Source organism: Vanessa cardui, chromosome 6, assembly GCF_905220365.1.
Source record: "Vanessa cardui chromosome 6, ilVanCard2.1, whole genome shotgun sequence".
Classification (NCBI taxonomy): domain Eukaryota; kingdom Metazoa; phylum Arthropoda; class Insecta; order Lepidoptera; family Nymphalidae; genus Vanessa; species Vanessa cardui.
In genome coordinates, this window is record NC_061128.1 from 13964873 (window position 1) to 14109051 (window position 144179).

General features: G+C 33.0%; 4 protein-coding genes across 4 annotated transcripts; all 4 read left to right on the forward strand.

The window, feature by feature from the left end:
• Positions 1-217: 217 nt before the first annotated feature.
• On the forward strand, positions 218-7977 carry LOC124530354 (cytochrome P450 4c3-like). The gene is made up of 10 exons (XM_047104500.1): positions 218-374; positions 837-926; positions 2272-2382; positions 2500-2685; positions 4019-4215; positions 4289-4358; positions 4967-5168; positions 5659-5807; positions 7152-7337; positions 7753-7977. The coding sequence occupies exons 1-10, from the start codon at positions 218-220 to the stop codon at positions 7923-7925; spliced, it is 1521 nt and encodes a 506-aa protein (XP_046960456.1). The 3' UTR covers positions 7926-7977.
• A 4690-nt stretch (positions 7978-12667) lies between these two features.
• LOC124530510 (putative gustatory receptor 28b) lies at positions 12668-15131 on the forward strand. The gene is made up of 4 exons (XM_047104694.1): positions 12668-13708; positions 13795-13863; positions 14429-14518; positions 15063-15131. The coding sequence occupies exons 1-4, from the start codon at positions 12668-12670 to the stop codon at positions 15129-15131; spliced, it is 1269 nt and encodes a 422-aa protein (XP_046960650.1).
• A 5360-nt stretch (positions 15132-20491) lies between these two features.
• Positions 20492-35321, forward strand: LOC124530657 (cytochrome P450 4C1-like). The gene is made up of 10 exons (XM_047104907.1): positions 20492-20976; positions 22955-23044; positions 25462-25572; positions 25914-26099; positions 27641-27837; positions 27914-27983; positions 31660-31861; positions 33729-33877; positions 34406-34591; positions 34917-35321. Exons 1-10 carry the CDS (start codon positions 20820-20822, stop codon positions 35087-35089), a joined length of 1521 nt encoding a protein of 506 aa, XP_046960863.1. The 5' UTR covers positions 20492-20819; the 3' UTR covers positions 35090-35321.
• Positions 35322-40381: 5060 nt separating this feature from the next.
• On the forward strand, positions 40382-62990 carry LOC124530392 (probable tubulin polyglutamylase TTLL2). Its single transcript, XM_047104550.1, has 13 exons — positions 40382-40528; positions 40649-40743; positions 40883-41005; positions 44250-44353; positions 48950-49100; positions 56154-56316; positions 56860-56973; positions 57489-57694; positions 60221-60369; positions 60991-61150; positions 61789-61875; positions 62203-62397; positions 62760-62990. Exons 2-13 carry the CDS (start codon positions 40663-40665, stop codon positions 62952-62954), a joined length of 1728 nt encoding a protein of 575 aa, XP_046960506.1. The 5' UTR covers positions 40382-40528; positions 40649-40662; the 3' UTR covers positions 62955-62990.
• Positions 62991-144179: the final 81189 nt, after the last annotated feature.

Sequence of the window (144179 nt, forward strand, 5' to 3'; positions counted from 1 at the left end):
ATGAAATTACGTGGATTTTGTATAAAAAAATCAAAATACAGCGTATTAACTAATTATCATACAGTAGATAATAAATATACAGTGTCTGTCATTCCTTGTTCTTATATAATTGGGCGCTAATATATTTTCACAGATCCCTCACAGCTCTCTTGAAACACACTCGTCTGATATTCGTATTTAATATTCTTCATTAAATCACAAATTATCTTATGTCGAAATGATCGTGTATACTTTGCTAGTGGTAGTTGTGTTGTGGATTGTCCTGTACAGATATCGAAGAAGACGAATGTATAAGTTGGCTTCGGTGATTCCCGCGCCAAGTGGCGAGCTGCCCGTCATAGGAATAGCGAGACAGATGGCGGGTAATACAGAAGGTATTTATTTTATTTTACTTTCTTTGATAATTTACATAAATTTACAGCCTGTCATTTGGTACAATAACTAGGAATTTTACTTATAGTTAGTTATACTTGTTATTTGTTATCGTTGACATAGCAAAATGATCAAGCTGAAATTCAGTGATGCGATGAATGCAGCCGGCGCCTAAAACTTTAGACTGAACTTTTACGCAAAATTTAAATTGACATTATTTTTTATTGTGTATCAATAAAAAATGTATATTAACTACTTTAAAAACCTAAAAGTATAGTGAAGAATAAAAAAAAATACATTTAAATTTCCAAAATTGAAATATGTAAACCTTATTCCTTAACCTTACTCGATAACGATTCAAAAGGAAAATGCTTCTAGCGATCATATATAGGATCTATTTTAAATTTTGATGTATATGTGATATATGTGGCTATTTAAACTAAATAATATTTTATTTATTTCAGATATAATGTTGTCTTTACAAAGATTCAGCTACTCAGCCATGCAAAACGACGGGATAAGCAGATGCTGGTTGAATCATATACTTTACTTCGGTAAGCGTTATTTAATTAACATTTTTCTAATTTATGGAATGAAAAATTTGGTTCCCTATCGAAATGTCCACTTTATTTGTTTCGTGAAATTTATATATATTTTTTAAATCAAACTTCATTATAAAATTATTATAATAATAATAATAATAATAAGCCTTTATTTATTTCCTTGACTTAATCCTACTACATATTAAAGTAAGTATTCAAAATAATTATACAAAAAGTTGACCTATTCCTAATATAAAAAAGTTTAAAAAGTAATAGTAAAGTAATTTAATATTAAGTCATGGCCCCTCTAGGGTATAGGCCTCCTCCAACTGTTTCCAGTGTACTCTATCTCTTGCTGTATCCATCCAGTTGTCTCCTGCTACCTTTCGTAGGTCATCAGTCCAACGGTCTATAGGTCTGCCTCTAGCTCTCTTGCCTGTTGGACCTTTCCATATTGTGACGAGTTTCGTCCATCGTTCTTTCATCGTTCGTATCATGTGACCAGCCCATTTCCACTTTAACCGCAGTGCATGCGTTACCGCATTTATAACTTTGGTTTTGCGTCTTATAGCACTGCTTCTTTGTTTATCCTTGAGCTTTAGGCCTAGGATGCTTCTCTCCATTGAGCGCTGGCATGTACGTATTTTTGTTTTTGTGTATTTATTGCAGATCCAGGTCTGTGCTCCATATGTCAGGCATGGTAGTATACATGAGTCCATGATTTTCTTCTTAAGATGTAATGGAAGTTTTGATTTCAATGTTTCTTTCAGGCTCCAGAACTTTTTCCAAGACATATTAATTCTTCTGTCTAGTTCATCTTTATGCCGTGTGTTTTTAAATGAAATGAGCTTTCCTAAGTATATGTAGCTGTCGACATTTTCGATTGGTGTTTGGTTTACTATTATGGGGGTTTGTATACTGTTTGTAGCTACTTTAGTCTTAGATGTGTTGAGTTGTAGACCAATGCTATTGCTAGAGTCACTTAGATCTTTAAGCATTACTTGCAGTTGTTTTGATGACGTCGAGAAAAGGACTATATCGTCGGCAAATCTTAAGTTGCTGAGAAACTTGCCGTTTATATTTATTCCTAAAATTATTATAGTCGTAATTAATTATAAGTAATAAAATTTCAATATCATTTAAATGCAATTATTGTATATATAACGATACTATATAAGTTGTACTATATACATATGTTGTAAGAAATGTACTAGCGTCTGCTAGTACATTTCTCAGACCTGTTGTTAAACTATGTTCCATGATTTTTTTTTATTTACGTTCGTTATTTAGCCTTATTTGTCTTTGGTTTTTCACGAGGATAAGAATTACTACAAAATAGTCATTTTTTACTCTACAGTAATATGCAATCCTGTCGATTTAGAGGTGATACTGAAAACCTGCCTTGAAAAAGATGATTTACATAGATTTATGCGAAAAGTCATCGGTAATGGCGGTATTTTTGCACCAGGTAAGTTTTAAATTAATTAATAGTGTAAACTAAAAGGCAGGTAGCCTAGCCTGTTTTCATCACTGTGCACTGTGCTATGATGTCCTGAAAATCATGCAATTCATTTTTTTTTTTTAGTTCCAATGTGGAGACGGCGCAGAAAGATCATGATTCCTGCCTTCAGTCCAAAAGTAATAGAGATTTTTTTTGAAGTTTTCTCGGAACATAGCGCGAATCTGTTAGAAAAATTGGCAAAAAAAGCTGGAATAGATTCTTTTAGTATTTATCCATACTTAAGTGCTTATACTTTGGATTCGGTTTGTGGTAAGTTAGTTAGAAACGTACTACAACTTCTAGTATAAGTTTTATGTATATTCGTTGAGTATGTTACTTTAGAAGACATTCATTCAAAATCATTCATTAGTTTAGCTAAATGTAAGTTGTCAAGTGATGAATGATTTATGAATTTCCATAAAATATAATTAATAATTGAATAATTCCTAATCATACTATTATGACTATAAAAATATAGTCGTTTTTTTATGTATTGCCTTGCTTGTTCATCTGTGTTGATGGAAAATTGTGGTTTAACTTCTTTATTGTGGCGAAAATGAAAGTCCACCAGATAAGTGACTTAAAACATGAATATTTAAGTTGAGATTCATAATATGTATTCCTGTAGGTGTTTCGAATCAGTTTCGCCTTATTCTAAGGAAATAAGGGCCGTTTTAGAATATTTTTTCTTTAATTATAGATGGATTTTAACACCTATGAAGGATATTTTAGGTCGTTCCAGAAAAAAACGTATTTTCATAAACTACGCTCGTCTAGTTACACGATGATTTATCCATGTTTATCTATCATTAGACACACGCGCTAAGACAGACGATGAATGATGACATGTCTTTGCTTCGCAAAATCAATATTATTGCTATTTTGAAGAAAGTGGTACACTTTTTCACACTGAGGTTCATTTTTCGAATCGAATCGAAATCGTATCTCCGGTATAAGGGTTCATTCTGACCAATATTTTAAAGTAACGCCTGTGCTTATATTCTTAAGTAAAGGTACAACAAAAAATGTGTTAGTGTAAATATTTTTTTAGTCTAGATACATTAGTGGAGTCCTGTGTAGTAGTCTATGTTGTCCAGCCTCTTCGAGACATTTGATAAAAGTAGATTTTTTGCATATTTATGTAATTATATCAATGTATTTTTATCTCTAACTTATTAAGTTTGAGCGCCAGCAGCCTTTTATTTATATAAAAACTATGTATCAGTGATGCCGCTCAAAGGTAATTTTCATTTCGTATATACATACGTATTTGTCATCATAGCCATTAGCTTGCCTTTATCTTATTAATTTTAGCGTGTAGTGCTGACACAATTTAAAGAAAATGATTTTACATTAAGCTTAACCTCGATACAAACTTCTTGAGAATGTTTTTGAAACCCATGTAACGGTGAGCTTTTTATTAGGGGTTGGATCTTAATTTGACGTTTACATACTTGATTGATGAACGAAATTAACATAATATTAAAACTCTAATTGGCTTTAACTATACTTATTTAGTGTGATAGCATCTATTCCATCACAACACCTTAGTTTTTATATGTAAGCGTGTTTTTATTATGACAAATATATATTTTATTTTCAGAAACAGCGATGGGGGTAAAAATTAATGCTCAGAATGATTCGAATGCACCGTTTCTCACGTCACTAAATCACTTGCTGGACGTTGTATGTAAAAGGATCTTCCATTTATGGCTGCAACCTGACTGGTTGTTTAAACTATTACCGCACTATTCGAAACATGAGGCGTGTATCAAAGTCTTACACGATTTTACAGATGATGTAAGTTTATTTGAGTACGATTGAATTTGACTTTATAAAATATGTGTACATTATCGTATTATTAAATTTATAGGTAATAAAAAAGAAACGAGCCGAGTTAAAGAAAGACAACAATCTTCAGCCGAAAGCAGATGTCCATTACAGTAAGTTTGTTGATTCTAAGATAATATCAGATATTCTGATGATATGTAAAATCTTTGTTTTTAATGAGTAACAATTTTCCATGCTGTTTCATATCCTTTTTTTTGACTTACCAAAAGGCGTGATATCGTATAATCATGCCTTTGATCGTTAATTATTAATTACTTTACGTCATTTTGAAGCTAAGTTTAGTGTAGCAAAGACTGCGTGAATTTTTGTCTTAATACTCATCGTTTAAATAAATTAGATTCTGTATAATAATTTGTTATTATTTGTAGCTTGAACTTTACTTGCAGCGAATGGCCTTAAGTTTAGTGCCCTTAAGGGTTTGCACAGCGTTTCCTTGAAGCTTGCTAGCTTATGATAGTGTTTTATATTTTCATATTATGATATGCGTACTGCCTATCCGCTAAGGATTTTATTTCCTCAGATACATCACTACATTTTAAAACAAAGTCGCTTTATCTGCCCCAATGTATATGTCCGCTTAAATCTTTTAATTTGTGTGTGACTGATTCGAGAGGAAGGTTCATGCATACAGGCATATCGATGCGGCGGCAGGCTTCATTTTGTAATTAGTTGTGATTATAAAGGTTTCTATAATTTACAGATCTAGAGGATTATCGAAGGAAGAATTTACTCGATCTATTGATATCTCTCTCTGGATGTGAAAAAGGGTACACAGATGTCGAACTGCGTGAGGAAATTCTGACTCTGACTATTGCTGGCACGGATACCACCGCCATTTGTTTAGGATTCACCCTACAGTTGCTAGCTAAGTATCCAGAAATACAAGATAAGGTTTATGAAGAGTAAGTATGAATATCTCTATATAAAAAATAACATAGGTATCCTGACTGACTGATTCATCATCGCCGAGCGTAAAATCTCACTGAGGAGTTTTGTCTTTCTAACCCTAAGGGGGTGAAATAGGAGTTGAAAGTTTGTATAGAAATCCATCATTTTTTAAAGATAGAAACATGAAACTTTATATTTGGAATACAGATTTAAAAAAAGTTACGAGGTAGGAAGATACGTATTTAAGCGTTTCTGGCTATTCTGTCTGTAAGGGCGTGAAATAAGGGTTGAACATTTGTATGGAAGTCCATCACTTTTTAAATTAGAAACATGAAACGTTTATTTTTGGGATACATAGACATATTAAATTTACGTAATGTTTACATTCTTGCGGCATCAAGAACCGTTCTGTAGCGTATGAATATTGAATTATAAAATACTGATTGGTCTTTATCAATTTAAAATTAAGTACAAGACGGATAAAAGTTCGTAATTCTGTTTCAGGTTATGTGACGTTCTGGACTCAAAACGTCCAGTTGCTAGAGATGACTTACAAAAATTAAAATATTTAGAGAGAGTCGTTAAAGAATCTTTAAGGCTCTTTCCACCCGTGCCTTTTGTCATTCGGAAAGTGGAAACAGAGATTGCGTTACGTAAGTATATAATACGCTTATAACTAATATGACTGTCTCGGAACCAGCTTATGCTGGATTCAACCCTGGGTATAGGTAATAATAAAGTACTGGGTTTCGGTCAAGAATTTGTCAATCCAAGTTGACAGTGTAAGCACTCCTGTGCCTTGGAAGACACAGAATACCGTTAGGTATGTTCCTTAATTGTAGGCACGAAAACCAGATTTTCATTTGGTTATCGGTTTTCCAGGCGGATTTTTCATAATAGGAAATTTGCAATTTTATTTGCGACAAATTGTGTATCGCGCATGCCTTAGAAGATTTCTTAAATATACCAAAAAATAATCTTGATAAATCAGTTTGATCGATAATTTATGAACTTTACTGCGATAGCCGTTTTTTGCCCTAATTTTCGGTGTACTGGTAGGGTGGAAACTCGGTCTGTCAGTCTACCTCTCTCACTTTACTCGACGACCTCTGTGGTCGAGTGGTGTGGACACCGGTTTTCATGGGTACGCCACTTTGAGGTCCCGGGTTCGATTCCCGGCCGAGTCGATGTAGAAGGTTAATTAGTTTTCTATGTCGTCTTGGGTCTGGGTGTTTGTGGTACCTTCGTTACTTCTGAATTTCCATAACACAAGTGCTTTATCTACTTACATTGGGATCAGAGTAATGTATTGATGTTGTGCAATATTTATATTATTATTATTATTATACTAATAAAAGCATGACCGCTATCAAATCTCAAATATCTGTTCATAGCATACAATCGCATAGTTCCACTTATTGCATAAATCTCGTCAGTAATTTTTAGGACGTCGGGTTAAAATAAAGATTAAACTTACGTCACGATGCAAAAAAATATTTATACGTAAAAAATGATTTACGTATATACAATTAAATTTAATAATTCTACATTGATATAAATGCATGCAAGCTTCACACGTTTTTATGGCCTTCATCTTTTATTGTGTATATTTTAAATTATAATACAATATTCATTGCAATGCCTCCCAAAGCTGAAAATATTTACATGATTTTTTATTATAGAAATAAATATTTGGCCAAACGAATATTATTTTATTTGTTTATTATTATTATTACCATATTATTGTTATGATATTTTTGAACGATTTTCTTTTGTTTTTATATAGGCGTATGCTCAAATCAGCGTAACTATTTATTTCAACCAATTGCTAGAAAGCCCTTTTATGATGAACTAAAACATGAAAATATAATGTTTTTTAGAGGCTTGTTTTTTTAGGGAATTGGTTTCATTATTGATATGTTTTATAATTTACTTTAATATACTCATTAAGGAGAGTCGTTTGTATTTTAATTTAAACGTATTTTATTTTGGTCTAGCGTCTGGGCGCGTATTGCCCAGCGGTTCAGGTATAGTGGTGTCTATTTGGGGATGTCATCGCGATCCGAAGTACTGGGGTCCGGATGCCGAACACTTCGATCCAGACAGGTTCCTTCCAGAGCGTCTGAACTTGAAACATACCTGTTCTTTTATGCCGTTCAGTAGTGGACCAAGAAATTGTGTCGGTTTGTATAGTTATATATTGTAAATTATGCGTTGTAGTAATTTTTAGACAATTTTTATTGTCTATCGAATATTTTTTTTTCTTTTAAATCTATTTTTTTAATGAATTGTATCCAAGACCACCAATATTTTATCCAATAATTTTACTTCACTTGGTGGATGTTTTTGGATATAACCTATGGTTGTTATGAATGAATCCCCATATTATCAAAAGCTATATCGACGCGGTTTTTTAATCAACCCAATGTACTTGCTGTTCATACATTTATTATGTTCGCATGACTTAAGAATCACTGATGATATCGATATGTCGCAAAAAATCTCAGTTGCCTTGATTAAGACGATTATTTTTTGTGAAATTAGCAGTTTTTTATATAGCATTGTATAAAACGTAAATTATAAATTTTTCTTTTTCAGCTACCCAATACGTTTTCACGTCGATCAAGACGGTGCTATCAACACTTCTTCGTAATTACAAAGTCATCGGAGAACCAGAGAAAGGCCCGATACCTCGAATTAAAGTGAAACTGAACCTTATGATGAAGGCTGTTGACGATTACCAATTTCGTTTGGAAAAAAGAAAAAATTAAATTATCGACATACATTATGACGACCTCCATGGTCGAGTGGTGTGTACACCGGTTTTCATGGGTACGCCACTCTGAGGTCCCGGGTTTGATTCCCGGCCGAGTCGATGGAGATTACCATTAGTTTTCTATGTTGTCTTGGGTCTGGGTGTTTGTGGTACCGTCGTTACTTCTGATTTCCATAACACAAGTGCTTCCGCTACTTACATTGGGATCAGAGTAATGTATGTGATGTTGTCTCATATTTATATTTATATATTATTTTATTTAATACATATTTTTATGTTGAAGTCACTGCAATAGCGATGTGTATTTAGGAGTTTAATTATAGCCTTGGAATTGGTTATTTCGGATTATATTATATATTAACTTTAACGACATATTTGTAAGTTTCACGTGAATATTAAATAATTCGTATGAAGTTTTCCTAAGCAGCCGGCCATTGTTGAAGCGACAGTTTTGGTTTCTGTATGGAATATGCTTCATATAAATCTATATTAATATTTTAAATGTGTAATTAACTCTGTCGGTCTGTCGCTCTTTCTCGACCAAACCGCTGGACCGAATTTGATGAAATTTGGTATGAAAAAACTTGAATTTCAAGAAAGGACATGACTACTTTTTTTGCCTGACACAAGACAACCAACACTATAAAAAGCGAGCGAAGCTAAGGGCGATTACTAGTTTTATTATAACTACGTGTAAAGTAACTAAACATTAAATAAAAAAGGATGGAAAGAAACTAATATGGGTGTACGGAATGTGCAACAGCAGATTGTCTAACTGACTCTTGAGCAGCTATTAATGACAAACGTTATTCTAATTAATATAAGAAAAAAATGAAAAAAACCACTCAAAATTAGATATTTAATAAATAACAAAAAAACACACACATATGTACATAAACTGTCTCTGCTTTAATTGCCCACCATGCTCTTGCAATGCGGGTTGGTGGAATGCATGTGGCAGAATTTCGATGAAATTAGACACATGCAGGTTTCCTCACGATGTTTTCCTTCACCGCATGAGATCAATTATACACACAAATTAAGCATTATACAGTCGTGCTTGCCTGGGTTTGAACCCGCGATCATCGGTTAAGATGCAAGCGTTCTAACCACTAAGCCATCTCAGCTTTATATACATGTACATACTTGAAAATATGTCAACGACATTTGTATGAAATTAAAATATTTGTAAACATTTGAGTGAAATATAATGTCTTGGGTTGAGGAGTTTGATATTCTGAGCATTCAAATATCTAAAACAAAGCTTATGATAAGTTGTAAACATTTCTCTATTGGTTTTAAGATATTATTCACACTTATTTAAATTTTGTGTGCCTCTATGTTGTAACGGTTACTTGTTTTGGTTAGTTATTATAAGATATAAGACCTTTTAATGTATTAATATTTACTTTACGAATTTCAGGGGTAGCAAACTATGAACTTATTTTGTTAAAAATAAAATAAAAGTATGAAAGCTCGGTAATTCACCCTGTTTATTTATTTTTAAACAGCCTCTTTATGAATTAATCAATAACCAGTTACTTTTAGTCAGTACGAATTCATTTATGAAAGAAAATGCTTAACAATAAAATGTTATGTTGTTAACGAGTTTCACATATATATAATAATAATAATAATGTCTAACATAGTTATCAGGTTTACAATATAATAGTAATTGATTGTTGTTTAAAAATAAAAATAAAATACACTTTATTAAAGTAGACTATTACACTTACTTTTGAATCGTTTTATTAGTAAAGGTTATAAGCCTATCCTGCGCCTCGTATACGTATAGTACGACACAACTTAGATGTAGCATCGGCAAATTCAATAATACTATCGGTATTATACAACCAATAGAAATAGCTCCCTATCGCGCCATTCGACGCTATTCGTCGCTATAGATTCTCGTCTCAGTTCAACCCGAGAAAGCAAGCGCAATTAAATCGACGTGTTAAATTGACAAATATATTAGGTCATATGATATTACAAGTTATTACGTTTGTGTAAAGATCTTATTCACATAAGAAAAAAATATTGTTAATTAGGGAAAGCGTACTTAATTCGGATATGATCGGTTTTACGAATTTTGCCGATACTACGTCTAAATTGTGTCGTTCTATACACTACAATGATTATCATTGATTCTATAAAACTATTTTATTATTCTATGATTAGCAGTAATATGAGTGATAGATATATATTTTTCTCAAATTCGATGATGAATATTAGTGATCAGGTCAATAATAATCATTGTTACGTATTTTAAAAGATTTTAGGCATGGGATGCCCTCTTTATTAAGCCATAATGATATATCGAGTATCGACTAACGACTACAGCAATATCTCTGCTGGCAGTTCGCTTTAGCGAAGGCAGATGTCGCTTTTCCTTGCGTTTTCTTATGTTGTAAGCTTGTCGCTAGATGTCGTCATCTGTCCAGCTTTTCATAGATTTTTATGCTTTAGGTAACTATGATAGAATATTTTCGTTTTGTACAATGGATCAAAGTGTTTACTAAGAAATTTTCACAGGTTTTTTAGAAAAACCCAGCACCTTTCATGCCCTGGATGTTACTGGCGGCCTTATATATTATTATATTTATTAGCCAGACCAAAAAGGCAGTTAAACGAAGAATTACTTAATACATAAGAACATAACAAATGTAAGACATACACTATGTTATCTGGTTATTTAATGTATATTTCAAGTACTCAAAATGACTTTCCTCAAATCTCTTATCACTAATATTGATAACTCTCAAGTGGACTGCTGTTACCAACTAATTTCAATAACTGTTGATTGTAGCTTCTGAATGAATTTTTATAAGCTAGAAGGCTAAGAAAGCGTAGAAGTGGGATGCCACACGAGAATGAAAAAGAGTAACTACTCGAGTAATTGTCGAGGTTGCCATGGGGTACTTACTATCTTGACTAAAGAAATCATTAAGATTAAGTCCTTTAATATATAAAAATATAAAAATAGTTACTATGTAAATCTTGACCTCGTGGAATGGTGGCAAGTTTGCTAGCAAATAACAGCTGGTTCGTTTTAAGCCCAACAGATCGGAATTGCAATTCAACGGGGAAATCGTCATCTTCAGTGGAGGTTATAAGGCAATAAAGCTGTGCTTAACACGATACATAAAATCCTTTAAAATAATAGTAGCAATTATACCCAATTCCTATTTTTTGATGTTACTAGGCAAACGAGCAGGATGCTCACCTGGTGGAAAGTAATTGTCATCGCTCATGGACATCTGCAACAACAGGGGTTGTCAGGTACGTTGCGGGCCTTTAAGGAATGAGTATGTTCTTGAAATAAAACTAGTTACAGCGGATTTGAATCGCGCATTTTAATTATTTTTAACATCCCGACGTTTCGAACACACAAGATACCAATTGAGAAATCATTGGCGGTAGTTGTAAATAATATTTCTTTTGTATTTCAAATAGACAAATGTCACCTCAGTCTACCCGTGACCACGAACGCTGTAAAGTGCTCGAAACGTCGAGATATTAAAAATAATTAATTTACGCGATTTAAATCTATTATTTATTATTAATTTATATTTATTTCAATGTGTAATAATCGCGAAAATTTAAGACAACGAGTATGTTATTTTCTTGATGGTTCCCAAGTAAATGTTCAAAAAAACTGCCGTCGATAGCTGATTCCACAGAATGGTTGTACGAGGCAGCAAATCTCCTATAAATCAGTATGCTTTGAAAGTGTATTTATGTGTCCATTTAAGGATATATGTAGCAACCCATTCACATCAAACAAATTACGTATATTACTATATTCCAATAAAAGGAATAAAGAAACACATATTCCATGCTATTTGCTTGTAGTTGTGTTATGTCACGTACTACAAACATTTCATCATTAATATGTTTTTAATTATTATACAAAATTATGTTTCATTTAATTATACTTATGGCCTCATGAACTGCATCACATTTCATGACTCTTGTTTCTTGATAAGCATGAAAACTTTTTAGAATAAACTGAGACTGTCCGTAAGTTAAAAAAAAAATTCAAATTTCCTAACAAGTTGCTCCAATTTGTAGCATTGATGTGGGAAGGCTTGCGGAAAAAATTGAATTCTCCTATCTTATATATTAATAGGGTAAGCCGATTCTTGTCCCAGTGAATATGGAATGACAGTTGTACATCAAAAATCGGCTATGGAGCTCAAGCCGTGCAGTAAAGTCAGATGGATTCTGGAGGAGGAAGGAAATGAAAAACGTAAACAATTTTAAAGTTAATTATTATCGACAAATAATTCATATTCTAACCTGACTCATTAAAATTATACTACTTGACAGTAAAAAATTCTTTTGAATAAAGTTTTATCATTTTTGCGCCAAATGTAGATTAGTTGCTGCAGTTTACAATAAAAAGAAATCAAAACTAAACCTGTTACAGGTTTCGATTCGATTCCTAATAAATATTTTGAATAAACGCGAAGTTTCGCGGGCGACCCATTTATTTAAAAAACACTATTAGGAAAGTGGTGTCATTAGTCGGTACGAATTTCAAATAAATTGTGCCAGTTCCTTAATATCACGTTATTAATAAAAGTTATTAAATTCATACGTCTGATGTAATTTTGTAATGAAAGTAATTTTGTATTTATTTCAAATTGTGTGATTAGTTGGATTAAAATGCTTGCTTGTGATGTTGGACACAAGCTAAGTCATTCGAAGCTTAGGAACGGTCGGTAGCAGAATAAAATGTTGCTCCGTTTGCTTAAGTTCGTGAATAAAAAGCTTAGACCGAAGCATATGCGTAACATCGTTGATGCTACATACTTAATTCGATATGTAAGAAAATTCGCTGGAGCCTCCGTCCTTACCATTGAGAGTAACTCAGTCGGTATCATTACCACAACATTTTCACTTTTTGGGTGTATTTCATTCCTGTTTTGGTATTCCTTATATTTCTATTGCTTATACAAGATTCATGCAGAGGATCAGACCATACTTCGAAGTTTATACAACACAAAGTTACAGCATTATGGAGATGAAGTTGAGAGATTTACGAATAACATGTTTATTTTGTATGCTATATGGAAGGTTCCATTTGATTTGAGCGGTAGCACGATCGACATGCAAAAGATAGTGGACATCGATAGAGCCTTACAAGAATTTGGCGAAGTTGCGTATTGTTCGAGACATTGGCGCTTAGCCTCCATTGTTTGTCTTGCACAGATTTTCATCAGCGTAACTCGAATGTTCAGTGTTTGGATGTCACTTCTCACTCTAGGTTCAAAGATGCCAATCGAGAAAGTATTCCAAATGGTGTTTACCGACTCCATTGTTTTCATAATAACGACACAATACTGCTCTTACTTGTTGATTCTGAGAAGAAGATATAGGTTTGTGAATAAAATTCTCAATTCTGTAAAACGGAATAATGACACGGAGCTTTCCGTAATTGGTTTCAAGAATGCAAAATTTGCCGATAAACCATTCCTAGTAAAAGAGAAGAATGTTTCTAAAAAAGTAGCGGGTTGTGCAAAGATTTATAGCATGTTATATAAGGCTACAGAAACTGCAAATGAGAAATTCGGTTTCGTTATATTGCTGACGATGATGATGACTCTGTTACAGATAATATTATACTTGTATTACTTTATGGAAGCAACTGCGTCTGGATTATTCCATGATTTCCAAAATTATATAGATTTTTTAATTTACGTTTTCTGGCAAATCGGATATGCATTAAGTATTATATATGTGTGCATTTATTTTAGTGATGCCACTGTAAAAGAAGTGCGTGAGGAAATACCAATTCTCTGAATTACGATTTTGTATGGAATCTGTTTTGCATATGTTTTAATTTATTTTGGTTTTCACAGGCTCGAATTACACCACACGTAGTACATGAAATTATAAACAGTGATGTAGACCCCGCAGTTACATCGGAGGTAATTTAATTTTAACATCAGTCATAAGATATTATTAATTAATTTTATTCTTTATGTTGTCTTAACACGTAAATACTTAACGATTAGATTAATTTATTACATTTTAAGATTATTGAGTAACATACAATGTGCATAAACTGGTTAATCTTGAAAGGACAGTTCTATGAAATTTTGTACCAGATTTACGTATGCAACAAGAAGGGACAAGGGGGTAAAAGGACAATTAAAAGTCGTATGGAAATTCATAATTTTTTAAGACAATTTTAGTGTTTTCAGTGGGATAACACATCGGGTACACAGCTAGTTCCAAATAATTGTAATAATTTCAAAATTATTTGTAGATTTTACTACGAGAATATCTTTCCATCTGTTTGATTTGAATTTGAAGCTTCCCATGGATCAACAATCTTATAAGCTTGCCACTAAACCAACGAACCAGTTTAATTAGGTACAGGCATAAAAGGCATAAAATACTAGTATTAGTATCCATAGTTGGCAATGGTGAATGTTACTAACAGGGTCAATGACACTATTTTATAAGACTAAAAAATATAAAATGTTTTAGGCAGTTCATTTATCACTACAAATTCTACACCAAATACCAACATTTACAGCACATGGCTTATTCAAATTGGATTACATGATGATGTTGGAAGTGAGTATTTATTATTATTAAACAAGATTAATAAACAGGTCGTACATACACTTTTTTCTTACTATTTTATAGAACTATTGAAATAAATAGTAAGACAGTCTGTTGTTTTGTTTTCGAAAAGGTTTTGGAGAGTATTCATATGCATGTACATATATGTACCTATTTTGCAAGCTTTGAACCTTGATTGATTTGATCTGACAACTGTAACATGTTGGCTTGTACAGAAATTTAATTTAAATGAACATAAAAATTAACTTAGATTATCTTGATAGGGTAAACAGACATAATTGCTACTACTTGGTTTGTTTTATAAACACCTGTACGTCAAGAAGTCTTTTTTTTATATTTGTAACAGCGAAGTGGAAAATTGTAATGTGTTTTTTTATTATTGTATGTAAACTAAATTTTAATGTTATAAAATATATTTAATTAGTTGTTAGTATCAGAGTGAAGAAAGTGCTATTTACATATCCGATATAGATGTAAGGAGGAGTAAGATTAATCATACTCAATTATTTTAAAATATTCATTTGATATTTTTCAGGGTGCTCGTTCTGTGACTACTTTTCTCGTGATTCTTCTGCAGTTTGTTACGGACAAACATTCCAATTAAAACATATACATATGTTTAAAACAAAATAAATGCGTTTGAAATTAGCATAAGACTTTTACTTTACTCTTTTATATGTATAGTACTTTTTTTATTGCGTATTCATGTTTTTTCCGTCTGGGATTAAAGTAGTCCTTCACGGATGCCGCGCACATCCTGGTCATTATATTTATTGTCACTGGAGATTGCATAACTTATTTTTCTAGGAGATATTTCTTGAGGGATTTCCAAGAAAATAATTACGGTATCGTTCGTAACATGTAGAGGTGTAACTATATCTAATAATTAGTCTTAAAACAAGAAACGCATTTATCATTTAAAACACAATTCGTATTATTTATAAAAAACAGTTAAGAAGTTTATGTCACTGCAAATATCCAGCTGATTCAATATGATACTCCTATGCTGGTCGTATACCCATTGGTGGTACATCCAGCCTCCTAACAGTTCTTTTATGGATTGCAGCATACAGGATTATTAATTCTAAATCAAAATAAACTTCTTTCAAGTAGGCTTTTACAAGCACTTTTGAATCGTCATTTTACAATTAAGTAAAGCTACCACCGGTTCGGAGAGTAGATTCTACCGAGAAGAACCGGCAAGAAATTCAGTAGTTACTACTCACTACTTTCAACATTTAAAAAATACAAAGTCAATTTAATTAAATACAATTATTTAAATTAATATATCCTGCTTGGAATTCAACAGGTATTAACTCCACGCTTTTTTATCATCTATAAAATCTTGTGTCCAATAATATGCCTTTTTTACTAATGTATTTGGTTATTATTAATACAAATTATAAACATGGAAACTCATTGGTTCTTGCCCGTGTTTAAGGCCGTAAACTTCAGTTTATATGTCCTAACTACTGCTATAACAAATATTAAAAGCGACAAAATTAATTGCCTATTTTAATATGTTTAATTATTATAATTCTTTAATACAAAGCAATTATGCTTTTCTTTGCCAGTAAATGTGTTTTTTTAATTATTATTCTTCAAGAACTGACTGACTTGACTCGATCCACCTGTACAAAAGTCATCTAGTATAATAAATATGCGTATAATTTTAAATATATATAGGTTCTAAGGGAACGAAAGGAAATAAAGATTTAATTTAATTTTATATGGCTTCACTGAGTTTTTTTTTGAAAACTACATTGGCATCTTTTTTGACTTTGGTGCCGATATTATGCTCCTAGTTGAAAATTATGGGCCAATAATAATCAACCATTTCCATGATCCATTGTTGAAAATAAGGGTTACCCCTAACTTCCATATGATTTTTCTTTGAAACTATGAAATCAATGCTTACTTTTAATTTCTATGTTGAACTGCTGAAACAATTTAGTCCTTACTATTTTCTTATACAATTTTTAACAACAAAAAATATTTTTACAAAGTGTTCATGGTAACTGTATGGTATTTCTAACAGTTAATCATGCATTGCAAGTAAAATAATTAAACATTATAATTATATGCTAGAGAAGTAATTTTTATGCAGGACTAGTTTTATTGATCGCGTTGCATTTGTAAGCGAAGCACAACCTATAAATGATCTAGCATGTGTTTAAATTATCACATTTTCTGTCTGAGAATAGAAGGGTTTTGTAATTTCCTTGAATATTAATTAATATTATTATGATAGTCTTCTTTTTGTAAGCTTCATTACTGATGGTCTTGCTTGTCCTGAAATGCACCGATATCACCGATGTGCCGACTAGCTTCCTCCACACCACTCCGTTCTGGGCTGGTCTCAGGGCAGTCGGAATATTGGGTCCCGTTATATTTTGATTTTGGTCGGACCAGCGGGCGGATAATCGGCCTGGTGATCTTTTGCCTTCGATTTTCCCTACTACAATCAGCTTATCCAGACTGTCCGATTGTCTCCGGGCAATTGACCAAAATATCATATAGCATATAGTGGATAGTATGGTTAGACTATTCTGCATATTTTTATTCATTATAATTTTATGTCAAAATATTAAAAAACTGTGTGATAAATAATTTAACTGAATTTAGTTTCATTCTTCGTACAGGAGCGACGACGATGCCTCCACAGGATATTAATTAGGTTTCAAAATCAGGATTTAATATTGTATATTATATTGTTGGAATAAACAAGCAACATTTGCGTCAAGTCACACAACTTCCCTTAAATAAATAAAAATTTTAACAAAAATAAAAACCGACTTCAAACAAAACACTATTTTAAAACAAATGAATATGCACGAAAAAGTAATAAAAATAATTGCGTATTCAACATATTTTTTAGAGTCTTCCTAAGTTATATGAAATGAAAAATATTAGACTACTTAAAAGTCGATTAACGATTATATCATGTAGTTATAATTATTGTTATATTTGGAGTCGGTGTCAGCCACGGTGCCCTTGCCCCAACAATGCAAGTGCGAAGCCGGCGTGGGTTCGCACGGGTGCAATACTGTTGCTAGCTAGCTAGCTAGCTAGTTGATTATAATATTCGACTATGATAATTACATAAACATAACCACATTACGGAAGGTGACTCAAATATCCAAATAACCTATAAACAAAAGATTCGACTGAGAATCGCTAACGTGTTCCTCAGAATTGTTCCGTTCCCTTCCGTTCCGTTACTTTGTCATGGATCCTGTGCTCAGAACCTTACCAAACTTTCACCAAATTACCCTTGAAGTATATATTTTATAATAAAAAAAGAATTATCAAAATTGGTTGACGTGATTTTCAATTATTCACCTATTTGTCGCGCATATACATAATGCAAATTTAAGACTTATGTCGTTTTCATATGGATACCATCATCGGAAAAAAATAAAAAAAAAAATGGGACCCCACGGGAAGCACTACCTTTCAAACAAAAAAAAAATTATCAAAATCGGTCCACCCAGTGAAAAGTATCGAGGTAACAAACATAAAAAAAAAAAAAATACAGACGAATTGATAACCTCCTCCTTTTGGAAGTAGGTTGAAAAAGGCTGATACATTATGATTATTACTGTGTCATATTGATTATTGATGGTTATTAGTGTTGTTTACTTAATGGTTTTCTTTTGTGGTAGGTTGATTGTTATTGTAAATTAAAAATAATTGTTTTAGAGGATAGCCTACTTCTTACTTCTGGTTCTAATAATACATATTTCGCGCTACGCAGTTTTTCTGAACTTTTTTGTGTCCATATTCTTCCAACGTCGAAGCAACAGCATCGATGTCCATATTGCAAGAGCGAGGAAACCAAAATGATGTAATCGGCGTATTCGTTCTCACTATGTTAGAAATATATTCGGTTGTTTAGACAGCCTAATGCAATGGCGAAAATTCTGTTCCTTATACAATGTAAATGAAGTAGCTAAAAACTACCTTATCATAATTCTCGTCTCACGATACAAAGGCGATTTATAGAAAAAAATATTTCACCCTTTTTAAGATCTCGGTTAAGGCAAGTGGGAGTTAGAGGTCAATAATTTCAAATTCAGTTTTTCTACGTATCCAATAATCGGCCTTCTGAATTCCTATGCATTTTTTTAGATTAGACTGTTTTAATGACGGAAATAAATGCAAGGTTATGCTTATTCGTTTTTTCTTCTACTGTAACTAGTAAGTATTCTGATATGAGTTAGTCGATATGTAAATGATCTAATAATTTTATTTTAGTTTTTATTTTGTAATTTACATACTTTTTTGTACATTGAAGCGCATGGTTTTTTATTAACTCACGTTGTATTTACTGTAAAGGCTGTGGTTTCAAATCCGTGAATTGCCGTTGTTTTATGTATTACTGCTATGATTAGACCCAATAGCAAAAATAGCAAATTTAAGCAATCCTCAGGATTTCATTTTCCGTATTCCTTGTGATTTGTTAATAGCTCAATCTAATCTGGTTTATGTAATGGGCATCACATTTATCGGTTTCATACAACGTAGTTTCACTTAACTACTTATAACTTTGTCGATATTAAACATGCCGGTTTTAGATTAAGTACCAGAATATATTGGTCGTGTTTCATCTTTAATTGCTTCTGACTTGGGGTTTATAGCGATATTGAGACTTATATACTTACCTTATATGTACATGCTTTATCTGTCTCGTTGTTTATTATAATTAGTATACAAAATATAATTACTCTATAGCTCGATTGCTTTTTTGTTGATAAATTAAAACTTTTATTGTTAAAACAAAAAAACTGTTGCTTTGTATGCATTATATTGTCCAAAAAAGAAATTTGTTGATTATTTAGACATAGTATAAATTGATGTTACTATTTTTTATGATCCATTATGCGTGAGGTTAAACTGTCGGATAAAAGTTGTGAGTGAAGTGAAGTGATATTAATTTTTCGTCATTTTTTAGTAGGAAAATGTAAATTCATACGTCAAGAATTCAGTATTTTTGGAAATAGGGTTCAGGGCTCGATGAAAAAGATTTGTCTGGGACGTACGTCCATTTTTATCAGTAAGTTGACAAAGTGACTCACTAACGTAGATGTGACTCCCCAATCACGAAATATATTTTATTTATTTCTGCTTTATTACACTAAGACTTAATGCTATACAACATTATACCTAAGGTTTAACATTTAAAAAGATGCATGAATGTAATAGGAGGCGTTATCGCTAAAACAACGATTTCAACCAGGCAACCCTTGGGCAGAGGGTTGTAAAACAAATTTGAGAAGGGTACCATAATTTTGATTATCTAATAAATATATACTGCATATAAAATATAATAATACACAATTTTTGCCGCAATCAAAGAGTAATAAGTGTTGGAAATTTTAATAAAGTGACATATTCACTTGGGATGAAAATGGGAATAAGGAATAAATGGGAATTAAGTATAAATCTCATCGGGCACACGGCTGGTTATATAAGGTAAGACAATTTGTAATGGCTCTTAATAACATTAAATCGCTTTGTTAGACAATAATGCATACTTACCTGAGTGATCACGTATCAGACGTTAGCATAAATCCCCGAAGTGAAAATATCACTACGTGTTTAATTTTTAAAATAAAACGTATGTTAGAAAGGATACTTCTACTTTTGAATTTTCAAATTTGGAAGTCTTTGTGTTAGGATGAATTTTTGGGAGATTTGACCTAATTCTAAGTTTGACTCAGGATTCCTTTCGACGGTTTTCTTTCATTATTCACTCTGTTGGTATTTATATGCATTCCTTTGGTTTCGTATATATTAGAGTAATCATTACACCTTATTGGTTAGATATATGTATAAGAAAAACTAAGCATTCTATTAATCGATACCGTATCCCTTACGATAATCTGTTAAAAAAGGCTATATAAATCTGATTAACTGCTAATTATCACACAGTTGATGATACATATACAGCCTACAGTATCTGTAAGTAGACAGTTGATAGCCAACCACGCTTGTAGGCTAGCCTGCATATAGCCTGCGTCGCATTCGTAATTGTGACGACAATACGCGTTCATAAAATACATACCGCGTAAAATACACAAATGTGTTTTCCTAGATCTGAAGGTTGCACCTTATGCGCCATGAACCTGTGACCCTAAAGTAATTAAAGCAAGAGAAGTTGTGCGCATACCGACGGTCGTCTAAAGGAAAATGTCCTTATAAAATGGAGCGCTAATTTTTTTTTACATATACGCTCATTGCACTCTTAAAATATACTCGTCTGGCAGTGTCTAAATATTCCTTATTAAAAATGATCGTGTATACTTTGCTAGTGGTCGTTGTGTTGTGGATTATCCTGTACAGATATCGAAGAAGGAGAATGTATAAGTTGGCTTCGGTGATTCCCGCGCCATGTGCCGAGCTGCCCGTTATAGGAATAGCGAGCTACTTGGCGGGTAGTACAGAAGGTAGTTTATTTTACTTTACTTTTAATTCAATAGATATTTCACTGCCTGACGTTTTAGTGTGGTTGTCGCTTAACTTTTATTATCATCATAATGATATTATCAGTCATTTTTTTTATAATTACAAAGATTATGTTACTAATTATTTAATTTAAAAAAATACTATTTTTATCCGTCTATCTTGGGATAGTCAATGGACCAGATGAAAACCAGTGCAGCATTTAAATTTAGCTACACTAAGCCGGCTCCTTTAGTGTCACATTTTATAGGAAATTTAAATTACCAATATTTATCTAGTTCTGCAATGTGTGACAAAAAATATTTAGTAGTGATTATTTAAAATCAATTAATTAAATTTTAAGTTTAGTGACTTTTATGCCACATGTTTTATTTTTATTTGAAGTGTCGGTGAAATACATGGAATAAAAAGATATGACCTTAATTATGTAGATTCTTGCTAGCGCACGTGTGGTGGTTTCTCCTTCATTAAAGAGGATTGTTGTGTTTTGGGTGAATAAGTGTGATTATCAAGTTAGGTGGATTCTCTGTGACATAAGAAATGGTTAATATTTGTTCTAGTCTTCAAAGAAACCTATGATATTCACAATTTTACAGCATTTTAATTAGTTTGTAGAGTAAAAATATTAAATGGCTTTTTAATATAGAAAAAAACTCATCAAATTATAATGATCATACTGATTGACGATAAAAAATATTTTTATTTCATACAAGAACAATTGAATCGTCATCTAGGTAGAAGATCGTATTAAATGTAAGAATGTCCTGTTTTAATGTAGATTTATGTATATACTAGCGGTCGCCGACGACGACGAATCTGATGAGGTTCTTAGGGTCGGAGGCCATTATGCCCTCTAAGGACCGGAGTTAGAACATTTTATAGTTCTATCTTTTATAGTTTAGGCATCATACGCAAAAAATCAACTTTTTTGGTAGTTTTTTTCCTTTTTTGTCCGAAAAACCCAAAATATCTTACGGAACCCCATTTTTTTTCAAAATAAATTTTAGCCTATGTTATGCGGGATTAATTTAGCTTTCGAATGGTGAAAGAATTTTTAAAATCGGTCCAGTAGTTTTTGAGCCTATTCATTACAACCAAACAAAAAAAGTTTTCCTCTTTATAATATTAGTGTAGATGCATGAAGATATATTTATGTACTCCAAAAATTAAATAATATAGATGTATATATATTTTTCTTCCATCCTAAAATATCTATCAATCATTTTATTAAATATTTGAAATGAAGTTTATAAATTTCCTAATTTTATTGAGTTGAATTCGTTTCAATAATATATATCTAAATATTTATATATTTAGGTTTTTCGGAAGGACGTATTGGCTTAGAGCAGTGTAGAATATAAAATAAAATAAAATAAAATAAAATTATATAAAGTAACCATGTTAATTTATAACAATTATTATTAGTTTGATCATACCGAAATATAAGGTAGCTTACAATAGCTTTTAATATTAAAAAAATAATATTATAAGTAATAAATCGGTTAGATATTTTAAGTAATTGGTTTATATCAATAAAAAAGCCAATCAAAATTAAAATTCTATTTCTTAGTTAAAAAAGTCACAGTAGGTATATTAGATTCACAAACATTAAAATAAATAATTTAGGTTCGCCTCCTTTTTTTAAATATACAAAGTCAGCTTTACTTACAAATGTTTTTAGATGATAAGAAATGTGTTTTTTTTTATTTTTTGTATATCAAGTTAAATTACGATAATATATGGATAGAAGGAAATGATTATTAAAAACGTTAAAATGTTGTGGAAATGGATGTTTAAATGAATATTAATAATATATAATAGCATTTTTTTGCTTTCAATAAAGACTGGTTCCTTTTTTGTACGAATTACTTGCAAATGTGTCAACATTCGTGTTTATTTTGTTCATTTTGTAAAATATGTCTTGATATCAGAAAAGGATTTTTAATAAATAATTATTTTCAGATATAATGTTGACACTACAAAGATTCAGCTACGCGGCTATGGAAAACGATGGGATTATTAAGGGCTGGTTGAATCACATACTTTACTTTTGTGAGTATTCTTAATGTATATATAATCTTAAATGTTGGGTGGTATGTTCATTCACCTGACTCGGACACCCAAAAGTCCCTTTCCTTAGTTTTCTTATAATAGTAATTCGACGTATTCCCGTTAGGAGGTTGTCGCAAATAGCGTTAATTTTGACCCACTTATGCACAATGCAAAAGTGAACCATTTTTTAAATATCATGTTTTTAAGGTTTTTTCAAAATAATTGGAACTTAAAACAAGTATCAATTAAAATACATATAGTTTTTCTTCTGATTTATAAAAACTATTAAACACTGGTTATCAATATTAAATCAATAATTATTCAAATTACCAGTTACTCTGTATAAAACTATGTCTATACCTTACTTTAAAAAAAAATAGCAATTCAGAGAAAAATTCTTGTAACATTAAACTCAGTAAATTAAGATGTAGTCTATTCCAATCATAGATATATGTAATGTATAAATATCAGTCACTTTTTCATAGAACAATAAGATTTACGTGAGTCTGTGTTTAGTGTGGCGATTTTTTCTATACCGAATACATGCACGGTCGTCATTTTCAAGTGACAGCCAACTGCACCGTAGTTACTATAACACTCAAATGTCTGCTTAAACAAAATGTAGTTTTCAAGGCGTGGAACACATCTGTAATAAATAAATAATGAAAAACTTCATTATTTTTACGCACGTAGAATTTTATGTAATAGAATAGTATCGGAATTGTTCAGCATAGTCGACTAGAAGATAGATGTAAATAATAAGTAAATACAATTGATCGTACCCAAATTTTTATTTAATTTTAATTAAGTGTTTCTATATCTGCATGTAATATAAATAAAGCAATACAATATATATAATGCATGCATGCGTACATCATGCAAGCATAAATGTTTGTATTTAATAACATATTGCAATCTCAATTTAATTTTAAATTAATTGTTATTAATTTTGAATCGAATATCATGCGAGAAAATTATAAGTATATTTATATTCATACTAGTAGTCGCCCACGGGTTTGCTCGCCTTTCAGGGTGTCGGTTATCATGTGTCAGCCAAAAAAAGTATCCTATGTCCTTTCTTGCAGTACAAGTTTGCTTCATACCAAATTTCATCAAATTCGGTTAAGTGGTTTGGTCGCGAAAGAGTACCTAATGACAGACAGTTATTTTCACGTTTATAATATTAAAATATGGCTTTTACTAAGGACCAAATGACGCTTTATTATTATTATAGTCTAGAAGTTATGATGTAATATATTATATCTTGCGTTACAATACAACACCAGACTCCTAGTCATATAGCAATAACAACAATCATTCCGCTCAACAAGCGTTGATCTATGTACCTTGTGCCAACCTTCAGGCTTGCAACCACTATTAGTTTAATTTACTAAATTATTTCTGCGCTAATAACAGCGCATAGTTTAATAGTTCAAACTTAGGGTAATCATATTTAATAACTGTTATTATTATTGTTTGAAAAAAAAAAATAGTTGTGCTTGTTGTATCTAGTTCAGGAAGGTAATTGTAGTCGCGTTATGTAAATGTCGTAATGATTATTATTAATTAAAGTTTTCTATTGGCGAACTTTAAGTAGAAACGTGATTATTTTTTTTTAATAGAAATAAGTTATAACGAACCGAGATGACTCAGTGGTTAGAACGCGTGTATCTTAACCGATGATTACGGCTTCAAACCCATATGTTTATAATTCATGTGGTGCTCGGCGGCGAAGGAAAATATCGTGAGGAAACCTGCATGTGTCTAATTTCATAGAAATTCAGTCACATATTATACACGTACGTGTATTCCACCAACTTGCATTGGAACATCGTGGTGGAATATGCTCCAAACCTTCTCCTTGAAGGGAGAGGAAGCCTTAGCCCGGCAGTGGGAAATTTACAGGCAATTGTTTTTGTTTGTTGTTGTTGTAAGTTATGATGTAGTTAGTCGAAATATATAAAATATATATTTTAAACATTATAGTTTCCATGTTTATATAGAAGCGTGTTATAAATTTTAATTATTAGTAAAAGTTGAACGAGGTTGCTAGTAGTTTTAGTTAGATGAATATCTTGACCTTAATGTTGATGCCTAATTGTATTGCTATAAATGGATTGGCGCGAATAATTATCTCAGAGATATTGCGGTAACAAAAATAAGTGACATAACACAAGTGAGTTGTGCATGCACATGTTATGCACAAGTGCACTATAATATTCTGTGCAATTGGCTAGTCGTCCTTGAGGCCGAAATCAGAAGATAGGCATCGAAACTTTGGCATTTCATGACTAGAGTACGTTTTTCTAACATGGTCCAAGAAATAATTTTCCCTTACTTTCAAAAGGCTGTAACTCCTCAGGTTTTTCATATGATTATTTAAAACTTATTTATGTAGATACTATTTTTCTCAACAGTGATATGCAATCCTGTCGATTTGGAAATGATATTGAAAAATTGCCTGGAAAAGGATGATTTGCATAGATTTATGCAAAAGATCATCGGATATGGCGGTATTTTTGCACCAGGTGAGTTTTAAATTAATTAAAAGTACAAACTCAGGATTTAACCTAAAAAAAATATTAAAAATCTTAGTCTCAATATAAATTGGAACTATTAAGGTTTTGTGACGTGAAGAGACATAAAAAGCACCCTCAAATTTTGCATTTATTTCGTTTCATACATTTCCATTCTCCATTCATTCATTTCATTCGCGATGGTGGAGGAAAACTGTTTGAGCCAAACAGGTCTTGATTGAGAATCTTATCAAGCTCAGGCCCAATTGTGATATATCTATTACTTACATTTCTTATTTATCTACATTTACTAAACTTAAATACCTCAATGCGATTGTTTTATTATTTTTTAGTTTCAATATGGAGACGGCGCAGAAAGATCATGATTCCAGCATTTAGTCCAAAGATTATAGAAAACTTTTTTGAAGTATTTTCAGAACATAGCGTTAAGTTACAAGAGAAATTGGAAGACAAATCTGGCACGGGATATTTTAGTATTTACCCATATTTGACTGCTTATACATTGGATTCGGTTTGTGGTAAGTTAGTTTAAATAAGAGATTGGTTATATGGTAGTCATAAATATCACCATATAAGAAGTATACATTATACGTCAATAGTCTCTATACTTTTAAGGGGGGTGGGGTAGGGACTGAAACTCGAAACTCCTTGTAACTTTTATAGGCAAGTGGGCTTTCTAATGATAATACTCACTTGTTATTTTGTAATGTTGCAACATTATGAAAATTAAAATGGTTTACGCCGTATCTTGTTTGTTCATCAATTAACAAGATTTATTAGTCACAATCGAGAATACGAGCTCACATGATAATAATATTCAAATACTAATTAATTATGGATATAATTTATCGACGAGATATCCCAGACTATGAGGGAAGTGGATCTTAGGTCTGGATTTTATCTTAAGGAAAGAGGAAGCTTGTAGGCTAGCTCTGGGCCAATCAAAGCTATAACTAACATTTTTATACTCAACTAGCGACCCTGCCCGGCTTCGCACGGGTGGACACAATTTTTTTTTTATAATTGTACCTCTTATTTTTAATTTTTTGTTGTTTTTTCCGACATGTTTCAAAATTATCGTTCTATTTCAACTTACTTACACAAAAAACCTTAATGAATTGTATACCTAAATCTTCCTTATGGTTCCCTCTGTCCGTTCAGTAGTTTTGGTCGCGAACATAGACAATCAGAGAGAAGCGACCGAGACGTTAGTTTTATAATATGTATGTAATATATTAATGTTTGTTCAAAATACAGACGTATTCTAGCAAACGTCGCTCGTCTGGTTTCACGGTGATTTATCTACGTTTATCTATCATTAGACACACACGCGAAGTCAGACTTTGAATTATGATGTTTCTTTGTTTGACAAAAACAATATTATTTTTTACCCATTTCATACAAAGTGAACCGAGACTCATATTTTATTTAGAAAAGTTCGTTTGTTATTGTATTTTTAAAGATATTTATAATTATTTCAAGTCAAATGTTAAGTCTTTAAACAGACTGTATACATTCTAAAGTAAGAATGAAATAAAAAAATGTTTGTAATTTAATATCTAGTCTCGTCACGTTTGTGAAAACATGTGCCGTCGTATTGTATAATACGTGCGTTCTAAGTTGACCGGCTAGTGCGAGACATTCGCACATGTTAAACGGTAAAAAAATTACGATTTTCGAATGTCTGTCATTGCTTCATATTGTATTTGAATCACTTGTTTAAGTAACCTTAGCGCTCGAACTGCATTTGATTCTTAAAATTGTGGATATCAAATTAATCTGCGCATCCACAAATATGCGCTGCAATCAACTGCCTAACAAATAATTTTGCATGATCAAATGGTCCTATACAAACTTTTTTGGAAAGGATTTTGCTGGTTAGATGATTACATTAAAATTGTTTCGTAAAAATAAACAAAACGATTTTTGAACTAGAACTAGAACAGAATCTTTATTAAGGTTTAACGATACCTATTAATTCCGAAGAGGTCTTTATAATACTTTCTGAAACCACGTGGCGTGGCCTTTATATATATACTTATGAGACATTTTTTTTTAGAAACAGCCATGGGTGTCAAAGTTAATGCTCAAAATGATTCGAATTCACCATTCGTGACGTCACTAAATCAAGTTCTGGACATAATATGTAAAAGGATCTTCCATTTATGGCTGCAACCTGATTGGTTGTTTAAACTATTTCCGCAATATTCGAAACATGAGGCGTGTATCAAAATCTTACACGATTTTACAGATGATGTAAGTTTGTAGAGGTAAAATGGAATGTTACCTTGTATAAGAAGCGTTTAACTTGATCGTGTCATTAAATTTACAGGTGATACAAAAGAAACGAGCCGAGTTGAAGAAGGAACGAGATATTCAGCCAGAAGTCGATCTCCATTACAGTACGTATGCTGACATATATATAATCTATATTAATATTGTAAATGTGAAAGTTACTTCGCCTGTTTGTCTGTCGCTCTCACGACCAAACCTCTGAACCGAATTTGATGAAATTTGGTATGGAACAAACTTAAACTCCAAGAAAGGACATACTGTGTAAAGGTGACTTTTTTGCCTGACACATGACAACCAATATCCTAAAACGCGAGCGAAACCACGTGCGACTACTAGTATTAAATATTATGATAGTATGAGAGCCAGTTACATCTCAAGTATATTTTAAATCATAAAGCATCTTTGGCTTTGGTGATTTGCCAGATTTTTGTATAGCGAATTTTTGGTATTTTTTTAATATTCAGCATGTATATTTTATCTTAAACTAAAATCGCGAGGCGCTATTTTCCAAATAATCTTCTAACCTCTTTTTCCTTTTGGGTAGACATTTATGAAGTCTCTCTGAGTTCTGTTAAGTTTTGGAGTACTCTTTTTTCCGTCATCGCGATTTTGTCTCAGTCAAGAAGTATTGTTTTATACTTTTATTTATCTGTTTTGTATCGCACACTAATACTTAATATTAATATTTGGACTGACGAATGTGTAACACGCGGCTTTATCGCTAAATCAGCGATCTCTTACAGGAAAGCTTTGGGTAGAGAACTGATTATTATTAAATAAATGTAATATAGGTAATATTGAATTACTAACAAATAACACATTGCATGTATAACATAACATAATAATACACAATACACAGATAATTACAAATGCAAATATCTAAGTTCATACATAATAAGAAATTAATGTAATTCATACGTAAGTAGTATGTAATATACTTATGTTTAATTACTTCAAATTTTATATAATTCAGATTTATTTGACAAGTCGAACTCGAAAGTTAATTACTAATTCATTAGTTATATACAAGTAAATAGTTATTGTATAAATGGTAGAGTTATTGATATAACAAAACGTGTATTCGTACGTAATGTTACTTATTTATTACTTTGAAACTTTCAAAGTTGAGACAAGAATGGAAATAGAATAATATTCCACGCAAGCAAAGTTTACTGTACACAAGCATATGTGAATTTGTGTCTGCATATTAAACATTAAATGATATTATTTAATAACTAGTCGTTCGCTCCGATTTCACTAGGCTTTATTGCATATTATGTCATATGATTTTTGATTTTTGCGATACTTTAAACCGTCAAGCAGTGCCACTACCAATGCTCTCAATACGACACAATTGTCACCCGTTTTTGCAATACTTTTCAATCATTTTCTCCGTTTCTTTTGGTCGTTGCGTCATATTTTTATTTTTTACCCTATCCAATGTTAGCAAGCAAAATTTTAATATATCTTTAAATGGTATCCGTCTTGAAGTAGCTGATACTACGGTGTTTTTAGGAATAGAATTGGAATCCAGACTTCAGTGGACTTCTCATTTATCATCCCTAACAGGAAGACTCAGCTCCGCAACATACGCGGTTAGAAAAGTTAGACAACTAACTGATATTGATACCGCTCGTTTAGTTTTTTTTTGGTTATTTTCACAGTATTATTTCATATGACATATTACTTTGGGTTAACGCTGCAGATATTGAATCTGTCTTTATTTTACAAAAGAGAGCACTCCGGTTTATTTACAATCTTGGAGCTAGAGACTCTCTTCGGGATGTTTTTAACAAAGTGGGAATACTCACTGTTGCGTCGCAATATATTTACAACAATATTATGTATATTCACAGTAACATTGATCACTTTGATAAAATCTGTGTTAATCATTGTATGTGCACTAGGAGTAAGGATAAGCTTATAACGCCAAGTTTCCGACTCCGCAAAGTCAATAAATCCTTCTTGGGGCAAGGTATCCGTTTCTATAATAAAATTCAGCAGACATTTTTAACTTTGCCGTTTAGTAAATTCAAATCGTTTGAAAAAATACATTGGTAAAAAAAGCATATTATTCGATACAAGATTTTATGGATGATAAAAAAGCGTGGAGTTAATACTTGTTGACTTCCAAGCAGGATACATTAATTTAAATAATTGTATTTAATTAACATGACTTTGTATTTTTTAAATGTTAAAAAAGAGTAACTACTGAGTGTCTTGCCGGTTCTTCTCGGTAGAATCTTCTTTCCGAACCGGTGGTAGCTTCACTTAATTGTAAAATGACGATTCAAAAGTGCTTATAAAAGCCTACTATTGAATAAAGTTTATTTTGATTTTTGATTTTAATATAAAGTCTTTAGTCATTCTCAATAAGCTGACTATCTAACTCTTAAATGGTTTTTCGGCACAGCGATTTCGAAGATTAGCGCATTCAATCAAACAAACATACATTTCAACTTAATTGTATTAGTATAGAGAATAGTACAAGAGTTAGCAACGTCGGTAAAACAAATAGATAAACTGGTTTTTTGCGAGGAATAAATAAATTAATACATACTTTCCTCGAAAATGTTGCTGTTTCTCGTAATATAAACAGTAAACATTATATAATATATAAAATGTATTACATAAGTGGACGTCGTTTGAACTTGACCTATTTCTTTGCGGCCAGTGGCCTTAAGTTGTTGACTTAGAGAGAGTGTTTCCTATTATATGTTATATATTTTAATATATACGCCTCTTGGTACCTAACATTTAGTGATTGCATTATAAATATAAGGTCATGGGTTTGTCAAAGCAAGCAATTTGATTCATCTAAAATAGCGTTTAATTTCGTTAGTAACAATAAATTTTACAATTAAAAAAAAATACAATTGTAAAAGCTGACTAATACAAATCTTAAATAGCGAATTGACAATTGCAATGTTCATGCTTTATTTTTAATTTTGAAAACAGAGACTAAATGAACTCTTAATTAATAAAAAGAAATACATTTATAACTTTAACGTCTTAAATAAATATTTTAAATTAACTGACACTTCTTATGTTATTAAATAAAAATATGATACGTTTTTTATTGAGACGACCTCCTTCGACTCAACTGCTAATACAAAGCTTACATGAATATTAAATATCAATAATGTTAGTTTTAAAATATATCATAAAACGTTTATCGTAATACACATCTATACGTCTACTAGCAACCCGCCTCAGCCTCGCACGGGTACTTGAAATATGATACCAAATTCTATAATAATTATAAATTGTAGCCATTGTTATTATGTCGTATATTACTGTTAAATTTCATACAAATTCGTTCAGTAGATTTTTCGTTAAAAAGTAACAAACATACATACATCATTCTTCACAAACTATCGCATTTATATTATTAATGGGTTTAGTTTTTGCGTTAATAAATATCCAAGTGGGCACGCGTCTTTCTGACTTCTTCATTAATCATCGTCATATTTCAGCTAATATGCATATAATCATAATTAATCATACATTTAAACCTTCCTAACGATTCACTTTGTAAAAAGTAACTACTGACGTTTTTGCTGGTTCTTCTCGGTAGAATCGATCCAAACCGGTGGTAGCTTCACTTTATATTGTTTGGTAACGATTCAAAAATACTTGTGAAACTTAAATAAAGGATATTTTGATTTTCTGAACACATTATGAAAATCCATTTCGAAGGTTTTGAGATAATCACGCTACACTCGGACAGACAGATTTTACTTTATAATATGCAGTTAAAATTATGGTTTCAATAATTTACAGATCTCGAGGATTATCGAAAGAAGAATTTACTCGATCTATTGATATCTCTCTCTGGTTGTGAAAAAGGATACACAGATGTCGAACTACGCGAGGAAATTCTGACTCTGTCTATTGCTGGCACGGATACCACCGCTGTTAGTATAGGATACACTCTGCAGTTGCTGGCTAAGTATCCGGAAATACAAGATAGGGTATACGAAGAGTAAGTATGTACAATGCTTATTGTTTTAAGACAAACTATCTTTTAACCGCGTTTAATTTCGCTCGCTGGAATATGATTATATTTATATGTTATATATGTTAACTTAAAATATTACGTTGATGATTGATAACAAAGTCATACCTCTTTGTGTACCAAATTTCATTTAAATTGGCCCAGTAGTTTTGGCGTGAAAGCGAGACAGAAAGAAAGATAAAGTTATTGTCGCATTTATAATATTAGTATGAATATAAGAGTAAAAATTAAAGTCGGGAAATAAGTTATAAAAACGCTCATACATAAATTTGTTTCGTGTTTTAAAAAATTCGATCTTAAAAAATATCCTTGCCTCCGTCATTTGTTTGTTATAAATTTTCCTGTTTGTTGATTCATTTTGTATGTAGGTTATCTGTAATAGTTTAATAGCACCTGATTACTTACAACATGTTACGATACTGACGGCTCTCAGTCTAGCTATGTACAAGAGCGCTGAGGCGATGTTAGGTTTACAATTAATTAACATTCTTGCGACTTAATCGAGCAAATAGATCGCTTGATAACATCACCAGTGGTCAGCACCGACCAATGTCTCAATATAACAACAAAAGGCTGTAATTAATATTCCAAAGCTTAAGGCGCGGACAACCTTGGGCATTTATCTTAAGTCCCATATGTGCCTGTAATTACACGGGCATAATCACAGTTCAAATCGGATTATAGTTATATTATTGATTGGCGGTCGAGTATCTGGTAAGTAAGTGGTACCTGTCCAGACGGGCTGGCACAAAGCCCTAGCATAACGCACTGGTGATATCGCACGGGACTGCTCGTTACTTTATAAGCTTGATGCATTTCTGTATAGATAATTATTTAATCATTGTTAAATTATTTTCTTTATAAAACCATGTTAATTTTTTAATCTTTATTTCTAAATTAATGTTATAAAAGTAACTCTGTATGTTTGTCTCTCTTTCACGACAAAACCAAACCGCTGAACCGAATTTCATGAAATTTGGTATGAAGCAAGTATGAACTTCAAGAAAGAATATAGACTAGTTTTGATGACGATGACCACTAGCACTCTTAAACGCGAAGCCGCGGAATATTACTAGTTTATAATATTTGATTTATTAAGATATCGAAGTATCATCGATTCAAATAATTAACAATAATTACAAACATTAACTATAAAGTTATTACATTTTTTTTTTCTTTAATAAGCAACGGCATTCATGGTTTAATACGAACAATTATTTATAACGACCCAACATTCAATAGCAAAGGAAATACGCACTATGTATTATTTAAATTACTTGCATTTTGCAGTTACATTATATACCAAATAATTATATGTAGGTATGTTAATTGTTTGTGAATAATATTTAAAAAAATAAACCGATTAGTTATTGAATTAATAAATAAATCTTGTAAAAATAATATGTAATGTAAAATAAAATTTATATTACATATTATTTTTACTTAGATATATATACTTAAGCGATTTTTATGATGTATTTTGTCGTAGTATAATAATTATTACGTATCTAATCATACCGACTAAACTATAAACAGTATTATTTTTTTGCTTTAATTAGTAAAAAAGCCAGTGTAATTATAGATACGAGGGGTTTTATCTTTTGTGCGTATAATATGTTAGACGATTGAAAGAAATATTATAATTCTCTTATACATTTTTACCACCAGATACATTTGTACGATTATCTTTCTGAAAAACAGGTACAAGATAGCATTAGTTGAGAAACATAGGGTTTTCTCTTTCAGTCATCATTAAGTTGACATTAGAAAGAAAAAGATGGCAGAAGGAAGACGACTAAATAATAAAAGATATAAAATCGTAATTCTGTTTCAGGTTACGTGAAGTTCTTGACTCGAATCGTCCAATTGTCAAAGAAGATTTACTAAAATTAAAATATTTAGAGAGAGTCGTTAAAGAATCTTTAAGGCTCTTTCCACCCGTGCCTTTTATCATTCGGAAAGTGGAGACAGACGTCGAGTTACGTAAGTGTTATAATTGTAGCAAATTTAACCTCGATTATAGCGCATAAAACCGTAAAGCCCAAGGATATCTGAGATATTTAAAAGTTACCGGGTTCAAAAAAATCTTAACGGCTTAACACTGGAACTGGATTCTGGAAGTTGGCAGTGTTGATGCTCCCGTACCTCGAACAACACGTTATACAGTTGGGCCTACTGGTTAACTTTTTGGTAGTGCATTTTATTGCGATATAATATGTCTGTAAATTTATGCTAGTTTTTTTGAGAATGCATTGTGCTTGATATCGATCAGGAGGATATCATCAATATACCAAAACGTATTGTTAATAAGCCCTAATGGTTTCCACGGTGACACTTTTGTATTTATCATGATAATCATTCATAACTCAACGGTTTGGTAGACTGCGGACTGGTTTATTCAGAAATATCCCGCGTATTTATTTCTAGCAAATATGTTGAAGTAACGAGGATGCTAGTTTTACAGATTCTTTTTGGCATGTTGTTATTTAAATGTGTTTTATTTTGTTTTAGCGTCTGGCCGCTTGTTGCCGAGCGGTTCGGGTGTAGTGGTGTCTATTTGGGGATGTCACCGCGATCCGAAGTACTGGGGTCCGGATGCCGAACACTTCGATCCAGACAGGTTCCTTCCAGAGCGTCTGAATTTGAAACATGCCTGTTCTTTTATGCCGTTCAGTAACGGACCAAGAAATTGTGTCGGTTTGTGCAATTAAATATAGTTATTGCGATTTAGGATTTTTAGACATTTTTAAATATCTTTTTATTGAAAAAACATTTTTTTAAATTCTTAAACTTATTCTTCTATTTGGTGAATATTATCCTATATTATCTTGAAAAATTCTCACGTTTCCAAATCCCTAGAGTTCATTATATTTTAAAAAAAAACACGTGGATATCATCAGGGGATATCAAAAGGGATTTAATTATGCTATTACGTCGCAAATAAAATACCTGATATGTTAGCCATTTTAGGTATAAACGATGAAATATTCAAACACTTCAAAATTATATGTTTTAATTTCAGGATACCAGTACGCTCTCATGTCGATAAAGACGGCTCTATCGACGATTCTTTTAAGTTACAAAGTCACCGGAGAACCAGAGAAGGGTCCGATACCTCACATTAAAGTAAAACTGAACATTATGATGAAGGCTGTTGACGATTACCAAGTGTGTTTGGAAAAAAGAAAATCATAATCAACAAAAAATGGTTCTATGTTATCACTAGTAGCAAAATGTATATGAAGTAGTCAGAGTTTAGATATACTCCTGGGAATTGTCTTGTCTCGGATTGTGTTATATTTAATTTTAGTGCAATATTTGTTAGTTTCACATGATAATATAATTTCATGGTAATTACGTGTAGATAGTTTAATTAGTAATTAATATAATGGATATGTGTCAAAGTATTAAAAACATTTAAGCGCCATATTGTTTTAATTGTTTACAAAAAACAACAACAACGGAGGAGAAGGTTTAGAACCAGTACCAAAAAAGGCCCTCTGAGTTTCATTCACCGGTTCTTCTCAGGTCAGGGTGCTCCTTTTTCCGAACCGGTGGTAGTGTTTAATTTGACAATAAGTGTAATGCTTACTTATTGACGGTCTTATTCCTTTATTCAATCTATCTTGAATAAAGGAATTTGTGTTTGAGTTGAATTTGAGTTCCAAATCTCCTCTTCTAATATAATGTTATTGTTTTCTAAGGTTACTTTAAAACCAAAGCCTATTTTTTCGTTAATCCGTGTACATTTTAAAGAGCTATAAGAAACCTGATTGAAGGTAGGTAGAAGGTAGGTCCGGTTTCAAGGTATCGTTTTTTCTTGTGTAGGACACAGTGTAGTTCTTAAGGATGATCGGCTTTAGCCGATGGGTCCCACAATTATGGGCGGTATGGACGACATACCCGTGCTATTCTTTAGTCTAAATCATTTAATTATCAAGCTATGTCGCGGAACTTATCTTCCGTTTAAATAAGATTGGCTTACTATATTATTAATATTATGCCTAGTGGTTTAACGGTTTACAATATAATAGTAATAAATTGATGCTATTTTATTATTCTTTATGATTACGATTACGTGCTCTTTTGAATACAAGGATAAATAATTATGATATATATAAAAGTTAATAGCTGTGACCCTATGACCGGCGATTTTATAAGTATATAGATATCATATAATATTGAATATTTGCCATTATTTCAAAACTATAAAATTGGTGTTGACATATCAAAAGTGCTTGTAAAGCCTTTCCGAATAAAGTATATTTGATTGATTGAGTGATTGATTGGTTACACAGGCCGAATAAGTTAACTTACCAATATTATCAGCACTTAGTCCCTTAACATTCCGTATAGTAAGTCCTTTAAATAAATAAATAAATAAATAAATAAATATGAGACAACATCACATACATTACTCTGATCCCAATGTAAGTAGCTTAAGCACTTGTGTTATGGAAATCAGAAGTAACGACGGTACCACAAACACCCAGACCCAAGACAACATAGAAAACTAATGGTAATCTACATCGACTCGGCCGGGAATCGAACCCGGGACCTCAGAGTGGCGTACCCATGAAAACCGGTGTACACACCACTCGACCATGGAGGTCGTCAATCAAATCAAAGGTCCTTTGTTAAGAAAAATGTTTGAAGCATAATATTCTACCGCACTTTTGAATCATCAGTTAATAGAATTTCAAGCTAAACTTTTCACAATTAATAACTTGGTAGAATTTAAGGATATAAATTATAATTGAAGGACTTACGGTTGACGGTTAAAAAAACATCATCAGGAAATCCGCACTCGTCGGGTAGGATACTTATAAACGTCAATCTGTGGTTTAACGCAAGATTCGTGACATTAGTCACCTCATGTTGTCTTAGGTTTTCGCGATTATTACACATTGAAATAAAACTAGTTTTAACGGATTCAAGTCGCGTATATTAATTATTTTTTATCAACCCGACGTTTCGAGCACTTTACAGCGTTCGTGGTCACGGGTACACATTAGTCACCTCTTCGCTATATATTACAAACTAGCGGCCCATCCCGGCTTCGCACATTGGTGGTCATGAGATTTTTTTTATAATTTTACATTTTATTTTTTTATATTTTTCGTTGCCTTTTCCGACATGTTTAACAATTATCGTTGTATTTAAACTTACTTACTTAAAAACTATATACCTAAACCTTCCTTATGAATTCCTCTGTCTGTAAGTGAAAATCGCATGAAAATCCGTGCAGTAGTTTTAGAGTTTATGGCGAACATATAGAAAGAGCGGCCAGGGTTTGTTTCAAAATATGTAGTGATAGTGTTGTATTATTTAAAACGAGCCTAACCAAATGAAAGCCTTTTAAAAAAATCTAATTTAAAGTATATAATAAAATACATTGTGAAGAGGTAAGGTGAGAAGATTTGATTTTATGAATGGAAACAACTCGTGCTTTATATAAGATTAGAGTAAAACCAACGTGGAGATCCGAAATCAAAATAAAGAGAAAGACGGTAGGAACCACGTTTGGTTTGAAAATCAGCAAATTGTGAAGAGGTCAGACGGCTAGCAGCTGAATGGATACAACAATACTGTTAGGACCGGGTTAAGATATATCTCACTTTCATCATAAAATTGATTGTTCGTTTTTTCAATATTGACCTTTAAATATATATATATTTAATAGGCATATATATAATAGGTCATTATGTGGTCCTGACCCATTCAGGCAATGGCTGGAAATTAAAGGACAAAAAAAGCCTTATCTCTCTAATTCCTCATTCTTATAATCTGATAGGACAAAAAATTCATCATGACCTGATTTCTTCGCAGGACCAACAGCTGTACGTTCTGTTTTTACGCACGAAAATAGTCATATTTCCAACTGTCAGATTCTGAGAATAATTAATTACTGTCAATTTTTGGTGGAGCAAAACTAATAACTTTTCGTCGTCTCGATATCTCCACGTAGAACCAAGTACCTCGGGATCTGTGGCCGTATATCTAGCCGCTGGACCAACGAAGACAAACATATAATTTAATATAATAATATGCATAGTGCAGATAAAATATATGACATGTTAGAAATTGAACGAATTCTCCGTCGTTACTATGCAACTCCGATATTTTTTATAGAATAATACTTTTAACAAAAAATAAATAAATAACATTTGTATTTAAAATAGAACTTTTTAATGATACGACCTTTTTAAAGAGTTATTCGTTTAATGCAGCTTATATTCCAGGCCATTAAAACGAATTGTCAACATGAATTCGTTTGCTTTATGGCAATTGATTCATGATTATGGTTCGGTGATTAGTCTGGGATTACTGCTATGACATGACAATAATACGAAGACGAGTAATTTGATAAGAATTGTTATGAATAAGCAATACTATTTTTACTTTACAATCTGAAGCTTTAAAGGTAATCTACATTTTTAAACAGATTTATTTTTACATTTTCTTTTCGCTGTGGTTTTAGCATCGGTAATGTAAATTATGCTAAACTTATTTTGCATTTCCCTTTTACAGCGTTACTAGGCAATCTTACTGGTAAATAAAATAAAAATGTCTTCCATTATTCTTTTTATAGCAACTGAAATTATTTGTACGTTCATTCGCTAAATCCGTGCAATGTTGATTCGAGGTCATCGTGTACATAATTATATGGATTAATATTTCTTTATAAACTGTAACATTTACTTATTATAATGTATACTAGCTACTACTACTGCTATAAATATACTACAGAATTTTTCTTTTCTTTACTATATTGTACGTGTATTATATATGAAATACTTCCTCTCGAATCATTCTATATATTAAAAAAACCGCATCAATATCAGTTGCGTAATGTTAAAGATGTAGGCATATATAGAAACAAACAGCGGTAAGCGACTTTGTTTTATACTATGTAATGTCACCTGGTAGATTTTGTAGCTTGTCTAGGGGGTTGTTCATGGGGTAAGACGGTTCTATAAAGTTCTACTACCTTGTAAGAGTAATTGATGCGATCCTGATTTTATTCCGAATCAACATCGAGTCCTCATAAAAAAAAATACTTAAGGTTCACAACAGAGGCAATAATCCACCTATATATCTCGATTATGATACGATTTTAATTTGGTCCAAATTCTACCAAACCAAATCCTTCTCCTTCAGGAATCCTTGTGTTTGTAGAAAGGAAAACTTCCGAACGACGATCGATTGCGATGAACTGACAATTAATTAGTAGGATTGGGTCCGATAGCGAAATATAAATAGCGTGAAACTATCAGTTTATTAAAAGAAATGTGGCCCTGTTTGATTTATTATTATTTTTGTCTCCTGACTTCGTACAATTGTGGATTTTTATTTGGTAATATCTTCTGAAACGAAGATGGCGAAGGTATGCCTAAGAATATCCTTGCTAGATATACTCTACGCTCCGGCACGCTCTACAAATATTTTGGGTGTAACCTCTTTGGAGAATATTCGTTTTTTTTATTATCTGCTGACCTATGCATACTACGTCAAATCAAATTTATGTTAGCTTCTCTGATTAGTGCTTTAAAAAATTCTTATATTCGTAAAGTTTGCATGTCGATCTTTAAAGGTATTGTAATTTAAAGGTATATATGGTATGTTTTTTTGTATAAACTCATTGATAGAGATTTAAGAGATCTGGACACTTATTTATTTTAGAACATATTCATAAATACATATGTTACAAAAGAACAAAATTAAAATGTACTATTTTCAAGTAGGTGTGTACCTACTAAGTAAATAATTTCGAAGTTTATTTGTAAGATTATATTAAATATAAAGCTAGTTCACGATGAAGATTTCATATAAAACAACCAATCAGCACAGTTGATGAAATTTTCTACCCATGTAATAATACTTATTATTTATATATGTATTCTTTGGGATTCCGATATTGGTTATTAATTATGAGAATACCAGAACGTTTTCATTTCTTTTGTAAATGTCGTAATATGCCCTGCGTAATATTATCGAGTAGGGGACCAAAAGCAAGTTTCGAAGGGTGTGTTTATTGATATTGATGTATCCCTTCATCATGAGTCAGGTGGTTTCCTCACCAAAGTACAACCATGAATTATCTGACCTTTAAACAGCTTGTATAAATATTATCACATTGTTATAGTGTTAGCAGGAAAATCAGAACTTCTTTGAAGTATAATATCGTGCCTAATATGGGCCTAACAGTTCTAACATGACTAAATTTACGACTTTGTTAGTCAAACCAACAAATTAGGTTATTAATATTCATGCTCAGCGCTCTGAAGTTACTTTTGTTTTCTTACATGTTTCGTTTTAAAGGTCAATGTGACAAGTGCAATGGATAAAAAAATAGAACCGTCACGTTATTACGTTAAACGAAAGGCATTTAACTTAGTTACCGATTCGACTAAAAGCAGCGTGTCACGAATGCTCAGCTATAAATCACCGGGGTACCTTTGATACTTGCAGGAGCAGTGCCGGGTGGGCTCGCGGCCGAACAAGTCGGGGCCCTGTCACGGGATTCTGAAACCAATACGTAAACGTGAAAGTTACGTGTTATAATGTAGGATTTAAATATAAGTCTAGATGCGTTTACTGCGAGTTGCGTTCGAATTAAGATTTATAATCAAGGTGAATAATTGATTCGAGTTTTGTAAAACTTGTTTCGAATGTAATCTATTATAACTATGATTTTATATTGCAAACAAACTATTATACTTTTAGCATATTATAGGTAAATGTATGTTTTAGATAAATTAATAATAATGGCGCAAATATTTGATAATGATGAACCCTTTATTTATCGGTTAAACGATAATGGTTTTGGACCAAGTCTTCTTGTTAAGGTATGTGTAAAATACAGATTACCTACTTATTACATATATTATTACAGTCACATCAAGTGCCTATACTATATTTGAGGTATACTAATTTTATTTTTTAAATTTAAGGGTTGTTAAATGTATTTTTTTTTGTGGTATCTAGGTTTGTACTGAGCGAGGCTGGCGCTTGTACCAAGGTTACAACGGAAGTGAAGAGAAATGGAATCTCTGGTGGCGAACGAGCGCTTTCCCTGCCACTTCATACAAAACTTTGGGTGAATGGCAGGTGATACGTTTTCATTTATATTTATTTGTGGTCGTATGTAAAAAGGTTTTTCAAAAGAGTATTTACTTACTCAACTATATATAGTTTAGAATACTTATATATATAACTAGCCTGTACGAATGGGTAATATGTATATCTGTGTAAAGGAAATTCAAATACACCTGAACAGTTTTTTGGTACTTTTGGTATTAAGTGTGGTATTTTTTATTTAAGAGTTAAGTTCGCTTTGGAGATTGATTCGTTGTTAAAAAATAAGGCATAGTACTTAATAAAGGATTACATTAAAGTTAATTAAACGAGTATTCACTTGTAGATTGGTAGCTTTAAAATGGTTCAAAAATGCGTTTATGTACCTACAATCAATAAATGATACTTTTTTTTAGTTTGATTTGATGAAATTATGCCAAACTTTTGGACCACATGCCATAGTAGATGTTTTAGTAGTAACATTGTATCTAATTAAAATCGTAATATCTACTCCATTTAAAATAACATCTGTAGATTATTTAATTCTTGAATATTCTCCTTTCAAATAATTATATTTTTTATTTAAATTCTTGTTTTTTAGCTTAGCCTTGATATTTAATCTACTTTTTTGTATATCCTGTGGTCGTGTACATGCACACCGGTAATAACAGTTATTTCCTTTTTGATAATAATGATTAGGTATCTAGCTCGAGTGCCAAAGAGTCCATTATAAAAAAAATAATGCATTCAAATCTTGACTGACATGTACTGCCGTGAATGGCGATTATGATTTTATGACACATGTTTTATGTAATATCTATGTACTAATTATATATTTTTTCGTTTAATTGAATACTATATGGCTGTGTTTTTGGAAATATATATAATCTATATCTGCGACTTCTTGTGCATTTGGATCTAACAAAAAAGTTATTGCCAGTGTATACATACATATAGTACGACACAACTTAGAAGTAGCATCGGAAAAATTCTTAAAACTAATTACTACCGATTTACACAACCAATAGAAATAGCTCCCGATCGCGCCATTCGACGCTATTCGTCGCTATAGATTCCCGCGTCAGTTCAACCCGTGATATCAAATCGACGTGTCAAATTGAAGAATATATTAGGTCACATGATATTACACGTTATTACGTTTGTGTAAAGATCATATTCACATAAGAAATAAATATTGATAATTTGGTATGGGGTACCTAATTTATCAATTCGATAATCGTTTCACTAAAATTTTTAGGTTATTGGTTCACTTAGCTGTGTGTGTGCTATGTGTACTGGTCCGTGGTCTATGTTCTAGGTCCCGTCAGTTTTAATAATCATCGCTATTCTAACCTACGTGCCTAATTGAATGGCACTTCAGTTCGCTAGTACGATATCATTATCTTAATATATTTACGACAATAAAAAAATTATTATATATCATGATTTTTATTTAATTATGTATAGAATTATATTGAAGTGTAATAAGAATTTCATCACATTATATTATTATTATTTATATATATCAATATTTTCCAAATAAATAGTTTTTAGAAAGAATAGTTGTCCCAAATTAATGAAGGAATTACTAATATTCCTATTTAAACCTCCTTTTAGCTTATCACTTGTTTTAGGAGTGAATAAGACAATAACTAAAGGGACCGAAGCTGCGACTTTTTATATCGCTTACCGTCTAGAATCTAGAACCACCGATGCCCATAAAGTTATATACAGAAATCAAGATATGCTCACACTATTAGGATTAACATATCTTTTCATAGTATAAAACAAAGTCATACAGACAAGCATACATGTACTTTGATTTTTAGAATTACGCAACGGATTTTGATGCGGTTTTTTTAATAAATAGATTGACTCGAGAGAAAGATTTTTGTATATAATACATGGAAAATGTAGTAAAGATATACTTATAATTTTAGAAGTGTCTTATATTATGACATAAACAAATTCTGTAGTATGTTTAGTATCAGCATTGCACCCGTGCGTAGCCGAGGCTAGTAATAAAATAAACAACGTATAAATCATCCAAATATTACTTGCAATTCTGGTATTACGCGTTATCCTATAGTTTATATTTATAGTAAAATACTTTTATAGGTACTAGAGGACTGTGTAGGGTGCTCAAGCTGCCTATAAAATGGCTTGAACTGTAGTCGGTTATAGTTATAGGTTATATTCATTCACGTTTTCTATTGAGTTTTCTCGTGCCTACGCCTAATCCAAAGTTACGAGACTGTGACAAACGTCGATAGTTTTATGATCGATGTTGCTGTTTGACAATATTTTTATTCACGTGTACCGTTTTATTGTATACGTCACTCGTAAAGCAACTCTGTCGCAATTCCGAATGAAATGCATGAATAACGTGTGCACGTATTGCTTTACTATCGACATTTTATCATTACAAGCGAATTATTTGGAACTAGTAGTTGTTTGTGGCTTCGATCGCGTTTTTTAGTGTTGGTTGTCATGTATTAGGCAGAAAACTAACCTATGTCCTTTCTAGGAGTTTACACTTGCTTCATACCAAATTTCAGGAAAAATGAAACAGCGACAGATAGGCAGACGGACAGACAGAGATGCTTTCTCATTTATAATATTAAATAAAGATTTATAACTTACATCAATCATCAATGAAATCTATATCAATATTGCGGAATTAGTTCTGTCTGTCTGTTAGGCATTTACGCGGATAAAAACTAGTTTCTACATATAATCCGAAATTATTAACTAGTTTTTATCTAATACTATAAAACTGGACTTTATTAGAGGTCATAGGTATAAGGAGAAGGTTTAGAGCATATTCCACCGCGGTTTTTCAATGTGGATTTATATATACGTGATAGATTTTCATCCGCCTCGGGCAACTTGCACGATGTTTGCTTTCCTTACGATGTTTTCGCGTGAACACGTGGATCTTTACTGATGATTGCGGGTTTAAACCTAAGCAAGCACCACTGAATATGCATTAGTTTAATTTTTTGTCTACATCTCATTTCGCGGTCGGCGGTGAAGGAAAACATGAACGTGTTTGAACCTAAAATCATCGCGGCTAAGATTCACGACTTGTAACCAATGGGCCAACACCATAACCCCTTATATATGTATGTATATATAGTATAATAATAATTTATAACTCTTTAATCTATCAGTTAGACTTCTAATTTAGCATAGTTTAAGAAATAAATTGATAAATTTTAGTGCTAAGCCTTTTATTTAATTAAATATAAATTCATAATATTGTTTTTTTTTTCAGTTCATGAACCACATTCCTAAAGGAGGTTCGATATGTCGGAAGGATAGTCTGTCTCGTCTATTGCGATGCATGAGGAGGATTTATGGATCCATTTATGATTTCAGGTTAGCATTATATATATCCGAAATGTAAGTTCATGTTCATAATATATCTCTTTTCGATTGATGGAAATCAACTATGACAATTTCATCTATCACGTGCTACGTCATACAAGTTGCCAGGGTCTAGATAATACTTTTATTAAGAAACTAGCTAAGCCCGCAACGTCATGTGCGTCTTAAGTTATTTGGACATTGCAGCGTGCCTTTATTTATATTTTATATGTAATTCTAAAATAAAAGTAGTCTAAGTTATTCCTTATGACATCAGCTAGCTGTTTCACCTGATGATAGTCTCGTCAAAATCGGTTTAGCTGTTCTAGAGATTATCTGGAACAAATAGATGGACAAAAATTGTTACTTTATTATTATAAACAGACACTCAATTTTTTTTTATAATATAGTATAGTTTCCACCAACCCGCATTGGAAGCGTGGTGGAATATGATCCAAACCTTCTCCTCAAAGGAAGAGGAGTCCTTTAGCCCAGCAGTGGGAATTTACAGACTGTTGTTGTTGTTGTTGTTGTATAGTTAAAGGCCAGATAGAAAGGAAGGTGGCGTTGCTTGTTGTGGTCATAAAATAATAAGTTATTACTAGAATATATATATATACATCTACTATCGAATAATTACGGAAAAATACATAACGTATATGAAATGTATTCAAAATATATATTTACAAATATGGTAGTTATACTGTCAGTTAAAAAGGACATATCTTTGTTATTACAATGGAATGTCGTGAAGATGACGAAATATTGTAATTTTAGTACCTTTGCGATTTTAAAATACGTGATTAATAATTTGAATTTGGGGACGTTGATGGCGAAAACAGGGAATAAATTATTGAATTTAATCCAATAAAAAATCAACACGCAAAATCATAAATTCTAATCGAGGTTGTAAAATGAAGGGAGGTAATTGTACCCCCAATATTTTTGTATTCGTCGTGCTACGTCAAACTGAAAATGACAATAATTTAAAAACAATATTTTTCATTATTGATCTGTGGTGTTGATATTTATAAATTAGACATTTAAGTGTTGACCTTTGGCCACTAAAATATACTTACTTATAATATCCAACTGGCATCAATTTAAACTGCCCGTTTTTTTTATGGTTTAGGTTGACATGCAATCGTGCTACGTCAAACTTAGAATATCAACAATTAAAAAAAAATACTTTTCATTATTTATCTGTTGTGTGGATATTTATAAATTAGGCATTCTAAGCGTTGACTTTTAGCCTATAAAATATACGTATCAATACCCGACTGGCGTAAATTTAAAATGGCAGTTTTTTATGGCTTAGATGGACAGGATTAATGACACTCCTTACATTGCCAATGTGTCATCAAGTTTAGGAACTAAAATGTATCATTTCTTTCCTCTCCTATGGAATTAAATGATCACTATACATAATGATCTAGTTATAGTTAACGAATAATTACAAAAATATATTTTAGAGTCCAAATAAAATAGAGTAAATTTATTAAAATTAAAATAACTATGTTACGAACACATTCTCGCGCTAGGCTTTTGTAAAGGGAACCATAACCAAGAAGATTAGTATTTTATTACATAACATTTTATTATAACATTTCAGTTACGTACGATGTTTGTCAATATAAATGGGTAGACATTATCCGTTATTTCCTGTAACCATAATCGAAGGTTATAAAATTAGCGAATAATGCGTTATACCAATAACAACAATCAACAAAAAGTTCCAATACGAAATATCAAGCTATTAGGCAGAATAGTAACTTTCGTTGATCGTATTTTGTTCACGCATGTTTTGATTTGTTATTCCTTATTGCTCAGGGAATAGAGTTGAGTTCGTCCCATGTATTTGTGGATCTCTATACAATGGGGACTCGTGTCAATCGTTTCACGTCATTGGCTATTTGAATGAACCCACGCGGTCGTTGCGTGCGGCACGGTATTGTAAGTTCTTTTTAAAATACGCTGGATAAAATCGAAATGGTCTCTTTAATTTTATTCGAGTGTAATGAGAAATTCCTCGTCACGTTTCGACAATATGACGTAAAATTTTTTCTAAATATATCTATTTAAATAAGGTATAGTCTTTCTTCAAGCCATTTTATATTAATATGAGGATATCCGGTCTATTTATAATCTTGGAGCTAGAGACTTTCTTCGGGATGTTTTTAGCAAAGTAGGAATACTCACTGTCACGTCATAGTATATTTACAACAATGTTATGTATATTCACAGTAACATTGATCACTTTGATAAAATCAGTGATAATTATTGTATTGTGTGCACTAGGAGTAAGGATAAGCTTATAACGCCAAGACTCCGCAAAGTCAATAAATCCTTCTTGGGCAAGAGTCTAATTTCATCGAAATTCTGCCACATGTGCATTCCACCAACCCGCATTGGAACAGCGTGGTGGAATATGTTCCAAACCCTCTCCTTAATGGAAAAAGTAGGCCTTAGCCCAGCATTGGGAAATTAGAGGCTGTTACTTTACTTTTTTTTTTACTTTAGATATTTTTAACTTTGCCGTTTCGTAAATTCAAATTGTTTGTAAAAAAATACGTTGGTAAAAATGCATATAATTCGATACAAGATGATAAAAAATCGTGGAGTTAATTAAACCTATTGACTTCCAAGCAGGATATATTAAATTAAATAATTGTATTAACTAACATGACTTTGTATTTTTAATTGTTGAAAAAGAGTAACTACTGTGTTTCTTGCCGGTTCTTCTCGGTAGAATCTACTTTCCGAACCGGTGGTAGCTTCACTTAATTGTAAAATGTTTCAAAAGTGCTTGTAAAAGCCTACTTGAATAAAATTTATTTTGATTTTTTTTCGATGATATGAGGCTGGTCTGTACATCGATTTTTCTGTAAACATTTTCAGTAACAGTACGAAGTCTAGGAGTTACAAATCTGTATACTGCCTTTTCAGGAAAGCAAGCCTGAACTCTTTTCAGTCGTGTTTGTTTTGCCTACCATTGGATTATGGGAGTGCATATTTACCTACGCACACATGTATATATACAAGTGTATGTGGTTGGCTAGCCTGTAGATTGGCCATTGTATTCGAAATCAGCCAGACAATCTTCGGTACAGGATGATATATAGATGAGATATACTTACCCTTTTAGTCAACTAATTTAATTGTTAATTGTTGATTCAAGTTTTGTAATGGTCTTAGTATCGTCCAGTTGAAATATGGAATTTGAAACATGAGATTATTTCACATAGAATAAAAAAAAGTAAGTGATGAATACTTAGTATTGCTTGCCTGGTTTCAACCCATAGTCTAAGCGTAATATTCATATATTCTAACCACTGGGCCATCTCGCTGTGGTATTATAGAAAACATTAATTTAAAACTATCAGACTGCAAAAGTTCCGACGGCATAATTGCAATACTAACTTGTTTATAATAGCAATATAATACAACTTCAGTGGAATTATGTTTAAAACGAAATATTAAGAAATAAAGTTCTCGCGGATATTAAATTAGCGAAGTTTATTTAAGGTCGAATTACGTATTGTTCGTTCGGGACGAAGGTGAAGGTTGGAGGCAATATTAAATTATAGTCGGGTTATATTAATGAATCGTAATTATGCCAAGTGGTACCGCGGCTCGCGTGACTCTCCCATGAAAAAGTCAATGCCATAGTTTTGTTTTATAAGGAATTATTTTGATGACGTTTTCGCTATGAGTAGCAACTGGTCGGCACGCTACTTTCAGTTTTAAAAGTAGAACACAAAAATAAGACTTTCTATTTTGTTGTGAAATTCAATTATATATAAATTAGGTAAATTAATATGTCTTTTTTTTTATAGAACTATTCATATGAATTTGCGTGTTTTGTACTTTTTTCTTCTTTCTTCATTTCTTATATTTTAGGGTTCCGTATATCTGAAGGAAAAACTCTTATAAGAACGCTTCGAAGTCCGTCTATCTGCTAAATCGTCAAGAACATTTTCTCAGAAAGCATATACCTATATATATGCATAGATCTATATTAAGATGAAATTAATACCAAATGATGTGTCTGTCTATGCATCAAATGATATGGCCGTTTATGATTTGCGAAGGGAATCGATACAATATAATTATGTACCTAACTTTTCGTTGACCTAGAACCGTGAACTTTGTCAAGAAGCAATATCTTGTAGGAGAAAATCCGTGCCTGTTTATACAAATAGATACTTATATCAATATACATCTGTCTGGTGGTACGGAGCCATCAGTGCGCGAATCCGTATTTCACATGTCGGTTTATAATTTTTTTAAATTAATAATTTATCCAGAGACTTGTATTCTGACCCCTCATAGGCACACTAGTAAAATCTACTAGACTACTGGATTTACAGGAAAATTGCGAACTTGTTTTTAAGTATCGGATAACAGTTGTGTCATTAAAATAAATGTATAAAAAAAAAGTGTTCACCGACACCGACAAATTAAGGACATGAATTAATTAATTTATTCAGTGGTGCTTGTGTGGGTGTGAACTCGCAATCATAGGTTAAGATGCACTCGTTCTAACCACTGGGCCATATCGGCAATGTATATGTGTGTAATAATTATAAATATGTATAACAATTTCAGCCCGCCCTGCTTTCATCTGCCTCTGGAATACGCGAAGTTGGTTTCGGAGTGTTCTCGTTTAAGACGCAGTGATGACGCCACCGGCCCCAGCGTGGTGTGGATACACAAGCCAGTCGCTCAGAGTCAAGGACGAGGAATATTCCTATTTAGGGTAACGTACATCTACAATTATTATTTATCCTAAGTAATATATGCGTTAATGCGTTTATTTATTTGGTTCAGTTTCATGAAATATTAAACGATCCTCATGAAATTTCGTATACCTTGGAGAGTAAAGTCAGAAGTACAGTAAATTATATAGCGCAACTAATCCCTAGTCTCCATCGAACATGGGTGAAGCTGCAAGTCCAAAAATAGCATGCAGGCAGTCCGCAACTTACGTCGTTTCAAGTTACGTCCAACAATGCTTGGCACTATTCCTTAAGCATACGTCAATTGTTTCGTTTTCCGGCATAGGAGAATTCACTTGTCAGCGAGGTCAATATCATAGCAAGAAGAAAAAAATTTAAATTAAAATTTTTGAAAACCCCCGACACAAAAAACATAGGCTACCTTTAAAAAGTAATAAATAATAAAAGAAAATTAATCCTAAGGTACCAATATGTATAAGTATGTATTAATATTAAAAAAAAAATACTTCGCGTTGGGGGACCGCGCCAAAACTAAATTACTAGCTATTAAGCGAATGAATCTTCTGTGTCTCGACTTATAGTACGACACAACTTAGATGTAGAATCGGTAAAATTCGTAAAACCGATTATTGCCGATTTACACAACCTATATAAATAATACGTGGTTCCAATTTACGTTGCGTATTTTGAGAACCTAAAGTGCCGTAAGTAGAGGACTGCCTGTATTAAAAAAATTACGACGATAATGATGAGTTATTTTTTAAGTGACATCCCTAAAAAATATATTTTTTAAAAACTAACCTATATTTTTTATATGTCATTTGAAATGTCATATTGAATCATCTCCAGAACTGAAACCCTTTATAATTTTTTTTTTGAGTCGAGATGGCCCAGTGGTTAGAACGCGTGCATCTTAACCGATGATTGCGGGTTCAAACCCAGGCAAGCACCGCTGATTCACGTGCTTAATTTCTCTTTATAATTCATCTCGTGCTCAGCGATGAAGGAAAACATCGTGAGGAAACCTGCATGTGACAAATTTCATAGAAATTGTGCCACATGTGTATTCCACCAACCCGCATTGGAACAGATGGTGGAAGTTGTTCCAAACCTTCTCCTCAAAGGGAGAGGAGGCCTTTAGCCCAGCAGTGGGAATTTACAGGCTGTTGTTGATTTTGTTGTTATAAGTTTCAGCTAAACTGGGTGATTGTATTAGACGATAGATCAATTTAAATGAAAGCTATCAACTGATAAATATCAGTTTTCCTTGTAATCTTTATACGTTTTAATTAATGTTGTATGCGTGGATAAAGATCTTATTCCGTGTGTCAGTGTGGATTGGTGATCCATTTGGCAAGGTCATTTACAAATAATTGGGTACAAAGAAGAGCTCGCAAGATCATTACTGGAAAACGGGCTCTTATTATGCCTGAAACGGGGCTAATTATACATACCTAGATCTTTAGCTTAAGTAGACTAGAAGGAGCATTTTTATTTACTAAACAAGCTCTGGTCTTCACGTTTTAATAGTTTCTAATCTATATATGTAGAGCGACCCGCTTGACTTCTCACGGGTACTTGATATTTATCGATACATTATGACCAAATAGCAAAAAATAATTATAAATTGTAGCCTATGTGTTATTCTAATGCATAACCTGTATTAATGTAAAATTTCATCCAAATCCGTTTAGCAGTTTTTTCGTGAAAGATAAACATACATCCATCCTTATCAAGTTTCGCATTTATAATATTAAGTAGGATGCTTGTGTATATGTATGCTTATGTATGTGTAGTGACTATATTTAAGTAAAGTAATTTTATGCAGTGTTATATTCGCAAGATTTATAAGGTCGTTTACGTACGTGGTCTTGGACACGTAAAGTTACACGAATGTGACAGTTTGGATTTTTATAGATGTTATCTGTATGTAACGACTTATCATCTGAATACTAAGTACGGTCATTTTATATCAATAGGATTACACTTTTTAAAACATTAAATGAGTTAACAGGATAATGTGTTACGGAATAAGATTTGAATCTGTTGTTTTATGAGACCGTTTATGCTATATTTGTTATATGTACGTGCATGTATAGACCGCGTCGTGTAAAAAGAACGCTGGAAGAAAGCGGAGGGGGTGTGCTTGCGCATGTGTACTATCGAGCAAGAAAGTACTAGGCATATTGTTTATTTTTAAAGTAGCCTCGCTCACGGGTTTACATATTAAATTTTGATAGGCACACCATAGGCAGGCGTTGTTCAGTTCTTTTATTTTTGTCGCTAGTTAGAAAGACAGTAAGAAATTCCGAATCTTTTGAACCTTTTAATATTTAGATTCGAACCATTTTGTGCCAATCTATAAAACGGACCACCATTTTATAGATTGTTATAAATTATTATCAACTGCATTAATATCATCCTCTCTATTCATAAAACAATTTACGTCATAAATATTATTTCTTTCTTTCCTATGTAAAACCATTTCGTAATAAAAACTTTTTTGCGTGATGGTATTTTGAGAACAAACGTAACGTGGACACTGCGTGGATAGCAAAGGTCGACTGACGAACCAATAGCGCAACGGCGAGCATGCGGCGCTTGACCCGCCGCACCTCATACCACCAAATAGACCGATAAATAGTCTAGTGCGCAGGTTGACTGCTAGCGTTCTTTTTACATGACGCGAGCTATACATATTGCTTTTTTGTTGGTACTCTGGTAATTGGGCCAATGGTAAGTGGTCATAAAGCTATTGACCATGCCTTCTTACATTGCCAATTCGCTGCAAACCTTGAGAACTGAGATGTTATGTCCCTTGTGTCCTTGTTCTCTGTGCAATCTATTGAGATGTGCTCGCATAAAGACCTACCATCAAGAATATGAGCGTGGGTACATGTTGTTATTATTTTGGCCTATTTTTAGTCATTGTAATATTTTACTTTAACTTTGTCAATCAAAAACTTCACAATATAGAATTCATCACTAAAAAGTATAAAACAAAGTTACTTCCCTGACTGTTTGTCCTTATACATATGTAGTTAAATCTTTAAAACTACGCAACGGATTTGGATCATAAATTATGCTAAATAATATACTAGAGAAGCGCTGATAATTTTAGAGGTGAGGTTTTACAGAAAATTTAGTAGATTTTTTTGCGCTTACATTGAGTAAGTTGGCTGAATCATACGAGGTAGATCAAAATAATGAACACCTTTAAAAAGTTTTCAAAGTCAAGAGAAAGTTCGGAATGAAAAAAATTAAATAAAATATAAAAATGTATCCTACTTTTGATCAGTAAGCTAAGAAAATGTTTTAAGGGCCTATGCCTTCCAAAACAGAGTATTATTGTATAATAGAGCAAAAGCAGATATATGAACCATTTCCATGTTCACAGATAGCAGAATTAGAGTGAAAAACGCTGGCGGCACTTTAGTTCTTGTATTTACCTCGAAAGATTTTATCTTTGTCGTTAGATGTGATATGACTAATAAGCTTGTCAGGTGTCACGTCCGTGCGTAAGTACAGGTGACGCATTCTATGTCACCTGTTTATGCAAAATATTTACGTCATCATTACTTTTTTCCACATTTGCGACCTTATATAGCACACCAGCAGTTTGATTATGTAAGTATTCACTTTTGATCTCAAGCGTGAAATGTTGACAAATGTTTTACATTGATACGTCATTTGAATATGTTATTATAAACATTTTTTTTGGTTTTTATTGTTGCTAATATACAATATATAATACGACCTCCATGGTCGAGTGGTGTGTACACCGGTTTTCATGGTTACGCCACTCCGACGTCCCGGGTTCGATTCGCGCCCGATTCGATGGAGATTATTAGTTTTCTAAGTTGTCTTGTGGTATCGTCCATTACTTCTGATTTTCCATAACAGAAGTGCCTTAGCTGTTTACATTGGGATCAGAGTAATGTATGTGATTTTGTCTCATATTTATTGAGTAATTAAAAATAATAATTTACAGACAAAACAGATGATTACTATAGTCGAGGTTGAAATGTTATCTGATATTTTAACCTTTTTTTTTCTCGCTGGAAAAACGCTTTACGCGCTTCCCCCACGTGATGGAAAGTGGGGGGGGGGGTGTGGGACTCCCCGGAGCCCTGGACGCCTCGTGCGCCCAAGTACGCCGGGTTTACCCACTAAAAAACCAGCGGTACCCTCTCCGTCTTTCGGCGGACGCCACGGGATCGCTTACGCATGCTACCGTGACGCCCTGACGGTCGGCCCGCCTATGCGGGCCTCCAACTCCTACGGGGAATTCCCGGGGTACTGGTACCGTGCTTCCTTTCAACCCAGCGACTCAAGTGGGGACGGATCGCCTCCACTGTCGCCAGGCCTGCTGTGGGTGACCCCAGATCCTCCTGCCATCGGACGATCAGGGCTTGCTGGGCTAGAGTCCTGATCCGCCCGATCTCCGTTGACCCTGGACGGTCGCCGCGGTCCCTCACCCCGACCCGGAACCGGTACACTTCCGCGAGCACCTCCGCCTGGAGCTCCCAGGGCGGATCGCCCGCGAGAAGTGTCGCCGCATGATATCGGAGTGCCTCCCGTATTGTCTCAAAGGGAAGACTGTTGAAGGCGTTCGCCACATCGAGCGACACTGCCAGGACGACTTGTCCCCCTGATATTTTAACCTAGTTTTTTGCGGTGAGTTTCGAGTTTCTTCTTACAATACTGATTGATAAGGATATAATCGCAGTTACTGAAATACTATGAGTTTTCCGTTTGCGACGCCAAAGGAATACGCACAGCAGAGATAAAATCAAAGACTCCAATAAACCTATATTTCCATAGTGTTACGCATAAACCTTTTTTGGAATGTTACAAGTATCATCTATTTCAGACTTTTCGTCTTTAATGAGATCAGAAGTAAATATTAGACAAGGCAATACTTAGAATTCCATAATTTATTGTTTACAATATCGCGATCCTTACGTTAGTAATGGGCATAAGTTTTAGGCTGAATTGCTGTACAGAGTACAGGTGAACACGCGATTGAGGCAGGTCATACGTTCCGCCTACGTTAAGGCTTAGAAGTAAACTACAAGTGCGCATAACATATACACTACGGTAGGTCCAAAAGTCCGCGAAATAAAATGATAAAAGTATTGTTTTATTTAACATTAATACTATAAACTTTGAAACATGTATTCGATAAGGATATAATTGTTGTAATCTTAATATATAGTCGTTGTGAGTTCATTATCGTCTGTATATTGATATCTTTTTGACTTTTTTAAATTTAGAAACAGATAGCCACTATGTGCATATGCGATGGAATCAAACACAGTTCGAACCTGATTTGTGAAAAGCAAATGCTGCAATTTTAGTTTTGTTAATAAGCGCGCTATCTTGCAAAGGCACGCTTTTGAATAATTTTCCTTATAGTTAACAACTTTTCTCAGTTCCGTATTGTTCTGTTGTAATAGTTGTGAGTTTCCTTTTCTTTTTATTCAATTAGAAAAAATAGTCTACTGGTCAACACCGCCCATAGACTTCGGGCGCTTTAAGCAAAAATACAAGGATCTTAATTTGCCTTTGATTGTGCCTGTACCCTGGCTCATACAACAATATTAAATCTTGCTGTTTTGCGGAAGAATATCTGATGAGTGGGTGATATCTAGCCAGGCAGTTTTGCACAAAGTTTTACCACCAAGTCCCAAAATCCTATACCTTCTCGTATTGCATACGTTTGAGTATGTTGAACTGATTGATTTAAAAACTTTAAACGGTTGTTGTTTGGATATGTCACGCGCACGACATGTGTATGGTCGTACACGCGAGTCGTATCGAATATGTCGAATTATTTACTAACAAAAAGAAGGAATTACATTGGGCCACGCGGTTTATTTAATATATTTTAACACGAATGTTATGTATATAGATCTCGTTAAATTTATATAGATCTAGTTTAAATTGTAATCGATTCAATTATTATTTGGACGTTCTTGTAAAGGTTTGTTTTCACGAAATGCCTATGAATCTAAAAGCAGTTCCTCACCAAGAACATGCAGTTGTCTTGTAAAAGGTCAGATACGAGTAAGCTCAAACGTCATAGTCAAATATCATCATTCAATATAGAAGTGTTACACTTGCTTATCTATTAAAAAAAAATCAAGTGTAAGAGGTATTGCTAATTCAACGCTGAAAGGCTTTCTTTAAATATAAGTAAGACGGGACGAGCAAATGAGCCAACCGATGGGTAAGTGGTCAACATCTAGGGAATGCAATCTCGGGCCCTATTTTCAATCCTGGAATTATAATAAAGACAATCCCGGAATTTCGGGATAGCCCCGGGATTAATATTTTTTATTAAAAACGACGACGAAAAGAAAATTATCGTTTATCATTTTTATTTAAACTCAGCAGTCTTTTGTCAACCTCCGTGTCAATGTAAACAAAAATAAACATCTAATACATTAACTTTTTTAACTATTGTTTTAGTTATTCAACTTGAAATCATGTTTAAAACTAATGAATTAAACATAAAATTCTTCTTAGAAACAATTTGGAACTTTAGGTTACTATAAAATTAAACACAATCATTAACACTTCATTGTGCACAAATAAGAAGCAAATAGTCTTCTAAAACATTAACCAAAATGATTATGACTTTAAATTGTATTAAACACAAAAATTTACTAAGAAAACAGTATTATTATTTAGCTTTTTCGTTAATGCCAAAAATCCTGGTTTTGCTAAAATCTAATTCCGGGATTTTTAAGACCGGAATAAGGTCGGGATCCTGGGATGTCGGGATCCGGGATCCCGGGACTGCATTCCCTATAAACATTGCCCATAAACATTGCTGGTGTAAGAAATATTAGCCCTCGCCTACATCGCCTTCTTGTGCCTTCGCTTACCCTCAGAAACGGAACACAACAATACTGGGTACTGCTGATTAGCCGTAGAATATCTGAAGGTGGGTAGTTCCTCCCCAAACGGAATAGCACAAAGCCCTACTAACAAGTTACATTATTTTGCTACTCACGCAACTATTAACTAGGTACATATTCCAAACTTGTATTTTTATTTTATTACAGAGTGTGTGTGACATGCGCTGCGGTGGACCAGCTGTTGTCCAAAGATACATCGAGCGTCCGCTTCTGATTGCGGGCTACAAGTTTGATCTTCGTCTGTACGTCTGCGTACCGGGGTATAGACCACTCACAGCGTATATGTACGCCGAGGGTCTCGCTAGGTTCGGTAAGTCGATGGGAGTACAATTGAAAAATACTCACCAAAAATAACGTGCAAATGTTTCAATATTGCTACTAAATTTTGAAATTCGAAGGAATGTGTTGAGAAGGATCGTCAATATAATATCGGCGAACATTTTTTTGTCACCTTTCGTAATAGTTTTCAATTTTCATTATATGGAAGACTGTTCATACATTTTTATATGTAAGATACAAGGGGCCTCCAGATACAAGTGTCCCTTACTAGTAATTAACTAGGTTTTGTTTCCTAGCCTGCTGTATAAAGCCTTATGTATGCAACACTTATTTTGTTTTTAAATGCTGTAAATTATCTTCCTTTCAAGGTGTGCTGTCATTTAACCTAACTTAACGTTTTCGGAGATTTTCTTGATTGCTTTCATAAAAGAGTCACTGACTGGAAAGGGTAGCAGAGATTGTTAATTTTAAACCTAGTACCTATTAATATTATGGGTTACACGATATTGTTCGTTCTAAATTTTAACGTCATGTTAGTAGCCGTCCTTTAATAAATATGTTTTTTCTATTACAGGTACAGATAAATATACATTAACCGATATCCATAACCCGTACAGGCATTTAACGAATTCCTCACTTAATAAAACTGGACCGAGGTACGCAGAATGCAAGGACAGGATTGGCAGCGGTAAATTTTTATAGTCGTTAAATACGTAGTCGTTTTAATAGTCTTGCTTTAAATACATTGATATTAGTGTTGCATATAGATAATCTATCGATAGTTAAGGTTTTAGCGATAGTACCCATAGTCTATCGATATCTACCCGTTAGCAGCACTATTGATACTATCGATAGTATTGCAATAAGTCATTACTATTGATACCATTGAAAGGTTCGACAGTTTTGTAATATCGACCCCCTTGTTTAAATATCTTTTGTCAAATCAAAAATATCGATAGTATCAATATAGTGTCGTTGTAACCAATAGTATTGTTTATCTATCGATACTATTACTAGTCGATACTATCGATAATACCATCGATGTCCTGAATAATTTTCGAGGTCAACTATCGATAGTCTATCTCTAGTTCTGCAGCACAGATTCATATATTAGTGACATCTGAATATTAGTTGCAGTTATTTAATGCATTTGTGCTGAGTTTATTCAATAGATGGCGTTAGTAGTATGATTCTCGTGTTCAGGTTGTAAGTGGACTCTGAAGCAAGTGAGGCGGGCTCTCGTCGGTAGATGGGGTGCGGTTGAATGGCTCGTCTGGCAAAGGATAAGGGCTCTTGTTACGCTGACGTTGCTAGCACAAGCGGCGGGGACTCCCCCCGCGAGAAACTGCTTCGAATTTTATGGTTTTGACGTACTGCTTGATGATTCTTTGAAACCTTGGCTAATTGAGGTAATTATTAAACGAGTTTTAGATACTATGCTTGGTACAGTTTTTGACAATGTCGTAGGTAATAATAATAAGAAGGTTAAAATACTATTCAAAAATGAAATAAGCGGATAAATTTTGTTGTGAAAATAATATAGGTAGTTAAAATAATAAGCTATGTAACTCATAACTCACAAGTGATCATAAAGAAAATTTACACAATCTAATTTTTTTCTAATTTTCGTGTTTGAGCGATGACTGATCAATATCCCTCATATTCCAATTTTCGATTGTTTAGGAACATAAATATTCAGGTTTACAATATACTCTAATTTTTTTTTAATGTACTCTAGCGACCTACCCCGACTTCGCACGGGTGCAATGATATGACATCACAGTAGAAACTTCAAAAAGTATCTGTTTCTTTACGAAATTGTCCGTGTATTATGTATAAAAACCTTCTTCTCAAATGTTCTATCTATTAAAAAAAAAACGCATCAATATCCGTTGCGTAGTTTTAAAGATTTAAACTTAAATAGGAATATAGGGACCGAAAAAGCGACTTTGTTTTATAGTATGTAATGATTTATCGTTAAAAATATAAATGCTTAATCATTCATGTCCATAATTATGTATAATTATGGTCATGAATGATTAAATATATAATGTATTATATCCATAAACGTATAATTGGTCAGTCATTATATTCTATAATGTTATGTTTGTCTAGTAAAATAACATTGATGTGTTTAAAAAAGCAACTTGATAAAAGTTTATCATAGTAAAGTAACAGCCTATAAGTTTCCCACTGCTGAGATAAGGCCTCCTATTCCATTAAGAAGACATGAGGGTTTGGAACATATTCCACCACGCTGATCCAATGCGGGTTGGTGGAATTGTACATGTGGCAGAATTTCGATGAAATTAGACACATGCCGGTTTCCTCACGATGTTTTTCTTCACCGCCGAGCACGAGATGAATTATAAACACAATTAAACATATACTATATATAGTGGTTCTTGGCTGGGTTTAAACCCGAAACCATCGGTTAAGATGCACGCGTTCTAACCACTGGGCCATCTCGGATCATAACGATTGTTAATATTGTTTATTACTAAACCTTAAAATAATTCAATATCATTATTTATGTCATGTTCTATAACATACAAGAATACATATTAAAACAAACAGCTATATATGCCGAAAGATACCTGATTGGCACGATTTCGCTAACGCTCTGTATTATGTACTCAGTAATTTATACAATTAAATAAAATTGTTATTAAAATACTGTGTGACTTAATTGAAAAATGAAACCATATATAAAATGAACAGTCAGAGAAAATAAGAAAGATAGGGGAGATGTTATGTCAGTTCAACAGGTAGTTGGTCCAAAAACATTCAGACATAAATAAATTAAAGATAAAATAACATCTGAGATTGCAATAATTTACCATCATATGTATATAATAGTAACAGCCTGTAAACTTCCCACTGCTGGACCAACGCCTCACCTTTTGAGAAGAATCTTATGACCATATTCCACCACGCTACTCCAGTGCGTATTTGGGGATATATATATGGCAGAGTTTCGTTAAAAATAGACACATGCAGGTTTTTTCAGCTCAAGATGAATTAAGAATAAACACAAATTAAGCACACGAATATTCAGTGGTGCTGGGGTTGAACCCGCAATCGGTTAAGATATACGCCTAACCACTGGGCCATCTCGGCTCCATAAAGGTATATAATATAGATATAGTCTATTTGAATAGAAAGCAAACATTCGCTTTACGAATTTCGTGCAATTTGCTAATAGCTATGCTATATTGTACACTACTACTAATTCTTGATTAATAAATATTTACAACACAGCGCTATTCCACTTAACTACTTATATCTATTTTAATATTACTTCCAAAATTCCAATAATAGCTTGGTTAAAGTTATTTGTTTATTAATATTATAGATTATTCAAGCGGTCGACCAATATAACGTGATTTTTCTAAACAACATAATCAACATCGAACATGACCTAAAAAGTCGAGATGGCCCAGTGGTTAGAACGCGTACATCTTAACTGATGATGGCGGATTCAAACCCAGGCAATAACAATTGAATATTCATGTCCATAATTTATATTTATAATACATATCGTGCTTGGCGGTGGAGGAAAACATCGTGATGAAACCTGCGTGTGTCTAATTTCATGAAAATTCTGACACTCTGGAATACACATGTATTCCACCAACTCGCATTGGAACAGCGTGGTGGAATATATTCCGAACCATCTCCTCAAAAGGTAGAGGAGGGGAAGCCCAGCAGTGGGAAATTTACAGGTTGCTGTTGTTGTTGTTGCTGTTGAACATGACCTTTGTTTAGTCGTTGTCAGTTGTGAATGCTTTGGTTTAAAATGTGTCAATGTTGGTGTTCCACAAGGCTGCGTTCTATTACCCATTCTTTTTCTTCTGCATACAAATGACAAGAAATTTTATTTTTGATGCCAAATTGATTTAATATTTTATTAATTATTCAAAATATATTTTCAGGTTAATTTATCACCCGCACTTGGAGCGGATTGTGAAGCTGACGTCATCGTGAAACAGCCTATGCTTCACGAACTGTTCGACCTGTTGGGTCTACCCATGAGGCACACGGGCCTGTGCTTACTCCAGGGTCCTACGCAACCTCTTAATAAGTATTATATATTTAATTAATATTATCCTTGAATTTTCATTTATAACAGAAGGCAGCCTTCAGTCCGCTCATAGACTTTAGCATTTTCTTAAATATAAAACTCTATTCTTAATCATATATTTTGTACTTAAAATAATCCTCATTGTCACTAACTTGATTTTGATTTGCTTGCAATGTAATTTATTAGCCTATCTTGAATCAATTACCACGCGGAAATCGGGAAGTAAATAAAACGTTCATTTCACTCGAACAAAGCTAGAACGAGAAGCTTGTATCTTTTAGGTTAATTTTTTAAATAAAAGTTAATGAAAAACGTAAAAGATTACATAAATTCAGGTACCTAATTTTTATTTTTCACCATTTGGTTAATAATATTTACTTACATTTATTTTTTGCCAACACCTGGCCAAATAAAACTTAGGTTTTGTTATTAAATTTAACTTTAAAGTGAAAGTTAGTTAAATTAAATTTAAATACAATAAAACTCAATTTAATATTTGGTTTCGATTAAATCAACTCAGTTCTTTGTATCGGTCGTAAAGTTGAGGCAAATATTATAACAACGTTCGAAGAATCATTGGTTTATTACAAGTTTAAATTAAGAGCCTTTTGGTTACTTTAGTTATAGTTCTGAAGATGAAAGCGGAGTGTCAAAAGTAGTTTCGTCCCGCGTGTCAATATCGGGACAGCGCCGCGGGACACGTCGTCTACGACGGCGGCGGGCGCTGCCTGTGCACTGCGTCAACTTACAGGCGCCTACGACTGAAAAGTTTCCTGCCTCAGTAAGCCGTTGCTCAATACTTGTTTTATTTTGAATACACGCTGGTATACTTTGTGGTACTTGTGCAGGCTTGTCTATATACCACCCGCTCATCAGGTATACTGCCATCAAGTAACAATACAATATTGTTGTGTTGGTTAAAAGTGTTAGTGAGCCAGTGTCATCTTAGTTCCATTGGTTGGTAAATCATTGGCTATGTAAGGAATGGTTATAATAGTAGTATAGTGGTTATAACGAATTATTTCTAGGTGGCACATAAAAATAAGTTCTTTTATGAGATTTTCAATTGAACCGATTACATTACAGTCCACAAGTAAGTTTTTGTGCAGTCTTTTGTTTCTTATCCTCCGGCGAGCACCGAAGACTCAAAGGCTTTAAATGCTTTACAAAACTAGAGCCAGGTATAACTAAACCAGGGTTTGAATCCAGCTACTCTGGATCTGTGATCTCATAAGCCAGCCACCGACTGACTATAGACTGACAGGGAGATTCATGATTTCAATTAATTACATATACAGTTACTAGTTTACAAAACAGTTGCCACAACCTAATTTATGTACTATATTTATTAAGATTAGCTTTAAAAATTTAGTGAAACGAATTTTTCTTTACTGTAGAACAAAAAAATATTTTTTGTAGGATATACACGAAAAACCTAGAGATGTACAAACGGGCCGGTTGTTCAAGAATTCAACTGTTTTAAGTTCTGACGTCATAGAGATCCAGGTGTGTATATTTCTATTAATTAGCTTATTTATTGTAGTAGTAGTGAGTTAATCTCACATAAATAAATAACTCAAGTCATTGCCAACTTATTATTTTTATTTCAAATTCAAAAATATGTCATTCAAATGTAATTAATTTTATATAAGATATCCTAAAGTAATTTTATACTTCTTTATTATCTAAGTGTATAAATATTGAAATGTAGATTTAAAAATACTACAACTAAACTACACTTTATCTTATTAGTAGTAGTAGTATTAGTAGTACATATTAGTATAAATATTAAATTATATAAAATAATATTAATATAAAAAAAAATGATCGCAGTCATCTACGGGTGCGGCCATGACATCCGCGGACGCAGTCGACGAAACTTGGCGCGGCGGTTACGCTACAGCGGCGTCCCGACGGAAAATGTTGAGTGCGTGCGCTTGGGGCAATGGTGTGCGTTGGGATCGGGCCGCGGGACGGGTTGGCCAGTGGATACGGATATACCCCCATACTTTGCAGAACGAAGAACAGGTATTTCACACAGTGTTATAAGCCGAGTAGATATATAAAAGCGTCTAATATCTTGGCTTGTACAGGCACCATAAAGTTTAAATTTAAATATTTAATTTTAAACAAATATTAACTTTCTTAGATCCAATTTTATTGGCAATTTTGTAGTCAATGATTTAGATTTTGGAGATGCCATGATTTAATAGCTCAGTTTGTGTCTGAGTCTATTTGCACCTAAATATATCTGCACTTGATAAGGACATTGAAAATAAACACCTTATTAAGTCTTTAATGTCGAAGACTTTGTAATTACGACTAAAAAAATATATAGTTTTTTTTAAATAGGAATAACTAATATTTTTCTTTCTGTTTCATAATTATAGTTGCAAGTGGAAGACGCAAGAGAAAGCGTTGCTCATGTGTCAAAGTTATTGCGGGCAGCACGTGAAGTCGCCCGGGACGGCGGCCGGGACATACGTGTCCCGCGCGACGGAAGTTGCGACGCGTTTTTCGAGGCCCAACTTCGGAGAAAACTCGCTTATGGGTCGAATTTTGAAGTGTGGCTACCACCTTTTTAAAGTGTTCAATTTTAACTTAGTTAGCCTTAATAAATGCTTTGCTCAAATATAGTTTCATTTTAAACTAACTGTGCCCGTGATGTTGTCTTAAATTTTTATTTAAATGTGCCCGTGACCTTGTACGCGTTTGAATTTGACAGAAAAAAAAATATTGTAGACTAAGTTACTCCCTATTATATCAGTTATCTGCCAGTGTTCTGTCAAAATCCAGCCGTTCCAGAGATTAGCCGGAACGGACAGACAGACAGACCGACAAAAATTGTAGAAAATGTTATTTTGGTATATGTACCGTGTATAAAAACATATGCATTGAGTAAAAAAGGGTTATTTTAATATCACAAACAAACACTCCAATTTTATAATATGTATAGATCTCTAATGTTGAAAGAGTAAAATTAATAACAGCTTTTTGAGAAAATAATACAAATCTCTCTTATCACCAACTTCATATCGACATACTGGCTGGTAATGAATTGGTACAGATAATAAAGTAGCATATATTGCCATCATTCAATCGACGACGTGTAGCTGAATTATAAGGATTAATGGATTGATTCCAGGTCCACAATTCAATCATTAGTTATTCAGCCATTTCTAATGGTTGTAATTTGAGTAAAGTACTGATCTTTTTTATTTTTTTATCTAAAGGTACGGGCGGGAAAATAAGTCAACTATTGGTATAGGCCATGACTGACAATTGTAATTGGTGTTGTAAGAAGTATTAACTATTATTTATAATGCCAGTGCGCTACCAAACTTGGGAACTAAAATGTCATGTCCCTTGAGTCTGTACTTGACCTAAACACTCTTCAAACCGGAATACAACAATACGCAGTGTCCCTGAGTTGTGGCAGAATACCTGAAGAGTGGGTGGTACCTATACGGACACAAAACCCTTACACCGAATGAAGTGAAGATAAAACCTGATAAAGATGAAACATTAATACATCTTGCAGTGCTGGTGTCTAACGGTGAAGATGATCACATGTAACCAGATGGCGTTTTTGACAGACTGTCGTACTGTTAAAAAAAAGAATAGGATACAGATGTATGTTTCATTGGGCTATTCCGAGTTGTCTCATCCAACCAAAATTTATTTTCACGAGAACGTGTGGTGTGGAAATACCATAAAAATATATTTCATCTTACCGACCATTCATTTATTTAAACAATATCGGTAACTTAATTCTCATCCTTTAATTTGAATCAAAAAATCAAAACATATAAAGTAACGACACACGTCAACACAGCGATTGTATTCCAGCATTGCGATGCAGTAACTAGAATCGGCTTTCCAATTTATAATTGAAATGAAAACCCGACACGAAACTTCGTTAAATCTGTTAGTGTGTATTGTTCATTTATCAGTATTTCCCAGAACATTCCCGTCAGTCATGAAGCGCTATGGTGATTTGAGCGCACTAAGTCTACAAACAGTAAAATCACATCGTTAACGACCACAGAGCTAGCATTTCGGATTTCACACTCGCCGGCGAATGATACGTTATGCTCGTTAGACCAGTTGACCGGCCAAACCTTTGTGCTGTAAGTTAGACCGCATTGAAAATTTAAGTGCATTGTACGATTTGTGCAAGACGCGATTCGCCGTGTTAACATTAAAATTGTAAATAACAACTGCTCTTGATCGTAAGCGTATTTTTATCTTTATACATAAAAGCAAAATACCACTCCCTGATTAAGCATGAAATCTTTGGAACTATACCACCTATTTGAAATTTGGCTGGTGTGTTCCTTATAGGTATATATAAGGGGGTAAAACGGGGTTTGGAAGTTTGTATTTTATAAGTTTTACGCGAATAAAGCTAGAGTTTGGCTAGTAGTTCTATAAGTTTATATGTCGGATTTGGTACTTATTATCCACTCATTTTCCGGGGTAAGGGAGGATAAAGAAAATTAAAATTACATACCTACATAGATCTTTGTTTGAGCCTAAAATTGTTTTCAGAACTCATGCAACTCAATAAAACATAAAAATAAATTTTCATTAATTTTCATTTTCATTATCATATTGTGCTTAATCTTATCGTATTTTTAATACCCAGTGCATTAAAAAGATATGTTGCAAATGGTCATTATCAATGGTCAGCTCTTAGAAATATTAACCATCCCTTACTTCGCCATCAACCTAAACAAAGACGTTATGTCCCCTGAGCCTGCACTTACACTGGCACCCTTCAAACGGGAACACAAATATACAACATTTTTCCATTTTGCTTAAACACGTAACGATTTTTTTCAGATCGGGCTGCTTGAAGCGATCTTATCTTGAAACGTGATTATGTCTATTTTTTGTCTAAAAAACGAATATATTGAGCCGCTATGTGTCGTTTTTGTCAAATCGAACCAATCGCCTACACTAATTCCTGTTCATAAAAACAAAAAATAGCATTAATTTATAATTTTTTTTTTTAATTGAAAAGACACCAATCTCACATTGTCGAGTCATTATGTCAACACTTTTTAAAAGGAAACCCCTTATATATTTTAACGAACGAATTACGTGCTAAAATAATCCTTTGTTCGGTTGAAAATTTTTATACCATTAAAGTAACTTATCCAACAATATCAGTTAGTGCTGTAGCCTGTAATTGAAGGCATCGCTGTTCGTATGAGCAGTACCGGTCAATAGAAAAATACAATGGCCTCAGAACAATGGCCATTCACGGCTCTTAAACGCTGCTAGCCAAATGGAAATTTCAGCTCGAGTACATGTCACTTACTTGATTTTACCTATATGGCATCGAACAAGGCAATTGTACATTTTCGTTGCGCATTTTAAACGCATAGTGCTGTTAAATCTATTGCTTTTATTTACCGTTATCCTCACTATGTTATGTACCTATGTTAAAACCTAGATGTGACCTAGATGTAGTAGGTTTTTTTTAATTATATTAGTGACCAGCCCCGGCTTCGCACGGGTGCAAAAATGATACTAATTATTCTACAGAATTTATTTACGACATAACATTAGAAACATTTTAAAATTATCAGTGTTTTAACTATATTGTCCATATACATACAAAACCTTCCTCTCGAATCACTCTATCTATGAAAAAAAACCGCATCAAAATCCGCTGCGTAATTTCAAAGATAAGTGAAGATAAACTAAGCTAAGCTAAGCTATACATAGGGACAGACAGCGGTAAGCGACTTTGTTTTGATAATCATTATAGGATGTCAAATTAGTAATCATTGATATTTATCCATCAAAAAAGGTGGAAAAATACTTTTTTAATAACAAGTTACAATAATATTAAATTAAAAAAATCTGCGTAGAATTTAAATTTCGAACTGAGATATATGGAACGAACATAAACAACCTTTTTATATACATATATAAGAATAAGTTCGAGAAGCCTCTCTAAAGACAAGTGACAGTCCTTACAGAATACACTGCTTACTACTTTATCCCAAATTATTCAAATCGTAAAAACTGCGAAACCTTCTACGGGCTAAGACAAATGCCGTCAAACCTTTTTCCGTCAATCTTAGTTTGCATGATAAATATACTTTTGTCATTTATTTACAAATGGGACAAACAAAAGCTGGGCCCGATGTGTTTGCTTATTTATATAATTAAAGTATTTTACGAATGTTTCTGGGTATTGTCTTTGAGTGATTCGGTGTAATGAGAGGCATAGGATTAGATTTTAATCATGATGAAAATGAAAAAATGAAATGAAAAAATGTTTAAGTAGGATTAACTTACAGATGGTCTTATGTTAATAAATAGGTAACTATACTAAGTGCAAGAAAAGTTTGATTAAGATGATGGCATTCAATATGTGGAGGATTTACTTTTCGTTTTTTCATTGTCTATAAAGTCGTACATTGACGAAGGTACACATTTTACAAATTAAAAACTTTTTATAAAATTTTAGTATTCTTTATTTTATTTTTTAATTTTATCATTCAACGTCAAAACCACAGATAATATTATTTTATAATAACTGATTGCTTGTCTTTCATTTAATTTACTTAACTTTATCATACAATTTTTGAAGCTTACTCGGTCGTAGTAATTGAAAAGAAAAAAATTAATTGTTACTACAGTCCTTTCTGTTGTAAAAAATACATTTTTCTTGTAGAAAAATTAATTGATTTTATTTTGTAAACGGTAAAAATAAAATAATCTTTTGTTCGATGAAATAACACGAAAAAAACGAAGATGCATGTATTTGCTGAAAAATACAGAAACACCTACAACTACAGGCACAAGGGACATCAAACCATAGTTCTAATGTTTATTATTTTGCTATAGGCGCTGAACTATTATAATATATATTATAAGTAATGTTTATTATTTTGCTATAGGCGCTGAACTATTTACCTATTTGCTTCGATACAATAAATAAAAAAGGAGCACACACAAATGTACAAAAAACCACTAATTTCTATTAAATTAGAAAATTAATTCCAAAGTGTATTTCTCATTATTTCTCTTATTATTTATTTTTTGGAATTTATTATGTATTACTGAAGTTTGAAAAAAGAAATCGTACGTTCTATAAAATTTATAGAATATAGAATTTCCTTATTAAACCTTTTTGTTGCATCAGGGCCTAGAAATCCTGTTATAATATTATTTTCCAAATATATGATCTCATCTTTACCGTATGTCGTATGTAGCCGTAAATCTCTCGCAGCATCTAAAGCCGAGTTCAGATTACGGCGACGTTATTGAGTCGTACATCTTGCAGTTCCCGCCTGCGGTGTCGGTCAGGCGCGTAATTCATCTGTTTTCTAATTAAAGACCTGATATTCTCAATATTATCTTTAAATAAATATATGAGTAAAGTAAAGTAACGGCCTGTAAATTTTCTACTGCTCGGCTAATGCCTCCTCTTCCATTAAGGAGAGGGTTTGGAACATATTCCACCACGCTGTTCCAATGCGGGTTGGTGGAATGCACATGTGACTGAATTTCAATGAAATTAGACACATGCAATTTCCTCAAAACAACGAGATGAATTATAAACACAAATTAAGCACATGTATGTAGTGGTGCTTGCCTGGGTTTGAACTCGAATTCATCGGTTAAGATGCACGCGTTCAAACCACTGGGCCATCTCAGCTTATATGAGTAACATAGGATAATTCTACTAGAGTTTTTTTTTAAAGAAATAATATGGTGAAGTCTCATTATTCATTCAAATATTGATCTGTCGTAGAAGCATTTTTTCTCTATTAATAAAAAAATATACTTTTATAAGAACAATGTAATTTAAATATATGTGCAGAAATACTTTACACATATATTTTCGGATAGAGGTAACTAGACTGATATTCGTAATAATTCTCATACGATTTTTATTTCCAAGTAGGTATATGTCAAAGATTTCCGTGTCAGATAAGTTTTGGATTCGACAAACCCCACAGAATATGTGTGCAGTGCATAAAATATTGCGGCGCCGAGCTGAGAGCAAGACTCAACTAAAGTAGGATTTATAATAGTGTGTATTCGTTTTTGTTATTTCTGCATATAATCGCATTCGAAAAGGTAAAATGCTTTACCTTTTCCATTCATCTATTTAAAAGAAATTTTAACAGCCAGTAAATTTCCCAATGCTGGGCCAAGGCCTCCTGGTGCTTTCGAGAAGAAGGTTTTGCGGGTTGGTGGAAAAGCGTGTGACGAAATTTCATTAAAATTTTACACGTTTTTCTTCACTACAAATGAATAAAAAATACAAAATCATGAAAATTCAACGGTGCTTGTCTGTGTTTGAACCCGGATTCATCGGTTAAGATACACGCGTTATAACTAGTGGGTCATTTGAGTGAATTGAGAGGAAAATATATAGTTTATTCTATCGCGCTGTTCAAATGAAAAATGGTGGACTCGCGATTATTTCCTTCAAAGCCGAGCAATAGAGCAATTATAAACACAACGACGAGTACTCGTTACAGCCAGCAATCTTCCTTCCAACAATCAATGCGGTATCTCATCTCATTATATTTTAACAAAAATGTTTTTGTTCATTTCGCAGATTTTATGACGTCACAATGAAATGTTGGCATGTGCAATGACTGTGCGCGATACTGGACAGAATTTGGATTTCTATTACACCCTAAGTTATTCCTTATTACATCAACTATCTGCCAGAGAAAGTCCCATCAAAATCGGTGCAGACGTTATAGAAATTTTCCGGAACAAACAATAATTCCGACAAAAATTACAGTATTTTTAGCGTATGTACCGTGTGAACATACATATGTATTTAGTAAAAGCGGTTATTTCAATATTACAAACAGAATTTCCAATAATATTATATGTATAGTTTATTTATTTGCTAATCACGACATCAAACACATCATTTACAATTCTCAAATATCATTTAAACGTGTGTATCGCCAATAACTAATACGTGTTTATTATTAATTTGTAATTTATCCGACATAGGAATAGTAAATCAAGTGATCAAATATGCAAAGAATTCCCATGAGCCGTGTCCAATGTACCTGTCACCTAACAGAATACTGTCATCTAATACTCATTTCGATAGCAGCAGGAGCTGAGATAAATAAACCTCAGATTTATATATTATTATCTGTATCCAGTTCTGCTATATTATTCACTACAAATAGTTCTTAATTAATATACATTTATGTATAAAACAACATGAGTCGAGATGGTCCTGTGGTTAGAACGCATGCAGCATTACCGATGATTACGGGTTCATACCCAGGCAAACACCACTGATTGTTAATGTGCTTGCAGGAAAACATCGTGAGGAAACCTGCATGTGTATGATTTCATAGAAATTCTGCCACATATGTATTCCACTAAGTATTGAAACAGCGTAGTGGAATATGTTTTAAAACCTTCTCCTCAAAGGGAGAGGAGGCTTTAGCCAAACAATGGAGAAATGACAGATTGTTGATGTCGTTTTATTGTTATGAAACAACACAATGAAACTTAACTACTTTGAACACTATAATTTTATTCACGAAGTAAAAACGTCCAAAACGTCATTGTTTTCAAGTATTATTTTAGATTTCGACCAATGAAATCATTTAATATCAAGGTCGTCGTTGTTTATTTATCTTGCTCCTCCTGACACTGAAATGACCACTGGTGACTATATTCACGTAAATTCTAAACTAACTCGTACAAATTTCAAATCCATTTGCGAAATTACTAACTAGGAAATGAAATTTATGAATATATATTGCTTTTCAGTGGTCGTTGTTGTTAAATCTTTTATACATTTTTTATTAGCTTATTCGTATAACACGACTCAATGGCTAGAACACGTGAATCAAAAAGGAAGGTCGCTGGTTTAAGGACAGGGAAGTACTTTTCAGTTGTTACGTGCTCGGAGTTGAACGACCTCTTCATTTATTGGACGAAATATTGCCACATTAGATTAGCATGTTGGAATCAGCTTCTTCTAAGAAGAAACTTCTCTTGCAGTCAAATACTTCTGCATTAGACTTTACTATTTAGTTTTCGTTTTACTTTGGGATAGGGCTTTGTGTTAGCTCGTCTGGATAGGTATCAGTTTTTTGGTGAGTTAGATACTATAAGCAAAAGGGAGATAATATCTCAATATAAAAGGTCGGTGACGCATTGGCGATTTCTGGCGCCTACATATATCATTAAAAAATATGTACTGTTATATTTTTTAATATAAATAATGGTCAAAATAATTAAATTATAAATAACCTCCCCTCACTGGTTAAAGCCTTCTTGAATCGTGGGTAGACCTGAGAAAATATTTGAGCGTTGGTATTAAAATATATATTTTGTAGTTTTTTTTCTAACATGTACATAATTCATGGCTACAAGTTAAAAAATAAAGCGATCGTTTCAATATTGACATTTTCATAGATAATAAAATTCGCCGTATCAAAGTCCTGAATACAAAGCTGATGAAACTGATAATCGACTAGCCATACGTAGCTATTAACGTGGCCCCCAGCACATCTAAAAACGATATTTCTAAAGCCTCATTTCGCCGTGAAATTATTAATTCCGTATTCCGTAATAACCGGGCGACACATCGGCACACATCGGCGACCGCGACAATTGAATGAGCGACCGGACGGCGCGTTCGGCCGAGCAATCCATTATGCAGATTGCTGGCCCGATTGCGGCATTGTCGCTGGCTCGGTGTGCCTATTACGTTGCGATGCAACGCCCCGTGCGCGGACGATTCATTTTATGGATATGCGATGGATTAACGATTGATTGATGACTCGATTGAACTCGAGTCTAACTGACTTCGAATCGAATAGTCTTAACGCGCGAACACTGTCCTCACGATCAGCTCCTTCTAGATTCTAGAAGGCGGCATTTTTCTTGACTTCATCAAGTAATATATGTGTATTGGAATATTAAAATTCTTCGACTAAATCGTTTGTGCTTTTAACACTTCTACTTTTGTATCACGATGCAATGTTGTCTGTTCATCCGTTTTTATACCATATTGGCCCGCGGCTTCGCTCTTGTTTTAGAGGTTAGGTTAGGTTAGGTTAGGTTAGGTCATATATTAGGCAAAAAAGTAGCCTCCTCCTTTCTTGGAGTTCAAATTTGCTGCATACCAAATTTCATCAAATTCGGTTCGTTGGTTTGGTCGTGAAAGAGCGACAGACAGACACATAGTCAGAATTACTTTGATATTTTGGTCTGGGTGTATGTAGTGCAGGGTGTTCTTCACAATTTTGTTCCTTCCTGAATTTTCTATAAAAAATACTGAGACATCAACTTCATCATCATCAATCAATCATCAAATTGGTACAAAATGTTTGTCAATGTTTTATAAATGAAACTGTTAATGTATGAAATGTGTTGTGTGTATGTATTTCCAGCAGTTGTGTTCCTTGCCTATAATTTGAGCGCGTTCAAGAGAAAATAGGCATTTTCTTGACAATCTCTTACCAATAATCTAGACTTCGTGATTGCTCTCCATCAGGCATAGTAGTCATTTATCTATACATATAATTAAATTGGAGTGTCTGTTTGGAATGTTAAAATAGGCCTTTTTTACTCAATGCATATGTATGTACATATACACGGCACATACTTATACCAAAATAACATTTTTTTACAATTGATGTCTGTCTGTTAGTTCTGGCTAATATCTGGAAAGACTGGACTGATTTTGACGGGATTTTCACTGGCAGATAACTTATATAACAAAGAGTAACTTAGGCTACAATAATATTTTACGCGTACTGGGGGCACAGCTAGTATTTCAATATTAAGATATTCACTTCACTATCAAATAGATGCGATGAATAAAATTGCTGATATATAACAAGGAAGTAATCGCACAATTAAATCATTATTATAAGAATGCTTCATAAAAACATAAGCCTGCATTTATCTGCTCTTACGAGAATTTGAAGTGTTTGGCGACGGTGAATTAATTTATTCACCGCGATAAAAAGTTTTTAACGAGTTTAGAATTTGTTACAGTTTCGTGTATATTTTTTATAAGCGTTCTAAGGTCATAGATGATTTTAATTGTAAATTAATTTTCTATAAGAAAGATTTTTAATCACAGAAAAACCTATTTCCATCCTAACAGAGAAAAACTCAAGGAAGCATAATAAAAAAAAGTATGGTATAAAATAGAAAATAGGTAGATATATAAAAATAGGTAAGCGATACGTTTCATCACAAAATCTCTGAAAATACAGGTCTTTCTCGATGTAGATGGGCACTAAAATATTGATAATAAAATTTCAAGGAGGAAAATGGGGGTGTAATTAAGTATATAAATATTAGGTATATAATCAAATAAAAGGTTGTATAATAATTATTTCAATTAGCTGATCAAAGGTAAGTAAAATGGTTTTACTTATGAGCAAATATTCTCAGGAATTCTCAGTGCGCAAAACGAAACGTGATGATCACATTCGTTTTTATATTTTTTTATATTGCGTACTCATATAGGTCCCTATTTTCTCACGGGCAAAGTACGTCAGAAGCGTATTAATGACATAATAAAGAAACACATGTGCGTAAATTACATTTTATTACACTATCCGGTAGTCGCTAGTTTCGGGTAATTTTGGGTTATTTTTTGTAATCAAGATTTTTTGTTTTTTTTTTTTTTAAATAAAATAACTATACAAATATAAAAAGGCACAAATACATGAATTAAAGTATTATTAAGATACACGTTTATGTTTAAATCGATAGGTCGGAAAACATTTTCGCGAGTACATTTTCACGTTTTCACGCAAAACCACCAAAATGTTTTGATTTTTTATCTTTGCTACTGAAACGCTGGCTGTCAACCGTGCGCGACATCATTTTACTCGAACAACGCAGGTCATTTAACTACCTGTGTAAATTATTTTTATTTATTTTTTAACTGATACGAAAAAAATACAAAAAGTCTTCTACCTTTATATCACGAGCTACTAGGAAGTTATGCATTTTGACATAAATTAAAAAAAATTGTGAGTGCAAGTAGCAATGATAATAAATGTTATGATAGTATTTTGACGTCAGGCTTGAATCTCAAACTTGATCTCGCTTTTCCGGGTTACGTGTTTCAATTTTTAGAACAGACAGATATGTTAATAAAAAAAATTAGTGTCAAGCATCGCCAATATCTCTGGGCGATGCTTAGGTGACTTCAGGCTTTCTTTAATTTTTTTTAAAGTTTCTGGATCTTGGATTGAAGACGGCATCATAAAATCGTAAATATGTGAATCTTATTAAAGAAAAAAATATAAAATACCAAATTCCGTCAATATTATTAGTTGATATTTTTATTAAAATAAAGTGAGGAGTATGCTGGCAGCTAACAGAAAAAAAATTAAAAGAAAAAAAAAATGAAGAAGTTTACACAACAGTTTACATCAACGTCATTCTTATTTCAAATAACGAATGTGAACGAGCTCGAGATTTATTTTAAATATTTAATTACCAAGTGATTATAAAGTCATAATGAATTTTTAGCGCCGACCCGCATTTCGGATTTAGTTTACCCCGTTCCAGTGACGTCGGACCGCAATGGAAGTCATGAATATGTAATTATTTCTCCGCTATTAATATTTTTACCAGCTCCCGTAGCGTTGATTGCCTCTTGAATTTATTATCTAACTCCACGATAGACCATTCTCGTATTTATTAAGACCACCTGCCACGCACCTCTGAGTGAATTATGGGAGCAGGATTGTGCTGATAGAATATTTTATCTTGCTCTTGTTTCTTTGTTGTTGCTCGGTGTATGGCTTGAAAAATTAATGCTTGAATCTTTTTATGGGGATTCCCGCTTTCTTGGTATTATATCAGTCATCTGTCATACGGCCTATTGTTGGCCAGTTGTTTTAACTAAGCTGATTTATTTTGATTTCTGTCACAATATCATGAAAAAAATGACATTTTTTTTTATAAGTATACCCGTACCAGCTTCTCAATTACACAAAACGAAAAAATGTTGAATGCTGCGATGATGGTGCGCGTGTTTATGTAAACAACACAAAAAAGTTTCACCACAGAGTATCGACATACAAATGCTAATATTTTTTTATTAAGAATATTGCTAATTCAAAGGCGATTGTATAACCTATCCAAGAATTGGACGACCCAAAGTCAATAAATCCTTTTCGGAGCGAGGTATTCTTAAATTCCAAAGATATTTTTAACATTGATGATTCAAAAAATAAATTATTTGTTAAAAATAAATATACTTATTTTAATTTTAATAACTGTATATCTATTTCAAAGGTTGGAACAGAGTAACTACTGAGTTTCCCTTCCGGTTCTTCTCAGTAGAATCTACATTATATATTTCCAATTCTATAATTCCAAAGTGCTTGTAATAATATTTGAATAAAGAATATTTAGACGCGATTCGATACAGGCTAAAAAAATTATAAAAAAAACATAAAAGTCGTTACAAAAAATTATAAACAGTACAAAAGAGTTCGTATATGAATAAAAAGAATAATTTCCATCTAGAATTTTCTGTACATTTCGTTTCAGATTATACAAATGGAACATCCAATACTCATTTTCGCCGCTGAAACGGCAAATGGAAGGCCAGTTTTAGCGTATCGACGCTGATTGCGAATGTTTGCAGTTATTAGATAAACAGCACGCTTGTATGCGGATTGCTCTCATTATTGAAATGAGGTCGCTAATATGAATCACGCATCGTCGAATATGTTTATATTATTTATTGTTACTGTGCTAATGCGTTGATCTATATTAAGAACTGATGTTCAGCGTTTATATTGCGCTATGTTTATGACGTAAAATGTTAGGATAATCTGTGACTAGTTTTTGAATTTTGTTCTTGTTTGTAAGAGCGAAATGGCCCAGTGATTAGAACGCGTGCATCGTGACGGTTATAACCGGTTCAAACCCAGGCAAGCACCACTGAATATTCATGTGTGTAATCCACAAACCCGCATTGGAACTGCGTGGTAGAATATGTTCTAAACCTTCTCCTCAATGGGAGAGGAGGCTTTAGTCCAGTCTTAGTTGTTGTTGTCTTTGTCTGTCTAAATTAAAGATTATTAAATATAGAAAAAAAAGGTACGTTTTTATCTCGTCTTTCCAAAAGGTTTCCAAACCGTTTGCCTAATGAAATTATTATCATTTTATTTTTTTTAGGATTTTTAGTATTAAAATAAAGTTTGAAGGTCTTACGTGATTTCAAAGTAATATTCCAAAGATATATTCCGTAATTAATTTGCAAAATTAATCAGTCAGGAATTATATTCACGCGTAGTTATCACACGCTAATTGTATCTATATATATATTCTATTACTGTGCCTACTTTTGATTGATCTTGGTGATCGTTTAAAAAAAAACTTTTTTTTTATTTTCATTACAACACAAACAAATACAAAATATAAATACTCTTTTGTTAATAACACGATCTAACAATTCAATTGAAACCCACCCTCGACAATAATCTTTGAAACCAATTACACCGTAGCATATTCCACATTTAATACCATATTCGATACATAATATCACAACAGCAGTAACTTTAAACAGCAATAGTACAAACAGCCCTGTCACTCGCAGCTTGATACACCTGCGCCATTGTTTCATGTTTAATTAGGCGCGAACAAATACGTGCGCTGAGTAAATGCCCCGCGGTGCAAATCCTTTGTCCTTTGTGATGAAATTCACAACTTTCTTGCGTCCGCAAACCGACGACTTTGAGACCGCACTCTAAAACGGTTCCATTTTAATAATTTAGCGTGGATACGCCTTTAGGTTAGCTCTCGCGATGATGTGTTATAGACGAATATTAAAAACAGGTTAATTCTGGTTTAATCCACTTAGATTTATCAACATTTGATATCAAAAGGATTTCGTACATATATATATATATATATATATTATTATATAGTTTGGCGGACGAGCATATGGGCCACCTAATGGTAAGTGGTCATCATCACCCATAGACAATGACGCTGTAAGAAATATTACAATTCCTTACATCGTCAATGTGCCACCAACCTTGGGAACTAAGATGGCATGTCCCTTGTGTCTGTAGTTACACTGGCTCACTCACCCTTCAACTACTGTTATTTGGCGGTAGAATAACTGATGAGTGGGTGGTACCTACCCGGTTTGCACAAAGCCCTACCACCAAGTAATTTCTTTTTGTTTAAAAATTATAACAACTAAGAGACAATATTAATGGTACAACATTTATTATAAGTCAGCCATTCAAGTTTTTTATTGAATGATTTGGTTTTCTATATCTATAGTTGTAGAGAGGTCAGCGAACTCTACTAAGTGAGCGACAATGGAAACTGCATTAGTAAGATGATTGATGGTAACTACAGAATTAAATTCGTTTAAGAATTGTATATTCGGATAAACCTCTTTTAATATTTATATATTATATTATAACTGATAAATAAACAAAACATTAAACAAAAAAAACGACTTCAAATATGTACTAAAAAATTATAAAAATAATTGCGTATTCAAAATATTTTTGACTTCTTTTAAGTAAAATGTAATGAAAAATATTAGACTACTTAAAAGTCGATTAACGACTATATAATGTAGTTACAATTATTGTTATTTTTGGAGCCGGTGTTGTATAATAAAGTTATATGAAATGAAACTAATTGAATAGCGTGTATGCTTTAAATATTTTCTATAAAAATATTTCAATTAAAATTATATTAATAAATCCCACGATCTATTCCACATTATAATTGACTTATGTACCTACAGTTCTACAGTGAGACTATTGCGATGCTATCTAATTGTGTAACAAACACTCACACAGAGATATTTATATAATACAATATTAATAAGACTTTTCACACAACGTTACAATATATACTTTTTCTGAAACCATATATTTGTGGTAGTTATGTACAGTCGGGGTAAGAAAAGGTTCGTCACCTTAAGATCTATTTTCGTGTGCTCAGTCTGAGCGATAATCTGCTTCACCGATCAAGACTGACATAATGCGTCGCAATAATTTGATGTTTAGATTCAAAAGGTACTAAGAGTTTAAGATTTGATAAAGGAATAAAAACTGACGAAGGTTTTCTTACACTGACTGTACCTACATAGCACTTGACAGCCTATTGTAGCCTGGCCTCCTTAACGCTATACCTCTTTGGAAATGCTTTGGCTGTTGAGTTGGTCCCACACATGATGGTGCATACGTGCTCTGATCAATAACGATCAAGAAGAATCCCTAACGCCCATACTTAAGCAATGATTCGTTTTATCACGGATGGTAGATTATTATATTTTTATTGTGGCAGTGGGTCGGTTGGATGGGGCCGACGAGTACTGGAGTGGCGACCACGGACTGACGGAAGACGCAGCGTGGATAAGGCCCTACAAGGTGGTCCACGGATCTGGTGAAGGTCGCAGGAAGCCGTTGGTTGTGGGTTGCACAAGACCGAACGTTGTGGCGATCTTAGGGGGAGATTTGTCCAGCAGCGGACGTGCCACGGTTGATCATGAGGATGACGAGTAAAGCGTACCAAAAGAACGAACTTACGAACGTGGAAATATAGGCTCAGTTACTCATTTGAGAACCTTCCATTGTTATCGATGTACGAAGACTATTCGTTAAATATAAGAAACAGTCGGCATTACGTATGGATACGAAATATAGTTTCCATTATATAGTATTTGACCACACAGCATTAGAGTTTTATGTCATGTAAATATATATCTTCCCCGTAATAACAACCTCTGTTCTGAAGGTAATATTTATTTTAAGGTTGATTTCAAATTGGATTTCATTAACGTTTTGCTTATTTAGGTATCCTTCCATTATACAGGGGTGCTTAATAAACTAGATGTTAGTTTTGAATCTATTTTCATAGAAAGACTTTGAATTATCGTTGTTAGGAGTATGGAGGAAGCATGCACAAATTAAATATTAAACCTTTTTACGTATTGAATACTTGTCAACTATGTTCTCTCGTCTGACGTCTATATATATTGTGCACTGTCATTACTTATACATAAAATCATTAGTTAAATAATCGCCTTTACTTTTATTTCATCAATCGTTATGTCCATAATAATGTTCGGGTTTTTTTTACATAATGTAAGTGACTTTTAATGAAGCGATTTTACTGGAGTTTATCAAAATCAAAATCAAAATAAACTTTATTCAAGTGGGCTTTTACAAGCACTTTTGAATCTTCATTTAACAATTAAGTGAAGCTACCTTACATTAAGCTCGGTAGAAGCAACTGTTCGAAAAGTAGATTCTTCCGAGAAGAACCGGCAAGAAACTCAGTAGTTACTCTTTTTCAACATTTAAAAAATACAGTCATATCAGTTAAATACAATATATGTATGTAATGTATCCTGTCTGGAAGTCAACAGGTAATTAATTCCAAGCTTTTTTATCATCTACAAAATCTTGTATCGAATAATATGCCTTTTTTACCAATGTATTTTTTATAAGCGATTTGAAAAAAGCGAATTGAAAAAATTGGCAAAGTTATATTTGTTATTATTATTTCTTTGCATACTTTTTGAGTGACTCTTGTTTCGTGACTCCAATAATCTATACTGATATTATAAACGTGAAGTTAACTCAATGTGTGTGTCTGTTTATAAGAATTGCAGCTAACTTGAACCTACGACCGCATCCACGAGCACGTCCGTTGAGCTGTGTGCGATAATTAGTATGTCTTAATTTAAGCAATATAGGTACTACATATTTATTTACAACTACATATTTTTCTTATAAATATGTATTATTTATACACAGTTTTGTTTTTTTTTTACATTTATGTTTTCGTGATAAGACTACGGTTTTTGAGAACATGATCATAAGTAACAAAATTAAAGTCATTTGTGAGTTGTATATCTTTTTGTATAGTTATCTCATTCGAAAAAAAAATGAATTATTTCTCAAATTATTAAATTACATTATATACCTTATGTATTTCTAATTATATCTGTATTAACTTAAAGAAAACTAATGTTCTTCTAGATGAAAATATAGCTCGGAATTTCCGAGTCATTGTGTTGTTTAACTAGTAAACATTTAACATTGGCAATGCTCTGAGTATTTGGCAGGGATCCAGCTTTGCCACAACTCTTCCGTGAAATCAAGTGCTTACACCGGTTTCCACATAGTTTTTAAACCAATACATCATGCTCGAAACGCGTTTTAATAATACAGAACTGTAACTAAATATTGGATTTCAACAGAAGATTCATGAATATTCTTTATTTAAATTGTACATTTGTTCTAAAGTGTGTGAGCGTGAACCAATACAGATTAAAAATGTCAAATCTGTCCGCTCATTGGTTGATTATGAAATACACGACCAATCAGCGTTTTATGTTTTTAACATCATTATCGTAACAACAAGAAAGGTGAAATAGAAAACAGTAACAAAATGTAATATACACATATAAAGTAAAAAGAGTAAAGTAATGTAACAGCCTGTACATTTCCCACTGCTGAGATAAGGACTCGTCTTCCATTAAGGAGGGGGTTTGGAACATATTCCACCACGCTGTTCCAATGCGATCTCAATTTCGATGAAATTAGACACATGCAGGTTTCCTCTGAATTATAAACACAAATTAAGCACATATATATAGTGCTGCTTGCCTGGGTTTTAACCCGCAACCATGGACGCGTTCTAACCACTGGGCCATCTCAGCTCGGCCAATTACAAATGACATATACACATATGTCATTTGTAATTGGTTAGTTCATTCGAATAAGACACGTTCTCCTTATATAGAGAAAGGGATTTAGCACAGCAGTGGGATTATTTCAGACCGTTGCTTAAGTTATTGCAATTTCCTAATAAAATAGTTTTATGTAAATTCTAAACTTATTTACACAAATGTTGTCCCAAAGTTTCATTTATAAAGTAGCGTAAATTAGAAGATTTATTTTTTGAGATTGAAAATACTTTCCCCTAAAATTCGAGTGCAATTTGCTTAATTTACTTATATCAAAGGGCTGGGAAAACACAGCGGGCTCAGTAATATGCACTGGAACCAAATCGTAAGCGATTTGTAGAATGACAATCATTCTTTTGTTAACCTTTATATGATTTCTTATACTTCATTTGTATTCATAATAAACTAGTAGTCGCCCGCAGCTTGGCCTTTTAGAGCGTTGGTTGCCCTTAATTGTTATAATACATATTAAGACTGAATATTTTCATTTCTGTTACTTAGATTTCTCAATAATGTGCTTTTTCTTGGTATCGGTAATCTCAAAAACAGTTACATTATTATAATTCGAATATATCTTAAGATATTATATTAAAAATGATTACTGTCGGAATTACGTGAATCTCTTTTGTAGCAGCTTCTAGTGGGGTCCCCCAGAGGAGGGGCCCCGGTTGACCTCCCCTTAATCCGGCCCTGAGTCCTGTACTTATTATACTTTATTCATGTAATTGGGAAAACTTACATAAGTATTATATATTTTGAATTGATTTTTTAATTTATTTAATTAAATAAATGAATACTGAAATACATGATAGAGTACCGGAGGAAGCTATTTAAGTTTGCGAAGGCCGGCTGATCCCTCCGGCTACTCACCGAACGCTTTGTGGGTTTAACTTGCGTTTCAAAAGTAAACCGACCTAATTGAAATGTATATTTGAAACAACATGTTTGGTTTACCTGCAAGGTTTTTTATTCATATGTTACGTTGCAATATTTTACATTTAAATAACGCTGTGTTTGTTAACAACTTTGTAAATATACAACGGTACAAAGCCGTGTGTTTTATGCTATTCGCTTACCTCGTATTGATATTAATTATTTCAATTAATGTTTCATTTTGATTGAATGAATAAACAATTTTAACAATATTACAAAAGTTAGTACACCTAAAAAAATATTTGTATTTTTTTAGTGGATGCTGTGTACTTTATTTTTATAGTATAAATCAATATATATTTAATTAATACATATCATGATGATGGTGTATTTGTTGGGCGGGAATATGATTATGTAAAACAATGATAAATTATTAATGATTTATTTGTAAAGCCGAGCCGAGCCGTACATTTTGGACAACATAATAAGGCTAAATATATGTTGATCCTTATATGACATTACATTAATAAGTGACAAAATTTATACATTACCTTATAAAAAGGCATTTTTTAACGAATTCCCAAAATGACATAAGAAAACTATTTTAATATTATATTTATTTATAACTAAATGCAATTATCTCAATCTCGAATGTAAACACCTATCCGAAGAAGGGCACCGAATATTACAGAAATGGGTTCGGATATTGTATTATCAAGTAAATTCTATTAATACCACAAAGCGCTAAAGGATTCCCTTAGGCGCAACCCTAAGAGCTAGCTGGAACTAGACTCAAACTATTAGTGTAATGTTACCAGCGGAACGTTAATTGAATAAGCCTCTCTGTTAATGGTATTAGCTCATTGTTAAAGCGCATAAAGCGATTCATTATCAGCAATCCACGAAAGTGAACTGGCTATTGATAACTTGCAGCAAACAAGTATATTTCTAATAATAGCTCGAATTGGCCGAAGCGTATTTGGTCGAAGTAAACAGCGGCCACTCGCTCGCGTCTCCCTTCAATGATTTGCACTGAAAATTAAAATGGATACGTTGAACAATGACCGAAAATTCAATACCCCTACTATGGGTTTTTTGTTATTTGAATTGTGATTTTAAATGTGAGTTTTTTTATTCATATTTTTTAAATCAATAGCCGTATATGAAAGGGGTAGGTATGATTTTTTTTTAAAACAACTCCACGCTATGAGTTATTTTTGACTAGTATTTAATCCTTCAACGATATCGTTACTTCTTATATTCATTTTAATGTATATATTCGTACGCATAAATAGGTTATTTATAAAACATATTAATTTAGCAATATTCTAGTGGGCTTTTACTAGCTATTTTGAATCGTCATTTAATAATTAAGTGAAGCTACCACCGGTTCGGAAAGTAGATTCAATCGCGAAAAACCGGCAACAAAATCAGTAGTTACTCTTTATCAACGTTTAAAAAATGTATGTATATATGTGTATGTAATGTATCCTGCCTGGAAGTCAACAGGTATTAATTCCACGCTTTTTATGGATGATAGATTTGATGATAGATAAGCATGAAGAACTCTCTATACAACATAAATGTTTTATTTGGTGTGTTATGTGTGTTAAATATATAAATGATACAAGTGTTTACAATTTGTGTTCTCGTGGTGAAGATTTTAGTATTCCCTGAGTGAATTGTACAATCTGCGATTAAAAGTCAGGGACTCTTAACGACTATAATCGTCTAATGATGACATTAAAAATGCATTTAGTCAATTGACATTCCGAAATCATTGAAAAAGTCAATAAGAATACTGCGTGAGCATTTACATAAGTTCGTATATGTATATTACATATTATAAAACAAAGTCGCGGCCGAGTCTTTTTATATGTATGATCGCGATAAACTTCAAGTCTACTGAACGGATTTTCATGCGATTTTCACGAATATACAGACGGATTCATAGGGAAGGAAAAAGAAATAAAAGAAAATAGGGTAAATGAGTTGAAATAAAACGACAATTGTGAAACATTTCGGAAAAAAAGCAACCACAAATATTTAAATAAAAGTTTAAAATATAAAAACAGCTTATGTCCATCCGTGCGTAGCCGAGACAGGCTGCTAGTTTTTAAATAAAAATAACAAAGTTAAGATGGTTACAAACTAGACTGAACTAAGCTAACTTGAGGAACTTAAAATAGTAATTCATGCTATGGTGAAAAAATTAAATATTAAATTTAAAAATACTTAAACATAGATAATCATGGTAATTTTCATCAACTCGTTTGCTGTTAATTTACTTCCAATGTTTGATCAAGGCTCGCTAAAAGCTATATGTTTTGGTTTATTGTTAGAATAAAACGTAAATATTTTCATATTTCGTTGTTTAGCAAATAAGAATTTTACCAGTTACAAAAAAGCTTTCAACGATATTGTTATTACATATTTACGTACTTTTTAATGTTTGTTCATTTATTTAAAATAGGTTGGACACTGGTTGGGTCATGTTGGGTAGTGGTTTCCAGTTTGGTACTGTAAGAAATATGAAATACTGGCAACCCGCCCCGGTGTCGCACGGGGTACTTTATATGTATTGATATATTATGACCAAATTACATAAAATCATTATAAATTGTAGCCTATGTATTGAAATAAAACTAGTTATAACGGATTTGAATCGAATAAAATAGACTAGGTCTATTTTACCCGTGACCACGAACGCTGTAAAGTGCTCGAAACGTCGGGATGTTAAAAAATAATTAATATACGCGATTCAAATCCGTTATAACTAGTTTTATTTCAATGTGTAATCGCGAAAACTTAAGACAACATTAGCCTATCTATTATTCTAATGTATACCCTATATTACTGTAAAATTTCTTCCAAATCCGTCCAGTAGTTTTTTCGTGAAAGTATAACAAACAAACATACAACCATTATAATATTAGTAGGATTTATTACAATGCCAATGTGCCAACCTTGAGAACTAAAAAGTTATGTCCCTTGTGCCTTTTGTTACAATAACTTACTAAATGGAACACAATAATGCAAAACTTAGCGGTATCATGTTGACTACACGGGCGCACACAAAACCTACTACTACATGTGTACTACTGTGTTGGATTGCAGTTTATTCTTAAAAAATAAATGTAAACAAAGCGTTTTATTTTACATCGCATATTTTTGGGTGAAAAATATTCATAGTGCCCCATATTTATGACCTCCAAACCTTTCCTGAAAAGGAGAAAAGGCTTTTATATTATTATAATAGTGGGACATATATTGACTTTATTTTCATGATGACTTTAGATAGAGAAGTATGGAAAAAGAAGACATTCTGCGCCGACTCCAAATAATATAGGATAAGAGCAGGAGGCACAGAGGACTGTGTATTCCTGAGGAGCCTTTTTCTTATTGTGTAATTTTCAGGGAGTCTTATAGAATGTCATCTAATTTGGTGTGGTGGGGGACCACCTTTCCAGTGATATATTATGCAGGATAGATGCGTTCACTTAAACACGAGCGCAATACTGCGCGTCGCGTTCACGGTGATGAATGCATTGCAATAGAATATCTGACGAAATTAACGATTAAGTGTATAAATCTGACCAGCGTCTATTTTTGTATGAGAATACCACACCATGCAAACAATATACGACTTTTATGTTTCTTGTGATCAAAAACATCAACATGTTATGCCTATAAGACTATGTTATAATTTTATTTAACGGCAGTTATTTTTTGGTCACTATTGAACGAGTGTTTATCGTCTGTCGGCAAGACAACTATGTCCGTAAGTCAACCGTATAGAAAATCGTATTAGATGGTAGTTTTTTATTTCACTGTCAACAAGAATAAAATAAATGTTACAAGTAAAAATAAGTACATGAAAACCACGATCATTACCATAGTCTAAACTTAAAGCGATTGAGCGAAGTTATTTATAAAATAGACGTCAAATATTTAATGTATACTTAGATTAACAACAACAATAAAACGAAAAAAAATAGACAATGACTGCAATCATATGCCAAATAGGTGTAGTGATGTGTCCAAAACCCAAAACTTTATTTTATGTTGTAAACTTGAATTTCAAAATTAAATACATATAACAAAATATGCGTAGTGCGTCATTAGTAATGCGAGTCTTTGAAACTTTGATTACAAACATTCTTCCCGCGCCTCTGTTTTCCTTGAACAATCTGTAATAGACAGATATCTCTGTATAGCGTTTACATTAGTCTGGATCCGCAATACAATTATGATAATTAGGTCAGAATCAAACTGAATAACCTGAGGCAAAGTACTGAAATACTATTTTCAGCTCGACTTGATGGTTGATGTGATATTAGTAACTAATTGAATCTCGTTGGAAATTATTCGCTTTAATTATATTGCTGAGTCAAGATAGACCAATGGGCAGAATATTAAGAATTCTTAAACAATGATTACGAGTTCATGCTCGGGATCCAATATTGAATTTTCATTTGCTTAAATTATTATTTATCATCATCATTCACCTCGTGATGAATTCTGTATTATGCGTACCAAGTCCTGCCTGAGAAGTATGATGGAATAAGATCTAAGTCTTCTCTAAGAGAAGGAGATTGGGCTAATCAGTGAGACATTTACATTTTAGTTCTTTACGAAGTAAAGTAATTTATTGTAGATATTAACTGCATTCATAACTCAAAGTTAATAATTTTTTGATGATCTTCTCATCTCAAAACTTCACATAAATTCGTAATCGACTATATTAAATATTTCATTTATTTTTAATCCATTTGAAAGATATATATATAATAAGTACATCAAGGAATTTTACAACAACGGAAAAAAGGAGCTGGTGTTTTTATTTCTTAGTAATAACCTATTTTCAATCGACTTCAAAAAGGAGGAGGTTACCAATTCGTCTGTTTTTTTTTTATGTTTGTTACCTCATAACTTTTTACTGGGTGGACCGAATTTGATATTTTTTTTTTGTTTGAAAGTTAGTGCTTCCCGTCTAGTCCCATTTTATTCCTGCGATTAATAGGTAAGGTTCATAGCATTGGATCCATAATAAAGTAACTGAACAACGGACGGCAACGGAACAATTCTGAGGAGCAGTTTGGGGATACTCGTTATGAGGTAACAAACATAAAAAATTCAGACGAATTGGTAACCTCTTCCTTTTTGAAGTCGGTTGAAAATAGTGTTTTGTTTGAAGTCGGTTTTTTCTTTTTGTTATTTTTTTTTATTTGATATATTGTATATTGTTACGTATAAAATCAAGGATATTTTAGACTACGACCTGAAGTTAATTTAAATGGCGATTCGCAATAGAGACGATCCGATAATAAGCAGACTGACCGAATACCATTCAGACTGACCAAGAAATTCAGAATCCAAAGAAGACAAGTAACACTTTCAAATTGAAATCGCGATGCTGCCAAATAAAAAATGCACGCACACAAACTTTAAAAATAAAAACTAAATATTAAATACAGATATACCAAGGGACACGGGACCACATATCTATGGAGATACAAATATAAGAAATAAAAAAAGACAAACATATACATAGGATATAATCCATACCGACCGCCGTTGCATGTACTAACACCATTACACAACTTTTTTGTAAATAAAAATAACCTTACGATCTATATATAAATAACTAGCATTACAGTACAAGCACGTAGTAGTTAAGTTGTTATGTAGTTTTTATCAAGAAAAACTCATCATAATCACAGTAGTAACTATTAAGTCAATTAAATAACATTGGTTATGAAAATACTATTTAATTTCTATATAGTCTGAAAATCTACAAATAACCACTTTTTAACCGACTTTTTTATATTATAGGGGACAAACGAGCAGGAGGCTCACCTGATGGAAATTGATCACCACCACCCATGGACATCTGCAACAATGAGGGGCCGGCCGGCCTTTAAAGAAGGAGTACGCTCTTTATTTGAAGGTTCCCAAATCGTATCGGTTCGGACTTCTAATAAAGGTTATCAGTTCGACATAAATGTATGTAGGATTAAAATATATTTAAATATGATGATTCATTTAGGCTTCCAAGCACGTATGCTAAATTTCGTAATTGTATGTTTTTATGTTTGTCCACAAATTTCTCGAAAACTAAAAATCGTATTGAGATATCACTTTTAATTTATGCTAAGTACATTTCAACTCAGAGGACAGTATAAGTCTCATTAAAATCGGCCGAGTAGTTTCATTGACATATATATTTTTTTAATTTTTAGTTCACTAGTTGTTTCTTAATTTGAAGTCGAAATCTAAAGTTTAATTTTTTTTATAAATTATTTATGTATTAACTATATAATCTTGTTTTCAATAATATACCCTATTAATTAATAATTTTCTACATAAAATTTTATTAATCGAAAAAATAAAAAATATCTTCGGAATTTTATTATAGAAGCGAATACCTTGCCCCAGGAAAGATTTATTGAATTTATAGCTTAGCTATTCGTCTAGGGCAAGACAGCCCACGCTTTCTTCATGATAATTAAATTTACAGATTATATATGAAGTATAATTAAAGATCCATTAGAAAAAATCTGTTTATGATAATATTTTGTTTAATAATTCTCGTTTTATACTGTTTTTTGACTATATATATTTTACATCATTTCATCTTTTTCATGGATTTCGAGAGGCAAAGAGAATAATACATTAATTATCTGTTTGCCAAATAAAACATTCATTAATAATGAACATCAGATTATTTTAAAAAATATCAATATATTTGATACTCAAAATATCTGCTATTTACTTGGTGGTAGGGCTTTGTGCAAGCCCGTCTGGGTAGGTACCACCCACTCATCAGTTATTCTACCGCCATATAACAGTACTCAGTATTGTTGTGTTCCGGTTTGAAGGGTGAGTGAGCCAGTTTAAGTACAGGCACAAAGGACATAAACATCATCTTAGTTGCCAAGGTGGGTGGCACATTGACGATGTAAGGAATAGCTAATATTTCTTACAGCGTCATTGTCTATGGGTGATGGTGACCACTTACCATCAGGTGGCCCATATGCTCATCCGCCAACCTATACCATAAAAAAGGTACCCGTGCGTTGCTTTAAGCCAAAAAGGCCGCGCTAAGTTTGTATTGCTTGCGCCTAGACCATACAGTCGATGACACACGTGAAAGATATAATAAAAACAGTCACTCTGTCCGTCAACAGTCCGATATATCACACGGCTGCGAAAAGGCCTCGCTCCTGGTTTGAAGTTTATACAAGTGTGGCACATTTTCTTATTACTGTTGCTAATTTAAGTTTTATGAGACAATAATGTACTTCAATTAATAATCATAAAAAAATTTAATAAGGATATTTTGCAATCGCTTAAAATTTTAATTTCAATATAGAAAGTATTGTACGTGTAATATAAGACCTTTCACGTAAACCTAAAATCGTAAATACAATTTTCCCTTTCCACGATGTTCTTCAGCTAAGCTTCTAAATTCATAACTAATTCATGGCATCTAATGGGACAATCCGTTCAGAAAATTTAGGCTAATAAGGTTTATTGTGAACCGGCATTAAAACGTAAAACGCATTACTTGCTATTTACATGATAAAAGAAAACACATTATATATTCAATTTGCTTTGACGTTACAATGCTAAGCGAATTTATATTTCATTACTTTAATATAAATTCTTATCACTAAATAGTAGATGAAAATTGGGGTAATGCTTCTGACTTAAGAATGTTAAACATTTATCTACAACGAGCGCTTTAGATTGCTTGTGATCTTTAACTAGTCGATTTTTTTGGGTACATAGCAATACACACAACACAATATATTATGTGTGTACATAAATAACAAAATCGATGACTTTGATAGACGAAAAGTAAAGATATACTTATGACAAGCTTTTGACTTCACAAAGTTATTATTTCTGCGGTTACATTGTTTTCATTGTATAATAAAATTTAAGGAACAATTGCCTTAGTTACATTTTAAGCTTATACTTTTTTATGTAAGGAATAAGACATATTAGGTATATTGTATTCATCATATACTACCGCCAAATATAAATACTTAGTATAGTTGTGTTCCGGATTGAAGTGTAAGCGAGCTAGTGTCACTATGAGCATAAGAGACACATCTTAGCTCCCAAAGTAGGTGTCGTATTAGCATGATATGTATGGAATGGTTTATACAAGGCTGATGTTAATTGACGGTGGTGACCACTAACCATCAAATGGAACATTTTCCCGACATATTCCATTGAACACTGGTTTATACAAATTATAAAATGCCTTTGACTTAATATTCGTTGATGTGCATGCAGGATACATAAATAGAATTCTATATGATTATCTGTATTTTTTTGTAAAAGATTCAAGATATAAGGACTACAAAGACTACGCTGGTTCTTAATGGTAGAATTGTTCTGAGCTGGTGGTAGCTTGATTTTAAATTAACCCCATTTAAAATTATTCGAAAGTGCTTATATAAAGATACTTTAATAAAGTCTATTTTGATTTTGACAACGTTCCCACGCAGCGTCTGCATATCTAACGCGATAAATTCAATAATTAGTAAATGGATTATCAATCTAATTTCAAGGTTTGGGTAAATTGGCTCAAATGTCAAAGATCGTTCGAGATGTCTGAAGAAATCATGTTTAATGAAAGCTATACTCGAGTGTAAACCTACTATAGGTTAAATTTAGTATTATATTATATTTAAACGTATTATGTAAACACTCGCTACTTTGCTCACGTTTTCAAAGTTGATCGTCATTTGTTAGAAAACCGACCCATAGGATGGTCTTCTGTGCAAATCGGAGAGTGTGCGGGATAGCATTAATGTAAGATATTTGCTGCAAGTGTTGGCTTGGTGTGCTCCGCTCGTGGCTCAGTGAGGGGGCAAAGTAGATCGTCAGTTCCACCGAGCACTATCGGCACTTGTTCTTACTTCCGCCGTTTCCTTCTGGAATATTACATACCCTTTTTAAAAGTAAAATTACATTGATACTTCACTTACTTTTGAACAAAGTTATTTTATTAAAATGTAACTACTTACACTAGTACAATACGAGTATAATTGTTTAATAATACTGCTTTTACTCATTATAAGTATTTAACCTATTTGGTGATAAATTTTGTGATTAGCGGTTACTACCTAATATAACTTACACATAGCACTAAAGGTAAATTGACCTATATTTGGAATATTTTGGGGTGTAGCGTGTTGTACTTTACATTTTAATTGTATTGCACCAATAAATCTATACATATAATAAAATTGGAGTATCTGTTTCTATTATTAAAACAGCCCTTTATTAATCAATGCATATGCATGTATGCACGGTACATATACCAAAATAATATTTTTTACAATTTTTGTCTGTCTGTCTGTTTGTTCCGGCTAATCTCTTTAACGGCTGGACCGATTTTGACGGCACTTTTACTGGCAGATAAATGATATAGAGTAACAATAATATTTTTTTTGTTAAATTCAAACGTCTACAAGGTCGCAAGCACTGCTAATATTTGAATAGTAATCAATTTGTATACATGTAAATATAAGCAGGTATTAACTTGTGATAGTATTATATTGTACATAAAGCAAACATATGGATCAAGATCTGTTCGTAGTGGATAATATTGTAGAGCGTTTAGCTAATCGTATGCAATATGCAAATCTAGGTTTGGTTCATTTTAACACCTTCTACTAGAATAGGTTATAGATAATATTGAGATCTATATATATAGATTTACGTATATTTAGGTACAGTGCAACCTAGATGTAACAAATCGGAAGGGAACAAGTAAATATTCGTTATATCAAGAAATTCGTTTAACTGAGGTTTGTTATGTTGCGGTTAGGTTGATCTAAAATTCGTTATAAAGAGGTAAATAAATAGTTTTATAGACCTCAACATTATGTACTCATCTTGTTATAGCGAACAACTTCTGCTAATAAATGAAAACACATTTTTATCTTATTATTTTATGTATTTTCTCTTTAAAAACAATTAATAATAATAATAATAACCCCCCCAGGGGATCACCTTGTCGTGGTGGGGGGGCTTACGGGTACATGGCACTAGTTATTTGGTTTTAACATCTTACCAATAAATTTAATACCTACCTAAACTAACGATCCCAAACCCATCTTATGGAGAAAACAATGGAAAGTCGAAATAAGATATACAGTTTACGGCCGCTGCCCGGGGGTCGCCGGGGCACATCTGGAGCTAACGCTGGATGTCACAGCATGCGAACCGTTGGCGACGGGGGACTGAGCAGGCGGGTTCCCCTCGAAAAATCTACTACAGCCGAACGATCATCCTCAACATCATCCAATTCATCCTCGGAGCACTCACCCTACTCTAATATACCATCTCCTTCTTCCACTCATAGTTTATTTCGTTCATTAAACTCATCACCATCATCTTCATATTCATTACGATCAACAAGGTCAACAACTGTTGTACAGGAGGCACTCGCCACCAAACCTGTACCCACTGCTGATCTCCCACGTGCACGAAAAAAATGGACTCAAGATATGAACCGATTCATATGGCGCACATATCTAATAATAACCAAGTGTGAGACGACTCGTATGAATACCTATTTAGATTCCCTACATAAAGAGTTTGATAGCAAGTTCCCCGAAATGCAGGCCAGTCGACAACGACTAGGAGATCAAAGAAGGGCAATCCTAAGAACAAAACTACTATCACAAAGAACGCTTGATGATATACGTGGTGAAGTAAAACAACTAATACAGACAGACTCACATGATCATTCACACGCACGCAAAACTAACAGTCCTTTCGATTTTACATATACTTTAACGCAAATTAAATCTACAACTACTAGAATGAAATGGACGGACGAAATTAATGAAGAAATTATTAGATGTTATTTTTTAGTTACTGAGTTGGAAACAAATAAGACTGCTTACCGAAAAAAAAATGCATGAACTATTTGTAAAAAAATATCCACATCTATCACATATTACAGAACAGAGAATTGCCGATCAAAGAAGACTACTATTCAATAATAAAACAAACATCAATAAGTTAGATATATTAAAAAGAGAAGTAGAACAAAAATTAGCCGAATTAAATGTACACCTACCCCAGACAACGGAAAAACATATAACATTACAAAATTTAGATAATAACAAACCAGAAATTTCAATAGATACGTCAAGCGCACTCACACAAATACAACCACAGGCACAACTTCCAACATTGATTACAGATACAGATCTTGAAAACCATCTACTGCAAAAAGTTGAAACAGAGTTTAGTAATGCAATGGCACAGTTTAATGACACAAACCCAGAGACAAGACCATATATACCTAAACAAAAATCATCACGAAAACTTTCTCAAATTGTTTATTACCTGAATAACACAATAGTACCGAAATATTTAAATCATGACCAACATTTCAACATAGTCCATACAATAATTTATTCAGCAGCGTACACAGCAGCTCTGTGTAATGGCACTAGATTTCATGCAGCAGAAAATGCGGTAAGAAATAGTCGTAATAAGAAACCTACATGGCAAAGGAGAATTGAGAATAAAATAGAAAAATATAGACTAGAAATAGGTAGGCTAACACAATACATAGCAGGAAATAGAAGTCACAAAATAATAAAAACTGTTGATGAAATAAAAATTAAACACAAAACTCATTCACAGCATGAAGAACCCAATACAGAGCCCCAACATTTTCTTGATACACTGAAACAGAAGTTAAACGCAGCTTCACATAGATTAAAAAGATATTTAAATTGCACTAAACGTAAACAACAGAATCATACTTTTATAAATAACGAAAAACAGTTTTACAGAACCATGAATACTAATCATAAAGACAATACTATTCAGAACTCCAACACTCCAACACCTCAAGGCCTTCAGCAATTTTGGGCAAGTATTTGGGAAAACCCAGTACAACATAACTCTAATGCTGAGTGGCTCCTAAAATCAACAAACACAGGACATATTATCGCTATGGATTTTGAAAATATTCCCATAGATACCTTCACTCAAATTATAAAACGCACACACAATTGGAAAGCACCTGGGACTGATAACATCCACAATTATTGGTACAAAAAACTCACATGTGTACATCCATTCATTCACAGCCACATAAACCAATTTATTCATGCACCACACACTATGCCTTCATTCATATCTCATGGAATTACTTACATGGTCTCGAAAGGTTCAGATCCCAAAAATCCAGCTAATTACAGACCTATTACATGTCTTCAAACTATATACAAAATAATAACAGGATGTATCAGTCACTTAATTTATTCACACATTGATCAACATAACATACTAGTAGAGCAACAAAAAGGATGCAGGAAAAATAGTCAAGGATGTAAGGAACAGTTAACAATAGACGCAATAGTAATGAAACAAGCACACACAAAGAAAATAAACATTCACACTATGTACATAGATTACAAAAAAGCTTTCGATTCAGTCCCTCACAGTTGGTTACTCTACATTCTGCAACACTACAAAATTCACCCTAATTTAATAACGTTTTTACATGCTACCATGCTTCAATGGCAGACTAAGCTAAAATTAATACAAAATAATACATCACTTACTACTGAAACAATTAAAATCCAACGAGGTATCTTCCAGGGAGACTCGCTCAGTCCATTATGGTTTTGTATTGCGCTAAACCCTTTGTCAGAGTTACTTAATAAAACTGAAATGGGAATACAAATGAAACATAACGACTCATATCATACCCTTTCACATTTACTTTATATGGACGATATAAAAATCTATGCAAAAAACAATGCCGAACTTACAAAACTAGCTGACATCACACAATCATTCTCGACAGACATCCAAATGCAGTTTGGGGTAGAAAAATGCAAAATACACTCAATTATTAAGGGGAAATCACAAAGAAATACTTACATACTTGATACTGGTGAGCAAATAGAATACATGGATGAACACAGCACTTATAAATATTTAGGATTTCACCAGTCAAAACAAATAGAGCAGAAACAAACTAAGTTAGATTTGATCAAGGCGTTTAAAATTCGACTGAACCAGATTTTAAGGACGCAACTCAACTCTCGTAATACTGTAAAAGCTATTAACACCTACGCAATCCCGGCCCTCATATACTCCTTTGGGATCATAAGCTGGTCTCAAACGGATCTACTAAAACTACAGCGTATGATAAGCACACATATGTCTCACCATAGAAAACGTCATCCCAGGTCATGCGTACAACGCTTAACATTACCTCGTCAGGACGGAGGACAAGGGTTAATTGATATTAAAAATTTACATAACACTTTAACAGACAAACTACGCACCTATTTCTATTCTAAGGCTGATCACTCACAACTTCACAAGCACGCAATCGAAATAGACAAAAAATTAACGCCTCTTAATCTTAGCAATAGAAGTATTCAACCAAAGTTAATTAATAGACAACAAAAAATTGATTTGTGGTCTCAAAAGTCTCTACACGGAAGGCATCTAGCCGATCTTGGCCAGTCACACGTCGACAAAGATGCGTCGAACGAATGGCTACGGAGAGGAGAGCTCTTTCCAGAAACAGAGGCTTTTATGATCGCCATTCAGGATCAAGTAATAGATACTCGAAATTACCAAAAGCACATCATCCGCTTACCGAACTTACCAACTGATTTATGCAGACGATGCCATAGTAGTTCTGAAACCATTCAACACATCACCGGGGCTTGCAAATCCATAGTCCAAACTGACTACAAACATAGACACGACCAAGTAGCAGCAATCATCCACCAGAACCTAGCTCATGCTCATTCATTAATAACTAAAAAGGTTGCCTACTACAAATATACACCTGACACCGTATTAGAAAACAGCACATTTAAAATATATTGGGATAGAACTATAATTACAGATAAGGCAATACATTATAACAGACCGGACATTACAGTAATAGATAAAAATAAAAATATAGTAATTATTATAGACATAGCAGTATGCAACACACACAATCTCCTTAATACATACACTGAAAAGATAACAAAATACTTAGAACTGGCTAATGAGATTAAAAGGCAATGGCAAGTAGATAACATAAAAATCTTGCCCATTGTAATATCTGCAACGGGCGTTGTCCCGAAAACTCTATCGAATAACCTAAATGCCCTGCAAATGCCCTCATCCACCATCAGACTCATTCAGAAAGCAGTTATCCTCAACACTTGCCGTCTCACTCGTAAGTTCTTAGCATTATCAGATCCTTAATTTAAAGGCCGATACACTTGGCTTAGGCTCGTGTATCAGTTCCACTACCCCTCTCAAAGGGAGAAAAAACAGAAGAGAAACAATAATAATAATAATAAGCCTTTATTTATTTCCTTGACTTAATCCTACTACATATTAAAGTAAGTATTCAAAATAATTATACAAAAAGTTGACCTATTCCTAATATAAAAAAGTTTAAAAAGTAATAGTAAAGTAATTTCATATTAAGTCATGGCCCCTCTCGGGTATAGGCCTCCTCCAACTGTTTCCAGTGTACTCTATCTCTTGCTGTATCCATCCAGTTGTCTCCTGCTACCTTTCGTAGGTCATCAGTCCAGCGGTCTATAGGTCTGCCTCTAGCTCTCTTGCCTGTTGGACCTTTCCATATTGTGACGAGTTTCGTCCATCGTTCTTTCATCGTTCGTATCATGTGACCAGCCCATTTCCACTTTAACCGCAGTGCATGCGTTACCGCATTTATAACTTTGGTTTTGCGTCTTATAGCACTGCTTCTTTGTTTACCCTTGAGCTTTAGGCCTAGGATGCTTCTCTCCATTGAGCGCTGGCATGTACGTATTTTTGTTTTTGTGTATTTATTGTAGATCCAGGTCTGTGCTCCATATGTCAGGCATGGTAGTATACATGAGTCCATGATTTTCTTCTTAAGATGTAATGGAAGTTTTGATTTCAATGTTTCTTTCAGGCTCCAGAACTTATTCCAAGACATATTAATTCTTCTGTCTAGTTCATCTTTATGCCGTGTGTTTTTAAATGAAATGAGCTTTCCTAAATATATGTAGCTGTCGACATATTCGATTGGTGTTTGGTTTACTATTATGGGCGTTTTTATACTGTTTGTAGCTACTTTAGTCCTAGATGTGTTGAGTTGTAGACCAATGGTATTGCTAGAGTCACTTAGATCTTTAAGAAAATATGATCTTTAAAAACAATTAGGTGGGTACCTAATACATTTTTTTCTTACATTAATAATCAAAATATTAAATGCAGTAAAATCCGTAAACGTAGGTACATATCTTGTTGGGAACTTTATAAAGGTTTTGGATTGACAATATTCGTTAATTAGAGGTATTTATACTTTTTCTTGATAGTTAAAAATCCGTTGTAAAGAGGTTGTTCGCAAAAAGTGTTCGCAATGTAAAGGTATATTTTACATTGACTCTTATGGACAATTCAAGGGGAATATGAAGGAATTCGTTATATTAAGGTTGCACTGTATATACATACCAAAACCGTGTGACATCTGCGAGCAAAAGATGAAAAAGCCACTGAATCTGAAACGGCTCCTTGTAGACTTCAAAGTTTTACAATGGCGTTCTATGTGCGGACGTAACTATTTAGCCAGTAGTTAACAAAATTGTTGTAACAAGGTGATTCGCCCTCGTCAATAAAGCCATGCCACACAAGGGCACGCTGAAGAATATTATGGTGAAAAAAAATTTTCGTCTTTGCTCATGTTTTAAGTGGTGGTCGTCAAGTGTTAGTCAAAAAGAATATGTGCATATTATGTCTATCTTCGATCAGTACAGTGGTATGGTCGTGAAAAACAATCGCTAAACAGCTTATAATATTACCTATTAGACGAACTAATGGACTACTAAATGATAACTGATCACTATGATATATATATTTTTAAGTGATAGTTAGCAAATGAGCAGGAGGCTCAACTGATGGAATGTGTATACCACCGCCCATGGACATCTGCAACACCGGGGGGCTTGCTATTGCGTTGTCGGCCTTAAATAAATTTCATAATAATTTATTTATTTCAAACATCCCCTAAGCGCATCCTACCTTGTACACTGAGATTTTATATCCTGTGTGTCTGTAATTATATTTTTAGAACAATAACTTCCGTCAAATCCGTTATTATTTATAATTTATTTATAATGGGAGTAAATAAACATAAGTTTAAACAATAATTTTACTTGAAAGTATTTACACAGGCAAGTTTATTTAAGATAATCCGAGATTTGGAAGAAGCAATTACAGTTCGTGAATTATTTAGAAAGCTGTGGCGCTTATTCGCAACAGACGTTATCTTAGAATAGTCTTACTAAGGCGCTCGCTACTTTATTTTGACAGAGTTATAAAAATCTCAATTTGATTTGAATTAAGTGTGTCATATTCATATAGCCAAAACATTGAAATTCATAAGCATGCCAAGAAAGATCTTGAATGGAAAATGAAAAAGTATGGAATTACTTGTTGAATAAAGGAGTTACTTGTTGAAAAAAGGCAGGATAATATAATACGTACATAAGTGATTGTATTCAACTAAAATGACTGTATTTTAGTTGAAAGTTTAAAGTGAAAAGGTGTAGTTACACTTTTTTCAATATTTAAAAGAAGTAATACTACTCTGTAGTTACAGAGGCTTGCCGGTTCTTCTCGACAGAATCTACTTTCCGAACCGATGGTAGTTTCACTTAATAGTGTTGTGAAATGACGATTCAAAAGTGCTTGTTAAGGCCTTTGGGGACTTTGTTTTGTAATATGTAGCTAGTGATTATATTAATTTACCTTACAATGTATTAACAATCAATTAGTTAGATAATGGGCTAGTATATACTATCTATAAACTATTAATAATACAAAAACTAAGTTCGAACTAAAACTTTATATATTGTTATGCGTTTAATCTTTTAGTTTTATTTAGTTTAACATTATTTTCTTCCGTTATTTCTCGGAGTAACTCTGTGCTGAGTTTCTTTAGCATCTTTTGCATCATTAAAATATTACATAGAATATTCCAAGACCGCATGAGGTACCTTGTATAAATTACCGACATTCTGTGTAAAGTTTCCCTCCGTACTAACAGCTAGACTCAGGTAATTACCTTGATTGCGCGGCACGGCAACTTCGTAATGTACAGTTGGCCGCAAAATTTTAAATCGTCAACTGGTCACTCGAGATAAAACAAAGCGGAACGCCACAGAATTGATAAGCTCATTATACTTGTTTTATACAAACAATTGAATAATAAATATTGAGTTATTTGTCTACGGAGCGAGTAAGTTTCTTTGTCGATGCGGTAAATAAATATCGCATTGTCTCCGCAAGCCTCTTATCTGCCGATTGAAAAGTTCCATTCAACTATTGCGGAGCTCCTACTAAATGTTCTCACTTCTAGCTTCCGTACGTGAGTTTTCTTGAACTAGTTACTCGATTTTAATATTTTTTTTAATTCAGGAATTTGTTTGGTTTCACTAAACATTTAATAGAAATAAATATTTAAATTAAGTATACTGATCCAGAGTGCCCATTCTTGCCTACGAATGGCCCAGAATAGGAAAGACTGCGAAGTATTCAAAGCAGCCACACGCATGGTGGCCCTCAATAATGAGGAAACGACTAGAAATAATACTGATTGGCAAAATCGGGCACCAACAAGTATAAAGCAACTCCTACATATATGACACGTAACAAGCTTTTACAAAATGTTACAATAATATATGAAGGTACACTAATAATGTACCATTATATAACAATTATGTTTATTCAAGCGCCCGCTTCGCTATGAATAAGCTACGTAAAAGTAAGTTCTATAATTAACAATTATAAAATATCTCGAAGTAAATAACTTCCTTTGTAATACTTTAAGTAAGTATCGTGTTACTTAAAATTGATACTTGTAATAGTTGCATATCTATATCTATGCTTCTATGCTAATATTATAAATGCGGGACCTCAGTCTGTTGTCTGTCTGTTCACGACCAAAATAATGAACCGTGAATTTGATGAAATTTGGTGTGATATAAACTTGAACTCTAAGGAAATAGGCTTTTTGCCTGACACATAACAATCAACCCCTAAATTGCGAGCGAAGCCGCGAGCGATAACTAGCAATTATATATGATCAAAATGAAAATATTCTTTGAATCATGTTTTGGGTCATATTGTGTTCAAAAGCTACTACCGGTTCGGATAGTAGATTCTGTAATCATATAATTAGAATAGATTATTAATTAGCTGATGTAAGTAAATATTAAATATCGACACCTTGTCTATATTTTAAAAGACAATCATTTTAAAATATATTATTAGTGCGTTAAGCACTTTATTTAAAACGTACCTTACCTATTTTTTTTGCCATGACATAAATTGTCTAAAGTCCATATCCCCATTTAATCCAGATTATATGCAAACTACAAAATATATGTATGTAAGTACTTTTTTATTATAATCGCCAATTAGCTTTACCAAAGACAATTTAAAAAACGTGTTTGCGTCAGAGACGTTTCATGCGTGCGTTTCTACAGGTAATGTGTCATACATTACGTGTAGAAACGCACCTGTAAGCCCACTGACTTCGCGAATGTCCATGGGCGGTGGTAGTCACATTCCATCAGGTAATCTCGTTTTCCATCTTTAACTTAAAAACATTGTCAAAAAAACAAATATATATTAAAATGTGTTCGAACCTTGGTAGGGCTTAGAAAGACGGGAGCAAACCGTTTAGAGTGTAACCGCGGCCTGTGGCGACAGAAAAATGCTATTTTTATGAACCGATCTCACTGCCGCGGTGTTCAAGACAAACTTGAATAAAGCACCCTGTAATTATGGCTTAGAATTTATAACATAACAAAGAGATACTTTGTACTATTTTCCCTTTATTTATGACTGACTAGCGGATGCGGTTTTCTTTAATGGATAAAGTGATTCAAAATAAAGGTTTATGTGTATAATACATTCATAATATAGTAGACAATTAATAAATTGTAAGAAATAAATTGGTAAAGATGGCATATTATTTAATTTAAGACTATGTAAATAATAAAAAAAACGTGATGCTAATACTTGTTGACTTCCAGGCAGTATATATTACATACGTATATAATTGTGCTCAACTAACATGACTTTGTATTTTTAAATGTTTAAAAAGAGTAACTACTAAGTGTCTTTCCGGTTCTTCTCGGTAGAATCTGCGTATCGAATGTGTGAGCGTACTTGAACAAATAATATTTTGATTATGATTTTTTAATTTATTTTACTTCGCCTCAAAATTCCCTCAATATTTTTCAAATCGTAGAAGATAAGTTTAGGAAACGAATGTAATTTTATTCTAATGCTTATAAATTTAATCTTCCGGATTAATTATCAAATAATTTAAATGTTTTGTACGTGTCTTTCCTCTCGCGTTGCTGCAATCTGTGTGAGTGATATTGTGAAAATGGATGAAATTGTGTTACAGTAAACCGGGAAAGCGCGCGCTATTTTATTTGACCAATGAGGTGCTTGAGCTGGCCAGGTGGTACCAACTACCAACCCATTTGTAACAAAGGTGCAACTTGATACTCATACAATAATATTCATTTTATTTTCTAAACGTATCGGTATTAATTTTTTGGTCATTTTATTTTGAAATTCAAATCACATGGAGACTAGTTTCAAACTTAGGTACTCGTGTAACATGCTCTGTAACTGAGCCATGTTACTGTATGAAATTAAGACGATTTACAAAACAACGTGATCTTCTGATTGGATAATATACTTCCGCCAAATTATGTATTTGGTAATTATGTTATTTGGTGGAATGCACATGGGGCAGAATTTCGATGAAATTAGACACATGCAGGTTTTCTCACGATGTTTTCCTTCACCGCCGAGCACGAGATGAATTATAAACACCAATTAAGCACATATAGGTGTATAGCGGTGCTTGCCTAGGTTTGAACTCGTAATCATCGGTTAAGATGCAGGTGTTCTAACCACTGGGCTATCTCAGCAAGTAAGGAAAGTGACATATTAAATATATCTGATGGTTTTAAATTGATGTACCGTTTTCATCATTATATTTAATTTTTATGATAATTATATGAATAATAAATGCAAATATTCCTTAACGTTTTCCTTAAAATAATAAAGAAAAGGTTTATGGAGGGACTAATAAATTACTCGTAGTTTCTATAATATACGCTATGAGTAGACTTGAGACCGGCGCTATAGTCTTGAGCGCGCGATCAGTCAACGTCAGGGCATTGTTAGCGAGGAAAATAAAGCAGCCCCTAGCCGTGGACGGGCGAACTTTTATAAAATATGTGCACGCTCCTTAGTGTCGGAGCCCGCACTGACCTCGACTGTAAAGATGAAGTAAAACAAAAATGCTTGATCTATGGTTCTTGCTCGACGTCGATAACACGAAATGTGTGTGGCGTGCTTTATTTTTAACTTTTTTTTTAAGTGATGGATTACCAACGTTTGCTTTAAAACGGTTTCGTGAATTATCTTTCTGGACTTGAATGGTCTGTGATGTTGTTAATGATTTCGGAACGTTATTTATAAATGAATTAGCTTTTCGCGTGACTGTTTTACGCTTGTCTCTTTTAAACTAGACTTTAGCCGATTTCAGTGTAATTTAGGCCATTTCTTATGGAACATTTTTCGTGTGTATTTATATTATATTTAATAATAATAATGTAAATTTGATGATTAATACTGAATTTGTGAATGGGATTAAGAGTGCACATTGCTCACATTGGTTATAGCGTTGTAGATTAAATTAATATTCAATATGTTGAGACTCTAACCGTTGGCCTTTTTTATAACAGAGCTAGACGAACGGGAAAATTACTCGGTGGTAGGTGGTCACTACTGCCCATAGACAAAGGCGTCCATGAGAAATTTTAACTATTCCTCATCACGCCAAAACGCTCAAACTCTTATGTCCCTTGTGCCTATAATCACACTGACTCACTCGCGGTTCTAACCGGAACACAATAGTAGGTACTAAGTATTGCTTCTTGGCGGTAGAATTGTACGTCGGGCCTATATTCTATATACATGCATAGTTATATAGTGCTTGAAGTTACGTAAGTTAATTAACAGCCTGATAATGTCCTAAATATGGTCCCTCAAAGAAGAGGTGCCTTCGTACGGGGTCCTTTAGAAGACAAGCTAACCACCACGGTGTTCCAATGCATGTTGGATACACGTGGTAGATTTTCATTCCTCGGTTTTGTCACGATGCTTCGTTCATCGCGGAGCACAAGATCTCGAGTGATTGAAAAATTCAAACACAAATTAACGACATGAATTCAGAATCATCGGTTCAGATTCCCGTTTTCTAACCATCCAAAATGTTAATATATTTCTAACGTTAATTATAAATCCGAATGTCTTTTACCGGTTTTCAAGTCTGAGATGTTAATTGCCGATCCGGTAGATTTTACTATCATTAACGTTTTTTTATTGAATAAAGATATAGGACTTAGACATTGAAATATACTTATTTATTGGTAAGTGTAAATAACACATGGAACAACAAGATACAACATTATGGTATTTGTTAATAACTGTTATAAAATACTCAATACGATAAGTGGCTTAAAAAAATAGTAATATATGGAGTTTCATTACTGACTCTAAAATAATTATACAATAGGCGCAGACTGGCTAAATAAAACAATTAGAAAATATTTTGGCATAATTTATGTACCTGTTATTATCTCATTGATTTTGGTTATTTCCAGACCTTATACCGATGTTACTTTCTTAATAAAACTATTAACAACTGCTGCTACTTGTGATTATTGTAATCTGGATATAGATATAATTAATAATTTTATATTCTTTACTACATAATTATGAGGGCTGATATAATTTAAATACAATAATTCATACAAATTGTCAACACAAAAATTTAAATTTTAAAAATATCTTTAGCGTGACATCTATTGACAACTGTTAGAACTAGTTTCCCTCTTTAAAAAAAGTATTCAGCCTACTGATTTAAACTAGATGGCGCTAGGCGTTGTTTATGGGTAAATATCTTTTCTTCGAATTTTCATACAGTACAGGAAATTTAAAAAATAACAGTCTGTATAAAGTATTATATTACCTAATTTAATAAGTAATTTGCTACATAGTGTTCTTTTGATTCTAATATAACATAAAAAACGTAGACGTGACTCCATTTAATACAATTTTGATAGTTCCTGGAAAAATATTTAATCTTAATAAAGTAAAGCAACCTTTAGTAATTTTAACTTTAAAAGACCTCGATTTTTCTTAATCGGAAGAAGCACTTTTTAGTTTAGTAAGCAACGCATTGTACCATAATCTTTAATTATTAGCGTTTGAACAAATTTGAATTCACGTTAATTTATAATGAATTCTTGCGATTGTCGTTGTGCACAAACAGATACTAAAATTCAAAGTCAACGCGTTTGTACATTATTTGCCTCCCTGCATCGTCCCATTTCACTCAGGTGTACAGAATTCCGTTTATAAATGCACGCACGGATTACTTTGAGTGCGCTTAAACCGGACATAGAGAGTGTCGAGTCGAAACTACGTCGCTTTTCAATAGAAATAATAAACCGCTTACAACATATTATGTACTCAATGCGACCTCGTTAGGTTAGTGCCTAAATAAGGCCGTAAATCCTGATGTCGTGGGATCAAATCCCGGTTGAAAATTATTGAGGTTTCTGTAGAAGATAGATAGATCTGAACTCATTCTGGTTCATTGGTCATCAGGTCAGATTATGAGAATGAATTAGAGAGAAATGACTGCGATTAGCTGTGACCATATCAGTTGGGACGACATCATATAATTGTTATCATTATTTTAACCATAGCGTAGAGAGTTTAGTAATATTCATAAATTTAAAAATGTAGCGCAAATATGAGATTATTACCTGCAAACAAATGATCCATCTGATGGTCTGAACGCCGCTAATGGAAAGTGTAAATAATGCGCAACAAACAATTGGACCCAGTAAGTTAACTTAAGTTACACTGTCTCATATAAAACAAAACGCAACAAGTTCTATCTTAAGTAAAGTTAGTGGTACAGTATAATTGACAGGTATAACAAAAATTCGATTCAAATGTTAAATTAGAATTTAAATGACTCGAATGAATTATGATCCACGATCGGCTGTGTTCCGTCAGCTTATTTGGCCGCCGCAACTGTTTTAAGCCGACTCCGGCTGATATGAGCGATGCTGCGCTTTGTGCCGACCCAATCCGCTCGTCTTCATTATTTATTCTGTGTCACACTAAAACTGCTCTCACGCTGTGTGAATTTTTCTCTACGTTACCACGGAGACAACTTGAAACTATAAGTACGATGACACACAATGCTCAGCTTTGTCCTGTTTTGTTTGGAAATGTTCTCGGCATATTATTTTAGTGTCTATAAATATTAAAGAAAACTACTTACTCGTATAGTAACAGCCTGTAAATTTCCCACTGCTGCGCTAAGGCTATTCCTTTGAGGAGAAGATTAGGAGTGTATTCCACCATGCTGCTCCAATGCGGGTTGTTGGACTCACTTGTGGTAGAATTTCATTGAAATTTGACAGATGTAGGTTGCCTCACGATGTTTTTCTTCACCACCGAGCTCGAGATTAATCATAAACACATATTATGCACATGAAAATTCAGTGGTGCTTGAATGGGTTTGAACCCGCAATCATCGACTAAGATGTACGCGCTCTAGCGACTATGTCAGATCTTTGTTTCCTCAATTTAATCATAATCACAGTCATCGTCCGAGGCCTTCCTTTCAAAGGGATGTTTTTGACAGTAAGACAATTACAGGCCGTTACGATTACCATAATAAAAAGGTTTTCTTATCGATATTTTTTTGAATATTTTAATGATACGTCTTCATTTAAACGTCAAAAAGTTCCGCAGAATCTCCCTCGGCTCTGTTTATTAAAAGTTTACCGACTTGAGAAACATTGCTTAAAACAATGAAAATTAAAACGCTAATTTAACCAAGATTATTATAATTTATTTATAAAGATTTGCTTTCAAATTGCTCGGGGGAAGACTCTTTATTTTGAATTTAATTATGACTAATATTTAACAGCGGCTCCGTATACTTTTTCGGTATAAAATATTTGCATATATATTTTTAAATTTACTTTACGCAAGCGACGAAATGCTTACCTTACTTCACCCTACAGCGTAAAAACCAAAGCTTTAAATGAAATATTCGCAATTCGACTGACGAAACCAATACAAATAATAAAAACAACATTATTATTTGTTGATGGAATAATTGGTTAACAATACAAAACAAGGTCTCCTTCCAGCACTAAAACTATATTCACAATTTCGTAGTCTGCGTGAGACAGAACAGTATACATTTATAAAAGAAGTCGTGATTACTACTAAATTCAAATATTAATTTGTTTTTTATTTCAACATTTTGTTTTTTTTGTTAACCTTACACGCGAAGAAAATCATTTATCGGACAAGGGACGTCTGATCTATGAACATCTTTAGTTTACAAGATTTTTGTAATTAATCTCAATTTATTTAATGTTCAAATTAGAAAATTTAAATTGATTTTAGCTATGAACTAAAAGTGCAATAAAAGTTTTTTTCTCGTATATTGATATAAAACTAATTTCAAACGCACATACAGACAACTGATACATTTATTATGTTAATAAATCCACATATAATATACTTAATAAGCTCTCACGTTTGAATTTTAATGAATATTCAAACTCATTACTCGTTTTCATGAATTAGGTTAACTGTAATACATACAGTACAACACAACTTAGATGTAGCATCGGTAAAATTCGTTAAAAAAAACATCTGGATTAAGTACGCTATCCCAAATTATCAATATTTATTTCTTATGTGAATATGAACTTTACACAAATGTAATAATTCTTAATATCATATGAGCTAATATATTCGTTAAATGAGAGAGCTATTTCTATTGGTTGTATAAATCGGCAGTAATCGGTTTTATTGAATTTACCGATGCTACATATAAGTTGTGTCGTACTATACGTAGGTATATCTTTGAATACTACATGAAAATTTACGATTGCTATTTTTATTATAATTATATATGACATATGATCTACTTGATAGTAAGAGGTGTCAAGAGGTACAGACTACTTACCATTATTAACATCTTTTTATCTTTGTCGTTTCACAAATTCAAATAATTTGTAAAAAAAAAATACATTGGTAAAGATAGCATATCATACAAAACAAGATTATAAAAACGATAAAAAAGCGTGGAATTAATACTTGTTGGTTCCCAGGTAGGATACATCACATACATATATATTTGTATTTAACTAGAGGACTGAGGTTCATGCTGGTTCGTCTCAATAGAATCTACTTTCCGAATAGGTGGTAGCTTCACTTAATGTAGTTGTTAAATGACGATTCAAAAGTGCGTGTGAAAGCCTAGTTGAATAAAGATTGTTTTTGATTTTGATTTGATTACGATGAGTGGCTGGAACCTATTCCGACGAAATTGCACAAAGCCCTAACACAAAGTAAACTTAAATCCATATCATATTTATAAATTTGAGTTGTATTTAGCGGCTAGCTTTTCAGGGTACCGATCCCTAGGTATTCAATTCAAAACTAAGATCGGGGCAGCATAAAGTTTCTGAAGATAATCTCAGTAGCTCGGGCTATGGAAGGGGGCAGTGTTTGTCACGTTTCTCGGAAAACATGTAGTTGCATGTTGTTGTAAGTCTTTCCAGTCTTGTCCGATTACATGACGGAATAAAGAGTGCATTAGTATTTGCTTATATTTGTTCAATATGGTATCTCCTGAAATGTCAGACTCCCTTGAGAAAGACCGTTGTGGCGTTAACCGATCATTTGTAAAGAATATGTCATATTTATTACTGTTTTTATATTTAATGTATTTCAATTATCATTGAAATTTCACAAACCAAAGCTTAAATGGTCCAATGGAAAGAGTATGAGAATCTTAATCAAGGATTAATGGTTCAAACCCGGGCAAGCACTACGGAATTATAATACAGTGAGACGATTATAATCCAACAGTGATTACAATTTTACGATAGTGATCGGTATGTCTAAAAACACAATTTCTATTATGAAATATGTCGATACAAAAATGATTGTACTAACAACCAATACAATCTTGATAAACCTACACATAAAATAAACGAACAACCAGAAATACTTTTCATACGAACAAAATCATAAAAATATACGAATGCATTTTACAGGTAACTTTTCCAAATTAATGTTATGGTGCGAATACAAACATTTCGCGCATCTGGGCTATTTCGTGACGTCACAGAAAACAGATGACAAATGATATCCGGGCCGGCAAGAATGCTGCGAATTTATGTTTACATCTGTACCGCTGTCCCTGCGCTGAGCGTATGAAAAATAGTCGTTTTAAAAAATATGGCTTTGAGTACCTACAACTAACATAGATTCCTGGGAATCTCTTTTTCGCGTTGCTATTTAAGGTCCAATAGTTAGAACACATACATTAAGCATCACCACCTCATCATCACCTTTCGTATAGTTAATTAATTGAATTTACTTTGCAATAGGGCTTTGTACACGCTCAAGGTAGGAACCACTCACCATAATATATTCTATAGCCCAACAGTATCACTGTGAAATTAAAAGGAAATAGCCTAAAAATAACAGGCACAAGGGACATAAGTTATTAGTTCTTAGTAAGATTAGTGACGTGTGATGAGATTATTTCAGTGGTTATCATTTACTAATAAGTGTTACAAGTGTCCGTCTTGATTAGAAAAACTCCGTGAAGGAAATCATAATGATAATCTGTCACTTGTGAATTTTCCAACCTGAATTAAAGCACGGTGGCAGATTAAACTGCAAGCCCTTTCATGGCGAGGAGTCTTGCCCAGTAGTGGGATAAGTGTGTGTCTATCTGTTTATATGTATTGTATTAGTTCAATTTTAACAGAAATTCAAAATCATTGAATGGAAATTCTTCTGCCAGTTAGTTAAGTTATACTTGTATAAAAAGTAAGATAGTAGGTATTTGCACATAATAATCTCTACCTATTTTTAGACGCTATTGACCTTTAGACATTAATTAGCTTTAAGTTAAAGGAAAATATGGTTCAAAGAACATTTATTCATAATTATGAATAAAGGAAGACTATATTTAAAAAGGGAATATTTTTTGTAATAACCGAAAAAGCTACAATATGAATACTAAATTAATATAATTTGTACTAGAAGATACAGCGCGTTTCGGGAAAGGCTTAAGCACGTAAAAATACTATATAAGTAGATATGTATTAAATGTAAATGATAAGCGTGAACATATATATAGTATATATATACATACATAAATAGCGAGTCCTAACATCCACAACAGTGCGATTTTCAAAACATTTTCTACCTCGCACGCTGAGGAACCAGCGCCGGCTGTTTTTCCGATACGATTTGGAAATCTTGTAAAAAAGAGCGTACTCTTTCCTTAAACGTCGGCAACGCACCTGCAAGCCCCCCGGTGTTGCAGATGTCCATGGGCGTTGGTAATCACTTTCCATGAGGTGAGCCCCTGCTCGTTTACCCCTCATAACATAAAAAAAATATCGTCATCAGAATTTTAACATTTCGCAACGGATTTTTGTATGTTTTTTTTTTTAAATAGGTAGAGTGATTCGAGAGGAAGTTTTTTTATATAACACTACCATATTGTATATTATACAGAGACACACTCATAATTTTAAAGTTTCTAATGTGCTTTCGTAAATAATAACATACAAATTCTGTAGTATATTTAATATATATAACAGTTTTGCCCCTTTGCGAACCCGGGGCGGGTCTGTATTCATATATAAAAAAATGTAAAATATATATTTAAGAAGTGTATCCTTAGTATTTTCCTTTAGTTTAAGTCGGTCGAATGTATCGTGACTTTCATTTTCTTATCACTCGATCTCACATAAAAGCACACAGGGTCTGGCCGGCGCGGCTGTCATTTGTCATCCGAGACGCGGTGCTCTGACGGATTTCAATTACCCGTCCCTCCAGCACAGACCGACCACCGACCGCTGGCCAGAAAAGCCGCTTTCGTATATTATATTTTTGTAATTTGTGTTACTGTAACTCTTCATTAAGGTATTATACTCACTCATGTCAATTTATTTAAGACGTGCTACCCGACCCGACCCGGCTAGTCACTGCAATGACTGGGTGCAATACTAAATATACTACAGAATTTGTTTATTTACGACATCACATTACAAACTTCTAGAATTATCAGCGTTTCTTTACTATAGTGTCCATGAATTATATATAAATCTTCCTCTCGAATCACTCTCTCTATTAAAAAAAACGCATCAAAATCCGTTGTATAATATTAAAGATCTAAGCATACATAGGGACAGACAGCGGTAAGCGACTTTTCTTTATACTATGTAATGTTAATGATGATGGAAATGCAGACGAAGGATTCCATCTGATAATAAGTGATCACTACCAACCCTTTGACTTTGACAGTGTTGAAATTTTTTGTCATTGAGCGAATGAAATTCACGCCCAAATTTTCCTCGTACCTGAAAAATTCTGTTTTCAAGTTCTAAATTCGTTTTTTAATCATACATTCATAATGTCATACGTATTTATAAACTTTTTGGCAGCGATTTTTCCAAAACTTGGATATGTCCAAGAAAAGACCCTCCGTATTTCTTAAAACCGATCACAGAGCTGCAATTGCTCCAAAGCATGTTTTTTTTATACTATTGGTTGGCGAACGAGCATATGGGCCACATTAGCCATTCATTTCATTGCCAATGCGCCACCAACCTTGGGAACTAATATGTTATGTCCCTTGTGCTGTAGTTACAGCGGCTCACTCACCCTTCAAACCGGAATACAACAATACCAAGTACTGTTGTTTGGTGTTACAATATCAGATGAGTGGGTGGTAACTACCCAGACGGGCTTACCTACAGCCCTGCCACCAAGTAAATTAATAAAATTAAAAACAATTCAAAATTAAAATCCGCTACTATATAATTCATGATTTAATATATAACACCCTTACAGGGTAGCATAACTTTCCCGTTGAACGGACGAGCTTGCTCAAAGCCCTACCACCAAGGGCTGTTGTCCATGGGGTTTTATACTTATATACATAGGTATAAATTACATATGTTTAATGTTCAAACATAATCTGGAGTATATTTGTTGAAGAAGCGTTTTACGTAAGTTGGTCATCCAAAGAATTTACGGCGAGCTAGAAACTAACGGTTTTACGTTTATTGCCCGGTATATTTCAATCTAGACGTAAATGGTACGGTGTGTTTCAATAGTGCACAACGTTATTATTGCCTCGCATCAAACAAAGCAGTTTTGCGAAACAATCGTAAAAAGAACATTAGAGTGTCCCGAATTACATAAACATCTGATCGCCGAACAGTAATATATGTTCGCATTTTCTTCATTCAATTAGCTATTAATGACGCAACATTGTGTCCCAATAGCTTTTGTGACAAAGATGTCATGTCTAGGAACTCATTGACATTTTGGATGGCTGCCGTTGAGGAAACGTTTGGGTAAGGAGGTGTACCTCGAGGCCGTATCCGGCTGGACCAGTAGGCCAAACAAAAGGAACCAACTCTCATATTGCTTTGCAACGACAAAATCAAAATAATCTATTAAAAGGACGGCTCTCACTATATGCTAGATACACAAGATTAATTTGAATGTAAAGTTATTACAGAATCGGAATGTAGATTCTTCCAATAAGAACCGCTGAAGAACTTAGCAGTTCTTCAAAACTTTTCATTGCATCAAATGAACCCTATAAGTAATCAAATTCATCAGAAATTTGGCATTATTAAAAATGCATTTGAACTTTGTCGTATTAAATTAAATTTTAAGTAATTTCCTAGTAATTAAATAGGTTCCGTGTATGATAGTTCGCTTTATTAATTTTTCCGTTCACGTTTTCTCGTGAAGCTGCCGTATGCTTAAAATAGAAAAGAGAAAATGGTCGAATAAAAGGAGCGTCCAAATTGAATCATGACTGGAAATGTAGTGTATGAGAGATAAGCAAACAAAGGCTTTTAGGGTTCCGGATATTCCGATAGCAAATCGTAAATACAACTTCTGTTCCGTCATGGAGCCATTCGATTAATTGGACACAGTCGAAAGTAATTGCTTGTACTCTCATATTTAAAATACTCTACTAAATATTAGAGTAACATAATGAATATTTATTTGCCTCAAAATAACAGCCTCGGCATGTCCTATTTTTTTTATGAGAAGTAAACGGAAAAGGAAGTTCTTTTCAATTATATAACTAGGCGGACGGATAAATGATCAAAATGATTGTTAGTGGTCACCACCGCCCATAGACATTAACACTGTAAGAAATATTAATTATTTCTTACTTTACCAATATGCCAACGACCGGGAAACTGAGATGTTATATTCCTTGTGTCTGTAGTTGGCTGGATCAACAACCCTTTCAAACCGAAACACAACAATATGTATTACTGTATGGCGTCGAATAGCCGAATGGATGGAGCCGACCCAGACGTGTTTACACCAAGACCTGCCAATTAAAGTCCTACCACCAAGCTCACCTGATAGAAAGTTAACATCACCGTCTACCTAACTGGCGCGTTGTCGCGCAGATGGTAGATTGAGGGAATAAAAGGTAGCTTTTCCGATACAGCTATTTTGTTTAAATTTTGTAGCAGATCTTCATTCGATACTTGCATGTTCCCATTTTAGCCTTTATCATAGAACTTGAGAAGAATTATAGTTTTATCTGTCAATCGTTTAATGGTTGTGGACACCTAGTATCAGCTATTGTCATCACCACTAAACAGTACATTTAGTTGGAGAAGAAATGTAATTATAAGTAATTCCCTGAAAACATAATTCGATCTTACTATTATCAAAAGATAAATGTGAGTTCGGATTTGAACTCAAGATCTTCGTTTAAGTTCGACTTATTTGTCACGGCAGTCCTTACAAAACATACGTTTACACATGAGCAAATTGAATACAAAATCGTTATAAAGCGATGAACAAACATTCCACGAACATGTCGTGAACATCGGGACTGAAAGCAAGGATTACCTACCAATTACACCTCTCAGTGTCGGCTTTGTCACGCTCTGACTTGTGAACTAGAACGTGTTTCAATTTCCTTGCCACTGTAAAATATGCATGAGAACTCGACTCTCGGCTTTGATAGAATGTAAGTGATTAGTGAGAGCTTAAGCACTTGTTTTGGATATACGAAATATATTCAAATTTAGAATCAGATTTAAAATATACCGGAGATATGACCCCGTCTCATTGAAGTTCATTCGTTAATATGAAGGTGCTGGTTCATTTTTTTGTATTTAGAATTGGATCCGTTCAACGGGAAAGCTATGCTTACATTAGCTACCGTGAAGGGGTTAGGGTAGGTGTTATATATGTATTAAATTACATAGTTGCGGATTTTAATTTTGATTTGTTTTTAAATTCTTAATGCTATTAATTTACTTGGCGGCAGGGCTTTACGTAAGCTCATCTGGGTAGGTACCATCCACTTATCAGATATTTTATAGCCAAACAACAGCACTTAGTATTGCATTCTGCTTTAAAGGGTAAGTGAACCAGTGTAACTACAGGGATAATGAACATAATATCTTAGTTCAAGGTTGTTCGCACATTGGAAAGGAATGGTAAATGTTTCTTACAGCGCCATTGTCTATGAGTGTTGGTGGTCACTTACTATCAGGTGGCTCATGTGCCCGTCCGCCAACCTATAGCATAAAAAATGTACTAATTAATATAAATAGTTAAAATCGCTTAAGATAATAAAGTTGTCGGTACTATAAAAATATGTGCTATAATCAACTAAACTGTAACAAGCATTTCTGAATCGTAATTATAGAAAAACTGAAGTTAAAGTTTAAAATTCGAAATTTAAAAACTTTTCTTCTAGAATAATTAAAAAGAAATAAAATATTTATCATCTTTTCATCGATTATACATGACACAGTCGCGTGTTTCAGCGCCCGGGGCCGAAATACACCTTTTAAATTAAAGAATTAAACGTATTACATGGTTAATTAAGGGTAAGTAAGAGATAATTAATTTAAGAGTAATTCGGTGATGTTGTTCAATTAGGTTCCTCGAGTATTTGAAAAGTTAAATCAACAAGTATCAAAACATTCGTAACGATTATGAAAGACGTCGAGGCTGTAGCCTCTACCAGACCTGCTGCCGCGTGCTCGTGGGCCTTAGTCCTAGGGAAGAGACGTCACTATCGCCAATATCGACCCAAAACCATTGTGCTATTGAAGCTTTAATCAATCCGAGTCTTCACTATAAATTATTTTTCCTATTGACAATGAAGCTAGTAAAGAAACCTTGTTTGATTCTATTTAATTTGTTTAAATGACAATGATAATTTATTTTACGAAGATGTTTTTACGAAATTTTCAAAGTTAATATTAAAATACACTCATTTATCACGTTGCGTTCAAATGCCTACAATCTGAATCTTGCGTCGAAAGAAATTCAGACATTGAATGGACGCGGTGGTATTTATTTATATATCTATATTTGTACCGCAATATATACATACGTATATATGTGACCGCAATTTATGTATCGGAATATATGACCGCAATTTATGTATCGGAAATTTATATTAAAATTGAAATATATGGTAAGCGAAATTGTATCGTATTATATATAAATATATATTAATCAAGAACCAAATGTTGTGCATAATACAGCCGAGCTATAAGCAAATCAAATGGGATATGTAAATCTAAGGTCGTGTTTATCTTTACTCCTTATTCGATCGGTACAGGGTATTCGCATATTACTGCAATATATACGATAGATGTGTGCGTCAGAATTCGTATACATATATTATCTACATATGTTTGTGTGCATGGTATGTTTACACCATAATTTCAAAAAATATTTTTCATTGTTACTATATTTAAGCGTGTGTGTTATTTAATTTATCTATACATATAATAAAATTGGAGTGTCTGTTTGTAATATTAAAATAGAACTTTTTTTACTCTATGCATATGTATGTATATTGTATATACACGGTATATATACAAAAATAACATTTTAACAGTTTTTCTCTGTGTATCTGTATGTTTGTTCCGGCTCATCTCTGGAACGGCGGGTACGATTCTGACGGGACTTTCACTGGCAGATAACTGATATAATAAGGAGTAACTTAGGCTACAATCATATTTTACTTTGTTAAAATCAAACGCGTAAAAGGTCGCGGGCACAGTTAATTATTTATAAAGAAAGCAATTTCGTTCAAATTTCGAATCCAACTTTTTTTTTAACAATCGTTAATAAATGTTATCAAAGAGCTTAACACTGCAGTAATTAAAAGCAATTAATATCATATTCATATCGAATAGATTCGGAGCGTCTTGATTTAGACAAAGCACCCGCTAGAGATGAGATGTCTCCTTTGTTCCAGCTTCAGGCTTCGGACAGGAATCGACAATACACTTCTGCTAATAGTCCCGCCTTTGTATCAATCGTCAATGTCAGGAGCCTTTGACGGTGTAATCTTCCGGAACGGCTAATTACTATCAGTTATTGAGCACCGGCCACGTATTTTGGTATTGCAAACGGCGAACTCGGAACTGAGTAGTTATTTGTGAGTATAGTAAACATCTTGGTTGGCTTCGATCCAGGGGTCTTTGTCGAAGATGTACGGTATTACTAGATATGACTTCATTTATAATTATTAATTGAATATTTTTGATGTTTGATACAAATATATTCTAATACAAAATTGACAACACGCTTGGTGAAACCGTATTGGAATTAACTTCCAGTCCTTCTCTAAAGACGAGAGAAGGCCTTTGTCCAGAAGTGGTATTGGAAGGCGTTACTTTGAAGCTTCTTCTATAAGGCCGGCAACGCACCTGCAGCTTGGTGTTGCAGATGTCCATGGGCGATGGTAGTCACTTTCCATCAGGTGAGCCTCCTGCTCGTTTGCCAACTATGTCATAAAAAATACATATTTAAAAATGGATTATATTTCTGCATGAGAGTTTTTCTATTCAGTTCTAAATTGATATACTATACTATCAATACCTCTGTTGCTACGTGAATGTTTTATTCAGAATGTGAAATTTGATAGATGAAATGAAATTTTGTTTTTATGAAAAAACAAATCTCATGAAGAATTAAAGTTGAAAAGTAGCCCGTGCCTCAAAAAGCATGCCAAGCCCGTCGGCCCTTCGTCGAAACTAGATCTTATCGAACTGTAATCCCATGGGACTATACGAGCGAAGTGGATGGAGAGAGCACCTGTATTTGATCTCACACTTGTACTCTATAGATACATATTGACTAGACTCAGAGATCGAGTCTCCGAATTTTGGTCCGAAGCATACAACATGACATCAAAATCTGACGATCTCCGTGGTCGAATAGTGTGTACAACAGTTTTCATGGGTCCCTGGTTCGATTTCCGGCCGAGTCGATGTAGAAAAGGTTCGTTAGTTTTTAATGTTGTCTTGGGTCTGGGTGTTTGCGATACCGTCGTTACTTCTGAATTTCCGTGCGAATAAAACAAGTGCGGTAGTTACTTAAATTGGGATCAGAATAATGTATGTGATGTTGTCCAATATTTATTTATTTATTTATATCGATCAATTTTAATATCTATATGGATCTGTGTCTAATAGTTAAAAGGTCCTAAAATACATTGTCGTCGATCGAACAAAGTACCTACTGTTTAGTTTTAACATTGTAATTTTCAACACTGTTACAATAAACTTTGTTTATGATTCACCGTTTTAAACATCGATTCTAAAGCGAATGATACGTGAGACGAATAATGATCGTAGCGGTTTGCGAGTATAGGACTGACCATCCACTTAATATATAGCGCTATAAAACGCAGTGGATAATTTCGATTTCAACGTTCTGGCTAACTTCTATGTATTACGATCACTTTAGTTCCTTCGTCTCAAAATCAAAATCAAAATAAACTTTATTCAAGTGGGCTTTTACAAGCAATTTTGAATCGTCATTTAACAATTAAGTGAAGCTACTACCGGTTCCGAAAGTAGATTCAACCGAGAAGAACCGGCAAGAAACTCAGTAGTTACTCTTTTTTAACATTTAAAAAATACAATCATATTAGTTAAATACAATTAGGGTGGCCTATGTCCCTTCTTGGAGTTCAAGTTTGCTTCATACCAAATTTCATCAAATTCCATTCAGAAGTTTTCTCGTGAAAGAGACAAACAGAGTTATTTTCACATTTATAACATTAATATAGTTTGTCGACGGTAAGGTTTCAGTGGAACGTCAGCCTAAGACATTCACGTTTGTCGTTTCCGGTCTATAACACAGGGTATTCGAAAGGACCACAATGTGATAATGTTAACATACATTAAGGGCGCAAAATGTGCGTGTGATGTCATCTTAATACGCATTTAATGTCCAACTGGACCAATAGTTCGAGAAAGGTTACGAATCATTTATAAATGTTTGAAAGATTAAAAACCTATTCATTCATTCTCTCTCTTCATTTTTATGTGATATACGTCGTAGAAAATTAAATACATAAATATTGGACAACATCACAAACGTTACTGTGATCCCAATGTGGTAGGACTTTGTGCAAGCCCACCAGGGTGGTAACCACTCATCAGATAATCTACCGCTAAACAACAGTACGCAGTATTATTGTGTTCCGGTTTGAAGGGTGAGTAAGCTAATGTACCTACAGGCACAAGGGACATAGCATCTTAGTTCCCAAGGTTGGTGGCGCATTGACGATGTAAAGACTAGGAATAGATAATATTTCTTACAGCGTCATTATCTATGGGTGATGGTGACCACTTACCATCAGGTGGCCTATATGCTCGTCCGCCAACCTATTCCATAAAAATAAATAAATATATATGTAGCTAAAGCACTTGCGATTTGGATACAACAAACACCTTGGATACAACAAACACCCAGTCCACAAAACAACACAGAAAACTAATGAACTTTTTTCTACATCGACTTGGCCGGGAATCGAACCTGGGACCTCGGAGTGGCGTACCTATGAAAACCGGTGTACAAACTACTCGAATACGGATTTTACTATATAAAAATAATCGAGTTTATTACAGAAACTTTAACATAAATATTTAACAATTATATAATTTATCGGAATCAGTTACACAGATAATGTAAATGAATATATTTTTTTTTAAATAGAAATAATTGTTTCTTACTCTCTGCGTTATTAAGATATTTGTCAAGCTATCCGCAGAAGGTATAAGTACCAAAAAAAGACTCTTTACTTGGTATATTGAAGAAAAACTTCAATATAATCTTTCCATGTATTTAAGATACCTTTAAGATTCATTGATTATGTATGTACCTGAATAAAGGGATAAAGCGATGAACGAGTCAAAAAAATAGAGACAAAATTAGTTGACGACTAATTTGTATTTAAATCATTCTTTTCGGTTGTCTGTATTCCAAATTTGATAGCATTCAGCTTCAAATGTGCTTGAACAGAGAATAATTTTAATTTTGATTTCAATGAGTTTGTTAAGCATAGCTATCATGCATACCTATGTATATAAAAAAAATTGTTGGTTTGTTTCAATCCATCTAAATGTATAAATAATTTAAAGTAGATATTTACTCTGCCGGGTAGCTAGTGAATAATAAAAGGTATTATGTACATACATCTATATATTGTGTACTTTAGTTCCCTATAAAAATATTCCCTTTCGAATTTGACGTATTTATATTAAACTTAATTCCTTCCATCCCCTCTATATCTGTATTGTATGGCTCTCTTGCAATTAGTTTCCGCTCAAAGCGCGTCTGCCACAGACCGGAGTCTATGATCCGGGCTGAGCCAAGAGACCCACCACGGTATAAGTAAATCTCATAAGTAATTTCACCCATTTAAAATATTTATTTACAGCGGCTCCGAAGTGAAATATCCGAGATCAGCCGGCCTTTGATAATATTACGAGTTTCGATTTTACCCTCTAATATTAAAGACGTCTTAATCTGTTGAACAACATACTACAAGATTTACTTAATAACAAGAAATTGAAAAGGACGAATTTCGGTACACTATTAGCGAGATTTATTTATCCTCGACATGTTATTTTATTTGAAAACTTACAATTTAAGGGTATATATCTGAATTTTGCTTGTCGAAATGTTGAGTCAGTGCATCTTATTTTTTATTTTTTTTTAATGATGTAGGTTGGCGGACGTCCATATGGGCCACCTGATGGTAAGTGGTCACCATCGCCCTTAGACAATGACGCTGTACAGAATATTAACTACTTATTTACAAATATATCATATGGTTCTTACAAATCTCACTCATAGTGTTATTTACGTAGTGTTTGCGAGTGTGCAGTCAAAAACTGTTTCAAATTGTAAGCATTCGTCTTCGTCTGAAGTAGAAAATACGAAAGGCGGTCTACGGATCCATACTTCTAAAAATTTCGCAGGTTCGCCGTTTGTTTATTGTGTCTTTTATCGTCTAAATGGTTTCAAAAACGGTTTTCCATTTAAGACATTAAAAAGTCTTTCTAAATTAATTAAAATTAAATATAAAAAAAAACCAACTGCTTTTCATCCTGTATATAAGTGACTAGTTATCGTCCGCTATTTAACTCGAATTCTAGGGGTTCGAACAATGATGTTGTAGTAAACAGATATTTTATTAACGCGCAAAAAGTGAAGACTAGAAAACGTCCTAATTGAGACGTTTGCCTTTAGTTGTTCTACGTAGTAATACGTTATAATACATCATAATTACGTAGTAATACGTTTTGCGTAATTAAAACATCTAGTTATCCCTTTTACTTATTGTTTTTATCAAGCTATCCTTTTTACTTTTAACGAAATATAAAAATAAACTAAAATAAACGGTCCCCGGCGCGGCACACTTTTTTCTATTGTTTAGTATGGATATAACATATCTGTTTATTAGAATATCATTGGGCTTGAATGTCCATTATGATGACACAACAATTATTGAATTTCTATTAAAAATAAAATGAGCTGAAATCTGCACATGACAGCACATGTCGAACACATTACTGCACAATTTTAATAAATTCGATAAAGCAAAGTGCTAACCGGACTTCAAAAAAAGGACCTCCTCATAAAAATGATATATTTTGAGTAAATTTATTTTTTCAAGTGGCACATCATAGCACATACTGGGCACATTTCAGCACATTTTATTTTTAATAGAAATTCAATAATTGCTGCGTCATGATAATGGACATGGGGTTTGACGTTAGGTATAAAGGGATAAGAAAGGCTAAGAGTTCTTCCTTAAAGATTCCTTGCTATACCCATATCATTATATTCGATTTACTGGTTAGAAGACGGAAAGGCAACAAACAGATGGAGTTACCTTCGCTTTTATATAAAAGTAAGTAAAGTAAAGTAACAGCCTGTAAATTTCCCAATGCTGGGATAAGGCCTCCTCTTCCATTAAGGAGAGGGTTTGGAACATATTCCACCACGCTGTTCCAATGCCGTTTGGTGGAATACACATGTGGCAGAATTTCGATGTAATTAGACACATGTGCATTCCACAGGTTTCCTCACGATGTTTACCTTCACCCCCGAGCACGAGATCAATTATAAACACAAATTAAGCACATATATATATAGTGATGCTTGCCTGGGTTTGAACTCGCAATCATCGGTTAAGATGCACGAGTTCTAATCACTGGGCCATCTCAGCACTCTATATCTCGGTTTTATCTATACGAATTAATATTCGAATTAAAACTGATCAATATTAATTGCTTGCACTTATTTTATTTATATGGTATTTATAAACACTTCAAGAATAAGATAGAAGAAGTTTCAGTGCAGTTACATTTGACCATTGCCCACTGTCTGAGGCCAAATCGAAGGAATGGACTGCTGATTCGTTTTATACAAGTAAACGTTGATAGTGATGTGAAATAAAAAAGCCTTCATCAGTTTTAAATACTTATGAGATGTCTGTTCTATTCAAATGCACTGGATAATACACGTCGATTATAAGCTCGCGTTACGTCATAATTCTCTCATCTCACGTGAGCATATTTGCAGCAAACACTCTACAAGTATCGACTGATGCAAGTCGAGTCACGTGACACGCGCCTAGTTACAAAAAACAATCAAGTGTATTACTTACCCGCCCCGGCTTCGCACGGATGCAGTACTGATACTAAATATTCTACAGAATTTCTTTACATGCGAAATCACAATAGAAACTTCTAAAATTATCAGTATTTCTTAACTATATAGTCCATTTATTATTACTCAAAAACCTTCCTCTCGAATTGCTCTATCTGTTTTAAAAAAACCGCATCAAAATCCGTTGCGTAATATTGAAGATCTAAGCATACATCGGTGGACATCGGTAAACGACTTTGTTTTATACTATGTAATGATTAAGAAAGATTGCTTATTATCTATATCTATTCATATAATAAAACCGGCGTGTCTGTTTGTAGTATTAAAATAAGCGCTTTTTGCTAAGTACATATGTATATAAACGCTAAATATCCCAAAAAATTTTTTTTACAAATGTTGTCTGTTTTTTTAAGAATTTCAGAAAGGGCTGGACCAATTTCGATGGAACTTTAATTGACAGGCAACTGATGCAATAAGAAGTACTTAGGCTTAGTGCACAGTCACGTGAACAGCCAGTTAAAAGTATATACAAATTATAATATAAAGATTTTTATGGTATAGTTTGACGAAATTTAACTCAAACATACTATAAAACATAAAGTCATAATACATAAGCGAAAACAACACCATAAATACCTATTCTCTTATTAACAAGAAAGAAAAGAGTAAAAATATAATTATAGTTATTCACAGAAATTACAAAAGATCCTTGGAAAAGAATAAGGGCATTACACAAAAAAAATATTTACATACTAATAGCTTTAAGCATTGTTACTAGTATATAAGCAGAATAAATGTATAGTTAGTCGGCAAAGCAATCATGGGAGGGTATTTTAACTTATCTCTTGTTACTATATATTTTATGCACGCTAGTCCGTTATAAAATATTCATGCAGCAAATCCAATCGAAGCCGGACATACCGAACAAAGAAAATTATTTACCTCGGATCTCTTTCCGCTGAGCTTTTTTCTTTTTATCTAGAATTACAAATTAGCACGTTGTCCTTTTATCTTGTTTAATATTAACCTGGGTACGCTGGTATTGCTATGAATAAATTATTATGTGTTCAAGAACAAATGTTCTATTTTTAAATTTGTTTTTGGTAATAGCTAATGTGCTAATCCTTAACCATAGAGCATACCCCATTTTTTATCGTCACTGAATGACCAATGCATTCATCATTGATTCGTTAACCATAGTGAATGAATGAAATTTTCTCAGACAGGCAGACGTTACGATGTCATATAGGTAGGCGTTGTAAGAAATATTAACTATTCCAATAAGCCAACAACGTCGGGAGCTAAAATACCCCTTGTGCCTGTTGATACATTCGCTCACTCATCCTTCAAACCGAAACACAACAATAGTAACTTTTGCTGTTTCGTGGTAATTGTGTAGGTACCTAGACCTGCGAACACCAAGCCCGACCAAATAGATTTTTGCCTTCACGAATATGTTAATTTTTATATCTATATTGTGGTCTTAGTATTAATCGTAGAGATCATAAGCTACACAGGTTGTATACGACATATAATCAGTGGGATAGTCAAAAACAAAATCAAAATAAACTTTATTCAAGAAGGCTTTTACAAGCACTTTTGAATCGTCATTTTACAATTAAGTGAAGCTACCACCGGTTCGGAAAGTAGATTCTACCGAGAAGAACCGGCAAGATATGTATAAAATATATCTTCAAAATCAATATATACTTAACCAATAACAAAAACATCTCTTAATAAGTAAGATACATGATTATATATACAGATATGTGTCTCTTAATGAATTGAAATATTTGAAGCGATTCAATTTGAAATTGATTTTCGCAGTTCAAGTTATAGCGGGCATATAGTAACTCGACTCAGTCCCCTTATATGCTTAAAAATCGGATAAGGCACTTCAAAAAGGCCGTCAGTACCTTCATTACAAGTCTCTAAGGCGCTTACAATAGCGCTATGTAAGTATTCAGGTAGGGAGGCTGAGTAACCTCTCGTGATTTCTCAGGAGATGTCTTGTGAATGGCGGTCTCTGGGCTACTGGGCCGACTTAGAAATATGTTGTATGGAAGAGGCTTCTTATTGAAATTTCAATCTTGCATTTTTACATTGCAAATAAAACTGAATTTGAAATTTTTCTTTATACTAACTCGCATGTACGTTCAATTTATAATACATATTACCTAACCTTTCCAACTTTGTAATTAAATTAAAGTATAAATACAAATATTTAATTATGATACATAATACATATATCAAGGATGCCCTGTACCCCTAAAATAGAAAACCCCGTATCTTAAGGGCGAATGACTTCCCAATCATTGCTCAGTTAGACTTATCGAGTTTACATTTTATGTTTAAATTTATTGAGAAAAAAAGTTTACAAAAATATATGAAACTAATATGTTAAACAATTTTCTGCTTCATAGATACTACAATATAATGTAGTGCAAGGTGTTAGTGTTTTTTTAATATTGTATGCTAGTTTATGCCTGCGGCTTCGTTATGTGTAACATCCTTCCTTGTAGTTCGAGCTTGCTTAATACCTTAATTTAGGTACAGTTATATATAATTAAGGGACAGTTATATATAACAGACAGAGTAACTTTTTTACCGAATCAAGAAAGCTTATCCATTCTGGTGAATTTTATATTTGTTACCTCAGATCTCCGTAATTTAGAACGAACTGATTTAGATTTTTTTTTTTAAATAGTATTATGCCGAAGTATTATTCTGTTTAGTTCCGGTTATTTTTTTTTATTTACTCACATCAATGACACAAAATATCATATTTATTATTATATTACTAAACATTTAAAATTTATTGTAACATAAATTAAACTAAAAATAAACCTTTAAAATAAAATAAACCTTTAAACTAAAGTCTTCAAATATTTCAGAACCGATTAATATACACTAAAAAGTAATAAAAATAATTGAGTATTAAATATATTATTTAGAGTTCTCCTAAGTATAATGAAAAACATTAGACTACTTAAAAGTCGATTTACGATTAAATAATGTAGTTACAATTATTGTTATTTTTGGAGCCGGTGAAAAGTTATGACGTAACAAACAAAAATAAAACATAATAATACCCTCGAATTTATCCGAATTGATACCCTCCTCCTTTTTAAAAGTCGGTTAAAAACAAACTGAATTCTTATTGGACGAAACCACGGTTTGAGTTAGTTATATAATCGTCTTGAAAAATTTTACGGTTCTGATACTTCAATGTTATTTTTTATCATCGAATTCTACATTCCGAGTCAGTCGTTGCTTTATAATTCAATAATTCACTGTTATTATATTCAAAAAACGGTCTATTCTGCTTACGAAAAGTAAACACCTCTATATATATTCATTTTATATATAGAAACACGAATCGTCAACTTCGTACTCTAATACTCGTTCTTCATAGATTTTACACATAACAAAAGTCTAAGCCTGTAAATTTCCCAATGCTGGGCTAATGGCCTCCTCTCCCATTAATGAGAGGACTTGGAACATATTCCACCAAGCTGTTCCAATGCGGGTTGGTTGAATGCACATGTGGCAGAATTTCAATGAAATTAAACACATACAGGTTACCTCACGATGTTTTCCTTCACCGCCGAGCACGAAATGAATTATAAACACAAATTAAGCACATATATATAGTTGTGCTTGCCTGGGTTTGAACCCGAAATCATCGGTTAAGAGTTTACACATAACAAAATTTCAAACAATTCTTCTACCCTTTAGGCAATCAAATCGTATATTAAACTTAGATCAAACCTCGGAAATTGGCCAATCAAGGTATATTTTTACTTCGATGATTTAAAAAAAAATACTTTCCTTAGTCAAGAACTTGATTTCTAATTCTTTGTATATCCACGTATTAAAGGAATCTCTGTCAGGCTGTTAATTTTAGGCAAAATTTACGAAATTTAATTACGCTAATGAAGTGAAATGCGTTTATCTGCGCGGTGGGGCGACGTCGCTTTGAAATCGGCCCTATTTGTGGAAATACATTTTGAATATTAGATATTAATGCTTTGTATTCTTAAATAGATTAATTAATTCTGTATTATGTTATTAATTAATTTTATCGGCCATTTTTACGATTTGACGACAAGTTAATTTGAATATTATTGAGAAAAAATGTTTTTTTTTTTGCTATGGCAACACTTGGCAGATTACTCTATGCACTTACCTCAAGTTGTCCTCGATAAGTGCAGCATTGTGTGGCGACTGTTTGAAGAATTACGGACAGTTACAAACAATGAAATTGGCAACTTTTTCAGTCGGTTTTAGTCAAACATTACAAGTGGATATGTCAACAGCCATCAACTACATTTTTACATATGAAATAGGTTAAAGGCTTTCAGCGCTATAGACGAATATGTAAATATTATCTGTGGGTTTATGAAAAGCGTTCGACCATATTCTTACCTAACCTTTTATTTTATACGAGTAAGATGTGAAATTATTCAATATTGATAACATTTTCATATATTTTTTACGGTATTATTAATTCAATATCATCAATTATTTCGCAAGTAATTGACTCGTAACAAATGTATGATCATATTAATAGTATACCAACTGCTTTTGGATAAACTCCGCAAATACACAGTTACGTATACACGTATACACAGGAAGGCCAAGAAAACACAACAGTGTACTTATCTAGCAAAAAATAACACGAGAATACTTCAAGAAACATTCTTTTTTTTTCAAATTAACTTTTATACGACAATATTATGTGTCAATCAAGGGACTAGTATCGTGCTCGTGGCTAACACCGAAACCAATAATAATAATAACTGTAACTACTTTATGGAATCGTAAATCGACATAAGTAGTCTAAATAATGTTTTGATCATTGTAATTCATCGGTATGTGTTGAGTCAGATATAAAGTCGGTAGATACCTAGTTATCTTCTTGCGTGGTCAATTGATAGATCGTATATATAAAATATTAATGAGTAGAAACAGTAACTTGATCATTAAATTGTAGTAGAATACGCAATTATTTTTTTACCTTTTAGAGCATATTATTATTATGATTCTTAATATAGTAGTAATCTTCATTAACATAAGAATTTATAGCATTAAATGCTTACATATATAAAATATAAATTAAAAATAGTTAATGTACACATCTTGACCTCTTGGAACAAAGTAATATAGTAGAATTAATATTGTAAGTACTTACTACTAAATGTATTTATTTATAAGTTATTTCTGTATGTGTTTGGTAGGTGAATGACCTAATGGTAAGTGGCCAGCACCGCCCTAAGACATTTCCATCGCCGGTGTGCTACCAACCTTGAGAATTTGATGATATGTCTCATCTGTTTAATATGTAATATAATAATGCCAAAGGCTCGAACGAATTCTGCCGGTATTTTATAATGAAATAAATAAGTTCAATACAAAGTTGTGCTCTTTGTAGGTAGACTACGTTATAAGTAGGTTTTACTCAAGACAGGTTGGCACAATATTAACTAGTTGTATAAAATTAATTTAAACAAATGAATTCAGCTTTCAATCAATCAAAATTAGCTTACTAACAATACTCGGGGCGTCTTTGTCTAACTTTAGCCTATTATTTGGCAGTGTATTAAAGCTGAGGTGACCCCGTGATGGGTTCTACGTCCAACTTTTCCGAAGAGTACGGGTTCAGACCCGAGAAAAACATAGTGATTTTTGATATTGTATGTGTTTGTAATAAAATTCATATTCTCTTCGGTGTATGTGAATTTGTAAGTGAGTACGCGTAATCGGAATGTTTTTTGTTGCAAATAAAAACATCTAAGAGCCTTTGCCCAACTGTGGGACAATAATGTACCGTTATAAAGAAACCTATGTTTCTCATAACCTAGGCTTCTCAATAAACTTATTTCTTTCAAAAAAATATTCTTAAATAAAATATTTTAATCAACACAGTGTATTAAATTGGTGGTAGGGCATCGTGCAAGCCCGACTGGATTCGTACCGCCCACTTACACGACTAAATAAGTAAAAATAATAATTCTTACAATTAAGAAAAATATAACAAATACAGTAAGTTTCTAGCACGAAAAAAATTAATTAAATGTTTAATTATATTTAACAGACTCTCATCTCAACCGAGATCATCTAATCTTCGCTCCAGTTATTCACTTATATAAAAGGCCCAAGGATTCTTTCAGATATACTCTACAATATTCTGAACACGCAAAATCTCTTAGTGAATGGAGGATTCCCTTCTAAGCAAATAAATATATATAGGCATACTATAGCGACCCTCTTCACCTCCCCTCGTATTATTCAGTGATATTGCTCGTAAAATTGGTAGCGTAAATGTAGCCTGTGACGTCAGCGCAGAAACCCAATTGTCAATATATCAAGGTGAACCGCATCGAACCAGTCTGCGGCTGTCAGTACATAATTTGTTTGGTGTTTTTATGATTGATTTACTTGACATTAGATTATCCAATTTTGTTATGTTTTTTTATTCGTATTTCTTAATATTTATCTTACTGAGCGATGAAATAATCGAAACAGCTCAAGGAACTCTTTATAGTAGCTTCACTTAATACACTTTTTAAATGATGATTAAAAATTTGTAAAAGTCTACTTGTTTGATTGATGGAATTAGAGTAATACACGATTCATTTGTTTTTAATTTCATCTCGTGACATCGGTGTATCAATTTGAATGTTTGATATTTCAAAGGGCGCCAATGTCTGTGAGCGTTTATACCTACCATCAAGTGACCCATTCAAATTTGCTGATCTATTTAAAATGAGAATTGCAATCATAAAATATATACATAATAGGTAAACTTGCTAGGATTTGAACCCTGTTGTATACATCCACAGTTTATCTACTAAGCCATATCTGAGGCTCGATGTTATAATCATGTTAAATACGAATATAGTACAGTTACCCAGTTAGTGCATTCTCCGTAAACTTGAAGCGATCTCATTTAGAGAAACGGAAAACAGTCGATGCGAGATATTTCCTCGCGCTAAATACAGCGAATTACACAAAGAGTAGTTTGTATTAATGTTGTTCTACATTCGTGGTTTTGTGGTTATTTGTAAATGTGATTTAGACGCGTAATACCGGATGGAATGTATCTTTAACATTTATTCCGCATTATGCTTTAAATATTTGATTAAGCCTTTACACGAGCATGATACGAGTATAAAACATAAATATACTAATCGCATAAATTCGAAAATAAACCTGTATTTTACTTCTACACGCGTACACCGATGAAACGATTTTGATGACATTTGGGGGGGAAATAGTTTGCGTTACGTTAAGGGCACAGGTTAATTTATTAATGAAATACTTGAGTGGGAGTGACGGTTTTTATGCAGGTTCAGCTAGGTATTATATAATATGATCAGATTTAAGAACAGAGAAGATAAGGTCAGTATATTTTGTCTGTTCGTTTGTTTAAAAGTTTGAATCCTGACCGAACGCATAGCCATATAATTTGCGATAAATATTTAAGAAAAAAAAAAGTGTATACCTACATATCGATTTTTTTTTGGTAACTTTATACTTGTCAAATATTATGTACAGACAAATTTACATAGAGACATTAAATGTACAAGTTTAATTAATTTTTCAACAGATTTATACAAAGATGAACATCTCTCCCGTTTACATATTTTACGAATGACATAAATCTAATTAATATTTGACATTGACACTTTATTTTCGTTCCAAAAACCAACTCAAAAGTGGCACTAACAGATTTGATTTGATTTTCCAGTTGTAGTATATTCATTGATTCATCACCGATTTGGCACCATTTCTCATTGGAATAATTATAGCTTAAAGCTGACAAACATAAAAAAACCTCCTTTAAAAATAAAGAGTTAGAAAATTGATCTAGTCAACATACATACATATTTTCATCAATTGTCAATTAAATATCATAATTAGGTTTTTATTTAATGCTATTGGCTCAAGCGAGAGGCTCATCTATTTATAGTCAATTTTAACGGCAGGAGGGGTGAAAAAAATAAATTTTGACCTTGAAATGAGATGATGTAAATATTCCAAATTTGTATAATTTAATGATTTATAGGACTAGAATTGTCCGAGACTTCGAGCATTTCAATTTAACAAAAAAGTTACTGTTGTTGCTATATGTCAGTAAAAGTCCCAACAAATGGCTTCAGCCGTTCCGGAGATAAGACAGACAAAAATTGAATAAAATGTTATTTTGGTATATGTACAAACAATTTAGAAGAAGCGTTTATTTTAATATCACTAGCAGTTCCAATTTTATCATATGTATTGATTAACGTTAATTTAAAACATATACATAGCATATGCATCCTTTTAAACTATGTATGTATACAAGTGACTCTCTCTGTTCTCGGACGAGTTATTATATTAAATTAAATGATATTTGATATAATATCCTACAGCACTCAAAAAATAGAATTAGATCATTAGTTTCTGAGTTTACTCAAACAAACAAATTTTACCTCTTCATTACATTACTATAGATGTGTTGTTTTATTATTTGTCTGTGTTTTTTTTATGTGATAGGTGGCAAACGAGCTGGAGCCTCACCTGATGGAAAGTGACTACCACCACCCATGGGCATCTGCAGCACCAGAGGGCTAGCAGGTGCGTTGCCGGCCTTTGAGGAAGGAGTACGCTCTTTCCTTGAAGGTTCCTATGTCGTATCGGAAAAAGCGCCGGCGAAAGCTGGTTCCACAAAGTGGTTGTGCAAGGCAGAAAATGTCTTAGAAATCGCGCTGTTGTGGATTTTCGGACATCGAGGTGGTGCGAATTTCGACGAGATGTCCGATGGTGAAATTCAGCAGCCGTAATTAATCCGAACAATTCCTCGGAACATTCCCCGTGAAAAAATCGGTAGAAGATGCAGATGTGTATTCGAATTTCATAATATAATCAAAATATATTCCTTGGTATGTTTTATGTTACTCAACGTTATGAATTACGATTCCATCCTCATATAAATATTTTATATGTAGAATAAACATCGCTTTTTATTCTCATTCGATTTCCTTGATTGTATTTTAAAAATAAACACGATTAGAGATCCTTTAATTATATATACGAACGTTCTTTCCGGAGTGGGATGCAATAGAGCTTAATGAATAATTGAATGATAAAAAACTCGTAAGTGAACAATGGAAAGATGTAATGGATCTTGCGGTTTCACGTGTAACAGAACTACTCACATAACATTAATTTATCTCACTATATTACTTTACCAATCGATACATATATTATTTATCCGCTTATTGTATATAATTATATCTAGTTTACTTCTCCACTCCCGTTCAAAATCAACCGCCTTTTGTTTTTCTCGTGCCAGGCAGTACCAGCCACACCACGCCACGAGAGGAAGTCACAGGAGTCCCACTGTAAGGTGTCGATAACCGAATCAATAATCACACTAATAAATGTTATTTCAATTAAAATTATATAAGTATATTTAAAAAAATCATGATACACGTTTTACGTAACCGAAACAAAATATATTTCAATTAAAGTTGCGTCTGGAAGTTGGTTCCGGTCCCGCGGCGCGAGGCGTTCAACAAATGGAATTATAAGCCCATCTTACATTCGCGGTTACCTTTGCTAAACTTAGGGTGGCGCTCGGATACGCGCCCTGAATTATGAGATCGTATTACATTTTTATTGATATTAAATTTATCAATGTCGAAATTATTATCGCTTTTATATAATAATGATCAAACGTGTTATTTTCGTGTTTAATGATTCGCTTATTTTTAAATAGTTTTGTTTTGTTCATGCGATTTAATTATCTTTTCGGAATAACCGATATATTCTTTTAATATTGACGAGAAATTTCTACATCGCAAATGCAAAATTTTCAAAATCTGAAATGTGTCAAGAAGAATTGACTTGTTGGTAGGGCTTTGTGCAAGCCCGTCTGGGTAGGTACCACCCACTCATCAGTTATTCTACTGCCAAATAACAGTACTCAGTATTGTTGTGTTCCAGTTTGAAGGGTGAGTGAGCCAGTGTAATTACAGGCACAAGGGTCATAACAACTTACTTCCCAAGGTTGATGGCACATTGACGATGTAAGGAACAGTTAATATTTCTTACAGCGTCATTGTCTATGTGACCACTTATCATCAGGTGGCCCATCTGCTCGTCCACCAACCTATACCAAAAAAAAAAAAATTGTAGGAAGTCTGAATTGTATAATATTTTGTTGTATAATAAGTTGAAATGTTTCATATACATATTTATTGTTATTGTTATTATCTAAAGAAACACAGAATTTTAATTAAATAGGTCACCATAACAGCATATAAGGCTTTACAAAAGATTGCTTTGTATAAAATCATGTTATATTTAATATGACGTTGAATTTAAAATAAAAATGTAGAAATATTACTTAAATCTCCTGTACTTAATTAAAATATAAAATTGAATAGACAATGGTAGCCTAACAAATTACACTAGGTCCATGAATGTAGATGTGTTATGAAATATATACATATTAAAAAAATGAATATGAAATAATATATGCTAGTATGATTATCCAAACGTTCGTACCTATTTTACGACATTCAAAGCATACATCCCACCCAGACTGATTATGTTTGTTGCATTTGTGAGCATTCATCCCTGAGCTTTGTCTTAACATGCTCTTTTGTAGTTTGTTGCGAACACAATGCGCTATTCGCTAACTCGGCTTTATGCTATTATAAATTGTCATGTCAATAAATATTTTACCGCATGACGTCAAATTTTGTTAGCTAACTTAGTAAAAGGACTTTGTACGAGACTTTCATTGTAGGTACCAACAGCAAACAGCAATGCCTGAGGTTTTTTTTTAATCAGGTCTCCAAGAAATGAGCGACTGTCATAACATACATGTTCCCAATGTTGGCGCCACATTGGCAATATGTTTATAGCGCGACATTACCTAAGATGGTAGCCACATACAGCCAGATCGATCATTGGTCCATCCACTCATTCATTGTTTATCTTAAATGACTTCGTCTATTGATAATAACGGTTAAGATTAACTTGAAATTATATAAGGGGTTCATAACCAGGCTTACTTATTTAATGTAAGTAACATTTACATAAAAATCAAAATAAACTTTACTCAAGTAGGCTTTTACAAGCACTTTTGAATCGTCATTTTATAATTAAGCTACCACCGGTTCGGAAAGTAGATTCTACCGAGAAGAACCGGCAAGAAACTCAGTAGTTATTCTTTTTATTATCTATATATACACAAGTAACGTTTATGTCTGATAATTTAAACTTATTTATATGGCTTTAACCCTGACCCAATGTAAACAAAGAAGATTGACTTATTTTGTGGTCAATTTGTACTTGTGATGTATTTAGTATTCAGCGGTGTAATAATCGTGAGGTAACCTATATGAACCGGATTAAATACTGCCATATCTGTACCAACTAATACGTAGCAATACGGGTGTTGGTGAAAATTACGAAAACAAATCCAGTTTAAAAACCAAAATAAGCGACTTCCGGAGCCTTTATAAGTCTTAATCCACTAAGTCCTCGCTGGCAGCTAGATTTAACCACTGTTTCACTCGGTAACTTTTCCTGTAAAAAAAACTTTTTCTAACGACAATTATTTTTCTCGTAAATCCCTTGATTTATACATCTATGATCGTATCCAGACACCAGACTATTTCTATGTTTTATAACCTGGTAGTAATTTCATCTTGATATAATGTTTTGTAAATCCAAACTCAGCTCGATTAGATATAAATACATTTATTTAACATAATAGGTTCAATCTGATTCTGACCATCGATCACTCTCTTCTGTTTTTCCTTTTTTTATTTCTCCTGTCACCTCACAATCTGTCTAGTCATCCAATTGGTCAGCCGATCAAAGTCGGCTTTCTTAACTAGCCAACCACGACGCAATAGTGTTACCATCTCTAAATCAGAATAAGATAATTAAAATCATCACAAATGTAACAGAAAGACAGACTTAAATTATTATAGAAATGATTTTTAGCTCGACTCTTGTGAATACGACCTAAGGTAAAGAAGAAAAGATAGATTATTAGAATATATATGTGTATAAATATTTTATGGAAAGTAACTAACACTACCCAAAGACATCTGGAAAACCGGGGGCGAACAGATACGTTACCAGCTTTTGAAATATATGAAGTTCTTTTCTTGAAGGTTCCCAAGTAGTATCGATTCGAAACCGCCGACTGTTTCCATAGAGTGTTTGTCCGACATAGAAAATGATGATGAAATGATTTTCGGATATCTAGGTGTTGCGTATTATATTATTAGTAGCATATATAATTACTGGATAAACCTTGACCACGTGAAATGGTGGCAAGAATGCAAGCAGCATTTTTTTATGGTATAGGTTGGCGGACGAGCATATGGGCCACCTGATAGTAAGTGCTCACCATCACCCATAGACAATGACGCTGTAAGAAATATTAACTATTCTTTACATCGTCAATATGCCACCAACTTTGAGAACTAAGATGTTATGATGTTATGTCCCTTGTGCCTGTAGTTACACTGGCTCACTCACCCTTCAAACCGGAACACAACAATACTGAGTACTGTTATATGGCGGTAGAATAACTGATGAGTGGGTGGTACCTACCTAGACGGGCTAGCACAAAGCCCTACCACCAAGTAGGTAGTAATTTCCCCGTTGAATTGTAATTATGATTCACTGGGCAACTGGCAATCAAAAGAATGCTACTAGCATTCTTGCCACTATTCCACGTGGTCAAGATTTGTACAGTAACTATTTTTAATTCACATTTGTAATAAGGACTTCATATTAATAATTGTTATGCAAATAAAGTGTTAAGTATATATGTATATTTGAGATATATCAGATAGTATTGCAGTATTGTAAACTAATTGAGTAATTAGATATATATTAGGTATATGCACTGAGAAATTGTGGAATACTTTGCTAATTTTGTGTTTCCCGTTGGAGTCTTCAAATCTAGAGTTAACTGGTATCTTCTAGGCAAACCTGACATCGCAGGCATCACAAAAATCAGGTAAGATAACGGTCAAACGCTAACCTATTACGGATAACAAAAAATGTTTGAGACTTTAAACCTACTCATTTATTAGTGTCTTAGCATAACAGACTAACACCTGTGTCTATTACACGGACAATAGTAGCGACGCTATCGGCAGATTAATCGCCTGAGCGGCGGGGTTTCAGAAAAGACCATCCTAGAGCACAACCTCACGACAACAAAAACAACAACAACAGCCTTTAAATTCCCTGCTGGACTAAAGGCCTCCTCTCCCTTTAAGGAGAAGGTTTGGAACATATTCCACCACGCTGTTCCAATGCAGGTTGGTGGATACACATGTGGCAGAATTTTTATGAAATTTGTCACATGCAGGTTTCCTCATGATGTTTTCCTTCACCGCTGAGCACGAGATGAATTAGAAAGACAAATTAAGCACATGAAGCAGCGGCGCTTGCCTGGGTTTGAGCCCGCAATCATCGGTTAAGATACACGCGTTCTAACCACTGGGCATCTATACAAAAACACGACATCAGAAAAAAAAGTATTTTGGCATAGACGCATTTTAAGACCGTGAATCCTACACATAAATTAAACACAATCTTGACGTCATTGTTTAATTCGATTAATAAATGTGCAGAATCAGATGTTTTAGACTTTTTTCCGATAGACGGACGACATACTTCTTAAGGAATATTGTGAAATGACTTACAAAGGCACGCTTCGACATCCACAAGCGTATTTAAGAAACGAACACCGGGAATTATATCTTAGTAATCGGTTTAAAGACTTATGCAAATTCTTTATTTATTTTTCTGCGTACGTTCGACGCGTATTTACTTTATTTTGTGGCACAAACGAATATTTTTCTTAATCAATCTTGTGGAAAAGCCGCTTTTCTTGTAACTTAAGTCCAATATATATATATTTAGAAATGTATATATACTTACAGATTGACTCCTAGACAAACTTTGGCGGCAAAGAAAATCAAAAAATATTTGTAAAATCAAAATGACTTATTCAAGTAATCTTTATAAAGAATTTCGAATCGTCATTTTATAGATAATTAAAAGTAAAGGTATAACAGATTCGGAATGTAGATTGTACCGGGAAGAATCGACACTTGTGGTACATACATTAGTTAAATACAGTATTATACATAATATAACTTGCCTGAAAGCTTTTAATTTTGTGTGGAATAATATTTGTTATTAATTAATTAAATTGTGCAAAGTTTTACTGGCTAGCTAGCCATTTAAATCGCAGGTTCGATTCTGAACCTCGGTGTAAGTCCGACTTACTTACCGTGAAATTTTAATTATTAATTACTCTGCTTAATATATCTTCATTCAATCGACCTGAAACAAATGCGGCGGGCGACTACTAGTTTTAACTGAAATATAAATTCGAATACATAAAATTTGATTTTAAGCCTGTCTTGAAACAAAGAAAAACTTCCAACTAAGAATACTACTTTTTCATACGTATCTTGCCCGTTAGTTACGCTCTTCAATATACAACTGCATTTGTTAACTAGACGTCTCGCTTACTTAGCGAACGGGATAAAAAGTGCCAGCCGACTGCTAACAATACTATTGGAAAATATTTTCATATCCCATACTGCCGGACACGGGCTCATACGTAACGCAAACTCCATGAGTTGTGAATACACTACTGAGGTAAGTTAATGTCTACCCAACAATACGTTTAAAACGCGTGATTAATTATGTTTTATGTTTTGTTTACAGTTGTCTTTTTCAACCGACTTCTAAAAGGAGGAGGTTATCAATTCGTCTGTATGTTATTTTATTTATTTTTTTTTTTTTTTTTTTATGTTTGTTACCTCATAACTTTTCACTGGGTGGACCGATTTTAATAATTTTTTTTTTGTTTGAAAGGTAGTGCTTCCCGTGGGGTCCCATTTTTTTTATTTTTTTTTCCGATGATGGTATCCATGTGAAAACGACATAAGTCTTAAATTTGCATTATGTATATGCGCGACAAATAGGTGAATAACTGAAAATCACGTTAACCAATTTTGATAATTCTTTTTTTATTATAAAATATATACTTCAAGGGTAATTTGGTGAAAGTTTGGTAAGGTTCTGAGCACAGGATCCATGACAAAGTAACGGAACGGAAGGGAACGGAACAATTCTGAGGAGCACGTTAGCGATACTCGGTCGAATCTTTTATTTATAGGTTATTTGGATATTTGAGTCACCTTCCGTAATGTGGTTATGTTTATGTAATTATCATAGTCGAATATTATAATCAACTAGCTACCCACCCCGGCTTCGCACGGGTCCGATAGTGATACTAAATATACCACAGAATTTGTTTATATACGACATCACATCGCAAACTTCTAAAATTATCAGTGTTTCTTTACTATATTTTTCATGTTTTATATACACAAACCTTCCCCTTGAATCACACTATCTTTTAAAAAAAACCGCATCAAAATCCGTTGCGTAGATTTAAAGATATAGGGACAGAGAAAGCGACTTTGTTTTATACTATGTAGTGATGGAACTCCTATACGGCTCGCAGTTATGGTGCGATATGGGGCAGAATTTCTTACTATCTTTAATCAAATTTTGTGTATGTGATGGGATGTCATATGATGTACGAAATATAGTTGGTCTTTTTCAAAGTTTTTTTGCTGAGTTCGATTACAGCTCTTTCGAGGGATCCTTGTAGTTTACGCCGCGTGACGTATTAAATCCGCATTTTCGAAAGTCTATTTTTGCTTTATTCGCAAGTTTCCTTTGAAATTGTCCTCGAAGTAGTTTCTGACTCATATAAACGGAACGCTTAATCTATCCATATTAAAAAAAAATTAGTTAGTCAACATCAGCTTCACTTAAAATCAAAAAATAAATAAAATTTTAACAAAAAGAAAAACCGACTTCAAACAAAACACTATTTTAAAACAAATGAATATGCACGAAAAAGTAATAAAAATAATTGCGTATTCAACATATTTTTTAGAGTCTTTCTAAGTTAAATGAAATGAAAAATATTAGACTACTTAAAAGTCGATTAACGATTATATCATGTAGTTATAATTATTGTTATATTTGGAGTCGGTGTCAGCCAATAAAACCCTACAGTATATCTATCAAAAAACAATACGAGAATACTTTAACAAATATGTTTTTTACAAATTACCTTTTACACAATAATATACTGGATCAACCAAGGGGCTCGTATCGCTTCTTTCTTTTGATTGTTGGGGCAAGGGCACTGTGGCTGACACCGGCTCCAAATATACCAATAACTATAACTACATGATATAATCGTTAATCGACTTTTAAGTAGTCTAATATTTTTCATTTCATTTAACTTAGAAAGACTCTAAAAAATATGTTGAATACGCAATTATTTTTATTACTTTTTCGTGCATATTCATTTGTTTTAAAATAGTGTTTTGTTTGAAGTCGGTTTTTCTTTTTGTTAAAATTTTATTTATTAAACTGTCGAGTTATACAACGTTCTAGTACATCAAATATACATAAAACAAAAGGTTATAGTTATTTTTTTTACACATTAAATAACTTATTAGAATAATTTAGTAAAACATATAACATTTAAATTTTTCACGATTAATACTGGCCGAATGTCTGATACTGGCCGGAAAGAAAGAGAATGTCACGAAATCGAATGCGGCGGCAATGTTTGGTGACAATTATCATTAATTTGGAAATAATGAGAATGATAGGCTAAATTTAGATATAAAATACGGGATGTATTGTAAAAGACGGATTAGTGGGTAAAAAGAATGTGAAAATAGTGTTAATAAATGAATTTGGAAGAAAATCGTTGTTTAAACTCGTGACCATCCTAAGAAAAATAATATGTAATAAACTTAGGCTTATTACTACCACAGTAGGGCTGGTTCGTTTTAGCCCAGAGGATCGGAATTGCGATTCAACGAGGAAATGCTGCTATCATTCTTGATAGCATTGCACACGGTCAAGGTTTACACAGTAACTATTTTTAATTCATATTTGTATATATTTAAGCAATTAATCTTATTAAGTCTCATGTTAATAAAAATAAAATTGAAGATGCGGCATGTGTTTACGAGACGGAAATAAATAAATCGGTAAGTAGATAAATGAAATATGTGCAAAGCCTAAAATTAACGAATAGTTATGGTACATCAGTATCTGATCAGTTTTGAAATATATTCATGTTCCCATAACTTTTATAACTGACGAAACGTTTTTAATGTCACAATTATAAATTGCCCCTCGTACCCTACCTCTTCTCTCTTATTCCTCACAATGTTTAACTACAAGAGTACAAGGTATAAATTAAGCAAATTTATTATAAATTTTAAGAAAATTATAAAAAAATTAAGATGAAAAGAAACCAATGTATATAAATATGGACTCCATGGATGTACTACGGGACTAAGTAATTATGAGTTATGAGTAACTTCATCTTTAAGCTTGAAAATAAATAATTAATTAAACAGCTGTTTTGTTATAATCCATTTTAAGTTCTCCATTTTATTTAATTTTCTGTAATTATACGTTTATTTTTAATATTGAAAGCATATTGACAAATCATTCTGAGTAAACTATTTACAAATATTTATACTATAATATAAATTTAAACCGCTTTTCAATTTATTTTCAGTTCACCCTAATTAGCCGACTGAAATTTCTTGTGACATTACTAAGTATTTAACATTAACAGCCTTTGAAATGATTAATTAGTCTGCGGATAGACCTGGACATACAGACACGGATGCAATATTAACATATGTCATATTTAAAATACAGTATTAATAAATGTACATTAAAATCCGTAAAACCAGACTTATTCAGGTCGGATGATTTCGCAATATATTATTGATCACATTTACGAGCAACTGTCCACATCGATAGTAATTTGCAGTGGTATTTAAGTGATTTTTTTTAAATCGTTGTGACCGACTATTTTTGAATCTGTAATCTTTATGTACTGTAACCGTAACAAATTATGCTAATGAGCAACGTGCGACGATCGTGCGAACGGTTAGTTAGATTTAAGTAATGATTGATTTTGAATAATTTCTCGTGTATTTTAAAGAATTTCCTTTATGGTATATATGGCAAACTAGCAGGAATCTCCCCTGAAAAGTGAGAAACATTGCTCATGGATATATGTCAAATTCGGTTGTAGATGCGTTGTTGACCTTTAAGGAATGTGGGCTCGTTCCTTGAAGGCTGGTTGATCCTAGTCGATACTAGCGACCCGGCCTAGCTCCGCACGCTACTGATACTAAATACACTACAGAATTTGTTTATTTACGACATCACTTTAGAAACTTCTAAAATTATCAGTGTTTCTTAACTATATTGTCTATTGTATACAAAAACCTTCCTCTCAAATCACTCTATCTAATAAAAAAATCGCAACAAAACCCGTTGCGTAGTTTTAATATATAAATGTATATATATGTCTATAAAAATAAAGATCAAATAAATGATCATTACATTGTCGATTATCTATTAAAAATATAAACATATATAACATAAATATAACTGGTTTTGAATCGTTGTTTGATATGGAAGTACCGCTGCTAAAACTTTAACTATATATGTTACTTCTGTATGATGCATGATCAATCATGGAATGTTATTGTTTCTTGACAGTGATGTGATGGTTTCTAACAATGTTTAATTACTTAAATAACAATATATAAACCAAAATTAAAAATAGCTTCAACGCATATCAGAATCGCGTATAATGGCCAGAATGCTATCAGAATATCACCATTGAATCGAAATTCCAATCCACTCGACAAAAATGGATGGGCTCTCCTGTCTCCAACGGATCCAGATTTTATATGTTTATTCAATTTTACGTAGGTATATTCTATAAATTAAATCTGTTTCATTTTTATATAAGTAAGTGATAAGTTAACTTTTAACAAGGTACAACTTAAGGAAATAATTATATTATTAAATATATTAACCTGTAACCATCTTAAAAGTTTAAGCGCTGTATAATTTAGCCGATCAATTAACTAAGCAGCGAGCTCACGGGAGAAGTTAGTTTGACTGTTTAATTCTCTGTTGCTTATAAAATTTGTTAAAGCCATGATTAAAGATGCTCCAGTTTAAGGAAACATTTACGATTCGGGGTTTCGAAAAAATTTACAGGACTGTGGTGAAATAGGGTAGAAAAATAAAAACCCACTGTTGTTGCAAATTTAGATATCAATAACTTTAAAGAATATACAATATTTTCGAAATTGTTACTCATTTTTATGGTGCTTGTGTTTTTGCCACTACTCCACGTAATCATAGTTTATACAGCTAACCATATTTATTTTCATTTTTATAATGGAAACCTTAATGTTAATAATTCTGATATTTGCTCACTTATATCTGATCAAAATTTTAAGTGACAATTTTTCGAGTTTAGATCGTGCTGATTAATACGTTATATTTGTAAAAATGTGAATTTTTAAAATCTATCTTAAATATTTTGGACACACGAGGCCTTTTAAAACGTAAGGTCGTAAGCCGTGACCCACACCTTTACTACTTCTATCTGCAGATCGTGGGAATCGCTCATCCAGTAACGTTGATAACAGTAAAGGTTATGCTGTCAAATAATTATCTGTCTATCAGATCGTAGTTACGAAGTGACTTACACTTTACCGTAGCCTGGAAGACACGAGCAGCCGTGTATTTGGATTCAGACTTCTAACAATTACCTGTTGACTTCCAGCCAAGATATATTAATTTAAATAATTGTATTAACTAACATGACTGTATTTTTTTAAATGTTAAAAAAGAGTAACTACTGAAATTCTTACCGGTTCTTCTCGGTAGAATATATGTACTTTCCAAACCGGTGGTAGCTTTACTTAATTGTTATATGACGATTCAAAAGTGCTTGAAAAAGTCCACTTGAATAAAGTATATTTTGATTTTGATTTTAACCAGTTATATCAAATTGGTATTCTACTGGATCATAATAAGAATCCATTGCCTGTGGTTTCTGTGGTCAAACTTCTTTAAATACTAGTAGACATTGCTAGAAGTCTTTAACAGTAACCCTTCTTAAACAATATATATGACTTATTTGATGTGTTTGTTCATATAAACAATTGCTGTTCTTAGTAAAGAAATTATAAAATTAATTGCTATTGTAATTTGTGATTTAGAACCAAGTTAATTACTTAAGAAATAATCATAATGATTTATATGTGGTAATACATCTTCTAGAATGTGTTTTATTGTAATTAAAATGTCTTGTAACATAACTGTATGTATTGTATGTATGTTGTGTATAATAAAGTATATTAAAAATGTAATCTAGCCTAACTACAATAATATCGGATCGGAAAAGGACTCGAATAAACAACATTTAACATCGAATTGACGCGATATCATTGGTTAAGAGCTTGAATAATATATGATATTCATTATGGACGTGAAAAAGTGGCTTTGTGAACGTCGACGAAGCTACCATCGGAACTTTAGGATTATAATAGTTAAAGGAGATGTATATATAAGTAGTTAAATAGAATAGTTGATATAATAAAGGTAAATGATACAAGAGATATAAGTAGTGCAAAATATAGCTGTACTATTAGCAAATTGCATAGAAATCTATGTTTTTGTATACCTTAGTTCCTTTTTACTATATACATATATGCGGTTTAAAAAAGTAAATAGCAGCACATAATTTGGTCATGTTTCAGTGAACGACTATTGAATTTGAAAGAGTAACTACTGAGTTTCTTGTCGGTTCTTCTCGATAGAATGTACATATGTACTTTCCCAACTGGGTGTTAAATGACGATCCAAAAGTGCTTGTAAAAGCCTACTTGAATAAAGTATTTTGATTTTGTTTTTGGAATATTCGTTGATGTCATTACACGTTTTTCTTGTAAAAAAAATGATTTATTAGAGACTCTTTTGTCAGTTCAAATGAATAAAACAAAAGCTTCCGAGATTTATGTTAACACATATTGAATTGAATATATTATCATATGAAAACATACAAACGACGTACGACATAATTTAAACGTAGCATCGATTAAAAATAAACAATCAATAGTGAATTTAGTAAATTTGTTTGATTATACAACATTACAAATTATTACGTTTGCGTAAAGATCATTTTCGCATAATAATTGGATAAAGACTGATTTTGAAGACACACTTAATTCGCATGTGATCGGTTTTACGAATTTAGCCGATGCTACATCTGTATCGTAATAGTATATCTGTGCAAAAAGACTAAGAGTAATAACTAAAAGCGATTTCGCCGGAAAGCCTAAGGGAATAAGAATATATTGCTAACGAAATAATAGGTCGTGCAATATGAGTATGCTGGACTACACGGCAAAATTATTAAATATCCTAGAAACATATATGTGTGAAGTATCTATATTCCGATAAGAATAGGTAGACAAAACTAGTTTCATGATTTGTGCACAGATATATCCGTATCCTCATGGATCTTACTTTGCTAAGTTGTCTTTAAAACTGATAATTGAGTTCACATAAAAACATGCGCATGTCGACTTAATTCTCGTTAACATGCACACATACACAGGCCGCGGGCAAGAGCCAACACCGTCAGATGCATGAGTATATGTAGGTTTGACTCTACTTATATACAGCACTGCAGCGTCAATAAATGTATAAGGATAATTTAATCTATACTAATATCATAAATATTTCTTGGTGGTAGGGCTTTGTGCAAGTCCGTCTGGGTAGGTGCCATCCACTCATCAGTTACTCTACCGCTAAACAACAGTACTCAGTATTTTTCTGTTCCAATTTGAAGGGAGAGTGAGCCAGTGTAACTACAGGCACAAGGGACATAATCTTAGTTCTCAAGGTTGGTGGCACATTGACGATTTAAGGAATAGTTAATGTTTCTTACAGCATCATTGTCTATGGGTAACGGTGACCACTTACCATCAGGGGGCCCGCCAACCTATACCATAAAAAATATGAAAGTAACTCAGTCTGTCTGTCTGTCGCTATTTCACTACCAAACCGACTAATCGAATTTGACGAAATTTTGTATGGAGCAGACTTGAACTCCAATGAAGAACAAAGGCTACTTTTTTCTTAACACATGACAATCAACTCCCTAAAACGCGAAGCCGTGAGTAATAACTAGTTTAATAAAATATAATCTGTGTAATGAATTGGGAAATTAAATTTTTAATTAATTTTAATTAAATTTTACGTAATTTTAAATTCATGTTATTTATTGCAATAAAATGATAGAATGATTAAATTAATTCATTTTATTTTAATTTTTATTAATTTAGTGTTTATATTTTAATTAATATTTTACGACTGTATTATGAAAATTGAGTTAATGTTACTTGAATAAATGATTTTATAATTCCTTTATAAAGCATAACTTCGTATTTAAATGGTTAATTTATAATTCAACCAATAGACTAATGATTTGATTATATCGGTGTTATTATACATAACTCAGAAACAAGATAGATTGCTTAAGTAACTTAACAAGTAAATCTCGAGAAACATTTCAAAAGAGAAATTCTATGCTTTCATTGTAAACTCTTCAACTTTTCATCTTCTGTTTCATTATTTGATCCGATGCTAGATATTTTATAATCGGTTTTGTGTTTCATATTACTTTAGAATATTCGAACCCGACGGTACTAAACTTACATAATTATTTTCTATAAACTATACAATTTCGATGTTGATAAATCATTCAAATATCAAAAGAGGTCGTAAGCTTTTTGATATAGTTATTTTTAATTTTTAACTTTCATAATGAAATCTTCGTATAGGAGAAAAATCATATCGATTCAAGTCAAATTCGTATATTCAATAGAGAACGATTAAATAAAGATAATAAATACTCTTTTAATATTATATCGAAATAAAAAAAACCGCGGTTCGAAAAAAGTTACTTAGGGCTAAGAAGAACTCGTAAAAGAAACAGCAGACTATAACAGTATTTAATCTATATCAATATTATAAATGTGGAAGTAACTCTTTCTGTCTATCTGGCGCTCTTTCATAGCCAAATCGCTGCACCGAAATTGATGAAATTTGATATGAAACAATCTTGAACTGCAAGAAAGGGCACAGGCTACTTTTTTGCCTGACATGACAACCAACACCCTAGAACGTACTAGTATAAAATATGTACATATATAATTACATCGTATGTACTAACAGTTGCGGCGTTCGTACCCACAATTCCACCTTTTCGCCAATAATACAATGATCCTATTTTATTTAATCGTAAATAAGGCACGTCGATGGTTCCAGCGTCGTAAATTACCTGCCCCGTGCGAATTGCCTCTCCCGACTCTAATAAATATCAATCAATACATATCTATATGTACAGCGGTAATAGAGATGTTATCTCCTTTTACTTTCTCCTCTCTGCCGTTAAATAAGTGAATAGATAATGTATAAGGGTGAGCCCCTAAGTAACCATTTTTTATTCATTATAATTCTCTATGGAATTTTTATACAAAATATGACATTAATTATTTTGGAACGACATAGCGTTCGTAAAGAAAAATATCATGAAGAAAACTAATTATTTACGTTTTTATTTAGATGCCTTACGAAAATATTACGGTTTTGTATTTTAATATGATATTATTATTCGTTTTGTGCTATTGGATTTGTATTTTTCTGGTATTTTTGACGATTACCACTATAGAGACGCTTTGATGATTACCACTAAATATGTATATTAAAAATCTCAAAGATTGTAAGTTTGTCTAGACCGGGTTTGATGGTATTTTAAATATAGATAGCGTACCATAAGGATTATAAGGTATACTTTAAAAAGTTCATTTATTCATAAACATACATACAGTAGGTACATTTGGTGATATCGCCCTTTCCGATTTCGGACACGGCGTAAAACTCAAGGGAGACCGGCCAACTATGTCGGACATATTACTTGCGTGATTAGACA

Excerpts from the sequence above, each read along its gene's own strand:
- LOC124530392 (XM_047104550.1), top strand. The coding sequence starts at position 40,663 with ATGGCGCAAATATTTGATAATGATGAACCCTTTATTTATCGGTTAAAC. Across the intron at positions 56,317-56,859 it reads CGAGGGTCTCGCTAGGTTCG|GTACAGATAAATATACATTA; the intron begins GTAAGTCGATGG and ends TTTCTATTACAG. Across the intron at positions 61,876-62,202 it reads CTGACGTCATAGAGATCCAG|TCATCTACGGGTGCGGCCAT; the intron begins GTGTGTATATTT and ends AAATGATCGCAG.
- LOC124530657 (XM_047104907.1), top strand. The coding sequence starts at position 20,820 with ATGATCGTGTATACTTTGCTAGTGGTCGTTGTGTTGTGGATTATCCTG. Across the intron at positions 23,045-25,461 it reads GAATCACATACTTTACTTTT|TGATATGCAATCCTGTCGAT; the intron begins GTGAGTATTCTT and ends TTTTCTCAACAG. Across the intron at positions 33,878-34,405 it reads GGAGACAGACGTCGAGTTAC|CGTCTGGCCGCTTGTTGCCG; the intron begins GTAAGTGTTATA and ends ATTTTGTTTTAG.
- LOC124530354 (XM_047104500.1), top strand. The coding sequence starts at position 218 with ATGATCGTGTATACTTTGCTAGTGGTAGTTGTGTTGTGGATTGTCCTG. Across the intron at positions 4,359-4,966 it reads GAAAGCAGATGTCCATTACA|ATCTAGAGGATTATCGAAGG; the intron begins GTAAGTTTGTTG and ends TATAATTTACAG. Across the intron at positions 7,338-7,752 it reads TGGACCAAGAAATTGTGTCG|CTACCCAATACGTTTTCACG; the intron begins GTTTGTATAGTT and ends TTTCTTTTTCAG.
- LOC124530510 (XM_047104694.1), top strand. The coding sequence starts at position 12,668 with ATGTTGCTCCGTTTGCTTAAGTTCGTGAATAAAAAGCTTAGACCGAAG. Across the intron at positions 13,864-14,428 it reads ACCCCGCAGTTACATCGGAG|GCAGTTCATTTATCACTACA; the intron begins GTAATTTAATTT and ends AAAATGTTTTAG. Across the intron at positions 14,519-15,062 it reads ATTACATGATGATGTTGGAA|GGTGCTCGTTCTGTGACTAC; the intron begins GTGAGTATTTAT and ends GATATTTTTCAG.